The sequence below is a fragment of the Equus asinus genome, chromosome 2 (genome assembly GCF_041296235.1).
Source record: "Equus asinus isolate D_3611 breed Donkey chromosome 2, EquAss-T2T_v2, whole genome shotgun sequence".
NCBI classification, from domain to species: Eukaryota; Metazoa; Chordata; class Mammalia; order Perissodactyla; family Equidae; genus Equus; species Equus asinus.
This window is the reverse complement of record NC_091791.1, coordinates 29,451,240-29,594,844: the sequence shown is the minus strand read 5'-3', so window position 1 is coordinate 29,594,844 and position 143,605 is coordinate 29,451,240. Positions and strand designations below refer to the sequence as shown.

The following is a 143,605-nucleotide window of genomic DNA, read 5'->3' as shown; positions in this document are numbered from 1 at the left end:
TCTTTCTATAGATTTCTCTGTTCGGGACAATCCATAGAAATGGATTCATACAGTATGCAGTCCTTTGTGACTGGCTTCTTTCAGTTAGCATAATGTTTTCAAAATTCATCCATATATCAGTACTTCATTCTTTTTATTGCTGAATAAGGTTCCATTATATGGATATACCCCATTTTATTTATCCATTTGTCAGTTGATGGATATTTGGGTTGTTTCTACTTTTTTTTTTTAAAGATTGGCCCTGAGCTAACAACTGTTGCCAATCTCTTTTTGTTTTCCTTCTGCTCCCCAAAGCTCCCAGTACAATGTTGTATATTCTAGTTGTAGGTCCTTCTAGTTCTGCTATGTGGGACGCCGTGTCAGCATGGCTTGATGAGCCATGCTAGGTCCACGACCAGGATCCAAGCTGATGAAACAGTGGGCTGCCAAAGCGGAGAGCGGGAGCTTACTCACTTGGCCCCCGGGACGGCCCCTGTTTCTACTTTTTTGCCTATTGCGAATAACACTGCTATGAACATTCATGTGTAAGTTTTTGTGTGTACATATGCTTTCAATTCTCTTGGATATATGTCTAGGAGAATTATTGGGTCATATGGTACCTCTACGTTTAATCTTTGAAGAACTGCCATCATCATTTCATGTGCTTATTGGCTATTTGCATGTCCTCTTTGGAGAAATGTCTGTTCAAATACTTTACCCACTTTAAAATTGGATTATTATTTTTTAAAATTGTTGAATTACAAGAGTTCTTTATGTGCTCTGAATACTAGTCCCTTATCAGATACATAATTTGCAAATATTTCTCTCATTGTGTGGGTTGTCTTTCCACTTTCTTTTTTTTAGTGATCAATGTTATTAAACCTCACCGCCTTTTTTTTTTTTAATTTTATTTTTCCTTTTTCTCCCCAAAACCCCCCAGTACATAGTTGTATATTCTTAGTTGTGGGTCCTTCTAGTTGTGGCATGTGGGATGCCGCCTCAACGTGGCCTGATGAGCGGTGCCATGTCCACGCCCAGGATCCGAACCGGCAAAACCCTGGGCCGCTGAAGTGGAGCGCGTGAACTTAACTACTCGGCCACGGGGCCGGCCTCTCACTTTCTTGATAGTATCTTTTGAAGCACAATTTTTTTAATTTTAATGAAGTCCAATTAATTTTTTTTCTTTTGTTCTTTATGCTTTTGATGACCTAAGAAATCGTTGCCTGATACAAGGTCACAAAGATTTACACTTACATTTTTGTCTGAGTTTCATAGTTTTAGCTCTTACACTTAGGTCTTTGATCCATTGCATTCAGTCTTTGTATATGGTGGGAGATACTTTAATAATTTTAAGAATTTACATTGGCTCTGACTGCAAAATGTTTGAGATCAGAGATTTACGTCTCTGAGCCTTGGTTTCTCATCTTTAAAATGGTGACTATATTTGATTTACCACCTCATAGGGCAGCTAAAAGTCAACGAGATGATATAAATGATTGGACATGATAAATTAAAGCACTATTCAAATACAAGCTATCATTGCCGTTATCATTTCCTATGTATATGTTGTCTGTCAGTCTGTTAAGACTTGAGTTCTTCTGATTGTTAAAAAAAGAAATAGGCCCAAAATGGAGTCATTTGCCCCCACGACAGCAAACCAGGACATAATTGCAGTTTTGACCTTCCCCAGAAATGTAATCTTAGTCAACCAGTCTGGAACTTTCTGGTCAGTATCAATGAGGTGATCGGTCATGTGGGCCCTCTCCACCCCCCAGAGGCAGATGAGGCATCTGAAGGATAGAAACCTTGCCCTTCACTTCTCCCAAACGAGAAGATGTTCTGGCCCAAAACAAGTCTTTCTTTTCTCTTGCTGATAACTTCCTTGCCCACCCTCTTTCCTATAAAAGCCTTCTATTTTTGTTTTTCTATGTGGTCCTTTGTGACTAGCTGCTGCTGCTGCTTTTTTTTCTTTTTTGCAGGGAAAGATTCGCCCTGAGCTAACATCTGTTGCCAATCTTCCTCTTTTTTTTTCTTCACCAAAGCCCCAGTGCATGGTTGTATATCCTAGTTTAAGTCCTTCTAGTTCTTCTATGTGAGCTGCTGCCACAGCATGGCAACTGACAGACGGGTGGTGTGGTCTCATGACTGGGAAACGAACCCAGGTCGCTGAAGCGGGCATGCTCAGCGTTAACCGCTAGACCATCAGGGCTGGCTCAAAACCTGTTTTGTATAACTCCTCAGAGTATCTCTCTGCTTACTAGATGGGATGCTTCCAGATTCAGGAATTGTTTAATAAAGCCAATTAGATCTTCAAATTGACTCAGTTGAATTTTGTTTTTTATCACTCTTGAAATCTACCTGTCACAGCACTTTCCTCGTACTAGACACATAGCAGATCCTCAGTAAATATTTATTGGTGAACTGATTGATAAAACATGAACAATCCTGCCTATGTTCTCAGGGAGGCAGGAAGAGAAGAATTTACTTTTTTTGGCAGTCACTCTCCAGACGCTTCTCACTGTCAATTCACTAAATTTGCGGTTAGCCAAGACTCACAGCCTTTTTCATTTGAACTGTTAAGCTAAATCTTCCACATACTACATCTGTGAAATTAATATTTTGAACAGAAGCATGGAACTTTAAAAGTATCCCTGGTAAATTTCATTTACTTGTTAATCCTAACTTTGGAAGCTACTGAGAGCTTTTTGAATCCCTATTCTTTCTTCCAAGATATCTCTTCTAGCTTTGTTTAGTTGAAAATAGGATAAGCATGTCTTCTCTATCGCAGATAAGAGGGTTGTCTAGGTCAGAGCCAAGGACAGTGTGAAATGTTTTATTTTGTTTTCAGCTAATCTAAAATGAGACCTTCTTCTCTCCTGAGTACTGTGCAATGAATGGATGAGCTCACCTGATCTACCAGCATGGCTGGGTCCTCTAAACAGTTGCCTTATTTATGTCATGGATCGGCCTTAGAGTCAGAGCCAGGAGAAGAGCCAGTGAAAGAGAAAGGGAAAATATTCTAGAATTTAGTAGGTTAAGGGTAACAGTTAACAGCGAATACATAGCTGCATACATAGAGGTACATAGCTAATAGTACCTCTGCCCTTTATCCCTGGTGAAATCAACACAGTGAGGTGAAAAGGTGACACAAATAGTCTGCTACCCAAGAGTTAAAGACTTGGCAAGTGTGAGTCCCTGCCAAAGGCAGATGGACCCTGAGGCCATTCCTGCCTCTAAAAGAGTAGAACCTAGAGAAAAAAGGAGTAGAAGGTGCATTTAGAATCAAGGGTTTTGGAGTCAAGATATTCAGTGAAATGTAAGAAAGAGGAAATATACTAGGCTCTCCTAACTGGTTTTGATATTTGTAACTACAGTAGAAAACCTTTAAATCGTCTAGGGAGAAGTTATCTACTGATAATGGACTAAAGACCCAGGGGTCCTAACAAGATCCCGGCAAAGCAGATCTCAGACTCAACCAGTGTCTCCCTTTCCTCTCTTAGTAACCTGGTGTGGGTGTGGAGGTGGTGGTGGTGTGGGAGAGAGGTTGATGAGCTATGATATGACAACGTTGTGTAATAGATTAGGAGGGTGGGGGAATGTCCCAATGGGCTCTGTTCACTTGAACAGTCTCTTGGAGTTTCTTTGAATTTTGTTTTTATTTTATACCTAAGTTATACTTGTAAATAGTTTTAAAGAGTCAAATAGTTTTATAAGACTTGTTTGAAAATAGCAACACCCCATCCACCTCTCCACACCATATTCTGCTCCTCAGAGGGAACTATTTTCAACGTTTTTTGCTGACTCTTTTGACATTTACCTCTGTACTTCTAAATGATGTGCTTATATGGCTACGTATTGATTAAAAAAAATTTTTTTGCAATTATTTATTGACCTCTCACCATGAAATTTCATCTTCTTCATCACCATCACCACCTGCTCACTCAGTCACATGGGCATGTGCATGCTTCAGTTTCCCTGGCCTGCTAACATGGTAGTGTTATAATTTTTGCTTATAGCAATATTCAGTGTTTATATTACTGTGACTATGTAAATATTGCTCCACATAGCCCTGTAATATAGCCATGATTTCTCTCTTGCACAACTTTTTGTTTTCTCTGGAACTATGATTGTCTTTTTTTCTTTTAGCTTTCTGAGTTGTAATCATTAATTCAACCCAATCTCCCCACCAGCTGTCTACATCTCTTCTCAGTACATTCGGTCACACTGGGTGTTCTACCAATTTCATCTTCTCGAAGAAATCTCTCTTGGAGCCTTCTCACCTGCTCCAGCCTGGACTGGTTGCTTTCTAAGCCTGCTCCGTAGCTCTGTGCTGGGAATTCTCTTCAGCATCGTTCTAGAGATTCCCTTTTCTCGTCTCCCAGGCTGGATTCCCTGTTCCGGATCTGCTGTGCTTCTCTTTCTTGGTTTCTCCATGTTTTGAAGAAGCCCATTCTCTATGAGTCTTATGAAAAAGAGTGTTCTTAAGCTATTCTCTCTTTGTCCGAAGTGTTCTAAAATTTCATGATGATATGCTTTGGTATGGATCCATTTTCATCCAGTATCAAGGACATTTGGTGGACTCTTTCAATCTGGAAATGCTGTCCTTCAGTTCTAAGAATTTTTTTGTATTATTTCTTCCCCTCCATTTTTTGTTCTCTCTCTCTCTCATCTCCAGAATTGATCCTCTATTTTTAGAAATCTTTGTCTTTTATTTTCCATGTCTTTTTCTTTTGCTTGATTTTCTAGGAAGTTTTCTCAACTTCATCTTACAAACCTTCTATTGAGGTTTTTTTTGGTTTTGTTTTGCTGAGGAAGATTAGCCCTGAGCTAACATCTGTGCTACTCTTCCTCTACTTTGTATGTGGGTTACTGCCACAGCGTGGCTGACAAGTGGTGTAGATGTGCTCCGGGGATCTGAACACGCAAACCCAGGCCACAGAAGTGGAGCACACCAAACCCAACTGCTATGCCATGGGGTTGGCCTCTTCTAGTGAGTTTTTAAGATCTGTTATCATACTTTAATTTCTAAAAGGTTTTTTGGAATTTTCCTTTTTATTACATCTTGTCTTGCTCCATTTTCTCTTCTTCCTTTAAGAATATTAATGATAGGGGCTGGCCCTGTGGTGTAGTGGTTAAGTTTGCGCACTTTGCTTCGGCTGCCTGGGGTTTGCAGGTTTGGATCCTGGCGCAGACCTAGCACTGCTCATCAAGCCACACTGTGGTGGTGTCCCACATAAGGTAGAGGAGGACTGGCACAGACATTAGCTCAGTGACAATCTTCCTCAAGCAAAAAGAGGAAGATTGGCAACAGACGTTAGTTTAGGGCCAATCTTCCTCAAGCAAAAAGAGGAAGATTGGCAACAGATGTTAGCTCAGGGCCAAGCTTCCTCAGACACACACAAAAAAGAATATTAGTGATAGCTTGAGGGAATATTCATCTTCTCCCTGCACAGTGTCCTGTTCTCCAAGTTGGGGTTTTGTTTTCCTCTTTTCTATTTTGTCAGATTTGTGTCCACAGATAACTGATGATCCTTGGTTGTCTGTTCTTGTCTAATCGTGAGGCACCAAAAAGCCAACTGGAGGCTCAGAGCACGTGATAGGACACACTCAGTGTAAGGAGATCTCTGTGTACCTAACCAGATTGTTTCTTTGAGTCATTTGCAATATCAGTATCACAGGTTTTTCCTTTTAGGCTGTCAGAGTCTGCAAAGAAGATTCCTCCAGTGTCCTTCCTGAATAGTTCAGGACTGGCTGCCAGCATTTTAGAGGCTGAAAGAGAAAGGTCTAACCTTCTCTAAAGAGTCTAACTTTCAGTATGTAAATATTCTACTTAACCTCCACTTTTTTGTATAATACTGGGTAGTTTCTATCTCCTGGCTGCACCGGGACTGATACAATAACTCTGCCTTTAACTGAATCTGGTTTTCCCCAGTCAAGAGATCTTTTTTTTTTTTTTTTTAAAGATTGGCACCTGAGCTAACATCTGTTGCCAATCTTTTCTTCTTCTTCTTTTTTCTTCTTCCCAAAGCCTCCCAGTACATAGTTGTATATTCTAGTTGCAGGTCCTTCTGGTTGTGCTATGCGGGATGCTGCCACAGTATGGCTTGATGAGCAGTGCCATGTGCACACCCAGGATCCTAAATGGTGAAACCCTGGGCCGCTGAAATGGAGCGCGCGAACTTAACCACTTGGCCACAGGGCCGGCCCCAAGAGATCTCTGATTTTGCTCCTTCCAATGGGTAAACCTCTGGTGTTTTGCCTGGAGTTGGGGGGATCTCCTCACAACAGAACAATTAACCTCTTCTAAGCCATACCTTCATCCCCCCTCTTCCAAAAAGGTAGCTGGTTCCACCAAATCTGGAGCCATTGTGTGGTCTTCAGTGTAAATTGCATTGATTCTTGGCTATCCCCATTGCCTGCTTAAGCTTCAGCTTCCCAGAGTCTACTAAAGCAGTTATCACTCATCCATCTGTTTTCCAGCTTCCAAAGTCTTATTGTGGTCTCTTCTCCCATTCTTTTTGATCTTGTGGGATTATGTCTCTTTAAAAATCCCTTTACTGTTATTTTTCTAGGGTTTCTGGAGGGAGCAAATGCATGTCTTCAAAATGTCTTCTTTATCTTGAAATTCTCCTCTCGTTTCTCAGAACCTGTTTATCCCGCACATATTTGTTGAGTGCCTCATATATATGTTAGCCTCCATTTACACACTTGGGATACATCAGTGAACAAAACAGAATATCCTTACACTTATGGAGTTTATACTCTAGTGTGTATGTGGAGGGAGAGGTAATAAAAAATAAACCTAAATATGTAGACTATATCATAGATATTATATTGGTAAGGTAAAAATTGCAGCAGGAAATGGAAAATCAGAAGTAATGAGCAGGGGGCTAGGCTGCAGTATTCAACAGTGTGATCAAGGTAGTTGGCATTGAGAAAGTAAAATTTCAGCAAAGACTTGAAGGAATTGCAATCATAAATATGTATATTCCTAATGGGATGTGTTTCTACATATTTTCCACAAATTTTATCCTCTCTTTATTCTTCCATTGAAGGTAGCCCAATGTCTTCTCTTTATTTTACACCTCCACTGCACCTGGCATGTAACTCTACAGAGAACCTGACATCACTGGCTGCCTATGTGCCTGGAGAGATATTTGAACATTGGTGCTGACTTGCCATATTCTTTTGGGTAAGATGCCATTCTCAGATCTCAACTTCTCCATTTGTGTGTGGGAATAATGGGAAATTGCTGGACCTCATTCTTTTCCAGAAGCTAGTACCCATGAGCTTCTAAGATTACTAAAATTATAAGGAAAATCATGGTATTATCATGACATTTTTAATGATAAATGAGTGATAAAGCCCACATTTTTTTTTGTCAGAGAGGACATATTCAACTTATCCTGGACTTTAGATTTACTTTGGGGTATACTGAGGCAAGCTAGTTTGACCCTACCATTCCCATTCACCAACTCATTAAGCCCCATCCCACATTCTTGCAGGCTGGCTTCATCACCAGATGGACAAGTGATGTTCTTCTGTTCAGGGCCACGATCAAAGAAACTAACTTTAAGTGAGTACTTATGTGCCCAGCACTATGCTGGTGCTTGACCTGTTGATACTCACAACAGCCCAAGGAGACATACGTGACTGGTTCCATTTTCAAATAAGGAGCCTGAATCTCAAAGATTAAATGACTTGTGTAAAGTCACACTGTTAATAAATGGCACAGCCAGAATTCAATCCATGTCAGTCTGACTCCCAAGAACAAGCCCCTTCTGCACACCACACTGCCTTCTTAGGACACTCTCTCAGAGTTGCATTTCAGAATATTTTATGATTCATCAAAAGCAGATAATAAATTGAAGAGTTTCTGAAATGTGAGCAAATTAAGCTCATGAAAATAAAACCCCATTTTATTTAGTAGGTGTGTTAGTATGGGTTCTCCAGAGAAAGAACCAACAGGAAATCTATTTTGTCTTTCGATCTATCTAGCCTAAGCTGACTTGAAGCAAACCTATGATGATATCTCTTTCCTGTTTTCCTGTGCCAGAGCCTGCAAGAGTTCTCTGTTAACTACCAAACAATGTCTAAACTCCTTAGCATGATATTCCAGCCTTGCCATAATATGAGTCCAGTTAACTTTTAAAAAAATGTTTTATGCAATATTTAAGATATATGGACTACATTAAAAATAACACAACAAAACATCCATACACCCTGTATCAAATTTAACAAATGGCACATGGTCTGCAGAGTCAAACACCTTTCATAAACTTCCCTGATCACATCTCCTTCCCTACTGTCCTGAATTTGGTGTTCATCCTGCCCAGGCATTTGTATATGCATATATACACCCCTAAACAACACATAGTACTATTTTACAGTATTTTAATCTTTATGTAAAAGATAATACAGGAATTCCCCTGCAGCCGTAGGTTTTTGTCTCCACTCAATATTATATCTATAATATCTACCCATGTTGATATAGCTATAGTGATACATTATTATTCATTATATATAACTAACATCATTGTTATTCATTATTCATTATTGATACATCTATTGTTATTCATCCATTCTCCTGCTGATGGACATTGAGTTTGTTTCCAATTATTTGCTATGAATATTCTATATCTGTCTCTTTGTATACATGAGCAAGAGTTTCTCCAGAATTGGAATTTATGGGTCACAAGATATGAGCATCTTTGACTTTATTAGATGTTGATAAATTGTTCTTCAAAATGGTTGCACCCACTTACAGCCTCACCAGCAGCGTAGGAGAGTTCCTGTTACTCCACTTACTCACCAACACTTGATCGCGTTGGACCTACTCTCCAACCTGCTTTTGTAGCTTTAATTCCCACTGCTCTCCTTCATGACTCTTTGATTCCAGCCAGATTGTAGTACTCACTGATCCCCAAATGTATTCTGTAATTGATTTCCCTTCTCCCTCGGTATTTATTGATTAGGTACCCTATGTCAGAAACCCTGCCAAATGTTAGGAAAACAAACATGAAAGACATGGCTCCTGTCCTAAAGGACTTTATAGTTTCCTGGAGAGACAGACTTGCAAACGATTAGAATATAATTGTCACAGTGAAGTCTGTACAAATGACAGTATGCAGTAAGGCAGAAGGAGCACGCAAATCTGCCTCCATCTGGGACAGGGGAAGGAAAAGGAGTGGGGAGAGGGCTAGGGAGGACTTCACAGAGGAGGGAGTTTGACCAGGCTTTCACCCAGGCAGTTATCTCTACTTGGAAGATCTCATCCTATTCATGACCAGCTCAAAGGCCAACTCCCCACAAAACGTCCCAAACACTCCAGGAAAGTACTTTGCACTTTTCTTATAGCCGTATTACATTGTCTTGTATTGTAGATAATTGTATATGTATATCTTACCTCTTCTACTAAATTATAAACTCATTAGTGGAAGGTGTTGCCCTCTTAGATATCTTTATACCTCCCATAAAGCCTGGAATATTGCTGACACACATTATGTGTTCAGTAAATGCTTGCTGAATGAAAGACTAAAACAAAGGAGGAGGAGCTCCAACATTTGGCTCCAGTTCTCCCAGATGCCTGATGCTTCAAACATTCTAAGTATAAATCAGGCTGCTGTTTGCTATTGTCAAAGTAAGAGGAAGACCTAAAAACAAACAAACTCTCTTTAAAGTCACCTGCCCAATTCCCTTGGTGCAAAAACCATGTTATGTAACATTGTAAAATCTGGCCAATCAAGAGAGCTTTCTCTAGTCTTCTGTTTCTTGCTTCTTTAATAAACTCTACATTCTCATGTCAAACAATCTTGCCAACATTAATTCATTGCCGCTGCGCCCATCAGCAGAATGAAAAATACTTTCATACCTCTTTGGTATAACAATGGGGCAATGATGTTGGAAGCAATTTAGGTTGGAAGCTGCTGGCTTTTGACTCTCTCTGTAATGAATCCCCTTCCTTCTTTTCCAAACTGAGCCACCACTCCATGTTGAAATAGAGAGTTTGACTCTGCTCCAGGATTTTGTGAGAAATACATACTAGCTATTAACTAACAGACGTGTTTGAAATAGTTTTTTTCATAGCTTTTTGTATGTAGTTGAAATCAGAAAGCTATGGAAACTGAGGTGAAAATACTTCCATATTGATTTATAAATCCTCTGTGTTAAAAACGAATCTGCAACTTTCCCAGATTTTAGGTTGGCAGAGAGCTAGGGCAGATACCAAAGATGTTCCTCTGATTGTTTGTTGCCACCTGAGCAACACTAGTGGCTTGGAGATATCTGTGAAAGCTGGATTTGGAGTCAAAATCTACTCACAGGTCTCCCCTAGGAGCCCTTACAAAGAATTGCATTGGGAAATGAGGCTCTTTCATCGAGGAAGATAAGAGGCAAGCAATTGCATATCACAGTAAGAATCTTTAGATTCCTTCACAAGGGGAATTCCATTTGCATCCAGTCTTAGGACCAAGATGGGAGATTCTAGGAAAAACAGATTCTTTTCATGAAGACATCTGCAATAACAACTGCAGCATTTTTTATTTTCTTTAAACATATCACAGAAAAAACTATTTTTACAATGATTTCGTTACCACGAGAATCAGGAAGAAACGCACAGGAATTCGCTCTTTGCTCTCTGGTGCTGGGGAACCAGTACACACAATCTACGAGTGTGTTTCCAGACTTTAAGATGAGTATAACACTTCTGTCAGCTACTGGACTTGTATGAAGAAAGTGAAGCTCTTTACAGCATTTTATTCACTAAGGGACTTTGTAAGGATGTAGCGTGAGATAAAGAGGATGGTGAGTCTCTCCAGCCAGGTGTAGGCTCTAAGATTCTGTGGTGATAGGCTGGTGCCAGCCAGGGGGCAGAATGACTACTTAGGGCAGGAATGAATGGCAGCTGCCTCTGCTCCTTCTGTCAGTAACTCTCCCTTTCCATTTTGTGCGACATAAACTCCTCTGTCAGCTTTCAGTATAGGCGTCCCTTTCCACCTTTTGTCTGGAAAGAAATAGACACTGGACGGCTCATAGCCCTGTTCTTGATGTAACACTGAAGGGCTGATCTTCAATTGTCTTTGGCTTTCAAAATCTATACTTCCCTCTCCCTAGCCTGGTAATTGAATGAGAGATTCAATAAAAGGAAAAGGTGTTGGTCAAGCTTTTCTCAATGTCAGTAAAAGGTACACCTTCCCATCTTTTGTATTCATCCACCAAAGCTAATAAATTTTTTAAAATCCTATACTTGCAATCCTGTGCAGCAGCAACCGACTTAAGCCTAGATTAAGGTAAAGTGTAAAATTCAATCTCAGACAAACTGGCCTTTGCCAGAATTTTGAAACTAACATAGATAAGTGGAGTGCTTCTCCTGTTCAGCTGAGCATCCCTATGCTCAAACTCTCAAAAAAATTAAACTTCTAGACTCTTACAGCTGGAAGGGACCTTTGTCCTTGTGACTACCCCTCAGTCTTGCTACCCATGAGTCTTGCCTCCAAAAATGTCTCTTTTATGTGACGTGGGACTCTGGTGCAGCCAGAGTTTTTTGTCTGTTACCTCTTTGTAATCAGAGAAAACACAACTGGCTGAGATTGTTGTCAGTATGTGGGTGTGCCTAGAAAAAAATACCCTCTGTGACCAATAGTTCTTTCTTCGCTGTACTCTGCTTTCATAAGATTTCTTATGAATAAAACATATTCACATGACGTTTTGTACTTTTCTTTCCTTATTCAGTTAATGCAGATGCTCACCTCCTCTGGGCAGTATGAGAGAAGTATCAGCTCTGTGTAGCTAAAGATTAAGAAAAAGAGGCATGAAGAAGCTCCAGAACTTGCTTAAGAGCACATGAGGGGACTCTTTTGGAAATGGGATGAAAAGTCAAAGTCATGGACTCCACGTCCATAAGTTAGTCTACTTTCCTCCCTATGAAAAGCTTGTTTGGGCCGGCCTGTTGGCACAGCAGTTAAGTTCACATGTTCTGCTTCGGCGGCCCTGGGTTCATCAGTTTGAATCCTGGGTGCGGACATGGCACCGCTTGGCAAGCCATGCTGTGGTAGGCGTCCCACATATAAAAAAAAAAAAGTAGAGGAAGATGGGCACAGATGTTAGCTCAGGGCCAGTCTTCCTCAGCAAAAAAGAGGAGGATAGGCAGCAGATGTTAGCTCAGGGCTAATCCTCCTCCTCAAAAAAAAAAAAAAGCTTGTTTACCTTCCAGGATAAAAGAAATTCTCAGCAACTTTCTTTTTCTGGGAACAAATATGTACCCTGTTTTCAGGAAGGAAGGCAGGAAGAAAGGAGAGAAGGAAAGGAGAGAGAGAGAATCAGAGTAGTTTCAAATTCAAACTTTTTACAAAAATACAAACTTGGGCCGGTTTGAAAATATGAATCTCCAGTAAAGTGAACATGATATCTTTGTTGTTGTAGAACAAGGTAAATCATTTCAAAGGTCACATACAACCAGAGCAGTTAGGGTCAATCAGAATAGTTAAGACAGTGACCTGCTCACCCTGAACTGTTAGAGGGAGCTGTGGCTCTAACAGGGTCATGTCATCTCCAGTCACTGACCTTTGGGTTCTCTAAAGTGGCTGCTTGGAACGTTTGGTTTTTCCCATAGCTGAATTATTCTTGTGCTAACTTGGCTTACGAAATGCTTACAAGCCGTTCAAAATATTGCCATGAAAGACACGGACAGCTCCAGAGACAGGTCCACAGTTTCCTAATTTCTTTTTTAAAAGTGCTAAGATGGGAACAAAAGTTACTGGGAGGATTTTCAACAGGTTTGCCCTTAACATTTGCAGAGCTATGGCAAGAGAACAAATGAAGGCCCACACACTGTGCTTAACTATTTAAAACTTATAAATCATGCTAACAAACTTAAACAAAATAGGATAAAGATAGATTCTTTCCTTTTGCCTTGACACATATGCCTTTCTATTCTAGATGGCCAGATTTGGATTTAGAATTCTCAGCCGCCTCAGAGTTCCCTACCAGAAAGTGTTGGTGCAGGAGGAGCTGCCCCCAGCCCCGAGCCTCTCGTGCTTTTCTCTCCCTACCCCAGCTCTGTTCCACACTGGGAGGGAGGGTCCTCTCACTCAATCAGGTGAACTCTGTGACACACACACTTCAAAGAGCCAACCCTGGGGGTCTGGTGATGTGGGCACAGGTGGTACAGTCCACTCTTAGAGGACAGACTCAGGGAAGAGGCCCACACAAGCTCTGGGAGAGGGCTTGGGGCCATCTGGGCAGGAAATGCTGGGGTTGCAGGTCCTCAGAGCTTAGTCTAGGAGCAGGTGAACACAGATTCAGGGTGGAGACATCTCGTTGGTCCCATGGATGCTTCCACAAGCTGAAAGAAGGTCAAAGGGGGCCCTGAAGCCTGGCGCTCAGGGCAGGGCTCCTCTTGCCTGGGTCCAGATGTATACTAACTTTCAGATTTTTTCGTTTATTTTTATTAAAGTAATGCATGTACATAAAGTAGATCAAACAGTAAGGACTAGTTTACAAAGGGAAGTCAACGCTCCCTCCCACTGCGACTGCTCTTCAGAGGCAACCTTTTTGAACCGCTTCCAGCATTTACGTCAATAGCCCTAAATTATGTTTTTACTTCTATTTAATAATTTATCAACTTTAGATGTTATCTTTTTTATGTAAGCAATCTTAAATTCTAGAGAAGTTGGAAGTACAGTATAAAGAACTCTCTCTTTCTGAGCTGTTTGAAAGTTGCCAGTACAATGCCTCATCCCCTATGCATTTTTTTAGTGTGTATTTCCAACATGCAAGGGCATCCTCCTATATAACCTCAGCACAATCATCAATTCTCAGACTCCATTCAAGTATCCCAATAATGTCCATTTTAGCAGAAGAATCCAATTTGGAATCATGAATTGTATGATTTATCATGAGTTATGTCTCCTTAGTTTTGTTCAATCTAGAACACTCTTTTCTTGACTTTCATAATCTTGACACTGTTGAAGACTAAAGGCCACTTGCTTTTTGGAATGTCCTTCAATTTGGGTTTGTCTAGTATTTCCTCATGATTAGATTCAGGTTCTGCACCTTTGATGGTAGTGTCACAGAGTGCTATGCTGTGTTCTCATTGCGTCATTTCAGGTGGCACATGACTTAGATTTGTCCCACTATTAGGGATGTTAACTGTTCCCTTGGTTAGGGTGGTGAAGGAAGGGTAGCATTCAATAATTATTCTGTGGGGAAATACTTTGAAACTGTTTAAATAGCCCATTTCTCAGCAAATGGATGCCTTTCTCGCTGAACTTGGGATCCAACACCCTGCGTCAGGCAGCCCCCTGCATGGACACCCCCCACACCTGCTTAGACTCCAACACCCTACCTGAGGCACCACTGCCCCCAACCACTCCCACCGTGAAGACACCTGACTTGCTTACCTAACGGCTTTTGGCTTGATTGTTCATGAAGGGAAGGAAGGGAAAGAAGAGGAGGGGAGGGAAACAGGTAGAGGAAGGGGGAGAGTAAGAGCAATTCTGATTTACTTTCATTATGGTGAATATGAGAATAATCTGAATTAATATTAATTCAACATTAGAAAACTTCTTCTAGGATAAGTGTTTACTTCTTTTTCTTTTTTCTTTTTTTTTTTTTTTGAGGAAGATTAGCCCTGAGCTAACATCTGCTGCCAATCCTCCTCTTTTTGCTGAGGAAGGCTGGCCCTGAGCTAACATCCGTGCCCATCTTCCTCTACTTTATATGTGGGATGCCTACTACAGCATGGTTTGCCAAGTGGTGCCATGTCCACACCTGGGATCAGAACTGGCAGCCCCTGGGCCGCCGAAGAGGAACGTGCGCACTTAACCACTGCGCCACCAGGCCAGCCCCCTAAGCGTTTACTTCTTACGCTAACTTTTAATTATTTTTCTTTTCCCTCATTGCCAAGGTAAGCTTGTATTGTGATATTCATTTAATGTGAAAAAGCTGAGAAAGAGATTTCTCTAGGTCATATGGCAAACGCTTTGCTGAACTAGGGTAAAATATTAGCAGGGTCAAGCCTATCACCATCTCCTCTCTATTACTTTCACTTGGTTAGCTCCCGCCTTTTGTATAGAAAGTAGAGGTGGAATTCGTGCCTACACAGTGCGACTTGAGGGCTACTGTGAGGTCCCAAATATCTGCTGGAAAAAATATTCCCCATTGATCTGTCGTTCTCTGTTCTCCCTTTCTGTGTGCCCTGAAATTCACATGATTTGTAACACATTTAGGGAACTCAAACAAAAACAAAACTGGATGCAGTTTCCAGGAAGTCTTCATTTAAATGCACATCTATTGCCCAAAAACCAGCAGGCTTTAAAGAGCGAGTCCTTTAAACATCTCCCATTCATGGCTTATGCAAAAGTTCAGTTCAACAAATACCTACTGAATACAACCCCTGGGCTAGGTACCAAGAGGGAGAAGGCAGTGAAGAGACAGACATGGTGCCTGCCCTCACGGAGAACCACAGTACAAAAGTGATGAACGTCACAAAACAGAAACCACAGGGGGCTTGGAGAGGGTGTAATATGGAGAGCTAAGCTGAATAAACTTTCTGGGGACTTGAAGAAAACAGGAATTACAGTAGCCCCCCACCCCCTTATCCAGCAGGGACACATCCAAGACCCCCAGTGGATGCCTGAAACCTGGGATAGTACCAAACCCTACGTACGCTATCTTTTTCCTCATACACACACATTTGAGGTACGACAGCTGAATTAGCACAAATTTCTTTCTCCTTCTTCACAGTTAATGGATAGGAGATTCATTCTTACCATAGATCTTAGCAACCTCAACATACAATTTTTTCCCTTTCCTTATTAAGTCAAGAAATTTCACTTTTTCACCTAAAGGAAGCACTTGAAGGCTTCTCTTTGGCATATCTGAATTGCGAGCATCACTGCCCTTAGGCTTTAGGGCCATTATTAAGTAAAATAAGGGTTCCTTTAAAACAAGCACTGTGTCACTGCAACAGCGGATCTGGTAACTGAGTGGCTACTAAGTAAACAACGTGTAGGTAGCGTATACAGCGTGGATACGCTGGACGAACAGATAATTCGTGTCCTGGGCAGGACGGAGCAGGATGGTTTGAGATTTCATCATGCTACTCATTATGGCGCACACAATTTAAAACTTACGAATTGTTTATTTCTAGAATTTTTCATTTTTTATTTTTGGAATGCAGTTGACAGTGGGTAACTGAAACCGCGGAAAGCAAAACTGTGGATAAGAAGGGACTACAGTACTTAAGTGAAAGGTTAATGGGAGAAGGGAGAGGGGCAGCAGAGAGCTCTAGGCAGAGGGAAGGAACGTGCTAGGGCTCAAAAAGTAGAGTATCATGGGAGTAGAGAGCAAGGAGGAAGGGTGACCAGAGATAAGGTAAATTTATGAGTAGGGAAGGGCAAGGCATAGAGGGCCTTGTAAGCCATTCAGTCCTTTATCCCACTGAAGGGTTTTAAACAGGGAAGTGACATACAGATTTGCACTTTTAAAAGATCACTATGGATATAATGTGGTAAATAGACTGCAGGTGCAAGGGCAGACGTGGGGAAACCTGTTAGGAGGCTCTTAAGTAGTCCAAGTGAGAGATATTGGCAGCAGTGGCATGGAGAGAAGAGGACAAACTGAAGGATATTTAGGAGTTAGAATTGATAGGTGGTACAATGTAGGAAGGAGAAAGAGTCCAAGATGATTCCTTGTCTTTTCCTTGGTAATGCTTGTAACAATTATGACTAATTATTTGTGCAATTATTTATTTAATGTCTGCCTTTCCCCACTGGATGATAAGCACCCCAAGGACAGAGACCAATCTTATTCAACACCTTATCCATAGAGCACATACTCTAGCATGGTGTGTGGTACATAACGGGGCTTAAAAACTATTTGTAGGCTAAATTATGTTTTTGGTTATAAGCAAATGGGTTTATGGTGGTACCATTCCCTGAGTAGGGACATGGAGGAGAAAGAAGTTTGGAGGATGAGTTTCAACCATGGTGAGTTGCAGGTACCTGTGAAACATCCAAGGGAACATGTCCTGGAAGCAATTGGAAATACAAGTCTAAACCTGAGGAGAGAGAGTTGGGCTGGACCGATGTGGGAGTCTTGAGCATAGACAAGGCAATCAAAGCCATGGAGGACATGAGATAGCCTAATTAGAAAGTTTAAAATAAGAAAAGAGACCCTAGAAGGGCACTCTGAGGAAGTAATATTTCAGAGTTGTGTGGAGGAGTAGCAGCCAGCAAAGAAGTTTGAGGAGTGGCCAGAGTGGCCTAGGGAGGGGGAAAACCAGGAGAAAATGGAGTCTGAGTGTGAAGGGCAGTGTTTAAGAAAGAGCGAGTCGTCAACAGTGTCCAATGCTTCTGAGCACTCACACGATGGAGGTAATTGATAACCAGCTTCTATACAGACATTGGGCAAAAGCTAGAGTAAAGAATTAAGGTGAAAGTGGAAAGAGAAAATGGATTTAGCAAATGTAAGCAGCTCATTAATTAATTTATCAGATTAGTTAATTGTCATCTTTAAAAACAATGTTTGCTCCAGAGAGGATAAAACAGAGAACTTGCATTAAAAAAAAAAAGAGCATAGAGCATGTGTGTAGTTGAGCTCTTGATGGGGAGGTAACATGGAGATTCAGGGCTAAGGAGGAGGTCTCCAGGGTGAGTGCCTATATGTGGGAGGAGCGTAGGGTAGACAGCTTTGATTAATTCACCATTTTGCCATAGGTCAGCCCTAATCCTCACCTTTAAAGAGGATCAAGGGGTCAGCCCCGTGGTCTAGTGGTTAATATCTGTGTGCTCCACTTCAGCACCCTGGTCCCAGTTCCCAGGTGCAGACCTACACCACTCATCAGCAGCCACGCTGTGGTGGTGACCCACATAAAAAATAGAGGAAGATTGGCACAGATATTGATACCGACCCTGGTATCAGTTTCCCCACATTAAACCCAGAATATATGGGGTTAAAACCAAAACAGTCATTCCCTGCTTACTCTCTGGCTTCTTGCCTCCAGAATCCACTATCCTCCATGGAGACAGACACCATCAAGGACAAGCACCTGGACCATCTCCTCCCCACAAAGGGATACGGGCTGGTGGGAAAGCTGCTGACCAGCAAGGTCACGGGCTCCCTCCTCTCTGCAAGTGTCTCAAGGCCAAAGACAAGCTGGTGGGAAAGCTCTGACCAGAAAGGCCATATGCTCCCGCCTCCCCTACCTAAAACCCCAAATAAAAACCCTTCCTTTTAGCTTTTCGGGGAGTTTGGGATTTCAGCGTTAGCTGCCCTCTCTCCTTGCTCAGTGCTGTGCAAAAAATAAAATTCCTACTTTCTTCCACCACACCCGGTGTCAGAGATTGGCTTGCTGCACAACGGGTGAGCGAACTCACTTCAGGTTCGGTAACAACATTAGCTCAGGGCTAACCTTCTTCAAGCCAAAGGAGAATACGGCAACAGATGTTAGCTCAGGGCAAATCTTCGTTGGCAAAAAAAGAAGGTCAAAGAATTACTGTCAGGATTTAGTTAACCAGTGGAACTCTACCTCTTATAGATTTTTTGTAATGTCCTCAATCAAATAGCAAGAAGATAAAGCTTTGTTGAGAAATTTTAGGACGTTTCTGGAAGCTTCTTAACCTCTCCTCTGCAAAGAAGCAATCCAGAGGAGAGAGCAAAGAATATTTAAAAACAACAACAACACTGAGAAATTGGGATTAATAATTAGCTAAGCTCTTCTTTTGTTTCAGAGATTTGATTTGTTGTGTATCATCATTCTTGCCCCTTATCTAGTTATAGGCATGTTGGGGGAACTAATAAAACCATTTGTGTGAAATGTTTAAACCTTACAGTCAATAACAAAAATGCAAGGTGACACTTCCTTTCTTAAGAGTTAATAAATTAAACATTAACCTAAAGTGCCATTTACTCCTGGAGGTTTATACATGCAGCCCAATGGCTAACTAGAAAAATGGAAAGATAAAGGACAGCTTCTGTCCCTGATCTTGAAATTTCTAGAATTATAAGATCAGGAAAAGTTGGCATGAAAAATGCCTTTCCAAGCTTTCGGTACAGAAAACTGGACCCTTGCAACAACCCTGAGCTCGAGGGCTCAAATTCACCTCCAGGTGAGCTTGGATCAGAAGAGTGCTTCGGTTAAGAGAATGCGCGCTCTGCATGCTTGCCTGGCTAGCCGGTTCTCAGCTGCTTCCTAAAGGCTGGATCTTCCTGCTTTCAGGGGTTGGGGACAGTATTCTCTGCCCTGCATTCTCTATGTGCAATCATTTCATCACCGTGTAACCTCTCCCACCACACAACTTCTTGCTCAGAGGTTAAAGTTGAATAGAAATCTGAGTGCTGAGGGTGCAGAAAGTAACATTTCAACCCAGAAAGCAATATCTCCATGGCACGTGTGAGACTCTTTAATAAGTGCGTTAGTTCAGAAATTAGGCAAAATTAAGAATAAAGAAATTATAGGAAAATTGTCCTCTCGATGTGCTTTGGTAATAGCGAACATGTTTTTGTGCATATGTGTTTTTCGCAAAGCTCTGTTCCCAGCGACATTTGCGATAATGAGGATTAAGGGGCTTAGAGGCAAGCTCAGAAATATCCAAGATTGGAGCTTCAAAAAGACAAGTCAGTCTTCATTTCCTCCAATCTTTCCCCATCTCTTTCACTCCAGTTTTAAGTTTTCCTGGATAACCATAAACTCTTTTCTACTAATGTTCCCATCTAGCATTACAATTTAGAAGAGGGCCATTAAGTCTGTCCCTAATATTCATTCATTCAACAAATACTTACTGATACTTATTAAATTCCTTTTGTTTTCCACCAGCGTGCCACGCACTGCAGATACAAATATGAATTAGATACGATGCCCAGCTTCCAGGAACTTGTGCTTTAGTGGTGATTCCAGAAAAAAAAATTCCAAGAATTCTGGTGACCTAAAGCATTTTCTGGAATATAAAGATGATAACACATGGATCTACTTTTGTAGATAAGTACCATCTTCTAATTTTGTATTATTGAAACCATGACTCCAAGTCTAAAAATATCTGTGTATGCGTATAACCTTAAATGTTTACACTGTTAAATTTTTAATTGGTCCTTAAGTAGAAGGTTTTTGCAATTCATTCATTCTTGGGTTTGTTTCTGAGGTATTTCTTTCTTTTTTTTAAATGAAGATTTGCTCTGAGCTAACATCTGTTGCCAGTCTTCCTCTTTTTTTTCTCCCCAAAGCCCCAGCACATAGTTGTATATCCTAGTTGTAGGTCATTCTAGTTCTTCTGTGTGGGACACCACCACGGCATGGCTTGATGAGTGGTGTGTATGTCCATGCCCAGGATCTGAACCGGCGAACCCCGGACCACCAAAGCTGAGCGCACGAACTTAACTACTTGGCCATGGGCCAGCCCCTAAGGTATTTCTTAACACTGAAGTACTTATCAGATGATTAAGCATACCTACCAATTTTGAGAGTCAAAGGGCATTTCTGATAATAAGCGCAGGGTATAGTGTCCAAGAAATTGCTGTTCTGCCCAGTTTTGATGGCTTTTTTTTGCCTCTTTTAAAGAGATGTTTAATTATTATGTAGAATTAATATTTAACAAACAGCTTTGCAAAGCTGAGTTGTGACATTTTCTATTTTGTTGATTCATTTCACTATCTGAAGGGTGTTTTGAAATTTAATATCTGAGCTCCTCACTTCAAAACTCGGTCTTTGAGGGGCTGGCTCCGTGGCCGAGTGGTTGGGTTCGGATCCTGGGTGTGGACATGGCACCCATCAGGCCACATTGAGGCAGCGTCCCACATCCCACAACTAGAAGGACCTGCAACTAGGATATACAACTATGTGCCGGGGGGGGGGGGGGGGGTTGGGAAATAAAGCAGGAAAAAAAAAAAAAAAAGATTGGCAACAGTTGTTAGCCCAGGTGCCAATCTTTAAAAAAAAAACTCGTTCTTTGAAACTGAGATACATTGTCGAAGTGAGACAAAGGTCATGATGTTTTACCACAACAACTATTTAATATTTCTCCTTTTCCTTTCTTTTTCTAATTATGAATTCCAAGTGATTATAGTGATTCTAGCCAGTAATCTGCATACCGTCAGTTTTAATGAAGGCTGAATAGATTAACATGGAGCCATAGGTAGCCCGTGAGCTTAAAATCAAGTTATCTGGTATAGAGTAAATATTCCAATTTCATTTCATTCTTTCATTCAACAAACGTTTATTGAGGGCCTTCTAAGGGACAGGCACTGTTCTAGATATCAAGAATACATCAATGAACAACAAAGATAAAATTCCCTGCCTTGAGAGAGCTTATACTTTAGTAAAGCTTACATTCATTCAAAAATTCCAAGTAACCAGTTCTGAGAATGGACTCCACTTTTTTTTTTTTTGAGGAAGATCAGCCCTGAGCTAACTACTGCCAATCTTCCTCTTTTTGCTGAGGAAGACTGGCCCTGAGCTAACATCCATGCCCATCGTCCTCTATTTTATACATGGGACGCCTTGCCGCAGCATGGCTTGCCAAGCGGTGCCACTGGACTCCACTTTCATGGGGGAAGGGAGACAAATGACAAGAATCCCAAATCACTTGAAAGTTGCAGCATGTTAGAGTCAAAGGGCCACTGGATTTGCAATCAGGAGACATTGATTGTAGTCTCACTGTGCTAATTCTCCTTGTTATTTTCTTGGTCTTAGTTTTCCCATCTGTTAAATAATGGTGTTGAATTTCATAATCTCTGAAGTCTCTCCTGGCTTGAATAGTCTATTATTCTATGATATGTAACAGGCATTTACTTAATTAATTAAGGTAAATTTACATACCATCAAATGCACAGATCACAGGGATTTATCTTTAAAAGTATAGAAGTGTCCAGGAGTCATCTTAAACTCCTGTCCCTTCTGTAGCTACAATACAGTATAGAATTATGTATCACGTTCAGAGTAATGATCCTGAGACACTGCAGGATGCTGAATCAGTGAGAGAAGCCTTCATTATGTTCATTAGACTACTTATTAAAGCAAGAAAATGCACTGAGGCAATTTAGAGAGATTTCAAACAGAAAGTGTCTTCTCATTAACTCATAGTTAATCAGAAACCCAATTATCCGGTGTGCTCTATTCCATGGTTTTACTGTTTTTAGACTTATTTATTCTTCTTTACAACCATGACCAAATCATTGATCCAGAGCCCAGCCATTTCACATTTATACCCACTAAAATCAATGGATTATTTCTCCTTCAAACAATATGAAATGCTACCACCAGAGAAAGAAAAAGCAAATATTTAAATAAGAAAGAGACATAAATGAAGTGATAAAATTCTGAGTTTTATTTTTTAAAAAATAAAGAGGCCAAGGCCCAGGATAAGGTAGACATTTAAAGGGATAGGTGCTCAAGGTAGAGGAGACAGCTGGCAGACGGAAGACATTTAAAGTGATAGGTACTCAAGAGAGCAGGACCTTTTTTTTTATTATTATTATTGAGTTCATAGTGGTTCACATCAATGTGAGATTTCAGTTGTACATTATTTCTTGACTGTCACCACATAAATGGAGAGCAGGACATTTTAGGGAGACTAGAGGCAAGCTTAGAAGACAGTTAAAGAGGTACGTGCAGAGGTTTGAGAACATGTTTAGTAAAGAGGCAGGGATAAAACAGTCATTTGTCAGTGGCCTGGTTAGGAAGGAAGAACATGCACTCCCGCTCTCTTCCATTGGAAAGAAAGAAAGGAAGGAAAGAAGGAAGAAATAGGAATGAAGTGCTAAAATTCTGAGTTTTGGGGCCGCCCTGTGGCTGAGTGGTTGGGTTCTCTCGCTCTGCTTTGGCGGCCCAGGGTTTTGCAAGTTCGAATACTGGGCGTGGACATGGCACCGCTCATCAAGCCACGCTGAGGCGGGGTCCCACATGCCATGACTAGAAGGACCCACAACTAAGAATACACAACTATGTACCGTGGAACTTTGGGGAGAAAAAGGGGAAAAAAATGTAAAAAAAAAAAAATTCTGAGTTTTGCTTTAAAACACTCCAGATGTATTGTATCAAGTATATGTGCAATTAAAAAGCAACTAAAAAAATAAGAAATAAAACCTCTATTTTCCAAGTATGTGTTTATTTCAACAAATCTTAATCTTTTCTAAATTCTAAATATCTATAAGCATTAAAATATGCTAAACAAGGGTCTCTGGAAAAGGTACCTCACTGATGAGACTGAGTGTCTGAGAGGCTGGGCTGTATTCCTCTTTAATTCAGTGTATCTGAGAAGCTAAAGCTAAAGCAGAATTCTTTGAAATCTTAGTGAACACAAACTGGCTCAACTCTACAGAATAATAAAGCAAAACGTAAAAATGGTTTAGGTATTCAATATTTGATTGTGACATTCAGGGAGAATGTTGAGGTTGGCCTATTATATTAAATCTATAGACACATTCATCAGTCTGAACTCCTTCTAAGATTACACCTTTCTTTCACAGGATACCCCTTGTACCATTCATTTTTATCTTCAATCAGAGAGGAAATTTTATTTCTTTCTGTATTGACAATGAATATCTCCTCAGAAGTTATCATCATCCACAATAGCATTTCTATTTTTTTTAAAAAAACTAGACTTTAATTTCCTCCCTTCACGTGACCTTTGATTAGAACTTCTCTTCCATTCTCCTTTCTCAGCTGCATCCTTCCACTGGTCAGTTAAGTCAGTCTTTTAGAAGCATTATTTTTTATCCTATCCGCTCTCCTGGCTCTCCTTTACTTCTCACTCTTTTGAAACACGTTTCCACATTATTCAACCTAAACATTCGTATTGAGCAAGTGGTGCACGTCCAACAATGTGCAAGGTGAGTGTTGGAGTGATGTAAGAGGCCTCCAGGTTTGGAGCCTGCAAAGAAAGGGTTTACAGGATACTTAGCGAGACGGCAAACAGCAGAGCAAACAAAACCATGAGAAAACCATCACACTACCATGTGATCCTGACGACCAGGGTGACTCTAGAGTTCAGAAACCCAGGCAGCTAGAAAACTCAAAGCTGAGAAGCAGGGGCTGGCCCCGTGGCCGAGTGGTTAAGTTCGCGCGCTCCGCTGTGGTGGCCCAGGGTTTCGCTGGTTTGGATCCTGGGCGGGGACATGGCACCGCTCATCAGGCCACATTGAGGTGGCGTCCCATATGCCACAACTAGAAGGACCTGCAACTAAGATATACAACTATGTACCAGGGGGAATTTGGGGAGATAAAGCAAAAAAAAAAAAAGATTGGCAACAGCTGTTAGCTCAGGTGCCAAACTTAAAAAAAAAAAAAGCTGAGAAGCAAAGCCATGCAACCGTCTGCCAGGAAATCTTATGCAAATCTGAAGTGTATGCACCCTTCTCAGTGCCACCTCCCAGTTTTGGGGCCTATGTGCAACTATCAGAAAACAAGAAGAGAATGCAACCAGGCAAACTGGTGGGTTTATGTAAATTTTAATACCTCTTCTTTCTAGCTGTATTAATTTAGCTGGATCACTAAGTGTGATCAGGCCATTGAAAAAGGTGTCCAGGAACAAATATCAGAAAAGTGTGAGTATGAGAGTGTACATGTGTGTGTATATGTGTCAGAGAGAGAGACAGAGACAGAGAGATACTTAGCCAGGTGGGAATCAATCCAAAGATGTATAATCACAACACTACAGTGACGCAACCTGCTCCACCAACATAAACCAATGGGTCATTGGGTAGAAATAACAGCACACAAGAGGCCAGATCTATGAATTAACACCTGACTCATGAGTACCATATAAAAAAGTAACTCCAAGACTTTCCTGAGGGCAGCTACTACCCCAGCTAGATACGTGTTTGTAAAGTCACACCTTGATCTGGGGACCTCCGTAGTCTTACCCTGACCAAGACTGTCATAAGGATTGGCTTTTACCCTCAGCAGAAGGCTTGTGCACGCCTAAGCACTTAGTGTCTTCCCCAGTTTATTCTAGTTTCACAACATAGAGGTTTTTGCTGTTTACTGAGATCATCCAAGTATCAGGCAGCTGCTGCCTCAACCTATAAATGTAAGGAAGTGGCGCACTCTGCAGGACAAAGCAGCCACTGCAGCCCCGGTGATCTGTCAGGAACCCGTCCTGGGCTTTTTGTAGCTCTACACTGTTTCTCTCCACAATGTGGCGCTGCTATTCTAAATGTTATTTTTACAACCAGTTAGGACGGGATGTCACTGTGTCCACGGTGACAGAGAGGGGACGGTATAGGGAGGGGGCGCAAGGGAATTAGAAGGAGGGAGAAGTTAAGGAAGAAAGCTGGATTTTCTGCCAGATAGGGCTTCCCTAAGCTCCCCAAATCAGACCCATTTCCATTAGGGAAGTTATCCCCCTAGGCCAAGTAATTCATTTGGGATCATTTAATCCAATCGTTCTCAAGCCTGGCTGACCAACAGAATCACCAGGGAAACTCTTTTAGATACAGATTCCCAGATTCCACTCCCAGGAAACTCTGATTTGTAAATTTAGGGAGAGACTCAGTTATCTATCTTTTAAAAAAGCTCTCCTGAAGATCATTGGCATTTTGCTTCTACAAGATTTGGAAGGAAAAAAAAAATATTTTAAGAGGACTGAGTCCTTGCAGGACTTGGCAAAATCAACTTCCATTTCTCAATTCCATAACAGTGAACGTAGTGAGAATTTATTCTGTTCTCTAGGAAATAGCACATTTTATTGAGTAAGCCCATCTATATCCTTTAGGAGCTTATTTAACAGACCTCTGTTCAGTGTTTTCTCCTGTCCATTTTGGGAAAAGACTTTGTGACCCAACAGATTTGGAATTCCGCAGTAGCAGACCCCGCTGTCTCCCTTCCGTGTACTCATCACCCTAGTTGGGGAACATGGGGATCTGGCAATCTTCGACATCGCTCAGAGCTAGGCTTGAATCCCAACTCAACAACTCATCAATTATGGGACATTAAAAAAGTTACCAAACCTTTCTGAACCTTTATTTATAATAGAAGATAATCATACCTGCCTCTGAAGGTTATCATAAGGTACAAATGAGATAAAGTCCTTAGCACTCTGCCTGGCACCTGATGATCAATAGATGTCATTTATTAATAGGAGTAGCATTAGCCTTGTCTCTTTTTCTCCTACCTCGATTTCTAGAACTTCTCTCAAGCACCCACGTAATCTGATGACTCTCTATGTCCACAGTCTGCCTGTGTCCTACGGCCCTGCTTTGCGGAGAACAGCTTTGCCTTGCCTCCGATGATCCGTAAAGAAGGAAGTCCTTCTCGCCCCAGAACCGCAGCAGGTGGAGAAAATAAATATACTTATCGGTCCTTAATTCTCTTCCCCTCCATTCTCTCTCTGTCTAATGTTGGAATGATATAGTTGGAACTTACCTCAGCAGGCATTTTCAAACTTGGGTGAACAATAGAATCGTCAGGAGCACAAACTGAAGATGCAGTTTCCTAGGCTGCTCTGCAGGATTCCGATTAAGTAAAATTCAGGAACTTTCACTTTAACAAACCCCTACATCACACGTTAAGAAACATGGCCTGAAAAATTACCCAGTCCCAGGGTATCAACCTCAGAAGCTTTCAACGGCCAAGCAGATCATGCACATGTATGAAGGGGCGGGACAGAAGATAAAAACAGAGTGATACTTACCAAGTGAAACTGGACAATGCACGACCTACATATCTTCTTTTCTTTTTAAATTTAAATTATAATGCATTTTGAACCACCTTGATAGACAAATAAAGTTTGTCTTGAGTCCAGAGAGGTGAAATGACTTGATCAATGTTACTGATCAGTAGCAGAGTACAGCCTCGCTTTGGGAATGCCCTGGTTACCGTGCCATGTCCCAGCCTCATAAGATGAAGTCAACAGTCTTCTTCTTCTTTGGCCAATCTCATACCAATCCAATCTCATATGAATCTCATACCCAGTTGGAGAAAAGGAAGAACAGCATTGAGAACACCCAGCTCAGAGGGTTACGTCAGCCTGGATTGTTATCTCGAATGGAATTTTCTTAGTGCAAAGCAGCCCGGCATTCACGGAGGAGGTCTTTGCCCAGTGGTCCTGAGTACCAAGACCTCTCAAACTGCAGACAAATACCATCAATCATTTTGTCATGGGCCTTAACCTTATTTAAATGTTTATTTTCAAAGCAACTAGAAGGAGTTTCTATCCTTCCTGAGAGAACTATCCACCTGGTAGTGGTGATCCATAACAAGAACTATCAGACTATTAGTCCTTAAAGATGTCCCCAATATATTGTTAAGTGGAAAAACCAAATTGCAGGAAAAATGTAGATAGTAAAGTGATAGAAAAAAATTAAATATATAGGGAAAGGTAGAAAAATGTTGAGAAAGATATATACCTGGCTCTTAAAAGTAAATCTCTGGAGGATGGGACTGGGGATTTTCCTTTTTATCTTAGCTATCTGAATTTTTTTAAACAACGAGAATGTATCATTTTTATACATTTTTTTCAAAAATAAAATACAGATATTAGATAAATGACAGTGGTGATGGCATAGTTATTTAATCTCTCCAAATCCCCACATAAAAACTGAGAGAGCAACAGATAGCAAAATCAAAATCCAGGGACTACATTTTGCAAAACCAGATGACAAGATATCCCAACGAAGCCCAATACAAGCAGGTGAGAGCAAATCACGGCTACATACTTGCAGCATCTGTGCGGGAGAAAGCAGAGGAAGAGGCAGGACTCCTGACAGAACTGCAAACTGGAAAACCCCAAAGGAGCCAAGAGGAAAGTGAGAAGAGTTAATCTGAGAACAAGAAGTAAAACTGGAGGAGTTTCGCCTAATCCTCTCAGTGGCTGAGTGCCCGGGGCCCACGGTACAGTCTGAAGTGGCCAGCACAATCTAGCCCTTATACACTCTGGAAACTGATCAGCCAGGGCTCCGTTCCAGGACGTGGCCACACACTGAGAAGAAGCCTCTGGGCGTAGGATCAAAATTAAGCAGGATTGGGATAATAGAGGCAAAGGAAGAGGTGGTCCAGATAAGTGAGGGAAGAGAACAATATCGGGAAATTGCAGAAAGCAAGCCACCGTATTTTTAAACACTACTCTCACATCTCCTAAAGTTTCAGGAAAACCAACATTACATAAAAATAAGTAACAGAAAAGTATCAAGGTTCAATCCAATAAAACGTATTATAAGGAAAAAGAGACTGAGAAGCAGAGTAACGTTTTTACAGACAATTAAAGCATTCCACAAACAGATTAAAACCATTATACTCTGCTTCAGGACAAACTGAAAAAACATTTTCAAATGATATAAGGCATAAAAGAATAGTAGAAATCAGAAATAGAAAAACTCAGAAATAAAGTGACAGAACTCATGAAAGAGTTAGAAATAAAAGAAAAAATTCAGAGATTTTTGAAAAAATTCAAAAATAAAATTTTAAAAATTCAGAATAAAGACTAAATAAACACAACAGGTAATGCCTCAAGAGAAATAGAAGGGGAAAAAGAGGGAAAATTTTGGGGCTGGCCCCGTGGCGGAGTGGTTAAGTTCGTGCATTCTGCTGCAGGTGGCCCAGTGTTTCGTTGGTTCGAATCCTGGGCGCGGGCATGGCACTGCTCATCAAACCACGCTGAGGCAGCATCCCACATGCCACAACTAGAAGGACCCACAACAAAGAATATTCAACTATGTACCGGGAATCTTTGGGGAGAAAAAGGAAAAAATAAAATAAAATCTTTAAAAAAAAGAGGGAAAATTTAAAAACCAAAAGAAATAAATGAGATTAAAGAGAAAAATGCAAATATTGAAGATAAAATAAGAACATCCCAACTAACAGATAATGAGAGGTCTATACTCTCATTGTTGGGAGAAATCTCGACTATATTGGGAAGAAAAATGTTTAAACTTTTTAGTACAAGATTAAAAGTTCACTCAATGATCTTGGAGTTCTTCACTGATTAGAACCCACATCCCTCTTTCCTGGGAAAGGTCTATTTTAGCTAGTTTCAAAAAGAACGCTCAGGATGAAGAGAGTAACATGGATCCTATACATCTCAGATGGATGCAGATTTTATGGGTCCTATAATGTACACAATTTGGGGAGTCCTCCTTAAGAAAAAGAATACAAAATGTCTTATTTTTGTAAATTTTTAAAAAAACATATGGCAGTTCAAGGGACCCTAATTTAGCCTTGTGGGAAATCTCTCTCTGCCCATGTCTATTTCTAACCCCAGGATGGGCTGTCTTCTAGCTTTTTTAAAAATGATTTTTTTAAAGACAATTTTTTGAGAGCGGTTTTAGGTTCACAACAAAATTACAAGGAAGGTATAGAGAGTTCTCACATAGCCCCTGTGCCCACACATGCATAGTGTCTCCCATTATCAACATCCCCCACCAGAGTGGTACATTTGTCACAACTGATGACCATACATTGACACATCATAATCACTCAAAGTCCATTCTTTACAGGAGGGTTCATTCTGAGGGTTGTACATTCTGCGGGTTTGGACAAATGTACAATGACATGTGTCCATCATTATGGTAATGTGTAGAGTGGTTTCACTGCCCTAAAAATCCTCTATGCTCCATCTATTCATCCCTCCCTCCTAAGCCTTGGCAACCACTGATTTTAATCTCTGGTTTTGCCTTTTCCAGAATGTCATATAGTCAGAAGCATACAGTATGTAACCTTTTTGGATAGGCTTCTTTCAATTAATAATATTCATTTAAGCTTCCTCCATGTCTTTTCATGGCTTGATAGCTCATTTCTTTTTAACACTGAATACTATTTCACCGTATGGATGTATCACAGTTTATTTATCCGTTTGCCTAGTGAAGGACATCTTGGTTGCTTCCAAGTTTTGGCAATTATGAGTAAAGCTGCTATAAGGATCTGTGTGCAGGTTTTTGTGTGGACATAAGTTTTCAACTCCTTTGGGTATACCAAGGAGCATGATTGCTGGATCGTATGGTAGAGTACGTTTAGTTTTGTAAGAAACTGCTAAATTGTCTTCAAAGTGGCTGTGCCACTTTGCATTCCCACCAGCGATGAATGAGAGCTCCTGTTGCGCCACGTCTGCGTCAGCATTTGGTGTTGTTGGTGTTCCAGACGGCCGCAAGAAATGTAAAATGTTACACTGCTGATAGAAACGTAAAATAATATAATCATTTTGGAAAAGTTTGTAATTTCTTTTTTTAATTGCAGTAACATTGGATTATAACATTATATAGCTTTTGGATATACATCGTAATATATTTCAAATTCTGTGTAGATTACATCATGTTCACCACACAAAAACTAATTATAGTCCATCCCCTCACATGTGAGCCTAATCACTCCTTTTGCCCTCCCCCCCACTTCCCCTATGGTAACCACCAATCCAATCTCCATTGCTATGTGCTTGCAATTTCTTAAAGTGTTATGCACACATCCACTATTAATTAGCCACTCCATTTCTAAATGTTTACCCAAAATAAATGAAAGGATATGTCCATTCAAAGACTTGTACCAAATGTTCATACCATCTCCTTTTGTAATGGCTAAAAACTGGAAACAATCCATAAGACCATCAACAGGTAAATGGGCAAACGAAATTCATACAATGGAATACTACTCCTCAATAAAAAGAAATGAACCGTTGATAAATGAACAACTTGGAAGCATCTCAAAAAACATTATACTGAATGAAATAACCCAGACAAAAAGAGTACATACTGTGTGGTTCCATTTATATAAAATTCTAGAAAGTCCAAATTAATCTATAGTGATAGAAGCCAGATCAGTGGTTGTTTGGAAATGGGATGGGAAGCTGTGGAGGGGTGGAAGTTGACAACACTGTATTGTATAATTGAAATTTGCCAGAGAGTAGAACTTAAATGTTCTCACCAAAGAAAGAAAAAATGATAAATATGTGTTCGAGGCGATGGATGTTTTAGTTAACTAAATGGGAGGAAGCCTTTCACAATGTATACATATATCAAATCATCAGAATGCACAGCTTAAATATATTACAATTTTATTTGTCAATTATGCCTCAATAAAGGTGAAAAAAAAAAAGAGAGAGTAGGGAATGACTGATGACGAACAGATAATCGTGCCTGGTGGCAAACGCCCCAATAAAACACCCGCACAGGGAACCCTTCCAGCTGGTGCTCGGGAAACCTAGGTGGGTAAACAGTAAAGACAATGGTCTCAGGCAGGAAGCCTTTTAGAGCCATCGGTGAGGTGCAATTTCATCACTCCCCTCCTAGCACATTAGCAGAGGTATAAGCAGATGGGTGGGAACAATTTTGTGTATGACTTGGTACTCATTTTTTAAAAATATGAAACATACTTCTTCAGGAGTCCAGAGAAAAATAAAATCCCAGAGAGTTTCTTGGAGGGCTGGCTTTGAGGCTCATGTGGTCGCTAGACATCGTTTCATTCTTGCAGACTTAAGCTGAATGGTTGCCATCTGTCTCCTTGACTTGCCCTACAATTCAGCAAACTAAGGCATCCTTCTCTCCAGCCTGTCCTTTAGCAGATTGCTGTCGCTGATACAGATTAGCTTGCCTTTATTACCCTCCTGTATCCTATTTCTTTTTTTAAAAAATTGTGGTAAAAAACTCATAAAATAAAATTTTAACCATTTTTAAGTGTACAGTTCAGCAGCGTTAAGTATATTCACATTATTGTGCAACAGATCTATCCTCTTTCCTCTTGCCCTGAACCATCTCCTCTTCTGTATTCCACTTTCTCTTGACAGCATCCCAGTCATCCAGATTTGAAATCTCAGAAACAACCTTTGACTATTTCTTCTACTCCACTTACTAACTCCATCAGTTCCATCTGTAAATTCTGTCGGTTGAGTCAGCCTCCAAAATGTTTCTCACTTCATCAGTCCCTTTCTTTCCAATTCCTTTATCTCTATTCTAGTCTAAATACTTGTTACTTCTTACCTGGACAATTGCAAGAGTCTCATGATTTCCCTGTTTCCAGGAGCTCTCCTCTTTGATCCATTTTCTCCAAATTAACATTTTTTAATAAAAATTTTTAATCATGTGATTCCTCTGTTCAGAAAAACCTTCAATGACTCGACCTACAAAATAAAACATGGTGTCCTTAGCCTCTCACAAGGCTCTGCCTGATCTGTTGTAACTTATCTTTCTAGCCTTATATCCCATAAGCATGGTGTGACTTCAGGGGATCCACAAGGAGAAAAGAGCCATTATCGGTGTACAAAGCAGAGAATGCATCTCCATCAAGGCCATTCCATAGCACCAGCATGACACTGATTTCATTAGTGTTCTCATTTCAAAGAATGCCTTTCCTATCCCAAACAACGTTTAAGTGTAAAGTCATTGTGAAATCATAGGCACCAAAAATGAAATGTTCATGACTTTTGCATGTCTGCATTATTTTTCTTTTGGAAACAATAGAAATATAATTTCTTCGGAAAATCATAGGACCAAAGTACTGGAGAAAATCTTCTGATCTGTCCTCTTGTCTTTATATCCACTGCTACCACCCTTGGCCGAACCACTGGCATCTCTCACCGGGACCACCACAGTAGCCTCCTAAACGGTTCTCCCCGCTTCTATTCCACCCCCTGCTAATGCATCTCCACACAGCAACCAGAATACATTTTTCTAAAATATAAAACATACCATGATATTTTCCTGCTTCAAACCCTCTTATGGCTTCCCATTGCTCTTAGGAGAAAATCCCAACATCTCGAAGCCTCTCTCGGATCTAGTTTATTCTACCCTTTGATTTTCTCCAACTACTCTTCCCTCTTTGCTCACTACGCTTCAGCCATGTAAGTCTATTTTCGGTTCTGGAAACCTGCCTAACTTGTTCCTTGTTCCTAATTTGGCCCTTTGCATGTACTGCTCCTTTCACTGGAATGCTCTTCCCTATAGCTATCCAGATGGCCCCTTCCTATCTTTCAGGTCTATCTCACATATCATCTTCTCGTAAATGCCTTCCATGAGCATACAATCTTTAGATTGTAGGCCTCTAGTCACTTCCTATTATCCTGTTTCTTGGCATGTGGTATCTGAAATTATTTTGTCATTTATTCATTTATCTATTTTCACCACCACCTCTGTAATGTAAGTTTCATGACAAGAGTTAGTTTCTGTCTTCCTCACAGCTGTATCCTTTGTGAATAGAAGACCGTCTAGCATATCACAGACACTCGTTAAATATGTGTTGAATGAATGAATGAACTACCTTTAAGCAGTCTGAAAGGAGAACAGCCTGTTCTCTCCTTAAGTATCTCCAGAGAAGATTCCACCATTTTTCTGAAAATGAATTCTAGCATCCAATAACTTTTAGTTGTCAGAAGAGTCCTCCTAACATCCAGCCAAAATCTTTCCTAAAGCAATTGCTGTCTCTTCTCATTTGGTCCTCAATGGAATCGTTAAATTGCCTTTTTATAGTTGGTGATAAATTGTTACTAGGCTCTCTTAACACTGGTTCTATTTCCCACACTTCCTAATAGTATTGTGCTCTTCTGATCCTTGTTGAGCTTCTCTGACTCGTTTCATTTGTGAGCCCAATATTGAACACAAATATTACGGCTTGAAATAATGCTTACAGAAGGAAACGTCAGCTTATAAGTACTTACCTTAGAGTAAGCCTTACATCACCCCACCTCTGCCTTCCTCTCTTTTTCTATAGGTTCCACACGTATTTTCATAACAGCCTTTGGTGAAAATGCTTGGACTTTCTCAAGAATCTCTAGGTTCAAACAAGAAGAAATTATGAAAGAGCTAAAGGGTGCAGCTCCTAGAAAAGCTCCTGAACATGACTGACCCACCTGTGTTTTGGCCACTCCATGCAAAGCATGTTACAGGCACAAGGTCTGAAATTCCGACGACCCAGAGGAAAGTTGAAAGAATAGCAGTTAAAGCCCACTTTGGTGAGAAGTTATTAAGACTAAAAGTGGACTGGGGGGGTAAATCTCCTCAAAGCTGAGATGAGGACAAAGTAAACAGAACTGCGGGTCCTCTAAACGGCACTGGCCAAGGCTCTCTGTGAGTGGCATTTGGTTTAGTTAGACAGTATAGGCACTGAGGTTAAAATGACAAGCTCTGGAGTCAGGCACACCTAGGTTCAAATCCTGGCTTGCCACTTACCCACTGTGTAAACCTGGGCACCTGACCTTGCCGTTCTAAGCCTCAGCTTCTTCACCTGGAAGCGAGTGCAACGAGAATCCTGCCTCCCTCGTGGAGCTGTGAGAATTAGACAATTTAACTCACGTGTGCCCCTCTATCGGATTATAGGAATTGCGCAAGACGTGTTAGTTACTACTACGAATTCTATGTTCTCTAAATTATTTTTGCGGTTTCAGATTTTATGTTTTAACTCCTCTAATTTTTTTTTAAGTTTTTCTGTTTATTTTCTTACTATTTAAGGACTTGGTCTTGTCTGAACTAAAGGACTTTTTCACACTTGATTCAGGATAGCTGGTGGATCAGAGTATATTGAGACACCAGGTGTGATGATGGCAGCAGCCATCTGTGCTTGTGTAGCTCTCTGGGACCAGGTAAACTCGAATATGGGAAAAAAGGCAACCAAAAGTGTTCAGCACAAGAGCTACTCATAAGTCCCTGAGTGAATGTAGACAAATGAACATAGAAATATCAGTTCCAGGATATGGTCAGAGATGAACAGAAGACATGATGAGCAAACGAAAAACCATCATCTCTTGAGGTGTGTTCACCAATTTTCTCACAGTCTACGGGTGAATGACAATCCTACTGGGAAGTAAGCGGAAGACACAAAGGGTGAATACCCTATCCTAGCGTATAAGAGCAAGACAAAAAGTTAGACACATAGTCTATTGAGAGAGAACAGTACTCACCTAAAGATATAGCACGAGTCCCAACTTAATTTGCAAGAATTAAAGCTGACACTTGTAAAACCTCATAAAGCGATGGTGGTGGGGAGAGAGAATAAATCCATGTTAGCATTAGGAAAGAAGAAAGAGTATCACTAATCTGTGAGAACTGTTAGGGTGATTTGCAAAGATAAAAAACAGCTAAGGTCCAGCCCAGTAGCGCAGCAGTTAAGTTCACACATTCCACTTTGGTGGCCCAGGGTTCGGTGGTTTAGATCCGGGGTGAGGATGTGGCACTGTTTGGCACGCCATGCTGTGGCAGGCGTCCCACATATAAAGTAGAGGAAGATGGGCACGGATGTTAGCTCAGGGCCAGTCTTCCTCAGCAAAAAGAGGAGGATTGGAAGCAGATGTTAGCTCAGGGCTGATCTTCCTCAAAAAAAAATTAAATTAAATTAAAAAAAAAGAACATTCTGAAAAAAAAAAAACAAACAGCCAAGAGTACAGAGAGATGGTTGACGTGGGGAGGGAAATAAAAACACGCTAAGGTTATTATCTTGTTTGGGGAAAGGATACAGATACTTATTAACCTTAGCTGTCAATAGAAAAGTATAAATTAAATATACCAGTTTAAAATTTAAGAGTAATCACTAAAGGGGCTGCCCCTGTGGCCGAGTGATGAAGTTCGCGCACTCTGCTTTGGCGGCCCAGGGTTTCGCCGGTTCGGATCCTGGGCGCGGACATGGCACCGCTCATTAGGCCATGCTGAGGCAGCATCCCACATGCCACAACTAGAAGGACTCACAACGAAAATATACAACTATATACTGGGGGGACTTGGGGAGAAAAAGCAGGAAAAAAAAGTAATCACTAAAGAATAGGATTAAGATACATAACTTCTAAACAACTAAAGAGGAAACATGGAGCCAACTTATGAAAGGAGTGATAATGATGATGATGATAATACAACAAGAATTCATAAGTGGATGAGATAACATAAGGTAGGTGGATACATCTAAACATATCAGTAATGACAAAAAAAGTGAGTGAATTAAATCCCTATATGAAATGAAAGACTTTCAGATCATGTTAAAAATAAAAACTCTAATTCATAGCCAAATACTATTCACAATATACATGCCTAAAAAAAGATGAAAAAAAATAGGAAAACAGAAATAAGAAAAGAAATACCAAGCATATGGTCACTAAAAAAAGAAATTTGAAATGTACTAATATAAGGTGAAAATAGATTTTAAGGCTAAAAACATTAAATGAGATAGAAAGAGATATTTCACATTAATAGAAGTTCAAATCATTAAGAAGATATGACTATCACAAAATTTTATGCACATAACTCACAGCTTCAGAATTTATGAAGAAAAAAAGACAGAAATGCAAGGAAAAATTAAAAACTGCATGATCGTTATGAGAGACTTTAACATACTTCTCTAAGAAATTCATAGACTAAGTAAGTTAAGAATACATAGCAGCAGTATGAATTCATGTCTAGCTTAATATAGATACAGGTGGTTAAATGCGTTAAATATTTATAGATATGTATGTATACGTGGGTCAGTATACACACATATGTTTCCTTATTCTATAAGCTGAGAGGGCCTAGAAGCAATGAGACTCCAACAGCAGCGAGCACACTCAGCGCCCAGATCTTTGTTCTAGTACCCATCCTCCAGTAAAAAGAACGAGGGACCCTTAGAGAAATGGCTGATCCTAAGACTAGGGCAGGACATGTACAACATTAAGCCTGGAACATTTTGTACTGCCAGAAAGTAAGGAAGTGCTCAAGAACAAAAACAAAAGCCATAAACAACAATAGACCCACGTGACGGAGGCGTGCCAAAGGGACACAAGAGCCAACTGAGAGAGGTTCAACGGCCAAAGCTGGAACAATTTGAACAAGAAAATAAACAAAGCCATAGTGAATTATAACTCAAGGTATAAAATAAATATCTATGAGTCTTACTGATATAAATAAAATATGAAACAAATAAATGAATAGATGAAATGAATAAATGAAATGAATAAATAAATAAGTGAAAGGAGACAAATCTCCCATCTAGAAGAATCTCGAATAATTTATGTAGCTACTCCACCCTCGAGGAAGTGAAAGATAGCTCCCCGCTCCTTAAATATGGGCTGCACATAGTGACTTCTTTCCAAAGATTGTACCACGGAAAGGGGGAAAAACAGAGTAACCTTACAGTTGAACACAAATACTACCAGCAAACAGTACCTCAGCCAGGTGGTCAAGGTCGACACCAACAGTGATGAGTTACATTAATAGTATGCATTCTTAATATGTGATGAAAATGGCACTTTATCTCTGTGGTCTTCTTCCCAAAACCCACAACTCCAGTCTGATGATGAGAAAAATATCAGATGATTGCCACATGAGCGACATTATATAAAATCCTGACCAATACTTCTCAAGGTCATCAAAAACAAGGAAAGTCTAAGAAACTATTACAGCCAAGGGAAGCCTAAGGAGACATGATGACTAAACATAATGTGGTATCCTGAATGGGATTGTGGAACAGAAAAAAGACATTAGGTAAAAACTAAGGAAATATGAATAATGTGTAAACTTTAGCTAATAATAATATGTCAGTATTGATTGGTTAATTGTAACAAATGTAATATAAACCATACTAATGTAAGATGATAATAATAGAGAAAACTAAGTGTGGGGGTGTATGAGAACCCTCTAAATAATCATTTTTTTATGTAAATCCAAAACTGTTCTAAAATAGAAAATCTATTTTAAAAATAAAGGAATAATAAACTCACGCACAGAAGAACAAAAAATTTGTGTAATACAATGAAGAAGCTTGATCCAGAACTTCCACTTCTATTAGCATGGCAGACTAATATCCTGAGCAACTCTTACATTGAAAAAAATCTAAATATGCTGGATAAAATATATATATATATATAAAATATATATATATATTTTAAAGATTTTATTTTTTCCTTTTTGTCCCCAAAGCCCCCCAGTACATAGTTGTATATTTTAGTTGTGGATCCTTCTAGTTGTGGCATGTGGGACGCCACCTCAACGTGGTCTGACAAGCAGTGCCATGTTTGCACCCAGGATTCAAACTGGTAAAACCCTGGGCCATCGAAGTGGAGCATGTGAACTTAACCACTCAGCCACGGGGCTGGCTCCTGGATAAAATTTAAAAAAAAAAATTTTCTTTTCCTTTTTCTCCCCAAAGCACCCCCGTACATAGTTGTATATTCTTCGTTGTGGGTCCTTCTAGCTGTGGCATGTGGGACGCTGCCTCAGTGTGGTTCGATGAGCAGTGCCATGTCCGCGCCCAGGATTCGAACCAACGAAACACTGGGCCGCCTGCAGCGGAGCGCACGAACTTAACCACTCAGCCACGGGGCCAGCTCCTGGATAAAATATTTTTGAAAAAATCTTTTTGAATGAATTTGATGAGCTGACAAGATAATAAGGAACACTCTGAGGCCAAAACAATAGTTAAATAGGTGAAAGCAGTAACTCAAAAGGGTAAGTTGAGCATAAAGCCAGATTTTCCTCTGAAGGCATTTGACAAACTTAAACAAACTTGAATTTTATTTTTCAGGGTTTAATGGGTTATTGAAGAAGAATACATGGCCTGGGGCCCTCCCAAGGTGGGAAGTCTAACAAGAAAGCTCTCTTTCCTTTGTAAAGCCAGGGCTACCAAAAGATTATACCTTCCACATAAAAGTAAACTAGAAACAAAAATTGATGCCCTTTTTCCAGACTGAAAGAAAATTTTTCCTGTCTCACACCATAGAAATGGAAAAATTCACCTGAGAATTTCATAGATTCACAGTCTGAATTCACGAGACTCAGGTAGTCCAACAAACCTAAAATCAAAAATTTATTTTAAAGTTTCCCTGTGTTGAAAAGTTTCCTAGATGCCTGACAAAAGCAAAACTAAATCCTTTTATGGAGGACCCACTTTTAACTAGGCCTCAAAGAATTCCTAAACACACACTTCTAAGAAATATAAGCTCACAGTAAAAAATCATAAAACACATAAGAAAACAAAGTATTATGAATGAGAGCCAGAAAGAAAAAACAGAATGAGAAACAGACTTTCAACTCCATTCAGAGAGTTTAGATATTTGGGTTATCAATCACAGAATTCAAAATAAATATTTTAATATACTTTAAAAAATAAAGGAAGAAATAAAAAAGGTGGGTAAGGCTCAAGAGACTACAACAATCACAGTAAAGATTGTAAAATAAGTAGATAGAATTTATTGAAATGAAAAATATAATAATTTAAATTTAAAATGTAATGAATAAGTTTAAAAGCAAACTGGAAGCCAAGAAAGACAGTCAGTGAACTGGAAGACAAAATGTGAAGAAATTACCCAAAATCCAGTTCAGAAAACAAAGCTACAAGAAAGATAAGAGAGGTAAGGGAGGGTACAGTGAAAAAGTACTAACATGGACTCAATCATAATTCTAGAAGAAGAGGAGAGAGAGAATGGGCCAGATGCAATATTTGAAGAGAAAAATGGCTGAGAATTTTCTAGAACTAATAAAAAGCATCAAACCACAGATTCAGGAAACAACAAATCACTAGAAGGTTAAGTAAAAAAAAAACAAACCCACCCTTAGAAACAGCATAGTGGACCTGCAGAACGCTCAAAGCAAAAATAATATCTTAATAGCAAACAGAAAGAAAGTCACTACTTTCAAAGTTACAATTATTAGACTTTAAGCTGACATTTCAGTAGGAACAATGGAATCCAGAAAACAATAATATCTTTAATATTACCAAATAAAATAACTATAAACCTAGAATGATACAGTCAGTAAAACTGTCTTTCAAAAACAAGAATGAAATAAAAACATTTCAAACAAAAACTGAGAGAGTTTGCCACCACACCACACTAAATGTTGTAATTAAGGTAGAGGAAATGATCTATTTCTTGAGATCACAGATAAAATAATTAGCCAAGAAAGTGGTAGATATGTGGGTGAATCCAAAAAAGCAATGACTAGATGAAACTATAATGATAATGTCTTGTGGAGTTTAGGTAAAACCAGATAGAATTAAAGTGCATGACAATAATAGCATATAAATTGGGAGGAAGATAATTGGAGTCAAAGTTTTCTACAGGTCTTTTATTGTTTAGAGTGGAGTAAAGACACTGATTAACTTTGGACTTTGAAAAGTTGGGTATGGATAATAAAATTTCACGAGTAAACACTAAAAGCATAGAGAGTATATAACTTCCAACTTACTAGAGGGAAATAAGGAATGAAAAAAATATTCAATCACTTTAAAAGAAGACAGGGAAAGATAGAAAAAGATACATAGAGGGGAGGTGGGACAAATAGAAATCACCCAGAAAAATGGCAGCAGGAAATTCAACTATGTCAGAAATCACAATAAATGTAAACGGATTACATTTAAAGTAAAGACAGATTGATTAAAAGTAAGTCTATCTATATAAGGTTTACGAGAGAGACATAAAACACAGTGACACAGAAAATTTTAAAGTAGAATGATGGAAAAAGATATGCCAGGCAGACACTAACAACAACAGCAATACTATACTAACGTCAGACAAAATAAACTTAAAGACGAAAAGTCCTACTTGAGATAAAGAAAATCAATTTGTCAGGAAGGTTTAACAATTCTGAACAACATAATTCACAATTTTACCTAATGGACACATCTGGAAGATATACAACATTACAAAGTATATATTCTCTAAGAATTAAAAAATACTTAGAACTGAGTGACATAAATATACCACATATGTGATACAGCTAAAGCAGTACTTAGAAGGGAAGTCATAACCTTAAACGCTTTTGAAGAGAAGATGATCACTATAGGGATGCTTGAGTGTGCCCCCCACATGGCAGTTGGCTTCCCCCAGAGCAAGCGATCCAAAAGTAAGAACAAAATGGCTTGCGACTTAAGAAGTTAGAGAAAGGAAAACATAATAAATCCAAAGAAAGTAAAAGGAAAGAAATAGTAAAGAAAAAATCAGAAAAGAATACTTTACATACATTTACACTTTCTATGTGCTGGACACTGTTCTAAATTCTTAGCACTTTAACTTAAGAAAATCATACAGCAGAGAGGATTAACAAAACTAAAATTTGATTTTTAGAAAAAACTATTAGAATTAAAAAACCTCAGGGCTGGCCCCATGGCATAGTGGTTAATTTCAGCATGCTGTGCTTTGTTGGCCTAGATTCGTGGGTTTGCATCCTGGATGCAGACCTACACCATTCATCAGCCATGCTGTGGCAGGCCTCCCACATATAAAGTAGAGGAAGATGGGCATGAATGTTAGCTCAGGGCCAGTCTTCCTTAGCAAAAAGAGGAGGATTGGCAGTAGTCAGCTCAGGGCTAAACTTCCTCAGCAAAAAAAAAAAAAAACCTCTGACAAGATTGATCAAGAAAAGAGATAGAAGGGGATCCAAATAGTAATAGTTATAAAAATGAGAACACTATAAATATGATAGATTAAATATATAATAAGCACAAATTATGAAAAAATGTATATCAACAGATTTGGAAACTTGCATGAAATGAACCAGTTGCCAGAAAAAAATATGATTTACTAAGACTGACTCAAAGGTAAATAAAAACCCTGAATAATCCTATAGCCATTGAGTCATTAAAACAATAATTTAAGGGGCTGGCCAGGTGGCATAGTGGTTAAGGTTGCACACGCCACTTCAGCAGCCTGGGGTTCATGGGTTTGGATCCTGGACATGGACCTACACACCGCTCATCAAGCCATGCTGTGGCAGCATCCCACAGACAAAGCAGAGGAAGATTGGTACAGATGTTAGCTCAGGGCCGCTCTTCCTCAAGCAAAAAGAGGAAGATTGGCAACAGGTGTCAGCTCACGGTCAATCTTCCTCATGAAACAAAAACAAAAAAACCCAATATCTTAAAATATTCCCACAAAGAAATCAGGTCCAGATTGTTTCACCAGTGAGTCCTAATGCACATTTCAAGTGCCAAACAATTCCATTTTATATAAACCAATCCAGAGTATAGAAAAGGCTAAACCATTCCCCAACTAATTTTGTGAAGCTAGCGAAATCCTTATACCAAAACTTGATAAAGACTTTATGAGAAAGGAAAATTGCAGGTCACACTCACTCAGTGACATAGATGCAAAAAATCCTAATAAAGTGTTAGAAAACTAAATCTAATACTGTACAAAAATCACAATATGTTATGACCAAGATGGGTTTATTCTAGAAATGCAAACTTGGTTTAATATTAGAAAATCAACCAGTATAACTAATTATATTTGCATATTAAAGAAAGATATTATGTTCATTCACTAGATGGATAAAATTCAACATCAATTTGTAATTTTTAAAAATCTCTTATAGGGGCTGGTCCTGTGGCCAAGTGGTTAAGTTCGCGCGCTCCACTTCAGTGGCCCAGAGTTTCACCGATTTGAATCCTGGGTGCGGACATGGCACTGCTTGTCAAGCCATGCTGAGGCGGCATCCCACATGCCACAACTAGAAGGACCCACAGCTAAAAATACACAACTGTGTACTGGGGGGCTTTGGGGAGAAAAAGGAAAAAATTAAAATCTCTTATAAAACTAGGAATAGATGGGGACTTTCTTAGTCTGACAAATCTTCTACAAAAACTCCCTGTATTAGTTATCTATTACTACATAACAGTTCACCCCAAAGCTTAATGGCTTAACACAATAATAAACATTTGTCTTTTCACATAGTTTCTGTGCGTCAGAAATTCAGGGCAGCTTAGCTGGGTGGTTCTAGCTTAGGGTTTCTCATACAGTTTCAGTGAAGAATGCTCGCCAGTACTGCCATCATCTGAACGCCTGGCTGGGGCTGGAGCATCCTCTTCCAAGATGGCTCACTCATAGAGTTGGCAGTGATGCTGCTTGCTGGCAAGAGGCCTCTTTGCCACATTGGCCCTCCCCTAGGGCTGCTTGAGTATGCTCCCAACACAGCATCTGGCTTCCAAAAAAGAGCAAGGTTGAAACACCAATATCTTTTATAACCTAGAAGTCACACACCATCATTTTCACAATATTCTGTTACACAGGTCAGCCTGATTCAGGGGTGGGGTGTGAATGTCATCAGGCAAAGATCATTTGGGGCCGTCTTGGGGACTGGTTATCACAACGCCATATCAAATATCTTATTTCATGGTGAAACAGTCAAATGATTTGCTTTAATTTCATGAACAAGACAAAGGTTGCCACTATCATCACTTCTATTCAACATTGATCTAAACGTCTTAGCTGAGAAAGAAAAACAACAAAAAGAAACAGAAGGAAGAAACAGTCACTGTTGTCAGATTATATAGATGTAGCAACATAGAAAAGACAAAAGACTATACCACAAAATATTAGAATTAAGGTAAATAATGTTTCTGAATACAAAGCCAATATACAAAAATCAGTTGAATTTTTATATGCCAGTTAGAAAATGCAATTTTAAAAAAAATGATTTCACTTACCGTAGCATAAAAAATATGAAGTAGCTAGCAATAAACCCAACAAAAAAACACAAAAAACTAAACAAAAAAATATATCTAAATTCTTGATGGAGAATATTATAAAACTTTATTGAAAAACATTATAGAAGACCTGAATAAATGGAGGGCTATATCATACCCATTGACTGTAAGATTCAGTGTTGTGAAGATGCCAGTTCTCCCCAAATTGATCTGTAGATCTGATCAATTCCAATCAAGATCCTAGAAGTGTTTTGGGAAGGGGGAAGAATTGACAAAGAGATTCTGAAGAAAAACTAGATGGGAGGACTTGCCACACAAAATATAAAGAATTATTATAAATCTCTACTAATTAAAATGTTATCTTACTGATGTAGAGAGAAAAAAATGTAGCCAATGTGAGGGTGGCCCCATGGCCTAGTGGTTAAGTTCAGCACACTCCACTTTGGTGACCCAGGTTCAGTTCCCAAGCAAATACCTACAACACTTGTCACAGCCAAGTTGTGGCAGCAACCCACATACGAAATAGAGAAAGATTGGCACAGATGTTAGCTCAAGGTGAATCTTCTTCAAGCAGAAAGAAGATTGGCAACAGATGTTTGCTTAGGGCGAATCTTCCTCAGCAAAAGAAAAGAAAAGAATAAATGTAAATTTGACTGATGAAAGAACTGGTAATAAAGAGCAATGGAAAAAGAATAGCTATCTTTTACCTAGTTATCCACATAAAAATAAGTAAATTCGACTCCTAACTTACACCATACACAAAAATCAATTCTAAGTGAATCTGGAATCTAAACATAAAAGGCAAACTATAATATTTTTAGAATATAATATCAGAGACTATCTTTACAATCTATGAGTGGGAAAGAACTTCTCAAACAAGACACAAAAGGCACAGGTTGTTAACAACAACAACAACAAAAATAAATTTCATAGAATCTCAGATGTCAACTATTCTATGATGCATCACTATTTTAAGAGAGGAAAAATACTGACAATTGAACTATAGGATAATGCTTTCTTATTACTTAGAATTTTTAATCTTATACTATTAAAAACTTATTTAAATGTAGATTTTATGTGCATGCATAAAAAAGAAAATATGAGGGAAATAAACTGGTTAAAATATTCCCAAGATGTTTTCCTATTCAGAGCCTGAATCTTATGAATAGTTCTTGGCAACAGTCTTGAATTCTGTGTTTTCTACACACCCTTTGTCCTTAAAGGGTGCCCCATCCTGTCTTCAGGATTTTCTTCCAACCCACTGGCACCCATTTTGCAAATTTTGATATCAACATTTCCTTGATTGACAAAAATGTGTCAACAGAATATTTCAGACAATAGCCAGGACTTATAGTAGTTTTCCACATAGTCTTTAAATACTCTGTTGTTTGAAAAGTCAAAGGATTACAGTTGTCTGGGAAAGAGATCAGGAGTAACAACCAAGTCCCTGTCTGCGTGGGGAATAACAACTACATCACGACTGCTGCCTGGCTGGCAGGGAGTGTAAGATCCATCAATTATAAGAGATGCTGTATTTATTTCCTATGGCCACCATAACAATGACCACAAATGTGGGGCTTAAAACAACACACATTATCTTACACTTCTAGAGCTAGAGTCTGGAATCAGTTTCAATGGGTCAAAACCAAAGTGTAGGCAGGGCCATGGTCCCTCCAGAGGCTGTGGGGCAGAATCCATTCGCTTTCCCTTTCTGACTTCTGGAGTTGAATTCCTTAGCTCATGGCCTCTTCCTCCATCTTCAAAGCCAGCAGCATAGCATCTTCAAGTTTTTCTCTACTTCCATTGTCACATTACCTTCTTTCTGTCATTGCAGTCAAATGTCCCTCTGCCTCTGTCTTATAAGGACACCTGTGATTACATTTAGCCCACCCAGATAATCCAGGGAAATCTCACCATCTCAAAATCCTCAATTTAATTACATTTGCAAAGTAACTTTAGCCGTGTGAGGTAACAGTCACAGGTTCCGGCGTTTAGGACCTGGATATCTTTGGGGGGGGGGGGGCACTATTCAGCCTACCACAGATGCTAAATTGTGAAAAATGTGCATCTAAAAATTTAATAATATCAATAATCGCTAACCTATATAGCACTTACTCTAATGTGCTAGGTACTATTCCATATATACTTATTTGTTAAATTCAACACCATATAAGAGACTCTCTCTACAACCTAGGGTTAGGGAAGGATTTCTTAAACTAGATAAAAAGGCACAAACCATAAATGATGATGATAATAATAATATGAACAAATTACTATTGATAATAACACTAAATTATTACATTTTAGTAATTATAACATTAAAAGTAAGAATTTCTATAATCAAAAGACACTAGCATAAAGAAAGCAAAAAAAGCACAAAACAGGGGCCGGCCCCGTGGTGTAGTGGTTAAGTTCGTGAACTCCCCTTTAGTGGCCCAGGGTTCTCCAGTTCAGATCCCAGGTGTGGACCTATGCACTGCTTATCAAGCCATGCTGTGGCAGGCGTCCCACATATAAAACAGAGGAAGATAGGCACAGATGTTAGCTCAGGGCTAGTCTTCCTCAGTGAAAAAAAGAGGAGAATTGGCAGCAGATGTTAGCTCAGGGCTAATCTTCCTCAAAAAGAAAAAAAAAAAAGCATACCTCAAACTTGGAGAAGATATTTGCTATGCACATAATTGACAAAGGTTTAAGGTCCACAGTATATAAAGAACTTATATATCATTTAAAGAGGAAAGACAAATAATCCAATAGAAAAAGTAGTTGGAAGACTTGAATGCACACATCATAAAGTGCCTCACAGAGTGTAAAATGCTAGCTGGAGTGTAAATTGTGAAAATTGCTTTGGAAAATAACTGAACATCATCTTGTAAAGTAGAAGATGCATTAACCATGTGATCACAGAATTCTGCTTTGTAAAGAAGATTGTAAAGAAATTGCTGCTTATGTAAACAGAAGATGTGTATGAGAATGTCATAGCAGCACTGTCACACACTAGCGAAAGATCTGACAAACTCAAATACCATCAACAGTAAAATGGACAAATTGTGAACTATTTATACAATTGAATACTGCATAACACTGAAAATAAATTCATTACAACTCACAGAATAATGATCTGAATAACTGCATAGGTAATTAACAAAATTCAAATTAAAATGAGACACCGGCTCACACTCATTAGATTGAAGAAATTAAAAATATGATTAATACCAAATATAGTGAAGATGTGGAGAAAGAAGAACTCTCATACTGCTGGTGGGAATAGAAATTGGTATGAATACTCTGCAGAAAAATTTGGCAAAATCTGGCAAAGCTAACGAGCACATTTTTTGGATCAACAGTTCCACTTATAGCTATATATTCTATGGAAACTCTGATACCTGAGTTCCAGAAAACAAGAATATCTGTGTAAAAAAAAAACCCTAAATAACCACCAAGAGACAATGAGTAAATAAAATTTAGTACATTCATGAAAGGAAGCTACACAGGAGTTTATGAAGAAACTAGGTTACATGTATCTACATGAATAAATACCTAAAAAAGAAAAAACCAAGGAAGATGTAGAACTACATGACATATGATTGCATTTGTATAAATTTTCATTTATAAACATGCAAAACAATACTATATATTATTTATGAATACATATGTATGTAGTTAAAGCAAAAACATGCATGGGACTTATAAGCACCAAATTCAGAATAATGATATGTCTGGGGAGAGAACAAAGGGAATAGAATTGAGAAGAATGCCAGGGAATTCTGTACCAGGGCTTAGAAAAGGATGAAATTCCTCCAGTTCATTCCAAAAATCTAGCATAATCCTGCTACCAACACCAAACAAGAATGGCATTAAAAAAAGGAAAAGAGGCAGACCAATTTTACCTATGCTCATAGAGGAAATTTGAAGTGACATGCTAGCAAATTAATCCAGCACTGTCAGAATAATAGCACTGTCATAAAATAATACATCACGACCAAGAAAGGTTCATCCCAAGAATCTATGAATGGTTCTAAATTGGGAACTATACTAATGTAATTCACTATATTAACACATTAAAGGAGGAAGATCTATTATCATCTCAATAGATACTACCAAGATAAAGTACTAAGATCAAAACCTATTACAGATTTTTTAAAAATTCAGCAGAAATATTAAGAAAATTTCTCAGTCTGATTAAGGATACTTACCTACACAAAAATCATATTTAGGGGCTGGACCCATGCATAAGTGCTTAGGTTCATGCGCTCCACTTCAGCAGCCCAGCATTTCCCTGGTTTGGATCCTGGGCATGGACATGGCACTGCTCATCATGCCTTGCTGAGGCGGCGTCCCACATGCCACAACTAGAAGGACCCACAACTAAAATATACAATTGTGTACTGGAGGGATTTGGGGAGAAGAAGAAAAAAAATCATGCTTGATGAAATATTAGAAGCATTTCCACTAAAATAGGATAAGGAGGCCCACTACCACTACTAACATTATATTCAAGGTTAGCCAATGCAATAAAGTAAGAAAAAGAATTGAGAAGCATAAATATCGAAAAGGAAAAGCAATTTGGTGATATCTATCAAAATATTAAGTACATGTATCCTCAAGTTTTAGGTGACCGATTGAACATATAGTTTTTCCCTTTCCCTATTGGGACTGCACCCCATTAAAATGATGACAAATAAATAACATATAAATAAATAAAATTTACAGTGGTGAGAATAATGAGGGAGCCTGTGAGCAAATGAAGGAGTTCAACCAATATTTGGAAGGTAGAGAATGAATAAAGAAAGGATAATGAAGCCAGGAAGAGGAAGCTACTGCCTAAAGTACATGTGCAGGGTGATACAGCCAAGGGCACTGATCAGTTCTTCAGAATCCTGGAGAAGATTTTAACTGGGAAACACCAGATACAAAAGAGGGAATTAGTGAGATGTGGTACTTATTAATTTAAAGTCTGTATACAGAGCAGTCAGCCCATCAACTCCATTCTCCCTCCATCAGCCAAGTATCTACCTCTCTGCAAATAAACGAAGAATTCTCCCTAAAATAAATCAAATGGCCTGAGAAAGGGCTCAATATGCAAAATGCAGACTCTGGAATCACAGAACTTTCCAATATCTGATGTGTGGGATTTGACCACCCAAGTGAAAAGGTCCAGAGTTTTAAAATCTGAGATTATACAACATCTGAATAAGAGTACAAGGTTTGCTGGAATTGAATGTTTAAAGTTATACATACCATGTGTTATGGGTTTAATTGTGACACCAAGATGCGTTGAAGTCCTCAGTACCTCAGAATGTGATCTTACTTTGAAATAGGGTCACTGCAGACATAATTAGTTAAGTTAAGATGAGGTCATACTGGAGTAGGGTGGGCTCTTAATCCAGTATGACTGGTGTCTTTAAGAAGAGAAAAGGATGTAGAGACACAGACACACAGGGAGAGTGGCATAGGAGGACAGAGTCAGAGACTGGGGTGGTGAGTCTACCAGCCAAGGAATGCCAAGGATTGCTGGCCATCCCCAGAAGCAAAAAGAAAGTCATGGAAGAGATTCTTCCTCTGAGCTCCCAAAAAGGAACCAATCCTACCAACACCTTAATTTTGGACTTCTGCCTCCTGAACTGTGAGATAACACATTTCTACTGTTTTAAGCCTCTCAGTCTGATACTTTGTTACAGCAGCCCTACAAAGCTAATACACAGGACAAATCAGTTTTCTATACCAATTCTTCTTAGTCTTGGCATATTTCTTAGCATCCTTGAAAAGCCAGTGGAAATGGAACAGTAAAATAAAAAGGAATAGGTTAACCAGGACTCCTGAATTACTGATTACTTCCTGCCTAGACTTTCCCTACAAAGAGAAGGAATTCTGAGTCAAAGTCATTACTGTGAAAGAGGATCATTGCCACAAGTCATGTTATTCAACATTAAACTCTCTGTCAGGTATCATAGTCCTTTTTGGTTGTACAAAGACTTAGGCTCAGCTTTGGCCCCTTCCACCCTCTATTATAGGGCTTCTAGATTCTCTAAGTCATCTACTTTAGAAAGCATTTTGCTATCCCATGCTTCTCCTTTCTGCTCTCGGTATTCTTATTTTTGAAAAATAAATACACGGACTGTTTAGGAGACACTGAGAAGCTGGACTTGACAGAGGTACTATTTTCTCCCTGTCACTCTCTCACTCATCCAAATTCCCAGAGAAGGATACTTGACTGGCTCAGCTGGGATAATACCAGCCTACACATGACATTTGTGGTGGGGGTGGGGAAAGGCTGCCATTTGGTACAAAATTGTCACTGGAGGACCGCCATTGGATAGGTCTATCTGCCCATTGGAGAAAGACCATAAAAGCAATCATTATGAGCTGGATAGATAGACACTCCAAAAGTGTTGTACTAAAGCTATTGTTTATAATAATTCAATAAATATCCTTGAATATACATCCTGATAAATATTATCTGATTACTCCCTTATGACAAATTCCTAAAGGTGGAATTATTGGGTCAAAATGTGTTAATATGATCAAAGTTTTAAATTCATGTTATCAAATTGCTCTCCAAAGCATTGGATTAAGTCACGCTCCTACCAGCGGTATATAAAATGACCATTTGACAAAATACAATATCTTTGTCAATATCAGTTCTCATTTTTCTAAACCTTTGCCAATTTGATAAATGAAGGTGATGTCTCATTGTTTTAATCTGTCTTTTACAATCAGTAAAGCTGAATATTTTCATCTGCATTTTGGATGTTTTTATTTCTGCATTTATTGAAGACCCTATCCATATGAATTAGCCATTTTTAAATAGGGCTATTTTTTCATCCTAATGGTTAATAATAGCTCTTTATATATTACAGAAATTCACTTTTTAACATATATGTCGAAAATATATCTATTAGTATTTTTATTTTGTGTATAGAGGGGTTTTTTTTTTTGATACCTGGTTAAATCTAAAAAGATGCTTTTACCTAAATATTAATTGTCCTCAGATCAACTTTAATAGATTTTTAAAAATACTATGGAGAACAATAGATTAGACATTAACAAATGAACCTTGAATACTTAATGAGTATGAAGTGCCAAGCAAATATTCAGTCATAGCAGCCTCTGTTATCCTAAATAGCCATCCAATCCATGCTCTTTTATTCACTACTATAGTTCAGCCTTTGTCTTTTCTCACCTGGATTTCTGCAACTGGTCCTAAATTGTCTCTGCATCTAGTCTCATCTAAGCCACCTTTCATCACTGCCAAAAAATAATCCTTCCGATATACAAATTTTATGGCACACATCTGCTTAACCCCCTTTGATGGGTTAAACTGCCTTCATGGTCAAGTCCAACCTCCTTAGCACAAGCCCTTCCCACTGGCATCCCACTTAATTTCTCTGGTCTGCCTTCTATTTCCACATCACACACACTCCAGCCACAACCGACTGATTACAGTTCTCCACATGCACCCTGTTGCTTCACAGATTTGAAATGTCTTCTGTTTTTCCTTCTGTTTGGATTCGTCTTCCTCTCTGTCACTATTGGCGAACTCTTACTCACTTTTTTAGACTCAGCCAAGTCTTTGCATCTTCTCTCTCTCTCCCTGCTCCTTTAGGTACACGGCCTCTATGCTTTCATAGCACTCCACACATATCTCTTCCTTAGCACTGCTGAGTGTTTACTAGTCTGTTTCTTCCGGAAGACTATAAACGTGGTGGCAGCCTCCTCCATCACTATAATTCAGGGGCTTACACAGGGCCTGACACATCATAAACCAATAAGGTTTTACCAATTAAGTATAAAGACAAATTAACATTTCAATATTTTCTCAGGAAAAAGTACAACAAAGCAAATGTGCCGCTATCAAAGATTTAAATAGGGGTTCAACAATATAGCAGAGTGTCAGGACATTAACAATGATAATTTAAAAGAATAGTGTCACTTAGAGTATTGGGTATATTGCTTTTCTGCCCTGTGCCTTAATTTCCACATTTTTAGGTCTAAAAGAATGTTATCAAGCAAATATCTTCAGAAGATAAACTTGGGTAGAAGATCAAGAAATTTGATTGTAAAATGCTACAATACATCAGTTGCTGATATAAAATTCCAGGAGAACAAAGAATACTTCATTTTCAAATATCTACAATGTTAAAAGTTATTGAATAATGTAATATAGTTCATTTTTAGACGAACAATGCAAATGTAGTTCATTTTTACATGGAACCCTTGATTTGAGGACACTGAGAGGAAACGTCAGACCTGGGATTTGGAGAAGATGGGACGAGATTAAAAAGGTTATTTAAACTTCGAAGTCGCTAAGAGACTAGAGCTTAATGTTCTCATAGCAAAAAAGAAATGATGATTCTGTGAGAGATGATCACGGTGGTAATCATACTGCCATGTATCAAATCACACGTTGTACATCTTAAACTTATACAACATGATGTCAGCTATATCTCAATTTTTAAAAAAGGTTATAAAGTTGAAAACAAATGCAAAGCCCTGTGGAAATCATACTTTTATGTATAATCCCTTGTATCTACAACATCAAGATATTCTATTCTCCGTATCAAAGTGACTAAAACAGCAATACTTAAATCCAAATAGAAATAAATTAAAAAGTTGTCAATTCCTTTGCTAGATTGAAAACAACCCAAATATTCAGCAAAATAAAATTGCTGACAATTTATATACCTGACAATTTATACTATCCTGCTCTTTAAAAAATAAAAGAGAGAGATCTTTAGGCCCTAAAGTAGAAAACTGTATAATATGTTATTAAATGAAAAAAGCAATTTGCAAAATATAATCCATATAATCTCATTTTTGTGAAAAATGTTTATATACATATTTATATTGATATGCATATATTTAAAAATCTGAAAGGCCATCTAAAACTTAACAATAGTTATCTTGGAGGGAGGAGAGGGAGACGGTCATGACAGGGGACTGTGCTCTGCTTTATATATTGCTGTTAGGGTGAAGTTTTCACAATGAGAATGCATTAATTTTGTACAAAACAATAAAGGTATAAATTTTTCCTTTGGGGAAAAAAATCTAAAGCAGTGGGAGAAACTTGTTTAAAATTAGCTCTCCCTTTGCACATAAAAATCACACAGGTCTGGCAGCTGGTCCTGTGGCCTAGTGGTTAAGTTTGGCATGCTCCACGTGGGTGGCCCGGGTTTGCAGATTCACATCCTGGATGGGAAACCACACTACTGATTAGCCATGCTGTGACAGCAACCCACACATAAAAAAGTGGAGGAAGATTGGCACAGTTGTTAGCTTAGGGCTAATTTTCCTCCAGCAAAAAAAGAGGAGGATTGGCAACAGATGTTAGCTCAGCGCAAATCTTCCTCAGAATGAATAAATAAATAAATACATAAAATAAAATCACCCAAGTCTGTTTTCCCTCCTACAAGATTTTCCATCCCTTGGGAATTCCCTAGTCAAGTAAATGGAAAGAACCCTGTCCGCTATTGTTGTCAGGGAAGAGATCAAGATTGAAACCCAGGAGTCATTGCTCCTTACCTCCCTAGGACTTGACTCTGGATCTTAAGTAGACTCTGCTGCTCCGTTTCTGAATGATGAAAGAGTGTAGGACCTGCAAAGCGTACAAATTTTCAGTTATAAGATGAATAATTTCTGGAGATCTAACATACAGCATAGTGACGATAGTTAATAATACTGTATTGTATACTTGAAATTTGCTAAGCGAGTAGATCTTAAGTGTTCTCACCACACACACACACACACACACACACACGGTAACCATGAGAAGTGATGGATGTGTGTATCAACTTGATGTGGTAATCATTTCACAAGATATATGTGTATCAAACCTCCAAGTTGTACACCTAAAATATGTACAATTTTTATTTGTCAGTTCTACCTCAATAAAGCTAGGGGAATCAAAGAGAGAGTGAAGAACCTAAAGTTGTTTGTACAAGGGCCAAAACTGACCAAGCTCATCTCACAATAAGGAATTCCCAATGAAGGCCTGGTCTGGACGATTCCAGGTGGACAACAAAGTCACCTGGTGAAAATACTCAGGAAGAGAAGAGTCCTAAATCATCTGGTCTGAATAATCTAGATGATGAGTTAGTATAATAATTTCTTTATTTTTCAGTTCAGTTTGCGAGTGTAGATCTTGCCAGAGAGGGTTTTGAAGCAAGTGAAATAGGATAAAGGGAAGAAAACAGACAATTGTCTCTGGTGGGCCCTGAGGAAAGGTGACATGGATGCTAAAGCAGAAGACGTGGCCATGTGGAAGTAAGTTGGGGGCCCTTTGAGGACCCCTGCACTGTGACTGAGGTGACCCTTCCTCCCTAGTGGAACAGAAGGAACAGCAACTCAGAGATGTCTGAGCAAGAAGCTTGGGCGCCCTACTGGCTTCACCACCTGAGTTAAAGAGGGTAAGGATTTGTCTGCCTACTGAAATCTCATCCCTTCTTTAAAGCTCAAATGCTACCTCCTTCAGAAAACCTTCCCAAATTAAGCCTATATGATTTATAGTCAGTTGGTAGCAATTTAATACCTTATTAAATTACATTCTTATATTATCACTTTGCTAGATTGTAATTGTCTTTAGGGTGGACTTCATGGTTTGGTTTTTAAAAATGTCCACAACCCCCAGGGTAGGTTTGAGAATGTAGTAGGTGTTCCACAAGTAAGTGTTTGATGGAAAAATTGAAAGGAAGAAACCATCAGGCTCCCTAACGTTTCCTAAGCTTCTTTCTAACTTAGAGAGAGAATACCAGAGACAATTGGATCGTATGCCCGCATTCTCAGATCAGAGGGCTGAGGTTCACCCACACAGTACATGGTATGTTTTTCTCTAAAGAATGCTATCCTGAATGTAAATTAAGTCTCAAAGCCCCGCAAAGGACAACCCGGAAAGCACAGTCCCTTCTAAATCCCCTTGGGGACCAGGCTCTCCTGGTGTCTGTGTCTGTGTGAGTATACGTGGGTGGGGGAGGTGGTGGTGGGGTGGGAGGGCATAGGAAGAGGGAGGAGAGAGACTCAAGCAGTGATTGTGTGGAGGGGATTTGCTATGTCTCTTTTCCTCCCCCCCTTCTTTCTTTGTCCTCTTTCTCCGTGTTCCTCTCTTTGTCCCCTTTTCCTCGTCCCCTTCTTCTGCATTTGTCTGGGAGGATCCTGGAGTGTTCTTTTGATCGACTCAATCTTTCTCTGGCACTTGAGTTCTGATTGGCTGAAGGACTTAGAGGGGAAAAAAAAAACTTTAATTAAGTAGATAATCTCTTCTTTGGGAGTTTGGCAGCTCCATTTCACCTCCCCTTAACTCTGTTTGGGATCGCTTACACACCAAGGAAGTTGAGGTTTGAGGAGAATTCCATCCCACTACCACTGAGGAGAATACTTCCCCATCTTGTCTGTCTCCCAAGATTTCAGAATTTTCTATCCTTGTTACTACAGAGGATTATGTTTCTTATGAAGCCTTCTGTGTGCATCTTTCTTTTCACCTGTGTCCTCCAACTCAGCCACACCTGGTAAGTAACCTGGACTCCTTCCTACCTGGAACTGGGAATAGGTAAATGTATGTACTATAAGGGAGAGAGCCCATTTTCACTTCCAGAAATGTGGGAGGCCTTGGGATCTCTCCTAGGAAAAACCGCTCAATGGAGTAGGGCTCTTCCTAAATTTATGACTGATTTCAGTAAATCTTTAGGACTCGACCAATAAAGGGATGGATTAAAAGATGGGGGGTTCCTATTTTTATAAATTGCCATACCACAAATATTCTAAGTGGTTTTTGGGGAAATGGACAATAGCTCTTTGTACCAAATCCTGATGTAGCCCGGTGGAGAAGAGGAAGGTAGTTCAAAGCCAGTGCTACTGTGTGTTGAATCTGATCTTTCAGGTGAAGGCTGGAGGCAAAATTCAGTGGGATCTTATTCTGCACTTTCTGATTTAACTTTAATTTTTTTCAGAATATTCTAAATAACCACTAATATCATCACATCCTAGAGATTAAAAATTAACTTGAGCTAGTGAGTTGGTATTGGGTTAACAAACATGCTTGAAATAAAATATTTTTGAAATCTGAACTTTCTACAAATTGAGTTTGTTCAATTTACAAATATTTCTAAATTGCTCAGAAAACAAGATAATGTGTGTGAAAGTGTTTTGCAAATTATAAACCACTGCACAAATGATAGCTGACATTATCATCATTTTCATTTAGCTCTTGGAAACCACATAAAGTATCTATACATGAAATGTTAATAAGTACGAAATAATGTAGAGATGTAAGACCTGGGAAATGCACATTGCTATTTGGGTATTTGGAGTTTCTCCCCAATTAAGATGTAAGCTCAGTTTCTCTCTTTATCATTTCTCATTGTGACCATCTATTTACCCAAGATATGAATGCAACTGCTACAAAACTGTCGAGGAAGCAAGAATAGGAATCTGTTTGCTGAAATCAGCATCCTGTGCTAATTGAGAGTGTTTTCTTATCATAAATGAGTATAGCCATCTGTATTAGAGAGTTGATAAGAAGTATGCCAAATTAACACAATGATCTGCAAGTTAAGGCAATAATTTACAACAATTGAACCACCAAATAATTGGTCAATTTTTAATTGGCATTTTAATTAAATATTTCGTGTTCAAACATAAACTCTCTTCTTTCCTGCTCATGGGAACAAAAAGACAAAAGGGAGAGGAGACTATTTCAGAGCATTTCTACTGATGTTCATGGTATTCTTCAGCTGATTCAGTATCAGCAAAAGAGAAACACGAGATTCCTTTCCCCAGTCACCAGGGCAGTGTGGAGAATTGTTCTATAAAAAATACCTTTACTGTGGGTTCCTTCCCTGGGGAGGGGGTCATGTTCATTTCATTCCGATACTGACACAGCCACACTGAAAGGTGGCTGGGTTGCTTGTCTGTCCAAATTCAGTGTCTGCATTCAAAAAGAAAAGAGAAAAAAGAGATGTGAATGAAAGTTCTAATTTAAAAACAGGGTTTAAGAGCCCCTTCTCGCTTTGCCTGACTTTGAGGAGAAAAATGTACAAGTCTCCTGTATAACGTAATTAGATTTTAACTGCTTTTCCCCAATAAGCCCCAATTTGAATTAAACATTTATACTTTGCCAAGAGTCTGGTTTTGGTAGCATTTGAAAAGCGATTTTTAAATTTAGCATTAAATCTTGATTATTCTGATAATGGCACTATCAGGGTTTTGCATAAGGTCATCTTCTCCTTTGTGCCATGCAGAGAAATTTGACCAACCGCAGCCTTTCAGATGTTTCTCTTAATACTTCATTATCAACCTTTTATGTAAGGACCTCAAAAGCATTTAACAAATAGAGAACCACAATTTCTGCTTGGTTGTTCAATTGTAGGCTTGCCTGAAATTACTCTCTAAAAGAGTCCATCAACAGAAATTCCTGAGTTTGAAAAGGAGAGAATAAAGATGACATTCACTTACAATATGTAATTTTACTAGGTATCTCAATGCCAAATAATTGGGGGGAGAAAAGCATTCTTCACAGTTTCTTCTAGTTGGGACACTTCTGAAGAGAATTATCCTATAGCAACTTGAGAAAAATCTTTCCTTTGAATTTGTTTTTCTTAATCCTAATGGCTTCAAAAAAAGAGAATGGGAACGCATCATACAGCCGAGCAGATGGCGGTGATGGTTACGATGGTGGCCAGAGATGAACCAATTTGACTTTCCACTTCCAATACTCACTCATCTGGAACGAACGGGCCTTGAACATGTTTTTTCTTAACTGTTGCCTTCATTTTGCTCCAAATGATGTCTTAGAATGATACTGGGTCTTGTCCGGTTCTCATTCTCTCTGCTCAACTCAATCACCAAATCAGAAAGATGCACTGGGAGGCAGAGATTAACTACGGCTCTGCTCTCATCCTTTAACAGACATCACTACCTCCACTTCTTTCTAAAGGATTTAAACAGGGTCAGTTTCTTTGCATAGAGCAAGAATTTATTGCAAGTCTTTGGGTTTTAAGGCAGCTTTTGAAATACATCATCCCCTGGTTCTCTACATTTATATTTTAGAGTAATCTTTCTATGGCTCTTGAAATTTCATCTTATAATTATATGCAGAACCCCTAATTAGCAAGGGCTTCAGTTATTGTAGGGGGAGTGTCTTTGAATCCATGTTCTCATCAAGCATCATCTAAAGCTAAAATTATTGTCCTGCACATACATGTGCTACCATTTTTCAAATGTATATTATGAACAATAAAACACACATTCATTTAAAAATGGTTGAATTCATGGTAGCTTGTGGTCATGTTAAGTTTTTGTTGAGTTTTCCCCACCAATAGATGCAAAAACAACAAGTGCAATCAAGCGAGGATCCACTCAACTTTGTCACATTAGAAAGGAATTCTCATCCTCGCAGAGGGATCTCTAAAGTTAGGAAAATAAAAAGTAAGATAAAAGAAATTGTTTTGGAATCTGAAAAATAACATGCCAATATAACAGATTCACAAACCTAATGGCTTCCTTGGTCAATTAAAAAAAGTTCATAGTCCATTAAAAAAAGGTTGGGATTCATAGGGTAACTCTGAGCAGGATTAGGTTAGCAGCTGCACTGTAGGAAGTCCTTCCACTGGCTTGAGTCACGATCAGAGCAGTTTAATTCCCTGTTTTGTCATTGATTTCCTCAATAACTTGAGCCCTGCATTTTTCCTTTCAGAGTCTGTATATCCTCCGCCATGAATACTACTACTACTAATTATTAGTATTTACAAGGGCTATGAGGTCCTGAGAAGAGACACTTCATTATAACTTTTCTTATAGAACCAGTTTGTATAAGCGATGAGGAGGATGCTCCCCGGTGCATCTTCATCTTTTTGTGTGTGGATGATAATAAAACACAAAGAAGGATCTCCTCTAATTGTTATAATATAGAGATAAATGGGGTATTAAAAAGGGACCAGAAGAAAAGGCGTTTCAAGCCATCCCTCTCTCCTTCATGGAAAGAGTTTACCTTTTTATCTTTTTCCCAGCTGGGACAATTGGTTTAATGCTCTCCTATAATGGGTAATGCTAGTCTCTCTTGGGACTATTAATAAAATCCCCTTTTCCTGGGCTCCATTTACTCTTTTCTATTTCCATTAGAAAGGCAGAGGAGAATTCACAGGGCTTAGAGAGAGGTCAATACAATTTTTCTTAGGATAAACCCTCATTGTTCAGAAAGTAGATTTTTCTTCCTAGGTAAAAGTTCAGGCTGGGTTAACAGTTGGGGGAAACTCTGAGCTTGGGTCACATAAATAACATTCCCCATTGCCTCCCATTTGAAATATACCTATACTCCGAGGGCCTCTTGAAAGAAACTACCATCCACTCTAGACAGACTCTCCAGTCCCATTACAAGCCAAACTTTTATGGTTTGTTTTTCTCAATCTTTATTGTAGGCCCTTGTTATTGATCATATCATTTCTCTGTATGCTTCTTAGGTCAGAGATTTCTCCAGGCCAAGAGAAATCAGACCATAAGGGGCTCATTTAAATTCACCATTATCTGACCAGTCCAAATTTACTTTTCTTAATAGGTTGTTTTCCCAACTTCAGCATCCTCCGGTACCAGCACATGATGAGGCTATGTTCCAGTAATCTCAATAAGATCCTATAAGTTGACTAATAGTTCAGTATTTCTATCAGCTCCACAAACAAAATTCTTATGTTTTCCAGGCCAAGCTTAAACCGTCCTACATAAGGAAGAACTTTCCCTTCATTCAGAACTGTAATTCTCTTATATGTGCAACTAGATATAGACAATTGTATTTTTTAAATAAAATTTTAAACAATAACAAAAAAAAAAAACCCTGTAATTCTCTTTTGCTGCCATAAATCTCAGTCCTTTCCCTTTACTCATGCTCTTCATGTTCACCATGTCAGACACTTAAGGTTCCATTCCATACCAATATCCAGGGTAATAAATAGTGAACCAATAGATTGGCCATATTATCCTGTCTGGCATTTCTTCGTGTTAATCCAAGGTGTCTGGTGGAGCCAAGACTGCATAGATTATTGCTTCAGGAGCATTCTATTGTTTAATTTTATATTATGGCAAATTTGTTTTTTTTACAAAGATGGACAGAACAGCATGTATAAGGAACCCCCATCACTCAGCTTCCACAGTTATCAACCCCTGGCTAGTCTTGCTTCATCTATACTTTCTGTAGCATTTTCAACTGCATGTCTTTCTCTTGGTTTAAATCTTTCAAATACTATCCTGGTTCAAAATAGGGAGAAGAGAATAGGAAAAGGAATCTCCTACAGCGTCCTATCTGGAGCCAGTCATTAGAGTAAATCTTGGGGAATATCATACGGGTATGCCTGCCTTTGGGGAAAAAAATCGAGAATACAAATTAGCAAAGAGAGAAAATTTATTCAAATACTTATTTCAGTTTCTTTCTGTTTGAGCTGTGACTGGTTAGCAAAAGCAATAGAAAGAGATGGTTGGGTTGGATGGGGAGAGAATATTTTTACCATCCATTGGATTTTTTTCCATTAAGTAGTAAAAATGGCACCAAAGTGCCAAAGTCTGTCAATTTTCCTACCTTAAACTGTTAACCTGGTTGTTTCATAGGATAATTTTTAGAGTTACCACATACACCTACCTTCTTGATCCTGAAATAAACTGTTATTGTATCCACCAGCCCAATTGAGAACATGAATATTTTCTAAAGTCTATACTACAGGGACCAGGGTAACAAGATCAAAAAACAAAACAAAATTCTCTGCCTCCATAACGATCCTGGAAGAGGTTCCTGCAATCCCAGGCTTTCTGGGAACAGTGGTTTGAGCTGTTCCTTAGACCAGGGAACAGATTATGAGCACAGCTTATTCCCAGTTAGAGTCCTCATTTAAATGCTAAGTGCTGAAGTGCTTTTCTGTAGCTCAGTGTTTCTCAGCAGAATTTGCCACAATACATACAGAAGGAAGGAAACGAGGACGAGGAAAGACAGCCTATTGCTCTATAAAATATCCTGGAATACAAATGACCCTTCAGTTTCAGAGGAAGAGATTATCCCTTGAAACATTGTGATTTGCTTGGGAAGGAATCTGCCTGAAGTCTCAGACTTTTGCAGACCCATGATACACAGTTGTCCTGTGGGCTATTATACGGTCTTTGCCAGTAATTATTTGGCAAGGACTGGATTTGAGATAATGTGAGATTTTAATATAAATTTTAACATAAGGACTACTACTAAAACTAATGCACCTGTTCAACTTTTTCTTTTAGCCAATTTGTTTACAAGCCTTTTTTCCCCCTTATTTTAGGGCACTGCATTATAATATAGAAAGTTCACATTTATAAAAAAATATTGAGAATTATTTATAGAGCTGAATTCCTTTGAAGAAAGAGATATAGTTTAAATCCATGAAATAGATATGGGGATATGACCAAAAGCTACATAGTCCTTAATTTTTCCTTTAATACTCTTCACTTGGCCTCAACTTCACTGTAGTCATTTCTTTCTCCCTTTCCTTTCAATGCCATACTCCTTCAACGAGTCTACACTAGTGGCTTTCATTTCATATCTGTTCACTCACTGCAATCTGGCTTCTGTTCCATTGCCCTACTGAAATGGATCTCTCCATTGACATCACCTTTGCTCCCTCTTGACAAATTTTTAAGTAGGAGGAAACTTGTGTTTGAAATTATGAATATTTCTCTTCCCCCTTTTTTTTTAGATTTTTTAAAAAAATTTTTCCTTCTTCTCCCCAAAGCCGCCCAGTACATAGTTGTATATTTTAGTTGTGCGTCCTTCTAGTTGTGGCATGTGGGATGCCGCCTCAGCGTGGCCTGATGAGTGGTGCTAGGTCCGTGCCTGGGATCCGAACCTGTGAAACCCTGGGCTGCTGCAGCAGAGCGTGTGAACTTAACCACTTGGCCACGGGCCGGCCCCTTCTTGCCCCTTTAAGACTTCAGATATATCTTGTGTCTTCTACTTCCTAATCCCTTCCCCTAGCTAACTAGGAAAGAGCCTGATTTCAATTATTTATACTTTACAATGGGTACGAATTAGTCACGCTGTTCACCCTTGAAAAAAAATTGCAGTTTAAACTTAACTCTCTCTAATTGTACAGTGAGTTGTTCGTAGCTTAAATATCCTTGGGGATTGTCAGAGAGGGGTAATGAGGAACGCTTTTTGACCAATGAGATATTATTTCACAGTCATTAGCAAGACCCGCCTCCTAGGTAACTGTGTGCATGTATGCATCTCTGAGTGTGTGTGCTGGTGCGCATGTGTTCTGTGGGTCAGATGTTGTGGAGGATAGAGTGAATCATAGGAAACTTGCTCAGAAAGAGCTGTCTTTGGGCTCTCCCCAGCCCAAGGCATCTTGGGAGTTCTATGAGGTGAAAAGCTGGCTGTCAGACATTCATCCTAAAAGAAAGGTGCTTCACTGGAGCACCTTATAGCTACAGATCCAGGCAGCTCCCCTACGCTGGGCCCTCCCCTTAACCTTTTCCCCTTTTCCCCCTGTACTCTCTGCCAAATTGCCAGATGGAGAGCTGCATCTACATTCATTCACTGCCACTTCTCCTTTCCCCTGGTCATCACCTCAAATTATTGTAATCAGATGATCTCTCCTAAAGTAGGCCAACCAGAGCTTCATGACCCAGAGATTTTTAAGGACCTTGAGAGACAAGACTAAAGGGTAGGGAAATGCCAAACCAGTTATTCAGACTCATGGGGAAAGTGAAGGGAGGCAGAACAAAGGAGGGTATCAAAGGGCATTGAGATGGAAGTCCTGGGCATTGAGAGGGAAACACCAAATTCTGGAGATTCATATTCAGAATCTTTGCTTTTTAATAATATATGTGGGTAAGGGAAAAGGGAATCCTAACTTAAACCTAAGCTACATCAACCGCTGGGATTAAATGCATCAGGGCACATTTGGCAAACTAATGAGGTTTGCCTGCAAGAAGCTTGCTGCTTGAGACTAATTCCTTCCTGGGAAGGAACTCTCATACTGATGGGAGAGGGAGTCTAGCACACAAACCTGGCCTAGTAACAAGGTCCTGGTCATGCAAACGGAGAAGCAGGCCTGAAGATAGCATGGTGCTTGGAACTCCCGGTCCTGGTCCCATCTGCACCACAGGCTATGTGGAATCAGGCATGTGTTCTCCCCATGGCTGTTAAACTGCTAACCACACAGTGTGATGGACTACAGACTGCCTCATGGGCTACGCTAGTTTGCAGAACGCCCCCAAATGGGGAAAAATGGTTGAAACGAATTGGATGGTGGCTTAAGTCACTCGTCCACAATTAAATGTAGCCGCCAGAGAATGGGAACTTGAAATTTCCTGTGAACTTCCTAAGGTGGTAAAATAAAGTAACTTTCTTCAAATGGTATCAAGTGAAGAGGGGCTTTGAACATCAGACTGTATGGATCTAGATAATAAATGTTAGGTAAGAAAAGACAAACAAACAAAAGAAACATGGAGACTTTCCAAGAGCTAAGAGAGAAGCTGTGGCATTTGTATTTGGGTTGAACCAAAGTCCTTCCCCTCCTGTCCCAGCTCCCTGGGAAAAATTTTTGCTGGTGATCAGGCTGATTATGGAATAGACAATTCAGGAGGCTATAGAGCCCACAAGAGAAGCTGCATAATGCTGAAAGGTGTGGGGTTTGAGGAGCTGTAGTGCCCTAGATCAAAGAATTTTGAATTGTGGTTGTATTACAGCCACGTTATAGCCACCAAGGTGTTTCAGGTTAGAAAGTCTCTAGACCAGAGAAGCAATGGAAAATGATAGAAAGTGCACAGCGCTCTGCTCTAGCAGTTACCTACAGCCTCAAAACTACTGAAGCATCTGTATCTGCGGATAGTGGTTTAACAAGAGTTGACAAGATATTTCATAATGAAGAGACTGTCAAGGACTTAGACACACGTTAAAAGGAAGGGGAAAGAACTTGTAAATGTTGATATTAGAGGAGCTGTGGCAGAAGGTAGTCAAGACAGGATAAAAGGACACAATTTGGATAACCAGCCTAGATGAAAGCAAGTAACAGCGGAAGCCACTTATAGTAAAACATTATTGTGAGAGCTCAGAACGAAGGATGGCGGGGGAGAGAGAGAGAGAGATAGCTGACTGGTCTCCCAAATTCTTACTGTTGGTAAATTAACTTGGGAGAAGCATGAGATGGCATTAGAAGCCTATAGTAAAAAGTATAGATCAACGAACAAGTTCAAGACTCGCTTCAGGGTTGACAACATGAGTGTGGAGGCAGCCTAAGAATATAAAATAATAGCTGTGGCGGTAAAGACTTCCGTAAGTGGAAGGAGTTAGCGTATTTCCTAGAGGACACATGGCCCCTGGACAAAGACTCAGAATCCTTGCAGACATATTCGCTGCCCCCCCCCCCAAATATTTTATTCCTGGTATGAGAAAGGTAGGCATAAACAGATCAGCTGCAATTGCCAGGAAAACACTACAACACCAAGAAAAACTGCAGCAAGGAAAGAGATCTGTGACTGTAATGCTCAGTGCAGTCAGAGACCCAGCCCCTCAAGCCGACTAGTGAGAGCTTTGAGATCTACCCAAACCAGAAGGTGCCCCATCCAGATACAGAAGAAGGGAATGTCCACCAATGTGTTACTGCTGCAGTTGGAGCAGCAATTTTCCAGAAGATTAAAGCAATAATTTGAGTCTTATTATTATTACTTAGGTATTAGATGCTTGTAGGCACTTCCCTGTCCTCCCTCTGAACCAGTGTTTCTTGAAGTGGCCTCTGAGGATCATCTGCAAAACAACCATCTCAGGAGTGTGTGCACGCAGAACCCTACCACCCATTTCCCCATCACCACTGTTCAGCAAGAATCTCTGGAACTTAGGCCCAGGAACCTTCACATTTAATAAACTCCCCAGAGGATTCTCATGTACTCTATGCGATAATACATTTGGATTAGTTTTCAACTGCCTACACTGAAGTCTATTCTCCAAATCTCCAGAACTCCAGATTATGTATGTATATAGGCAAGTAGCATTTTATTTTTATATAATTATATAGATTTGCAGAAGGTTGCAAAGAAATGTACAAGGATGTCCCATGCACCCTTTCCACAGCCTGCCCCAGTGTTAACATCTTACAACTACAGTACAACATCCATAAAGCTTATTCAGTTTTACATACACTATAGTTTGCATTCCACTGTCGTAGACCGATGGAACACCTCCAAAAGAACGCCAAGGCAAGACAGACACAAGGAGACAGGAGGTAGGGCAAAAGTCCAGTCTTGCCCACGCCAGAAACCATGGCAACCTGACAGTTAAAGGGCGTTGGTGGAGTGCGGTTGTTGCTCACGCCCTCTGCCACGGGCACTCACGGTAAGGCCAGGGGCAGATCTGGGGAGAAGCTCTCACCAAAGTCACCCTCTTCACGCATCTGGGGACAGGGGCAGGGCTAGAGCTTCAGTGAGAGACTTACTGAGGAATTATCCTGCTTCTCCGGCCAGCCCCTAGTCCTCATGTATTTGCTTTTGAGCCAGTGGAAACTGCCAGCTCCCAAGGAAGTAAACAGTCTTCCCTAAAATCAGAAAGTGCACTGGCACTTACTCTTCAGAGTCATTATGGTGGTGGAAGAGGTCCAGGGTGGATGAATCAATAACAGCCAGTGTGCCAAGGCCCAGTACACCGCTCTTGGGTGGGCAAAGGCACTTTTAGTGTGAGGTTCCTAAAGGCTGAGGCCAGGAAAGCTATCAACAGAACACCGGAGAGACTCTAGTTAATACTTTTAAACCACCCTTTTCTTTGCAAGGACGGTACCCTTTGAAAGGACCACCTTTTGAAGGGGTTCCAGGCTGGGCCCGCCACCTGGATTCAGCATATATGGGCAGGTCAGGAGAATTAGCAAGGCTGCAGACCCCAGAAGTTTACCTAAATGAGTGACTGTGGGGCCTTCCCAGGAGAGCCTTACTCTAAAGGAAGGGAACTGAGAGGCTCCAGCAACGAAGCTTGTTTCCGGAATTTGCTAGCAAGCCTCTCGGTTCCAGCCCATGGAGGAGCTTGGAGTGTGACTAGGAGTGGGTGTTACAAGCAAAAACTGGGAGAACTATTTTACTAAAGCCCTATAAGACCTTGTACACAAATGGCAGTTTTGATACCCAAGTGGAAAAGTAAAACACTAAAAGGGGTCAAAAGACATTTCCCCCTATATTAAAAAAATTAATAAACTTTTTTTTAGAGAAGTTTTAGATTTACGGAAAACTTGAGCAGAAAGTACAGAGTTCCCATATATCCCACCCATCCCCCTGCACAGTTTCCCCCATGATTAGGTGGCACATTTGTTCATCCCTACTTTTTTATGCATTGAATCCAGTGTGAGCAGCAACAATCCCCCAAAAATGTGGCTGGGGGTGTGATGGCACTCAGACAAAGCAGAGCCCATGCCTGGCACTCAGGTGCTGGGTGGACAGGGAAGCAGAAGGGAGGGCTAGGGCAATGGAAGAATAGAAAAGCAGCAGAGACAATGCGAGAGTTAACTGAGCTTCATCGTGAATGTGCGCAAAACATCACTGAGACCTTCAAGAAATCCTTCTGGAGAACTTCTTGGGGATCAGGAGTCCTGGATTAGCAGATGGGAATGAAAGAAAGAGAAATATGGGCTGCAGAAAGGCAAAGCAGTGAAGGAGTACATGCCCCAGAATCGGACTGACTAGCTTCCAACCCTGGCTTACTACTTGGCCAGCTGTGTGATGCTGGCTAACCACTCTATGTTTCAGTTTCTGTGTCTGTAAAAAGGAAGACATATAAGTGTGACAATTATATGAGCTTCAAACATTTAAAGCACTTAAAATAGTATTTTGTGCGCAAAGAATAAGCACTCAATAAATAGTGCAGTACCTAACCCATAAGGTTGTTAAGAAACTTGAATATGATGATACAGGTAAAGCAGTCAGCAGTGTTCCTGACACACTCAATGAACATTAGCTATTATTGCATGATAAAAATTAAATGGTGTATGGTGTCAGTAGACGTAGTGGAAGACTAACGAAAGGGAAGAGGCAACTATAACCTTTTTATTTGGCAGTGTAAAAGCGAAACTAACTGCAGTTATTTATGTAAATTGTTCACCACTTGTGCCTAATGACTATGAAGCACAATGACAATTATACACAGCATTAATGTGTCAGATTGACTTTGCTAAAAGTTTTGATTATGACACCAACCTCTGCATACGTATGCTCCGTGGTCATTGTCTATTGCTCTTGCAGGATGGTCATCTGCTAACGTAGCGTGGTCATCTGCTCACTGTTAGAAAATTAGTGGCAGCACTGGTTTACCCCAGACTTCCTTCTCATATCCCCCAAATCTTTTTTCAGTCCTTATTATCCTTAAATATTCTGCTGCATCTGATGATCCTTCCATTCTTTTCTCAAAACTCTTTAATTCAATGCGTTCTTATACAGTACTTACTAAGTTCAAGGTACCGTCTTACGAGCTGGAGGAGATACAAAGATGATTAAGGCAGACCCTACTTACAGTAAAGCATAAGGGAATAAAGAAAAACTTTAATATTAGGTAGCAAAAAGTAGCTGTGAGGCTTTAAGAAGTGCTGGTTGTGGCTTTTGAACCAGATACTTATTGAAGAATAAATAAGATGTTTACATAATAGCTTTGTTGAGACACAATTCACATACTATAACACCCTTTTAAAGTACAAATCAATGGTTTTTAGTATATTCACAAACTTGTGCAAGCCTCACCACAATCAATTTTAGAACATTGTCATCTCCCGGAAAAGAAGCCCCACATCCATTAGTAGTCACTTCCCATTCCCGCTTCCCTCAGCCCCTGGCAACCACTAATGTACTTTCAGTTTGTATGGAATTGCCTATTCTGGACATTTTATATAAACAGAATCATACACTTATGGCTCTTTGTTTCTGGCTTCTTTCCCCTGGAATGATGTTTTCAAGGATCATCCCCGTTGTAGCACATACCAGTACTCCATTCCTTTTTATGGCCAAATGATATTCCATTGTACGAATATACCACATTTTATATATCCACTTATCAGTTGCTAGACATTTGAGTTGCTTGTACTGTTTGGCTCTTATGGATAATGGTGCTATGAACATTCATGTGCAAGTTTTTGTTGGACTTGTTTTTAATTCTCTTGAGTCTACACCTAGGAGTGGAATTACTGGGTCACATGGTAACTCCACGTTTGACCTTTTGAGGAATTGCCAGAATATTCTCCAAAGTAGTGGTACCATTTTACAATGCCACCAGAAATGTATGAAGGTTCTGATTTCTCCACATCCTTGCCAATACTTGTTATTGTCTGTCTTTTTTTATTTTAGCTTAGTGGGTGCGAATTCTTTTTGCATTTCCCTGATGACTAACAATGTTGAGCATCTTATTATTTGTATATCTTCTTTGGAGAAATGTCTATTCAGATCCTTTGTCCATTTTTTAATTGAGTTATTTGCCTTTTTATTGTTTAGTTGTAAGTACTCTTTATATATCCTGGATAAAAGTGTTTAACCAGATATACAATTTGCAAATATTTTCTCCCATTCTGCAGGTTGTCTTTTTACTTACTTTCTTTTCTTTTCTTTCTTTCTTTTTTTTTTTTTGCTGAGGAAGATTTGCTCTGAGCTAACATCTATGCCAATCTTCCTCTATTTTTTAGTATGTGGGCCACCAGCACAGCATGGCCACTAACAGAGCCCAGGAACTGAACTCAGGCCACTGAAGCAGAATGCACTGAACTTAACCACTAGGCCACCGGGGCTGGACCCTCTTTTTACTTTTTATTGTTTTTCTTTTGTTTTTTTTTGAGGAAGATTCGCTCTGAGCTAACCTCTGCTGCCAATCCTCCTCTTTTTGCTGAGGAAGACTGGCCCTGAGCTAACATCCATGCCCATTTTCCTCTACTTTGTATGTGGGATGCCTACCACAGCATGGCTTGCCAAGTGGTGCCATGTCCTCACCCGGGATCTGAACCAGTGAACCTCATGCCACTGAAGTAGAACATGCGAACTTAACTGCTGTGCCACTGGGCCGGCCCTCTTTTTACTTTCTTAATAGTGCTTTGTTGTTGTTGTTGTGCTTTTTCTCCCCCAATCTCCCCAGTACATAGTTGTATATTTTAGTTGTGGGTCCTTCTAGTTGTGGCATGTGGGATGCCGCCTCTACATGGCCTGACAAGCAGTGCCATGTCCACGCCCAGGATCTGAACCAGCGAAACCCTGGGCTGCCAAAGCAGAGCATGCGAGTTCAACCACTCAGCCACGAGGCCGGCCCCTTAATAGTGCTTTATGAAGCACAAAAGTTTTTAACTTTATTGAAGTTCAATTGATCATTGTTTTCTTTAGTCACTTGTGCTTTTGGTATCATATCTACAAAAACCATTGCCTGACCTCAGGTCATGAAAATTTATACTTACATATTCTTCTAAGGGTTTTATAGTTTTAGCTCTTACATTTAGGTCTATGATTAGTTTTTAGTTAATTTTTGTATATGGTGTGATGTATGGGTCCAACTTCATTCTTTTGCATGTGTATATCCGGTTGTTCCAGCACAATTGGTTGAAAATACTAAGAATAGGCAAGATTTAACACTACAGCATGAGCAAAGACATGGAGGCATGAACTTATGGATGTCCAGGAATAGCAACTGGTTCAGCTTGACTAGAGGATTGAACAAGGAGGGATATTTCACTGGAAATGAGGTTGGAAAGGTATGTAGGGTCGGATTATGGAGTGCCGTGGGTGGCAAGAGTTGGAGAACTATGAAAGATTCTTGAGCAGAATGATATCAGAATCAGGCTTTCAGAAGATTGACCTAGCTGCAGACTATACACTGGATTGGAGTGGGGTAAAAACTATAAGTAGAGAGGTCAGTTAGTGGAGTATCTACAGTGGTCTAGGTCAGAGGCCACAACTAAGGCTATGACAGTGAGAGAGAAAAGAGGGAACTATTATTTGGGAAATATGATAGAACTAAAACACACACAGATCTTAAATACTTATTGGATGGTGAGAGTGGATTGGAAGAGATTTGGAGAAATAGTGGTTCCATTAACGAAAAAACAGTAAAGTCAGAAGTGGCTAGTTTGGCAGGGAAGATGTTAGCTTTTAAACATACTGTCTTTACAATTTGAAACATTCCCAGTAGAGAAGTCCAGCATTCATTTGGAAACAGGGCTCTGGATCTCAAGATGGAAGTCAGGGCTGGAGGTAAAGATTTGGGAGACATTGCATGACCATGGTAGTTGACACCATGGGCATGAATGAGGGGTCCTCTCCTATTCCCTTCTCTCTCTAGATGGCAGCTTCTTCTGTGTTTCCTCAGATGATTCTTCTTCCTACTCCCATCTCTAAATGTGAGTTCCTTCATTCTTTCATTCAACAAATAAATACTCGTTATTTTAAATGCTTACTATCCGCAGACACTGTTCAAGGCCCTGGTAATACCTTGTGAACAAAAACAAAAACGAAATCTGCCTTTAATGAAGCTTACAGTCTAGTGGGAGGAGGGAAACAGTAAACAAAGAAAGATGTAAAACATAGATTTAGATGATAAAGTGCCATGGGGAAAAATGAAGCAAAGAAAGGGGATGGGGAGAGTTGCAATTTAAAATAGGATGATCATGGAAAGCCTCAAGGAGAATAACACATTTGATTAGAAGGCCCAAGGCAGGTGAAGGAACGCACTATGTGGACATCTGAGTAAAAAGCGTTCTAGGCAGAGAGAACCACAAGCACAATGGCCCGGAGGCTGGAGGGTGCCTGATGTGTTGGAGATATAACAAGGAGATCATGTGCCTGGAGCAGAGCAAGCGAGGGAAGAACAGTAGATCAGGCCACAGGCATAACTGGGAGCAAGATTGTGTAGGATCTTATAAACCATGATAGGAACTTGGTTTCTACTGTATGTGAGATAGGAAACCACTAGAGGATTTTGAGCAGAGAGTGGCAAAATTTGATTTATATTTTAAAGAGATCAATGTTTAAAGGGACCAATCATTTTGAGAATAGAATGTGGGAGAATAAGGGTGGAAGCAAGGAGATCAGTTAGTAGGCTTTACCAATAATCCAAGCGAGAGACAATGGCAGCTTGGACCAGGGTGACAGCAGTGAGGGTGTTGAGAACTGGTTAGAGTTCAGATATATTTTGAGCTGAAGCTGGCAGGATTTGATGACAGATTGAATACAAGATGTGAAAGAAAGAAAGGAGTCAAAGATGACTCCAAGATTTTTGTCTGACAACTAGAAGGATGAACTGTCCTTTGCTTAGACAGGGAAGACTAGAGAAGGAACAGATTTGGGATGGTGGCAGCAGAGATCAAGAGTTCAGTTTTGGGGGCCAGGGCTGTGGCTAAGTGGTTAAAGTTCTGCACACTCTGCTTTGGCAGCTAGGTTTGCGGGTTCAGATCCTGGGTGCAGACCAACTCCAGTCATCAGCCATGTTGTGGTGGCAACCCACATACAAAGTAGAGGACTGGCACAGATGTTAGCTCAGGGCTAATCTTCCTCAAGCAAAAAACAAAAACCAGGAGGATTGGCAATGGATATTAGCTCAGGGCAAACTTCCTCACAAAACAAGAGTTCGTTTTTGGATGTATTAAGTTTGAGATACCTATTAAACATTGAAGTGGACATGTCAAGAATATAGTTGGATGGGGCCAGCTCCATGGCCAAGTGCTTAAATTTGTGTGCTCCACTTTGGCGGCCCAGGGTTTTGCTGGTTTGCATCCTGGGCGCAGACCTAGCACCACTTGTCAGGCCATGCTGAGGTGGCGTCCCACAGAGCAGAGCCAGAGGACCTATAAGTAGAACATACAACTATGCACCGGGGGGCTTTAGGGAGAAGAAGAAGAAGAAGAAGAAGGAAGAAAAGATTGGCAACAGACGTTAGCTCAGGTGCCAAACTTAAAAAAAAAAAAAAGAATATAGTTGGATATATTCTTGTCTGGAGTTCAAGAGAAGGTCTGAGAGGCTGGGCTGGTGGCATAGTGGTAAATTCACAAGCTCCCCTTCGGCGGCCTGGGGTTCGCCGATTCACATCTGGGCATGGACATAAGCACCGCTCATCAAGCCATGCTGCGGCAGGCATCCCACATATAAAACAGAGGAAGATGGGCATGGATGTGAGCTCAGGGCTAATTTTCCAAAAATAAAAGTTCTGAGAACAGTTGGGAGGGTTCGGGAAGGCATAAACCCTTTGAATGATGCCCAATCTGGATAGTATCATCGGCAACTGTACTTACGGGGAATGGGAAGCTTGTACCTCTGTCTAGGAGTAGGCTGATTGTACCATGTTCTATAGTGTTCCCTCCATCTGCTAAACAAACTTTATATCTTCCACTGTTTGTTAGCATCTTTCCTTCAATCATATAACTGTCCCTAGGTGATACCCACACAAACACTTAAATTTCTTTCTCTATGGCTCTCTTCCCAACTTCTAACATCACATGCTTACTATACTTTCTGTAATACATATTATATTTTACCCCCCAAAAGGAAATCTTGCCATCGTCTCATTAATCAAAAACTAGATCCTCCTCCCTTGGTGCTCACCATAAGGACACACAGTCTTTTCTTGATACTGGATATTTTGGATGTGAGTAAGCCAGCCATAATGGTTCAAATATGTCTGCAAACAACTCAAGGGGTTAACAACACAAGTCAATTTGTGGGAATCTTGTCCAAATAAGGCCTACAGTCATGTCCCATGGCAGGTGCTCAATTAAATCTGATTGATTAATCAATGGGCTAGATCAACATATCATACAAAGCTTTACATATTGTAGGATCTTTGAGGAAAGAAGACTCCTTTAGTATCTCTGCCTATCCCTCTCTGTGACTCTAACTTAGTATCCTCTCCCAGGAAGTCTCTTCGCCCAGGCTCCTGGCACAGCTTTCTCCCTTATCTGCCCCTCAATTTTTGTTGTGTTGCTTTGTTTTATTTCCTGATACTGCCAGGCTTGTGGAATGGGAACCAGCCTCTGTCTGGCCTGGTAACGTCCAAAAGTCTTTGAAAGTTATTCATAACTTAAAGATTGCCCTTCTGAGCCAGAGCAAAATCAGGCTCTTTTCTCTCAGGCAAAGGGCCTGGCCAACTCCTCTGACACCAGTCTTCGAGGATCAGAAATTCATCTCCAAACCCATAATGGATTTGGCAATTGTGAATTCATTTAAATGATTTTGAACATATTTTTGTGCTTTTTTTGGTACTACCATCCCCAAGAGAGCTGGGCTTTTTATTTGCCTTAATTGTGCCTGCCAAGCTTTAAAAAGTAGGCCCTAGTTTTCTGTAGTCTTTTATGATTTTCTAAAATTCTATTTCATTTCTTTCCTAATCTTTTTCATCTTTTCTCATTCAGCAGCCTCCCAGTTTTTTAAAAGTGTTTTTCAAAAACTACCCACACTTTAGGTGTTGTGTGTGTTTTGTATGAAGAGTGTCAACCAAGCTCTTTTGGCCTCTGACAAGAGACTGAACTTTCTCAGTCTATTTCATTTGCAACCCATTTTCTGATGATGGCCAGCATCTTACTGGCCTTTAGAATTTCAGGGTACACTAACTTTCATGGAAGAATACATAATGATTTCCATGTTACTTTCTTCCATTATAATCAAGAAAAGAAAGATAAAATAGGTAACATATTTGGATTAATATCCAAATGCCTATACTGAAGTCCATTCACGAAATCTCTGGCATTCCAGATTATGTATATATGTATGTAACATTTTATTTTAACATAATCATAGATTTTCAAAAGATTGCAAAGAAATGTTCAGGGAAGTCCCATGCACCCTTTCCCCAGTATCCCCCAGTGTTAACATCTTACAACTACAGTACAAGATCCACGAGGCTTATTCAGACTTCAGCAGTTTTACACTCACTTGTGTGTGTGTGTACATATGTGTAAAGCTCAATGCGATTTTGCTACATGTAGAGCTTTGCATAACCACACCACAATCAAGACACTTAACTCTATAATCAAAAGACTCTCTGGTGATTTATAGCCACACCCATCCCTCATCTCTAACCCTTTGCAACCACAAATCTATTCTCCAACCCTGTAATTACATATTTCACAATGTTACACAGATGAAATCATTTTGAGATTGGCTTTGATCACTCAGTACAATCTCCCTGAGGTTCATCCAAGTTGCTGCATGTCTCAATAGTTCGTTTCTTTTTATTGCTGAGTGGCACTCCATGGGATGGATGTACCAGTTTTTTTAACCACTCACCCTTTGAAGGACATTTGGGAAGTTTCCAATTTTGGGTTATTATGAATAAAGTTGCTCCAAGTATCTGAGTACAAATTCCTGAGTAAAAATAAGTCTTCATTTCTCTGGGATAAATGCCCGAGGGTGGAACTGCTAAGTTGTATGGCAAGTCCATTTTTAGTTTTGAAAGGAACAGCCAAACTATTTTCTAGAGTCAGACTGTTTATTTTTGGAATTTAGTGATGACTCAATGCCTAGAAAGATATTCCACTGTTTACCTCTTCCTGATTAGAGAACTATCCTTCTCAGAGTCCTGTGGAGTCAGAAGGATCTAGATTCAAATCCTGCTTCAATCACTCATTAGCTGGGTGAGCTTGTATAATATATAGAACTGTTTTGAGTCTCAGATTCCCTATTTTAAAAATAGGGATAATAATGCCCGACATAGCAAGGATTTACAAGAGCAACATGTGAAATATTGAGACTGGAGCGTCTGGTACACGGTAGAGGGTTAATGCTATCTCTCTTCCCACCCCATGGCAAAATAATGATCAAGCATTACTCCCAACATTTTGGTATTTGAAGTTTTAAAAATCCAAAGAAAGCATAATACTAGCTCCTTTTGTGCATATTCTTTTTTACTAAATAAATTATCTTTAATAGATTCCGTATGTATAATTTTTTTTTGGCAAAACCATTTTTGCTTTCTTCCTATCAATTGTCTTTGCTGAAGTAATCCTTACAACCCTTGAAATGAGCTGGTGTGTGTCCATAATGCTCTGTGGTTTTTCTCTCTTCTAGGTCAGTGAACAATTTCCTGATGACTGGTCCAAAGGTGAGAAAAAAATTTCTTTGATTTATTTGGATGTCATTAATCTTAGTTTCTTGACTGAAGACTATACATGTCAAGTTCTTTTCATTATATCCACATATTTTATTATGCAGTATATTTTATAGACAGAAAAACTGTGGCACAGAGAGGGTTAGACACTCCCGAAGCCACACAGCAAACTAGTATCAGAGCCAAGACAAGAACTCAGGAATATTGATTTTAAATTTATGGCCAGAATTTCCAGAGCCTGAAAAGTCCACAGCCTTTCACAGTCTCACATGCTTCTCAGTGCAGTGGTGGGATGCAGTGTTTCATTTTTACAGTGCTGGCATTGTACCGCATGATCTCTAAGAACATTTTCAGCCCCAAAATGTTCTTTTCTAAGATAGTAATGGGATGAGAACAACTGAAAATTCACGAATTATGTAATTTGGGCTCATTCTGGAGAGGCAGAATAGTATAGTGAATAAAGGCTAGTGAGGTCCAGCAGTCTGGTAAAACTGAATTTCATTCCTGTTCGTACCGTTTGCTAGCTGTGGGACCTTGGGCAAATTGCTTTACTTCTCCTCAGGTTCCAATCTATAAAATGGTACCTATTTCACAAGGTTAGTTGTGATGCTAAATGAGACAGCATATTTAAACTGCCTATTCTGTCATTGTTTTTGAGGGATGGGAGAGTGGACAGGAGGAGAGGGGTTTGGACACTTTAGGGCAAATGCCTCCCAAGGTCAGCAGCTGTGAGTCTGAATTTGAGCCCCGTGTCCCTGCAGGCTTACCTGATCTACTCCAGCAGTGTGGCAGCTGGTGCCCAGAGTGGTATTGAAGAATGCAAGTACCAGTTCGCCTGGGACCGCTGGAACTGCCCTGAGAGAGCCCTGCAGCTATCCAGCCATGGCGGCCTTCGCAGTGGTAAGGAAAGCCTCGGCCACAGCTCCCTGGACCCCCTGGCCACAGGTTAGAGCCCCACTCTCCAGGGATGGCCCCCTGCCTCCTCTACACCCTTATTCCTCACCTGGTCTCTATTCTCAGGTCATCTCGCTCTCTGGGATCTTCTCTGTTCCTTCTCCAGCTCCTCTTTCCTACCTATAGAGGTTTTTCTTTCTTCCTCAACACTCTCACTACTCCACAAATGGACCTTACCTCACCCCCATCCAATACCATCCTTGGTCTCCCAGTTGGCTGAAGGATTCTTCACAATATGAATAACATCAGGAAGTAGGTAGGGGTCATAATTCTTCATGCCTCTTAGCTCCTTCCTTCAGCAGGTTCAGCTGAGAGATACAGGACAAGTGGGAACTGACTTGGAGATCAGATTCCCTTGGAGAAGATCAAGAGTGGCCATGCTGGAAATGCAAGAGCTACCAATCAGGGGCTCTTTTCAGGACTGCCTGGAGCATGCCTCTTAGACTTCAATGTTCCAGGAGGAAGTGGGGAGGGGTTCTTTACAACCTGGCCTTCAGATTCGTCTCTTCCCCCATTTCTTCCTTAGGCTCTTTCCCACCTAAATCCTTTACAACCATGTATGTCAACAATAATCTAGCCACCTGCTCATAAAATGTGTGACCTGAATAGATGGGAGGAGAGAGGAGTAGGGCTGAGACCAGGGCTGGAGCAGACCCTGGAAAAGAGTAAGGTCCATTATAAAGGTGGGGAGATAGGATGGAGCTGGGAAAAGAGGGCATAATGATTGTATTAAAGGAAGGTAGCAGGATTAGTATTTCTTTGGGCTACAACCCCTCCCTCTAACTCACCCAATTCTTGCTTCCTGCCAGCTAATCGGGAGACAGCATTTGTACATGCCATCAGTTCTGCTGGCGTCATGTACACTCTGACCAGAAACTGCAGCCTTGGGGATTTTGACAACTGTGGCTGTGATGACTCCCGCAATGGACAACTAGGTGAGTAGTAATATTAGGGGTGGGTAGGGCAGGCCAGTAAAATTCACTTAAGGAATAAAAAGTTTGGTGGGTAGATCGGTGGGATGAAGAAGAGTTGTATTCTTCGAAATCTGAGGGAAATGAAGGTGAACCACTTTAAGCCCAACCGTGTCTACAGTGACAAACCAGGCTAAACGTAGCTTGGGGCTCTGCTTCTCTGATTGAGTGGTTTCTCTAATTTAAACACAATAATGATAAGGGAACCACACCCTGCAGATTCAGTCCTGTTACTCTCTCCCACACAGGGGGGCACGTCCTTCCCTGTTGCCTATCCCTGTCTCCTTTCCACTCTTTGCCTCCACTGTTCTTCTAAATCCTCTCTGCCCTGCAACTCACCTTCCAACTTCGTTGTTCATTATTTCAATTGCACCTTTCTCTCTGTGTCAATGCTTGCGTTTTCCTCATCTTTTTCGTGCCATTTCGTCCCTTCCGGACGTCAAACGGTGGCCAGGCACGTGCACACACTGCCCAAAGGCAAACACTGTACGTAGAGGGGCGCGCCGGCGCCTTTCGGGGAATCCACTCGGCAACTACTTACGTCATGGAGTTCTGAACAGGCGATTGGTTGAGGCTGGAAGCGGGAGCGCAAAGGTGGCAAAAAGAAATCTAGGCTGAAACTAACCTGAAGACAAGGCTTTTAACCCTTCTCCATCCCAGATCCCCCAAACCCAATTAGAAACAGCAGCCCAGGAGGCTCCGCGCTCGCCTGCTCAATGACCTTCCTCCCCCTGCACTTTTCCAGGGGGCCAAGGCTGGCTGTGGGGGGGCTGCAGTGACAACGTGGGCTTCGGAGAGGCAATATCCAAGCAGTTCGTGGATGCCCTGGAGACAGGACAGGATGCCCGGGCAGCCATGAACCTGCACAACAACGAGGCTGGCCGCAAGGTGAGTCCTGCAGCCCCTGGGGTTAGGCAGTTGGCTCCATTCACTACCAGCCCTAAACGCAGACAGCTCTTCAGTTCATTCAACAGGTTGGAAAAACGAGGTACCAAGCGAGCTGGCCTTGTAGACTAGCTAAGCGCCTCGCAACCTCCCGCTCCAGGCCGACTCCCCACGCACATAGTCCCTGGCCCGCTCACTTCTAGCTCTCTCTCCAGGCTGTGAAGGGCACCATGAAACGCACGTGTAAGTGCCACGGCGTGTCTGGCAGCTGCACCACACAGACCTGCTGGCTGCAGCTGCCCGAGTTCCGCGAGGTGGGCGCGCACCTGAAGGAGAAGTACCATGCAGCTCTCAAGGTGGACCTGCTGCAGGGCGCTGGCAACAGCGCGGCCGGCCGCGGCGCCATAGCCGACACCTTCCGCTCCATCTCCACGCGGGAGCTGGTGCACTTGGAGGACTCCCCGGACTACTGCCTGGAGAACAAAACGCTAGGACTGCTGGGCACCGAAGGCCGAGAGTGCCTGCGGCGCGGGCGGGCCCTGGGCCGCTGGGAGCGCCGCAGCTGCCGCCGGCTGTGCGGGGACTGCGGGCTGGCGGTGGAGGAACGTCGCGCCGAGACCGTGTCCAGCTGCAACTGCAAGTTCCACTGGTGCTGCGCTGTCCGCTGCGAGCAGTGCCGCCGGCGGGTCACCAAGTACTTCTGTAGCCGCGCGGAGCGGCCGCGGGGGGGCGCGGCGCACAAACCCGGGAGAACACCCTAAGGGGCTCCTCTCCCCTCTCTTTTCCCCATTTGTCCTTGGCTTCCTTTAGAGATCCCAGTAATAGGGGAACCTAGGGAATGGGGGCCTCGCATTCCCAAGCCCAGGGATCCCGAGAGGGAGAGACGCTGCAATCCCTCCGGAGTTTGTCACTTTCCAACATCTTCCCCCAATTCCTCTGCGCTCTCCAGCTCGGTCTGAATCGTCCTTACAGCCCACACTTAGGTCTGAGAACTCTCTGTTCTTTGATTAAGAGCTTTGATCTTCCTCGGACTAGGTTGGAAATAGGCGTTCCTCCTCCCTGTCCTAGCTGCCATGATGCCTGACCTAGCCTATGGAGCCTAAGGAACTGGAAGAACCCTTCTCAGTTAACGCAGGGCCGGGGAAAGCCACGGCAAGCCACGGCTTCTCTCTTTTGCCTATTTTCTTGCCCAGCCCCCATTTTCTGTGGCCAGCTCTCTACCACAGCTGCATCTTCCATCCGAAAAGCCCCTCCTGTGCTTCTGATTCTGCTAACTATTGGCATGGACTTCCCAGGAATCTCTAATGCTTTCTCTCCCCTTCTCCTTTCCCTCTTTCCCTGAAGAGAAACTGCGAGAAAACAGACCCAGGAAAAAGCATGTCTTTGAGGGTTGGTTCCTAGAAGCAGGGGTTGAAGATGGAGCCAGTGGGAACACTAGAGTGCTGACTTGCTGAAAACTCATGATGCTACTCATCCTTGGGATACCTTGTTTCTAATGGACTTTACCAGTGGGGCAATGGCCTTCCTAGACAATCACCCCAGGTGCTCCAGACACATAGCCACAATATCGAAAACTATGGAAGGGCAGATTACCAGTCACTTTCTATCCTTTAAAGTAGCCTTCTCCCTGTTCCTAACCTGTTTCCTCCTAGCAACTAATTTTACCTCTTTTCCTTCCCCAAGGGTCACTGTTCCTCTGAGTCAGACTGAGCTAAATAAAGCCAATTTCCCATTCAGACCCTGGTTTCCCCTCCAAAGGCAGGTCAGAAGGAAGGAGAGGCTGGAACCCTTCCTTTTCACTGACCTGGTTCTCAAACAGGCAGACTTCAGGGCACTGGATACTTTGCCTTCAGTAAGTAAACTTCCTACAATGAAACTGTTGCTAATAGGAGGTTCAGCACCTTGAACTTTAATTTATTGCAGTCCCTGTGACATGTGCCTTTTCCCCTCAAGGTACTCAATGTATTCTTGAGGACATAGGGGAGGGCAGGTGGAAGATAACGACCTCTAGGCCCTCTCTTCCCTCCCACGTTGCCAGGATACCCTCCTCCATGCAGCCTCACTTCTCCGTTGGCCTGAGTAGTTAGCTTGACCTGACTGAGGCTAATCTGCCAAGGATTGGTAAATCACCCACATAAATCTTCCATTCAGTAGCCAAGAGCTTGTACTTATGGGCCATGAGCCTTCTGCTCCTCCTCTCAGAGAGAAGCAGAGTGGTAGGGACTTGATGATGAAATCGGGCTCTGGGAAAGGAAGAGCCAAGGCCTGACGGACACTCTGTAGCCCCATGAGTTTCTCAGGCAGCTCCCTTCCCCTAGGCCAGCCCTGGGTCGGGCAGCTCTTCTGGAGTAGAAGGTCAAATGCTAGACAACCTCATCTCAGCTCTCCCAGAGTAGGCAAGAGCACGGAGGAGTATGGCTCCAAGTAGGTAACAGGGGCTGAGGCTCTAGGGGCTGACCTGTGAGAGTTGAAGGGCTCCCATATTCCAAAGGGAACAGTGGCCAGGTTGGACCCCAAACCACTGGCCTCATCCGTACACATCTTCTGGTCCTACTAACGCTTACTGAGGAGAGAGGATCCCCTTCCTTCCCTACAGGGGACACACTTCCCCTGAGGGTCTCCTAGTGCCTCATTTCCAGCTCTGTCAGCAAAAGGCCTTTTGATCCTTCCCTCAGCTTTGATCCGGGTCTCCTGAATCTCCCAACTTGCCCTTCATCCCTAATCAAACAGCAGCATATGTTAACCTGGCTGTCCCACTTGCCAGAATTACTTGATAGTGTACAGTAAGAAAATCTGGCAAGGCAAGAAAATATAAAAGTACAATGTTGTAAAGGAAAGCTGCATTCTCCAGGAGGTCTCTCAGCATAAACGTAGGAGAACTATTCTGCTTCATGTTTGATAACTCCAATCAGCACTCAAAACGTCATGCTGCCAGAAAGTTCTTTCAAAGGTTTGTTTTGTATTCCCAAATGGATATGATTGATATCAGATTCGAGTTCTATAAAGAAAACATTACTGAGCTATCTTAGATCTGTATTGCTTTTTCCCCGCTCTTGCATTATCCATTCATTCATTCAACAAACACTGGAGTGGAAACAGACTGGTGAACGACACACAGACTTCCCCGTGTTCATGGAGTTTAGGTTCTTTCTTATACTCAGTCTTCAGTGCTGTGCTCCCCTTTACAAGTGTGGACAACTCCAGAGTGGCTGCTTGGGAAGACATCTTCGAGGTCAGCTAGTCAAATCTTTTGTTTTACAGATTTAACTTATGCTGAGAAAGATGTCTGACTTGTTCCACCAACTAGTAAGTTACTGTGGGGTGAGTACTGGAACCCAAGCCGCTTCCCTCCTCTTGTGTGTTCTTTAGGAGCCCATCTGTCTCAACAAGAGGACAGAAACAGGGAGGTCCTGAGAAGTGACAAGGACACTAGTTGGGCAGGGGTGGGGGGGGTGCAAAACACTGTCTCCTTCCTGTCCCTGGCCTGTGAGCCTACACACAGGCAGGGTTTTCTTTTCTTGAAAAGAATCCCAGCCTCGACTGGCCTTAGCAGCAGGTTAGGGCAAAGACAGAGATAGGGTCGTGCTCTGCGCTGGTGGTGCTGGTGGTGGTGGGAGGGGAGGGCAGGCCAGGGCACTCGCCTATTGTGGGTCTGGATTGGATGCTTCCACTCATTCATTTCCTTTTAATTAACCTGCATTCCTAGAGGAGAAATATTTATGTTGGCTCCCATAGAGGCAATCCGCAGACTGGAAAGAAGGGGAAGAAAGCCTGCCTTAGCAAAACAATATCTCTAAAGAGCTCAAGAAGAGAAAATAGGAGAACAAAATGCCATTAAAATAGCCTTCTACCCCCACTGGAGTCAATGAAAACTTCATTTCACATGCTAATCCCTCACTCCGCCCCCTTCTCTTCTCACAACACCTTTTCCAAAAGTGTTTGGGAAAAGTCTTCGCAGTCAGTACACAGCTCCCTGCAGCTCAGACTTCTCCTTGTGTTAGTTCAGGGCCCCAAGTGGGGCTCTCACTCCAGCAGCGGCTTTTTTCTCCCCCCCTGTAATTTAAACAAAGACTTCAGAGTTCATCAACCTCCCACTGAAATTCACAGCTGCTGAACAAACTAATCCCCTCTCCCAGCCTTTCTTCCCTTCAATGGGCTCTTGGCTTCAAAGACACTTTGGGAAAGGACTTTGCTGGGGCTCACACTGCTTCATCAATAGAAGTTAGTGCAAGTATTATCTGAAGAGCAAGTGGCTTTACAAACAAATACTGCCTAACAATCCCTTCCTCCCAAACACACACATCTAGCCTGCAGACATGATGGGATCTACAACAGGATTAGAGACAGTAGCCCCTGGCTTCACACCCAGCCTCTTTGTGTGCCCTGAAGTGGTGTGGGGAAAACCCTGGAGCTGCACATCAGGCACGGATGGAGACAGACACACAGACACACACACACACACACACACACACACACACACACACACATACACACACACAGCAGAGTGGCCACAAATGTTGCAAGGAGAGAGGCTTGCAGCCTAATTCAGTGACACCCTCCTTTCTTCAACTCTCTTGACTCCCCATTTGTCCCCAAGCCTCTCCCCTGCCTTAATAGGGTATAGGGAGCAAGAACAAAGAGGACTAGGAAGAAGAGAGATAAGGGCAAAATAGGACCCAGAGGAGAAAATAACTGGGAGATGACTTAGGAAACCAAATCAAAGCAGCTTTATTGCAAATTAAGTCCATCTGTGCTTCAAACGCAGCGTCCAACCATAAAGGTGCAGCTAGAGAAGGCAGCCCTGAGAAATGCTGGGGCTGAGGGGCAGAAGGGCCTCCAACCCTTGAGGAACAGCGCTAGGAGAGAGCCTTTCCTTAATATGGTTCCTCTTCCAGAATTGGGCTTATAATCACAGAATGCATGGTCTAAGGCCTTGGGCCAGTGCGCAAACGGGTCAAATCGGGGGCTGTTCCCCACTGGTAGTGCACCCCTGCCACCTTCCACCTAACTTGGCTCACCCTTAATAATGCTGGCAGCTGAGAAGTTCCCTTTAAAAAGGGTCAAAAGTCCTTCTCTTAGTTTTGCTCAGCACCCATCCCTCATGTCCACGACTTGTTCAAAGAGTAAACAACAGTCAAATCTATCCTAGTCTCCATGGCTCAGAGAAATATGGACCTGGAAACATGAAGTCAGAGGCAAGGAGAAGGTAAGGCTCATAACCCACAGAAAGGGAAAAACAAAAGACCCACAAGATGGGTACAGCAGAGGTAGACTTGGAAGTAATGATCCTGCCACCCTCTCAGAAGCCACTTAAACAGAATATCCCTGGAGGAGAAGACATCCAGGAGTGCAGTATTAGGGACAGTGAAGAACTAGCTCTACACTCTGCTCAAAGGCTGAGAGAGCCATGGGCAGCTCCTGGCAGGCCAGGCATACAGGGGCAGAGAGCAGGCCCTCTGCTGGTTTGGAGCCAAGCCTACAGCATCAAATACCAGGCAGCAAGGGAAGAAGGTTGGGAAAAACAAACAGAATCTGTTCCAAAATTCTCCTTTTCCACAGGGAGAAGTGAAGTAACAGTAGAAGTGGCCTCCTGGCAAGAGAGGCTGCCTGGTTTACACATGCAGCTTATGAGCAATGGTGAGGACAGCCTTCAGCACAGGCATGAAGCTGGAGACCTCACTGAAGCTGCTGCAGCCCACCACCTGGGCATGCACTGTGAGGCCCTGCTCAAAGCTTCCTGCGTCCACACATCGGGCAACCTCGTGGAGCCCAGCCAGGACATGAGGCGAGAGCTGTAAAGGGATTGACCCTTAGGTTAGTAAGCCCAATCCAGCCCATTCCCTGGCAGCAGGGAAGAGATAAGAGAAGACTTAAGTTCTGGAGCCCAGTCCAGACAAGATGTATGTATCTGGTGGGGAACTCAGGTCAGTGAGACCTAGGGGAGGGGACTCTGGGCTCCCATTGGCCATGGGTGATGGTGGAAGGGCAGAAGGCAGAGCAGCACTGTGAAGTGCACTTACTGTCCCCTCGCAGAGCTTCTCATATAGACATTCCAGACGTCGGGCTGCCTCATCCAGCTTCCGTTTTGTCTTCTGCAGGGAGGGAAATGGATTCTGACTCCAGCCACTAAGATTAACACTACATAGGACTATAAAGAATCACAGTATATTAGAGCTAGAATGGTTTAATGCTACTTCTTTCATTTCACAGAGGAGGACTGGAGGCCCAAAGAGGGTAAGTGACCTGCTCAAGCTTGCACAGCCAGTGAATGAATGACAGGTTTCCTTACTCCTGGTTTCACCCTCCTTCCAGTCCTCCCTGCTGCCTTTCCAAGAGTTAAGTCTTGATACTATTGGGTCCAGCTACAAAGGAGCTGGACTTCAGAAGCGATGACCCCTCCCCCCACTCCACACGGACATCAAATAACTGTAAGATACAGACAGCATGTCAAGGGACAGTGAGAAAAGAGTCACACAAGGAACAGGGCTATAGCTAAGGGGTCTGGAACCAGCTCGGGTGTAAGGGGGGCATTGTGGTGAACGTTCAGACTTACTAAGTCAGTGGCAGACAGGGAACAGCGTTGTAGAAGCGCCTCAAAACTGGTCTTCAAGGGCTGATGCTCTAGGGGCAGCTCCTTCCTTTCTATCTTCTTGGGTAGCCGTTGCTGAAGTTGCTGAACAAGGAGCAGGGAGATAGGAGAGACAAGCAAGCCGGCTTCCCTAAGGACCAGTCCTCAGTGACTCAGTGTCACATTGCTCCCACTAGAGCACAGCAGAGTGGCGGAGAGGGGCTCTCTCCTCTGCAGCAGGGACACTCGGTATCTGCCCCTCCACTCATCTCCTTCAGCTCAGAGTCGGCCTCCACCCTGAGGAATGAGGCCCATCCTCATGCTCCCTGCTCTTCCACACCCAAGGAAGGCCAGAGGTTTCCAAGGGAGGGGAGCACATTGTTCTTGTCACCTGCAGGCTGAGTTCTCCTGGCGCTCCAGGGGGAGCATGGCCCATACCAGCAACAGGGGGCTGGGAAGAAAGGACTCCTTGTGGCTGAGGGGCGAGGCACATAACTGGAGCTGTAATTGGTGCTGGGGGCATAAATGTCTCTGGTAACTAAAGAGAGAGAAAGAACGGCACGTGAGTCTGAGCTGAGAGACTCTTTAGGCCCTGGTTTGAGGAAGTGGCAGAGATTACAAGTGAACAAGGGGACAGAAGAGTAAGTGGGGAACTGGGAAGTGGGGAGACTGGTATATGTACGTAAGAAGGGAAGAGGAGGGGACCGAAGGGAAGACAATGAGTGGAGAAAGAGAGAGGACAGAGTGCAGCCTGAGAATGGGAAGGACTGGGCTGCATTCTGCAGGGAACTAGAATGCGAGCCATTGGTGAATGTATGAGGGGGTGGGCGGGGAGAGATGCACTGACCTTTTTCCTCTGGAGATTTCCCCTGGGAGCTGGAGAATTTTTCAAGGAATCTTGAGGTCCTGTATAGTACAAAGATAGAGGTCTTAGGGGCATAGTCAGGAACACTGGAAATTTTTGGTCTGAAGGACAGCAAAATTATTTCAGTTGGAGTCCATCACACCTCCCTCTGCAGACCAGCCATACACTCAGTTGACATTCTGCAACCCAAGGGGCCCCAGTTCATTGGCTTGAGGAAGAGACTCCCAAGGTAGTAGTGGGGAGGGGAGGAGACACAGGCAATGACCTAGACGAGGGAAGCCATGGAAGGAAGACTGACCTGGATAAGGAGTCAAGATGCCAGTGGTTGGGAGGGTGCTAGAGCATGGAGCTCCTGGCCCTCCTGGAGGGTGTGCCACAGGAAAGCTGACAGGAGGGACTGGGGGTTGGGAGCTCACAGGGCTGAGACCTGGTGGTCTCACAGGAAGCAGAGGGATCAGTCGAGGAGTCTCAGGCAGAGAGGCAGAGCCAGGCTGCATGATGTCTGGGGGTGCTACAGGAGGAGGTGGACCCGGAAGAGGCCATGTTCCAGGGAATCCCATGGGGTTAAGATGTTGTGCCCTTTGACCTCTTAACAGCTGTGGCTGAGATAAAGCTGAAGTGGAACAGAAACAGGTCATTTGCCACCAAACTTCAATGTGGGAGAGACTCAGAGCATATCAGGGAGGAACAGGGCAGCAATAAAAAAGAAACTCTAATAATAATAAATGATTAATACATGTGTGTGGAGATCCATCATTCACAAAGTAGTTTTAACTATATTCCTTATTAGACCCTCAAAACAATCCTGTGGGGTTAAAATGACCAACATAACAACTACTCTCATTTTTCAAAAGAAACAGAGTGGCTAAGTATATTGCCCACAGGATAAAGCCAGTAAGTAATAGTACTGGGAATTCAGACTTCAAATTCCAAGCTCCTCTCACTAGATAGATATAGCGCTTCCCAAATCCAAGCTGGTCATGCCAACTGTTTTCCTCTGTGCTCTTCCCAGACAGACCTTCATTCAGTCACTCACCAGGCCTTACCCTAGGGCCCAGGGGCAAAGGCTGGGCTGCCTGGGGCCCAGGTACCCTGTAGTCACTTATATTCTGCATTCTGGAGCCCTGATAAGAGCTAGGATGGGAAGGTGTCAAGGGCATCACTAGTGATGACTGAGGTGTGAAAATCCTTGGCCTTTGAGATGGAGCTAGAACCTGTGAAGAGAAAAAAGGGTCAGCACTTGGAAAGGAAAAAAAAGGTAAGTAATTGAAAATAGAAAAACAGTAGAGAAAATGAAACAAAAAGCTAGTTCTTCAAAAAAAGAAAATCAACAAAATTGATAAATCTCTATAAAGACTGACAAAGAGAGAAGACACAAGTCATCAAGATCAAGGATGAAACAGGGAATATTACAACAGACTCTGCAGCCATTAAAAAGATAATAAATAAAAACCACAAATAACTTTACATTCCTAAATTTGACAACTTAGAAGAAATGGACCAATTCCTCAAGAACCAAAAACTACCAAAACTCAGCCAAAATTAGATAACCTGATTAGTCCTATAACTATTAAAGGAATTAAATTAGTAATTAAAAAGCTTTCCTCAAAAGAAATCTCTAGGTCCAGATAGTTTCACTAGAGAATTTTACCAACACTCAAAGAATTAACACAAAGTTTAGACAACCTCTTTCAGAAAACAGAAGAAGGAACATTTCCTAAGTCACTTTATGAGGTCAGTACTACCCTGATGGCAGCACCAGACAAAGACAGCACAAAATAAAACTACAGACCAATATTTCTCACAAACTTAGACACAAAAATCCTCAGCAAAATTTCAGCAAATCAAATCCAACAGTGTATATAAAAAATAATATACTACAACCAAGTGGGATTTATACCAGATCATACAAGATTGGTTTCATATATTTAAAAATCAATCAGTGTAATCTACCATATCAACAGGCTAAAGAAGAAAAATCATTTGATCATATAAAATGATGCAGAAAAAACATCTGACAAAATTCACCACTGATTCATGATTCAGTACACTAGGAACAGAAGGAAAAACTTCCTCAGCCTCATAAAGAACATCTAGAAAAAGCCTAGAGCTAATATCATACTTAATGGCAAAAGATTGAAATTTCCCCCCTTAGATTGGAAACAAGGCAAGGGTTTTCATTCTCACCATTCTTATTTTAGTACCACAACAAGGCTAGAGAAAGTAATTAAACACATAGAGATTGGAAAAAAAGAAATAAAACTGTCTCTATTTGCAAACAATATGGCTGTCTACATAGAAAATCCCAAGGAATCCATAAAGAAATCCTAGAACTAATAAATGAGTTCAGGAAACTCATTTCTGAACACTGAAAGGTCAAAGGATATGAGATGAACACACAAAAATCAATTGCATTTCTATAACTGACAATGAACAAGTGGAAACCAAAATTAAAAATGCAACACCATCTGACTTCAAATTACTCAAGAAAATTAAATACTTAGGTTTGAATTGAACAAAACATGTCAGGATCTATATGACAAAAATATGAAAATTAAAATCCATGCAAGGCAATAGTGCACATGCATGTCTGCACGCACATAAAATCACAGATGCACACACGTTTGTGCAAGCACACCTGGCTCTGGAGAATGCTTGCAAGCATTCTCTCTACACAGCCAGGAGGCTTTGCACCCATTTGCACTTAGGCGCGTGCCCTGGTCGGGGATGGGGGAAGGAGTGGAGGAACCAAGCACACGCATTTTCTTTCTCAATTTCCCCCCCTCCCCCAAGACTCTCTTTTCCACTCAAGTTAATACAGGCAGAGATGTCAAGGATGACCAGGAAGAGGGGAACATCAAGATTCCCTGAGCGCAGCAGTTCTCTGGAGCCGGAGGACCTGCGCTACCTCGACCCCCTCATAAAAAAAAAAAAATCCATGCAAGGAAAACTTTATAAATTGGACCTTATAAAATTTAAAATTTTTGCTCTGTGAAGGACCCTGTTAAAAGGATGAAAAGACAAATTCTTACATAGCTATACACACAAACACACACACAGGAGAATATGTAAAACTGGTGAAGTCTGAATCTACACTATGTCAATTTCTTGGTTTTGATATTGTACTGTGATTGTCTGGGACATTGGCATGGGGTAGGATGGAGTTGGGATGCATGAGACTTCCCAGTACAGTTCTTTGCATCTTCCTGTGAATCTATAATTATTTCAAAATAGAAAAGAGAGAGGGAGAAGGGGGAGAGAGAGAGAGAGAGAAGGGAAGGAGAAGGGAGATGAGGGAGGGAGAGGGAGGGGGAAGGTGGGGGAGGGACGAGAGAAAATTAGAGTGGGAATTAAAAGTGGAACAGGTTGAATCATCAGAGCTTCTTCCTGATACCTCTATCTACAATCTCCCTAGGATTTTGTTCCCTAGCCCCTCTAGTAGGCTCCTGGTGTTACGAGTTAACATAAGTTAACAGCACCCTGCCCATCTGGGGACTATGGCCAGGAACCTGGAGGTCAGTCCCACCACTTCACACACTCATTGAAACCATCGCCAATTTCTGTCAATTCTACCTACTAAATATCTTAAATCCAACCTCACTCTCCAGTTTTAGGTCATTCATGTCCTCATTATCTCTTGCTCTAGCCTCCTAACTGCATCCAACCTTGCCCTTCCTAGACACACAGCTAGCCCTTCTGCTGCATAAGACCATTCAATAGCTCCTGACCACCTTCAGGGTCAAGTCTGAGCTCTTGAGCACAGAATGCCAGGTCCTTCCTGATCTAACTCCTACCTGTTACCCCAGCTTCATCATACTCATTCTGAATATTCCCTAATCTGAATATTCCCTAAACTTCCCCTGCCCCCCAGAGTAAAATGTTTTCTTCTGTGTGATCTCATGACACCTTAACCCCAATCATGGCATCTATGAATTCTACTGTAATTATTTTTTACATATCTATTTAAGGGCTAATTAAGGGCAAAGATCATGGTTTGTGCACCTTTCTGTTCTAAGAGCCTAGCAGTTGTTCAATAAAGAGTTGTTAGAAAAATAACTGAGTTTTTGCTGTATGAAGGCAGGAGTTTTCATCATTTTTGTTCACTGATATATTCCTAGTGCCTAGAACCAGGCCTAGTAGACACTTGGTAAGTATTTTTGAATAAATGAACAAACGAATGAACAAGGCCTTACCTGGTGAGAAGGTTGGAATTCTGATCTGTAAGACGGTGTCTCTTTGGAGTGAAGGGTAGCTCCCACAACAACCCGGGGGAAGGGGAAAGGAGGAGATTGTTGGCCCGGGACACCAGAACCCTGGGCATGAAAAAGTCGATCTCTCAGCTGCTGAACTGGTAGCTATAAAAGTTATAATACAGAAGAACTGTGTTAAGCAAAACTAAAACAAGCAATCATACTCTCTTCCGAGCCTGGCCCCACATAGCATTCAACCTTCAGCTGAGTCTCTACAATCTAACCACCTTAGACGGCTCAAAGGTCCCTAAGCCCTGCCAAGCCTCCCTTCTTACTGTTCTTTCTACCCAGAATGCCCTACATCTGTGGGGAAGCTATTTGTCTTTGAAGGTCCAGCTCAACTGTTTTACCCACTGCAAAGCCTTCCTCGACTTCTCCAGGCAAAACCAGCCCCTTCACTGGAGTCCCACCGCATTTGGTAAAAGCTTCGGCTATGGCACTATAAATTACTAACGTCTGCTTTTCCCCCAAGAGATTGTGAGCTTCCTGCAAGACTAAATCTTATTTATCCTCAGAGCTTCAGCATTTAGCATAGTGCTTGGAACATGGAAGTGCTCAGCCAGTGTTAGACGACTGAATGAAATGGTTTGCTCTCTCCACATGGCCCCACTCACCTGAGCACAGTCACTAGGTAGGTAGCTCATAGCAGTAGCCAGGCTGCCCTGAGCTGCCAGGAAGGTGGCATACTGAGTGACTCTGTAGGTTGTGGCAGGGCCCGGGTTCACCCCATTGGGACCCCGTAGTAGCTCCAAGCTCCTGTTAAGGACCATCACCTTCTCCATCAAGTCCTATAGGAACAAGGACGAAGGCAGTCAGCCCTCTTCAAAGCACATCCTGCTCTCTAAGCCCAGGAAGCTCACCCAGGGACTTCCCACTGTGGGTATGAGGGCACCTGGCCATAGCCATGTGGAGGCAGCAGGCAAGGATATACAAGAGACATGACAGTTAGAGAAGGGCCACTTGGCCTCCCTTCCCAAGCTGCTAGCATTGGGCTCGACCAGGCCCATCTGGATCTTAGAATCTCGTACATCTCTGCCTCTTTTTTTGCTTTCTTTACCCTTTCTGTTAGTACATCATCAGTTTCAGACTCTGTTATACTATTGTTTCATGTGTGACTTTGTCTCCCCATAAGTCTGTGACCCCCACCTTCTCTGGTCACCTGCAGAGTGAGTATCTGTTATAATTTAGATCCACAGAAGCTTTCATAGCAGCTAATAGAAGGCCCAGGGCCTGACAATTACTCAAATATAGAATAAACTTGTGTAACCAAATCTGAAGTGGGAAAAAATTATGAAGATTAATACCTAAGCAGCTGCCGCTCAGTCTTCCCCAACTGAGAAGGAGGGAAGGAGGTGATAGCTTATCCCTAGGAGAAGGTCCCAGACACTGAGGGTCCTTCTCTCTTCCCTAATACCCTGATTTCAGCCTGGGTACCCAGAAGACTCACCTCTGATGTCCCTGCACATTCCCACTACTAGCCTCTCTTAAAGGTCTTGTATGGAGGGACCGGGGCTCCACAGAGAAGGGATACCTGTAGAGCCATGGGGGATGAAGCCGGGTGGCATTTGGCCCAGCACTCCACCAGCCGCTCCACACTCCCTGAGCACACATAACAGAGTGTGGCTTCAGAAGTTAGTGCTCTGTTGCCTTCCTGCTCCATCCGAGTACCCAGCATGTCTGTAGAGAGATGGAAACGTCTTTAATGTCACAGGTTCCCTGTGCTCCTCCTCTTCCTCCTGTTTGGAAATAGGTGGAGGACCACGAGCTACGGGACAAGTAACCACAGCGGTGTTGCGCAACTGAGGCTAACTCTGCTCTACAGTGAAGGGCAAAGCTCTTGCATCAAGATGTGACAAGAAAAACAGGAAAACAAATGATCCCTATGGAAAGAAGGGGCATGCACTGTGTCCCTGCTTCTGAGCTGAGCCAGACCTTGGCCCTGACGACATGACCTGGCCTCCCAGAGCTTGGGCTGCTCCTCTACCTCTCCCCTCAGGGTGCCCATTAACTCCATGCTGGAGTCACATCACTCCATCCTGAAGCCTAGGGCCACTTACCACAAAGCTCAGGGAATTTCTCTGGCCCTGAGTATGTCAGTAGCAAGGCCAGTGCCTCTCTCCAGTTCTGCAGGCTACAGGCACACACCATATCCTTCCAATTCTTCTGCACAACACAGGCTAGAAGCTGTAATGGGCAAAGGGGGCAGGAGGCCATCAACCATCCATCCAGCACAGGCAGCAGGAGTCACACACAGGGATATGCTAAAAAAAATTTCACTCATGAGCAGGCTTCCTGTTAGACCACTGACTAGGGGCTCGGGGAGAGGTAGGGGTGGTTAGAGTGGAAAGAGAGAGAGACAGGCAGATCCTCCAAACACTAGTCCCAAGGTGTGGGCATCCACCTGACAAGGTCCAAGTAAAGGCCTCCCCTCCTCCCCTGCATGGTGGACAGTTACCGAGGAGATTCTGGTTTTCTTCTTGGCCAAGTAGTACTCCTGAGTTTGCTTCAACAGATCTGCACCCCCAGCCTGGGCCAGGATGATGGCATCAGCAAAGCGCTCTTCCTTCAGACACAGCTCCACAGCAAGGCCCAGTTCTCCAAGCAGGAGAGCCTGGCTCAGAAGTCCATCAGTGTCTGCAGGCAGAGGCATCCCCTCCATATTAGCCTGCCCTCGGACCCTAGCTTCCTGTCTCCTGCAGAGCCCAGAGAACACCTCCTATATCTCTGTATCACTCAGCCTCCCTTGCCCCAAACAAATTCCCAAGTTTCATTCCTCAAAACAAAATGTAGTGGGGTGTCCTGGGGTGCTCAAGTCCAGTGATAACTCTGTAAGGACAGGACCCAAGATGAGGGAGAGACTCAAGTGGCAGTATCACAGGTGTGATGTGTGCAGCTCAGCCAGCACAGGGTCACAGTCCTTTAAGCAAGAGTACAGAAGGACAGAAAAAATATCTTGGTAGAGGGCCTTCCATAGGAAGGACCCATCCAAGAAAATCTACAGCCAGAGAGAGCTCTAACTGGTAACAGAATCACCCAGTATTTGTGATGATGGGAGGGAGGCAGGAGGCAGGGGACAAGAAGGAAATGTCCTCAAGTCCGAAAACTCTGATCCCACCTACTCCTACACAGAGGGTTTCTCTCCCTCAGGGTCAGGCTACCTTCTGTGATGCGGATCGCCCATGGAGTCAAGATCTGAGGGATCAGCTCATCAAAGAAGGTTGAGGAGGCAGAGGCTTCTTCCGTGGTGTGTCTGGAGGCCTGTTCAAGGAAGGGCAGAGGTGGCTACTTAAGAAATGAACCCTGAAGACAGAGAGCTGGCTTAGTAGTTCTCCCTGGGAGCTCTACTATTTGGCCCTCAATGGGTAAAGCTAAAAGAATAACCAGGTAAGGTTTGGGAAGGGCTCTAGTTCATGGTTAAAATACAGCTCCACTCCAGCTGAAAAGCTTATGAACTCTGTGTCTCACAGTGGCTCCAAGAGAGTGAGGAGTTTGAAGACTTCTACAGAAGCTGAGCACCGCATGAGAGCAAAGCAAAGGGCCAGGGAGGGGAAGATGCCCAAAAGGTAGGTCTCCTGGGCTACCCTAGGTCCAGCTGGCTGGGTTCTTACCACACCTGGCTGTGGAAGGCCTGTTGTCTGTTACTGCTGCGGTCATCTCCCTTGGGCTGAGGACTCTCAGCCAGCCCCATGTCACTCTTCAACCATGTGGCCACCTGCAGGGAAAGACCTATGAGTAACACACTTCCCAGCACGAGGTCAAACAAGCTTTATGCTTTCTTCCCACTTCCATACCCTACCAACTGGACTCTCTAAGATGTTTGAGCTATTTTCCTGGTAAAAAGCCTAACTCCAGGAGGTAAAATGTCTGTATACACATTAATAAAGCCCAGGAAGAGGTATTCTGAGATGGTTTCCAGTGGCAGGATTCTCTTCTTCTCTGCATCAAGCACATGTGTCTGATGTGAAAGCAGCTTACCTTCTTTTGAAGCTCATCTTTACTGTATCCCAATAGCTTCAGGAATTTAATTCTAGAGTCTTGCTCTAAGGTCACCTAAGGAACCGCAGAACACAGAAGTCTCCATTAAATGAGTGTGAATGACCCTCTCCTACACCAGCTGGTCATCTGTGCCAGTGTACCCTCAAACATAGTTCTTTGTACTACCAGAAGTGCCCTACTGAGGCCAACATCATCTCTTCCCTTTTCTCCCCAGATCTGAGTCCCGCTGGGCTGTGGGCATAGTGTTAATAAAGCCCTTTTCCCCTTCTGCATGAGAATTGGACCTTCAGTTGACTTCCTAAATCTGTTATCCTGGTAACTTGATAAGAGTAAAGTGTCAGCTATGTTTCTAGGCAACACTGCTTGTGACTGGTAAATTTGATCTAGACTGGAACTATCTAAACTATGATCCACGTGGACACCATGCTCTAGGCTTCCCTGATTGCAAGGACTCTTGTAATTGAACAGATCCCTTGCAGGGACTCTAGAAGCTATGCTTTTGGAGTTGGTACAAGAGATATTGCCCCTTGAGGGCGTAAGGCTTCTGGGCCAGGGCAACTTATGCACCTGCCTGATGTACATCTCATCTCCTTGCACCTGAGCTGTCATCTGGGGAACTGATGGAGAGAACTCTGAACTGCTGCAAGGACTCACAGAAGAGAACCACCTGATGCTGCCCTGCTGACAAGCTGTGGTTCCCGTCCCATATCCTTCTGAGGATACTGATGCCAAGAGAGCCTACAGTGGTCTTGTGATTCTAAATGTCTCATTGAAAAGACTGCTGGTGGAAGCTGCATGGATATAGTAAACAAAGTCAGCCTACCCACTCAGTGTTGCAGATCCTGACGGCTGAGCCTTCAAGAAGCCCTACCCTAATCTGGGTTAGCTGGCCTGGGCTCTTCATTTATCCTACACAGAACCATGAATTCTGACTACCATCTTTCTCATAGTCTCTCAGGGCTCCCTCCTTCTTCCACACTCTTCTTTTGGAGCTGTTCATCCACATTTAGCTTCAAGACCATCATGACGGACAGCTCTTAGGTAGCTTTTCGACCAGACTCCCCTCTGTCCTATGGGCACCGCTGCCTCCTTTGTTCAGCAAAGTAAAGGCCGAACTCCTGATGACTCCCTCTATTCCAGGACTATTACCTGTATCCTGCTTATAACAAAAGCATCATTTCTTACTCTTCCCACACCTTTTTCTAGCTTCACTCTATAGCTGATGATCTTTCTCAAATCCTTTTCTCTTTTCCAGATTCCTGGTGTCTACCTTCATAAAGTCCCACTATGTTTGAAGCAAAGACCCCCAAGTCCTTCTTAGACCACACAGGGACAGAGTTTGTCCTTCTTGTTTTATTCTTTCCTACAATCCCAAAGATTTGAATAATCCTCTCACTGCCTGTCCAATCAGTTATTTCTCTTTCTTCCTTCACTCCTCTCCTCTCATTTGCCCACTTCCTCTGACAAGTATAGCTCTCCTCCTGGTGTCATAAGCAACTTGAAATTAAATTAGCACTGGAACTGAAGCCATGCTTCCAGAGTAGAGCACTGAGTCCCACCACAATGACTTGCCTTGTGTGACTTGAAACAAACTCAAAGCCTTTTCATGACAATGTACCCTTCCAGCCAATCTTTTTCCCTTCTTCTCCTTTCCTACCACCTTATCTGCCCTTTGGCATGGTACTGTGAAAGCCTCCACCTTGGCTCTGGTAAAGTAGCCAGGACGTCGCCAAGAGTAGCAACAAAGGCAAAAGTCACTTGCACTCCTCAGGTTCCCTAGCTGTGAATGGTCTCTGAGCCTCTGGTAAAGGGTGAAGATTTTGTGTCTACAGGGTGGGTGTCATGTAGGAAAAAAACCTAATAGGGGTTAGAGCCTCTGAAGTCTGGGTCACAGTGTGGCCATGCATCTCCTGGAGTTGAAAGTGGTTGGAATACCCAGCTTTGGGGAAACACTTCTGAGTAGCCAGGCTTCAGGCTTCTTACTTTCAGGAACTGCCAGAGCATCTTTTCGCTTTGCAGTGATGCTCGTTGGACCTTGTTCTGACAATAATTCAGGAGATTTCCTGATCCCAGGGCCTCCTGCAGCTCAGCTGACCGCATCAGGAATTCAGATTCTGTGGTGACTTGACTGATGAAGACGAGGTGGAGGCAAGGCTGTGGCACCTGATGGGCCAGTGTGTTGAGCAGGCCAAAGGTAACCAGCTTCCCCCCAAACTGGTAAGGAAAAACAAGATGGGTAAAGGTCATACCTTCAAGTTAAAAATTAACACCAAGTCAGGATCACAGGAAAGGCTATCTATTGGTTGACCCTAGTATTGGAAATCAATAATAAGAGAACTCCTGGGGGTGGAATAGGATCAGGAATTGAGTACGGAATGTGTTCCTATACCAAAACCACCTCTGCATTTTTGGTGCTAAACTGCAGCACATGGTACTCATCTTCCCCTCACCTGCCCTGGTACCACCATTCTCCAAGTCACCCGGACTAAACACCTTGGCATTATCACAGACTCTTTAGCCAAGCAACAACAAAGCCTTATCTTGTTCAATGTCTCTTACGCAGGTCCCTTCCCTGTCCCATTCCCAGTGCTAGTACACCTAGATTACTGGAATAGGTTGCTAGCCTCTCGGTCTTCCTCCTCCAATCCAAGCCTTAGACTACCACCCTATACCTGCTGCTACTCAGGAGCTTATGTTTTCACAAGGCCACAGGAGAGAGCTTACGCTCCTCTGACTGTAATGCACAAAATCCTCCAAAATCAGGACCAGATCTGCCTCTCCAGCATTTCTCTCCAGGCTCATTTATGTGATCTCTCCACAGCCCCAAAGTGCCCGTGTCTGTGCCTTTACCCATCACAACACCCTCACCTGAGCATCCTCTTCACCAAATTAGGTACTTTATATAAAGCATCTGGCACAAAAGCAGACCTGAGCAAAGTTCCTTTACTCCAGCAGTACTCCCCGTTGGCTGCACACGAAAACCACCTGGGGAGCTATCCAAAGCCGCCAGGCTGTAGCCCAGACAATATATCAGAACCTCTGGGGGTGACACCAGGCATCAGTATTTTTTAAAGTTCTTCAGGTTATTCCAATTGCAGCGTGGTTGATAACCACTGCTTTACTCCCCCACCATTCACTACTTCCCTTCCTAAGACCCCCTCCTTAATGAACTTTCCCCGTCAGAATTCTTCTCTTGACTCCTATAGCACAAAATCTACACGAGATTAGTGCTAAATAAAACCATCTTAACTTCTGATTTGTATAGTACTTGATAGTTTTACAAAGTGCCAACATATATTCTTATTTGAGGTTCATGCCAACTCACTAACATAAGCTGAGCAGGTATCTCTATCCCTATTTTAGGGATAAGAATACTGAAGTCCTGAGGCAAGTTACTTGCCCAAGGTTACCTAGCCAATAAGTGACAGAGTTATAGTAGGAATTCAGGTCTCTTGACCTCAGAATTCTTAACCTCACTTCCTTTTCAGTGCACTGGTCTTACCTCCCTAATAAAACTACTGACTCTGAAAACAAGAACCTCTACTTTTATACATCCGTTTTTATCTTCTTTTTTGAGGAAGATTAGCCCTGAGCTAACATCTGCTACCAATCCTCCTCTTTTTGCTGAGGAAGACTGGCCCTGAGCTAACATCCGTGCCCATCTTCCTCTACTTTATATGTGGGATGCCTACCACAGCACGGCTTGCCAAGTAGTGCCACGTCTCTACCAGGGATCTGAACTGGGGAACTCCAGGCCGCCGAAGCAAAACGTGCACACTTAACTGCTGCGCCACTGGGCCGGCCCCATACACATCCATTTTTAATTCAAATCTAATATTTAAACCATTGAGCTAGGTGCTCTAGGGCCTTGCTACTCCTCACTCAGACCAGCAGCAAGGGCATCACCTGGGAACTTGTTGGACCAGCAGAATCTTTGGCCCTACCCGAGACCGAACAAACCAGAACCTGAATTTTAATAAGACCTCAGGTGATTTGTGTGCACATTAAAGTTTGGGAAGCACTGCTTTAGGGATAAAAATAACAAGAAGTCCCTATCCTCAAGGAGTCTATTACTTAGTGGGCTATCCAGACATGTATATGAATAACTTTAGTAGAGTTAGAATGTATTGGGGCTGGCTCCATGGCCGAGTGGTTAAGTTAGCGCGCTCCGCTGCGGTGGCCCAGGGTTCGGATCCTGGGCGTGGACATGGCACCGCTCGTCAGGCCACGTTGAGGCGGCGTCCCACATCCCACAACTAGAAGGACCTGCAACTAAGATATACAACTACGTACCGGGGTGGGGGCGGTTTGGGAAATAAAGCAGAAAAAAAAAAAAAAAAGGTTGGCAACAGCTGTTAGCCCAGGTGCCAATCCTTAAAAAAAAAAAGGAAGATTGGCAACAGTTATTAGCCTAGGTGCCAATCTTTAAAAAAAAAAAAGAATGTATCATTACAGGAGTATAAATCTGTGAGATTACGGAAGTGAGGGTACGTTTGACTTGGGTTGAAGATGGGCATCATGCAGGGAGTGGTATTTAAGTGAGGAACATTGAAAGGCTTCAGTATGATTCACTGGCCCAGGAGAGAAGGTGAAGGGTAGGGTACAGGCAGAGGCAGCAGAGTTGATGAATTATCTGTGGAACAGAAAGGTGTCATATGTAACCAGAGCATAGGGAACACATGAGGATAGAAACTTGAAAGGTAAATGGGGCCTTGTGTATATTTGGCCTTGAGCCTATAAGCCAATGAGGGTCAAAGGTTTTTAACAGAGGAGTGACAGGATGGAATCTGCATTTTCTTCCTTCCTGCTCTGTATTCTAACCCATACACTACCAGTCCAGACATGTAAGAGCGAAAGAAAAACTAGGTGGAACCTCAGGCTGTTCTCCATAACCAAGAAGTCTACAGCAATCAATTCCTTTTAGACGAGACTGGCGCAGCAGGCAGAGTGAAGGGGTAGTGAGGGAAGCTATCGTAACTCTCTGCTTGAGCGTTAAGTAGGACCTGATCTGAGACACAGGCAGCGGGAATAAACCTCCTACAGAACATAGCTCCATGCTGCGCACACAGTAGGCTTAACGAACACATAGACACACACACACTACACTTACAGCAAATGAAACTCCTGTTGGCCTTCTCATCCATTTGGGGGGTCTTTTCAAGGGAGGTATCAATGATGCTTGAGCTACTTGCTCTGGCACCTGCAATGGTGGGAGAGGCTGGCCTTTGCTGAAGGAAGAAGAGATCTGAGAGTAAAAGGACACCTGCATCACCAGCTGGAAGCGATGGTTTAGCCAGTAACTCTACCTACAAACTCCATTTTGGGAGGAATCCATGAGAGACTCAATTTGGCCCACGAAGGCAGGACTCCCATATTCTAGGAGATGGGGATGGGACTGCTAGTGAGGACAGAACTCTTGGGAAGTCTACTGCATCCAAGGTCTATAGAGTGTGATACAAAATGGATCTATAGGAGAAGGCGGTAAGACAGTTCATACTTCCAAAATAATGGTCCCAGCATGGAGTCCAGTGTCCCTGAAATACCACAGGGAACATCCAAAAATAAAATTTACAACAATATGGATGGACTTTGATGGTATTACGCTAAGTGAAATAAGTCAGATGGAGAAAGACAAATATAATTTCACTCATATGTGGAAGATAAACAAACAAACAAATGCACAGATACAGAGAACAGATTGGTAGTTACCCAAGGGGAAGGGGGTAGGATGAAATGGGTAAAGGGGGTCATTTGTACAGTGTAAGACGGAAATTCTGAGACTTTTGGTGGTGAACACAACGTAGTATATACAGAAGTTGAATTATAATGTACACCTGAAATCTATATAATGTTATAAACAATGTTACCTCAATTAAAAAAACGTAAATGAAAACATGGGGGAAAAAAAAAGAGTCCAGGTGAAGGTTTCCTTTGTATTGTGGCAGAAACTGACATCCTCCCAGGAAGATGGGCTACTCTCCCAAATCCAGGGCCCGGGCCTCCCAGTCTCCACTAGTCCCCACTTTTCCAAGGCCATATGTCCTCTCTGCCTCCAAACAGAGACAGCCCCTTCCCTCCAGCATTCTCCACCTAGCCCTTCAAACCTTGTCAGCTTGTCTCATCTGCTGGACGTCCCAGCTCCTACCCATCACAGAGTACAAACTGATCCAGCCGTCAAAGGAGGCAGCAGAGAACACTGGAGGGTCTCGAGGGCACCACTGGACATCAAAGCACCAGCTATTCTGTGTGGGTAGCTTATATACCACCTAACATGAGGGAACACAACCATTAAGGAAACTCTGACTTAGGTAAGGCAACCCAGAACACAGAGCTGCAGTCGGGATTCCTCTACCCGCTCATCTCCCTTCCCAGCAGGCCCATAGGAGGGCCAGCCTACCTCACTGCTCCCCAGGTTCCAGCATAAGATCTGATTATCTTTGGCACTACTGAGCAGCAGCTCAGCATCAGCCTGGCTCCATGACACTGACAAGATCCCCCTAAAAACGGAAGAAAGAGGAACTAACATTTGTTGAATGCCTATAAAAGGGTGCCTTATATATCTGGGATAAATCTCATCCCTATAAAATAAGCATTCCAATTTCATTTTACAAATGAGGAAAATGAGGCTTTGAAACATCGAGTAACTTTCAGCAGTCACAGCCAGAACCCAAGTCAAACCCCAGAGCCTGCGCACTACACACTCTACCACTCTGCCTCCCAAAAGTCACTGCAGGATGGCCTGCTTCTTTTTCCTGATAGTACAGTGGGGACTATGAATCAGGCAAACAACTATCCCTTTGGGTGCTTTTAGGCCGGGAGGGCAGTGAGGACCTAATTCTCACAAGTCTGCAAGGAGGTAATAAAGGCAAAATGGCCCTTTAGTCAGAAAGAACAGACCATGGGGCTGCTTTCTCAGCTGTCGACCCAAGAGCTACAGCTTCAGAGGCAGGCCTATTCACAGGATAGACAGGAGCCAAGGTTATTTTATTAAGAATAAGTCTTGGAGGAAGCAACTTTATCATCTAAAGAAATGAGCATTATCCTCAGATCAGAGCGTGGGCACTGTCCCAGGGGGACTAAACACTGGCTCCAATATTTCTCATGACCCCTTCCCCACTCACATCTCTAGAAGTTAGATGGAATCTCAGGCTCTTCTCCATAACTTCTGGGTCTAAAGGACTCTTCTTGGTTGGGGTTGGAGGTAGGACTGGGTGACTGTGTGTTCACTGGGATGGCTTTAAAGCCATAAAGGATGTTTGGTAACTAAAGTGAGGCATAACTGCCTCCTACCCAGGTCAGTTATGCACTCCCTTCCTCACCCTCCACCAAGGATGTGGATGGAGTTTGAGATGCTACCTGCTGTGGCTCTCCAGCACCTTCAGGGGTGAGGAGGCAAAACGCAAGTCCCACAGCTGAATCACTGGGAGATGATCATCTTCCGAGCACAGCACCAACTGGGTGGCTATGTCTGGGTGCCAGGCCAGTCCTGAGCAGTGCATCTGTGAACAAAGCAGACCCCAATGGGTGATGTAACCTGACTCTTTCGGTTATGAACCTTTTCTGCCCAGTTGTAAGGGGACTACTCTGAGGGTAGATTTTGGGTCTCTCCTATGTGACTCGGAACATCACAGCCATCAAGGAATAACTGATGACCCTGAATAAGTAAGGACCCTGAATAAACAGAGCCTCCAGATCAGCTCTGTTTAGCTTCCCTAAGCTTTCACTCTCAATAGGAAATCTGCTAAGGGGCTGAATCCACCTGGGCAACAACGAAAAGCAGAACCCTGGCCAGGGAAAGAGCAGTTCCAATGGCTACAAATGAGAGAGAAGCCAGAGTCCAAGCCTGAATTCTGCCTCCACGACTCACCCTTTTGCTGTGATCACTGACTTTGAGGATAGGTTCATTCTTCCTGAGGTCCCACACAACTGCCTTGCCGCTGGGGTGAGCAGAAGACAGAATGTGTTGAACTTGCCGGTTCCAAGAGAGTGCCCGGATGTCTTCTAGGGGCTGCTGAGGCAGGATGGGGTGGGAAGTGGAGGACAACTTGTCACCCCCTGAACCAAGAGACATCTGCTGTTCCACTGCTCCCAAGCACCCAGAGAAAGTCCAAGAGTAAACATGGGGCTTTCCAAACCAAGACAGTCTCAGAGAGCTAGGCGTTGAACTTTGCGGACAGGATCCTTTAGGGTACTGGTGTAAGAAGCTGAAAGAATGGCAGGCACACTTGGGTTTTACTCCTATCCCAAGGTGTTCCTGAGAGGACAGAGGCAAGATTTAAAAGCAGCCCTCTTGTCTATGACAAAGAGAGAGGGAGAGAAGGAGGAAGGTGAGGGAGGGAGGGAAACATAGACACCCAGGAAGCCCAGAGAGAGTGAGGCAGAAAGAAAAGCCATTGCTACTTTTAGGGCATCAGGTTCTAACAAATTCACACTTAACTTACCTCATGATACTGTAAGCATAAGATAGAGAAAAGCCAGGAAGCAAAAAGATGGGCCCAGTTACAGACTGACAGACAGGTACACTCAAGAGACAAAGATAACCCAGACCCCCAAATGCACGGGAGAACCAGACACAGAGCCAAGGCTGGCCCTCCGCACACAAAGGACAAGGGTATATCTGGGTGTCCTACTCTTGCCCCGTCTCCGCTGAGGCCAGAGCTCTACCTAACCCTGCCTAAGCTATACTATGACAAAGAGTATTCTCACTCCTCCACTCAATGTTTGTTACTCCTCACCCTTCTTCATTTTCCTTCCAGAAACTCCTAGGATGGTTAATGACCACAACCCTCCCCCCACCCTTACCCTTCCCTTAGTTCCTGCTATTATCTGGCCGGTAGCATGTTAGTCGGTGGAGCTTTACTGCCCTCCAGTGGTAAAGACTGAAATCTCCTGTGCTCTGGCTGTCTCCAGAACCCAAGACTTTCCCTGGGAAAATCAGCTGCACACTCTAAGCAGGCAGCCCTGAGAGCCTCCTCACCTGTGACTTGGATCCTGGGGTCAATGGCACACTCAGGTTATTCAAATCCCAAATGAAGATTTCAGAATCACTGGCCCCTGAGGCCAGGAGATTGCCCTGTATGAAGAATAGGCCTTTGGAGATACCCTCCCGGGAAGAGATGAGAGCAGCAAAGAGAGCCCCATTTGGGACTGCTACAGCCTCCCCCATAACAGCCTGGGGAAGGTTCAGAGTTACAAACTGGAGGTCACAAGTGAATGCTTCCATTCAGATCTGTTGCTCTATGGCTTGGCCATGTCTGACCAACTGAAATGCAGTACCTGGAAAGGATTAAAGTCGAGGGCTCTGACAGCCCCGGTGTGCTTCTGTCTCTGGGAAATCACAGGCTCCTTCCCCGATGACAGGATGTGGGTCACATTGTACAGAGTAAGCATGCCATTGTCCCCGCCGCCTGCAATAACCCCGGAGCCTTCCAGAAGCCCAGTGCCAAAGATCCCCCAGATCAGCTTGTGAAACCTACAAAGAGGAGGAACTGGCATCAGCACCAACTCAGGTCCCACAGCAGTAAGCAGAGGGTAGGTGTCTTTGTCAGCCTCTGCCGTTATGCAGGCATCCCCACCCCTAGCTGGGGCCTCCCCGTCTCCCTCATTTACCAGACACAGAACAGAGGTCTCCTCTGCCCCATCTTGCCCCTTCTCTGAATAAATATTCCATCTGTGTTATACCAGAAGCCAGGAGGCCATTGCCTTGGAGTTGTGTGGGGAGACTATTTTTAAAGTTACTATTATTGGGGTTATATAGCCCCAGTGATAAATACTTCGAATAGATTACTTCACTTAATCTTCACAACTCATCAACAACTAACACTTATTGAATACTTGCTATATACCAGGCACTGTTTAAGTGCTTTACATGGATTAGCTGATTTAATATTCAACAAGCCCATGAAGTATTATTATTAACTCTATTTTCAGGTAAGGAAACTGAGGCACAGAGAAGTTATGAAACTTCTGTAGGAAGTGGCAGAGTCAAGGTTCAAAGCCAGGCCCAAGTTATTTCAGAGCCAGAGTTCTTTTATTTTAAATTATTTTTATTTTAATTTTTATAGCAGTAACATTGGATTATAACATTATATAACTTTCAGATGTACATCATAATATATTTCGAATTCTGTGTAGATTACATCATGTTCACCACCCAAAGACTAATTATAGTCCATCACCACACACGTGTCCCTAATCACCCCTTTGCCCTCCTCTGTCCCCTCTTCCCCTCTAGTAACCATTAATCCAATCTATGTTGCCATGTGGTTTTCTGTCGTTTTTATCTTCTACTTATGAGTGAGGTCATATGGTATTTGACTTTCTCCTTCTGACTTATTTCACTTAGCATAATACCCTCAACGTCTACTCACGTTGTCATAGATAGCCGGATTTCATCATTTCTTATGAGAACCAGAGTTCTTAACCATCATAGAATGCTGTCTTCTATTTAGAGGAAGATCCAAACTCTTCTATACCTGACTCAAAGCAGGTTCCTGAGACCAACAATTGCCATCCCCTCTTCCCTCTCAAGGTGGAAGTGAGAAAAGACCCAAGGACCTCTCCAACTCATGCCTCTCCCGTGTGACTGGCCCACTGAGCTGCTACGTGGCTGCAATGGGCCAGCCCTAGAGACAGAGAGGCACAAAGAATAAACACACCACTTGGGAAACACTTTTCTGGCCTTTTGAGGATGCTTCTAACAAGACACTGCCAGTGTCTTGCAGAAAAGAAAAAGGTGGACCCTAGGCCCTCTGCAAAGCCTTAGGGAAAGCATGTGAAATCTCCAAAGCCTCATAGATGGTCTGTCCTCCATTTCACAGCTGCTAGCCAAGGATATTTCCACAGCCCTTCAGAGAAGCCAGATTTCACATCAAATGATTTCATTAGATCCCAACTGAAATGAAATGTTCCCACACCTTGGGACAGTCAGCAAAGAAATTGAGTGGGGTGACTGGGCAGGAACCTGTTTGGCCAGTCATTAGAGCAGAGCCAACCTGTCAGAAGTGAGGAGCTAAGCACCAGTTAGGACGTCAACATCTGAACAAAAGAGCAAAGCTGACACAAATGGTGGCTCTAAAGCTACTGTCAGAAAGGCTATGTTTTCTAAGGTTGCACTGATTTTAATGTGTTCAGAAAAATGTGGCAAAAGAATGTGTGTTCCATACTGGCTCAAGAGGTTGCCATGACATCCAGGGGCTAGAGCTCAGTGTGGGCAGAGGGCAAGTTAACGAGTAGCTAGAGAAGCCCATAATAGGTCACAGAGGAATTGGAGGAGGGTACGGCCAGTGAAAAACTCACATGGGAATGGTAGAAGCGGTCCAGTGACCTCAGTGTGGTCAGAACACATGACCCAGAGACCACAGTAAAAGGTACCTGAGACCTCAAGGGGGTGTCACCAAAGGGTTGAAGAAAAGGGCCCAGTTACTTTAGAGTGACCAAAATGCAGAACATAGGATGTGACGAAATGATTTTCTTTCGGTAAGCATGTATAAAGTACATTCCTATTGTTAATCACTAGTGAGGGTGAAGCTGGAGCCCAAATAGGACACGATGGCGAACACCTGGGAGAGTGGGTACAACTGGGATGAGTCAGGCAAGGAAGGGGACTTCACTATTCAGTGGGCTCAAGGAGTGTCAAGCATCTCTGCTCTGCAAATGGACAGGGAATACATAGGTAGCTCTGTGTGTGCATGCGTGTGCATGCGTGTGTGTGTAGAGAGAGTGCACAAGCATGTGAGCAAATGTGACAAACTCTTAACAGCTGAATCTAAGTGAAGGTATATGACTGTTCACTATAACATTGTGCAACTTTTCTATGTTTTAATATTTTTTAAATAAAAAGTTAAAAAACAAAAAAGATGGCCTTTGACCTGAAAATAGGAGCTAAGAGATTTAAGGAGGGTGTATAGGGAAAAGAGTTTGTATAGCAAGGTGGGAACTTTCAAAATATGAGAATACAGGTGGAAGTCTCTGATAAAGAGGTTCGCACGATAATGATGGCAATGATGGAGACCATACAGCCTCAGAGAATGATGGCTGGCACCTAAAGAAAACACTGGTTCTTTGATTCTCACCCAGACCTCGTGAAGCAGAATTTCTAGAGATAGGCCCTCAGAGTCTACATTTTTAACAAGAGCCCCCAGGTGATACTAACAAGCAGCCAGGGTTGAAAACCACTGTGCTACAGATACGTGAGAGTGCATACCGGCCTAGAACACCACAGGAAGAAGCTGAACTTCATCAAGATAAACCCAGCCCTAACAACCAGCTCATGGCTATGCTTCTGGCAAGAAAAGATAAGGCTGAAGAGAAGAAACTGAGATGTCTGAGACCTGAATGTAGCACCAACTAAGCTCCTCTGAGGCCAAGCTTCAGCTACCTTATGATTAGGAATATGTGCTGTATAAATTCTTGCTTCCATGATTTATGTACTTCTCTGTTTTGGATTTTGCTTTTATTTGCTTAGTAAGTTTCTTTTTGAAAAATCCCAACCTCACGCTAGTGAACTAAAGTGAAATAGAGTTTGCCCACATCCAGGCCAAAAGAGCTGAGAAAATCTAAGTTTCCTAAAAGTCAAACAGCACGCTGAAGGTAGTGCTCCCAACTGGGGAATGAAGGCAGTGGAGTGGAGCAATAGCTGTCCAAGAGGAGAACTACTTTTCTGAATGCCTAGTATGCACCAGCCTATTATGTGCCTACTATGCATCCCGAGTTTACAGTGGAGAAAACAGGGTCAAAGAAGTTATGTGCCCAAGAGGGCAGAAGATGGCAGAGCCGGGATTTGAACCCAGGTCTGTCTAATAACAAAGCCCATACTCTCTCTACTCTGATCTTGATGTCTCCAGAGAGAGAAGGCAAGTCTTGGAAACAGAAAAACTAAGAGAAGTACACAAAGTGATCTTTTTCTGCTTGGTGTTCTTCCTTCACAGGCACTCAAAGAGAGGTCACAGTGCTCCCCAAGTAGCTAGCTAGAACTGAGATAAAGATACTGAAAGATAGATCACCTACTTTCTCCATGTTACTAGAAGATGAGTCATATAGAGGTTACAGAGGCCACTCAGAGATGTAGAACCTCAGTGTAGATGGAGGATGGAGTGTAGCAAATTACACACTGGTCTCTGACATCAATTCAGCTACAGCAGCTACGTCCTCAGTTCAAAAGTCAATACATAAACAATGTATTATTCTCCCAGAAACCCTTCTTCTTGAGCGAGATTCATCTAACACACCAAACATCGCTTGCTTCAGTGCACATGCTAATCCATATTGATTCTGATTGCATCCAGTGGCATTTATCCTTGCACTTTCTCTAGACTATTGATAGCTTGAGGCTGTCCCTTACCTACACCCACACCAGTGTTTCACAACATTTCCCCTTTCAGTCAGGTATTTCTAAGTAGGTATTTCTCTGACGCATCACGGATTGCGGATAAGAGGATCTTCAGGATTCAGATGTGGTTGGGGCATGGGTCTGGTGAAAAGGGCAGGCAAAGGAAGGGGGAAGATTGTGAAAAGTCTATGTGTAATAATACAGAGACACAGGGAGGAGTTAAGAAAAAAGGAAAAAAGAAGGAGACTAAGCTAGAAAAAGAAAGGGAATAAGAAACTGAACATAAGGCCTGAATTTGGAGCTCAGTACGTTCTTAGAAGTCATCTTGTACAACCTCTTCTTTATTCATAAGTGAGGAAACCTAAGACCACTGATGGAACTCAACTTGCTCAAAGTCACATAGCTTTAGCCAAGGCTGCAACCCAACACAACTGTGCTTTCCACTAAACCACACAGAAGGTGAAAAAAAGAAAAGAAAAGAAAGAGGGAAGCATAAAGCAAAGGATGGGTAGCCCTCTATCTACCCTGATCATCTTGGTCAATAGTTTGTGATGCAACCTAACCCAGACTGGAACAAAAAGAAGTGGCTGTCTTAGACCCTGAAGTGTCTAAGATGATTTCTTCAGAAAGATCCCAACACAACTATGTCAGAGGGAATCCCTTAGGTCTTTGGGACTGAGAAGCAATCTGTGGACACAATTATAGAGGTGGGAAAAAGATAGCCGGGATGAAATACTATCGATAGTGTTGACTGTAGTATTTATTTGGGTTATAGATCCCAAATCCCTGCAGGGTGGAGCAGGGTATGAGGTGAATTTCACAATTCCTGAATTTAGTACCAACGTTTCAAAAACGGTCCCTTCACCTACTTGGCTGCAAAACAAACAGATCATCACCCCTGAAAAGCTCTTAAGGCACTAAGACTAACTGAAGACTAACTATAACTAACTGAAGTGGTGGACATGAATGCTTAGTTTGTTACCCCCTAAGTTTCTAATATCACTCATTCATTCAACAAATATTTGTTAAGCACCTAATGCCAGGCACTGTTCTAGGTACTAGAGATACAGCAGTGAACAAAAGAAACAAAAATCTCTGTCCATATGGATTTTAGGATTCAGTTTTAAGATTTCTTAAGCAATTATACTGCCTCTTTCTTAGGGACTGTTAGCCCTAAGGAGTCACTACTGTGCTGAAGCTGCTGCTTGGCTGGTCAAGGATAAGAGCCCTTGGCCTCTTTTCTTATCTCCAGGAGTATAAACATTATTGAATTAGCTCACTCCTTTCAGGGGCCCTTTCTGAAATGCTTGCTTAAAGGCTAAGAATATCCCATTGTTATTCGTAAACCCTCCAGTGCCTGCTCTTCAAAAGGTACAGGTACTGGAAATACAAAGAGATGTAAAAAACCTGCAAAATAAGGGATACCATCATAAAGTGATACAGGGGCTCAAGAAAGGGAGAACAAGAACTAACTTTTCATTATTAGGTTAAACCATGAAAAGAAAGAAGAGGTACTTCTGTCTAATCTCTTAGATGGATCAAACAATGCACAAGAGGGTGGAAAGCAGACCAATCTCTAAAATGGGATGGGCAAGATAATTCTCTGGGCTATAAGAAAAAGATTAATATTTTTAATCTAAAAAGTTATAGAAATTGCATTTTGTTACTAGTACAGTAATATATGCATATTATTTACATTTAATCTATAACAAGTATAGTGAATATTCATTTTTCCTGATGGTCCAAATTTGAAGACCATTGCTTCTGACCATAAGCCTTATCTTTACAAAACCTATAAAAGAGCCGTTGAATAATGAAAAGAAGGTGGATTTTGGAGTCCGACAGGCCTAGACTTAAATCCTAGCTTCTCACAGTTTTGGCTCTCTCCTATGCAAAATGGGAATAATAGTATTTATTGCTTAGGCTCATTCGGAAGAATAAATAAAACAGGCGGAACCCTTAGCATAGTGGCTGGTATGTATACATGTGCCCATTAAATGCTAGTAGCCAGCCCTGTAAGCCTGCCAGAGCCAGGAAATCCATGAGTACCCAATCAGTGCCTAAGAGCAATGAGGAAAGAATCACTCGTTCGCCTCCCACTGGCAGAAAAGGGAGATGTTGTGCAAGGCTGTTATCCTCACACGAACCAAGTGAGGAAATAGCCAATGGTTCTAGGTTCAGAGAGAAATCAGGTACCTACGGGTCCAGGCTTCTGTGAGTCATTTCTATCACATGATTCTGCCCGACACTGCTGCTGCTGCTGACCAGAAAGGTGGGAGTGGGTGTTTTTTGTGGGTTTGTTTTTTTTTTTTGAGGAAGATTAGCCCTGAGCTAACATCTGCTGCCAATCCTCTTCTTTTTGCTGAGGAAGACTGGCCCTGACCTAACATCTCTGCCCATCTTCCTCTAATTTTATATGTGGGATGCCTACCACAGCATGGCTTGACAAGTGGTGCATAGGTCCGCACCTGGGATCCAAACTGGCAAACCCCGGGTGGCTGAAGCAGAACATGCAAACTTAACTGTGGCGCCAACGGGCCAGCCCTAGGAGTGGGTGTTTTTAAAATCCTTTTGCAAAATAAACCCAGAGTTAACTTCTCTCCAACTTGGTGAAGGCCTTTCTCCTCTCACTTGTCTCCTCATGAGCCCTGAGAAGCACACACCACTCCCAGGATTCCCCATCAGGGTCTACGTCAGGATCTGCCCTGCTACCCATCAACAGTTCAGACACAGTACCTGCTTGAGGCAGAAAGGACTCCCTTGCGTTTCAAGTCCAAAGAGGGGTCCCTGAAATCAACCTCAAAGATTTCCAATGTGCCATTTGTGCTAAAGGAGGCATCAAGCTGCTGGGCAGATGTTCCTAGGCACAGGAAAAGTCAGGAAGAGGCAGCATATGAGCAACAATATATGCATGGATTTGGGGTATAAATGATTAGGGAGGGGAGAAGAGGAAGAACAGGTGAGGACTACGTATACTGTTTCTCAAATGGTTAAGTCCAAAGCAAGCACGAGGTGCCTAGCTTGAGCCATAGTTCAAGGCTGCCCCAGGTACCAAAAACACTTAACATCTGTTTGCTTTTGCCAACCCCACCTTTCCATGACTCTGAAGCTCAATAAAGAATTCTGGATAGTACTAAGTTTCCCACTCAACCTATGTGCTTCCATTGGATCCTATTACATACCTGTGGCCAGATACACAGGGTACTGGCTGGCTGGGCTCCACACTTGGACAGCTGACCGCTCAAGTTCCTTCAGCTTCATGGTCTGTCCTGTAGGTGGCAGAAAACTGACATGGCCCTCAGCCCACTAAAATAGAAATCAGCAAGCTTAAGGGCAGATCCAGGGAGCACCTGTGGACAGATCTTGTTTCTCTCTCTCCATCATGGGATCGGGCATTTCAGGGCAACACGGGGTGACAAATACATGACCATCTGTAGATCTGTAAGGACAATTCATTTCCCCAATTATTGAAATCTAATGCTTTAAACCCTAAAAGATATTAAACTACACTGGTTGCCACATGCCGACTGGTGACGATAACCTCAAACCAGACAATCTCTCAGTGATCTTATCCATTCCCTTGACTTTAAATATCATGCATATCCTAATGACTTCAGATTTACATCTCCAAGACAAATCTCTCCTTTGAGCTCCAAGTTCTTATATACAACTGCTAATCAAATATTTTGACTTGGATAGAGCAAAGATACCTAAAAGTTAGTCTGTCTAAAATGGAATTCTCTATTCCACCATCTCCTCCCCCCACATCTGTTCTTCCTCCAGTTTTCTTCATCTCAGTAAATGGTACCACTATCTACCCAATTGCACAACCCAGAAACCTGAAAATCACCCTTGATCTCTCCTTCCCTTTATTCGCTTCTAATCTGTCATTAAGTATTCTAGATTTTATCTCCAAAATATATATTAATCTGTCTACTTTCCTCTATCTCCACCCTCACCACTGTATTTGAAGATACCATCACCTCTCATCTGGATTACTGCAATTATCTTCCTTGGTTATCTCCCTGCTACTCATACCATCGCCCAATTCACTCTCTACATAGCAGCACAAGTGAGCTTCTAAAATCAAAAATAGGATCTTAGCATTCCTTGCTTAAAATCTTTCAACAGCTTCTATCACACTCAGAATAAAAATCTAACCCCTTATTATGGCCCTGCTCAAAAGCTCCAGCCTACTGCTTCAACCTCATCTCTCGCTACTTCCCCCTTATTCATTGTGCCCCAGCCGCATTAGCCTTTATTTCCTCTCCTGACTTTTTCCCACCTTAGCGCTTCTGTAAATTGTTTCCTACACTTTGAATGCTCCGTCTTTCATTCTCAGCATGACTGGCTCCTTATCACATCTTCTGAGCTCAGCTTCTCACCTCCTCAGAGAGGTGAACCACCCAATCAGAAACAGCCTCCATTTTTTTCTTCATAGCAATTTATAATTATATATTTATTTACATTTACATTGTTGGTCTCCACTAATAAGTAAACTCCTTAAGACCTAGCACTGTGCCTTCTTTGTTCACCATGTTATAACCAGTGCCAGAACAACGTCTGGCACATAATAAGCGCTTGATAGTATTTATTAAATGAATGCAGACATCCATTTTTACTCTGTGGTTTCCAATCCAATTCTAATGCATATTCAAGATGCCATCCCAACAAGCTAGCAAAGCCGCAGAAAAGTTAAACAAAAAATTAACACTGAACTTGAGGGAGGAAACTTGGGACCCACAGTGACCTGCTTGAGCAAGCCACAGTCAGGTTAGTCCCAACCTACAAAAACAGGAGGTAGTATCACTTAATCTCTAACGCACTTTCCTGTGCGAAGAAACTTTCAGGCTGTCAATTCAGCCAAGACTTCCAAGGGCCCTCTGAACTCTTGAGGCTATGTCAGGTATCGTCTGACAGACTACACATCATGCTATAGTCACCAGTGCCACCTGCTGGTCAAAGCCATTTTCAGGTTTCTGGGGAAAGATCCCTTAAAAGCAGGAGCTTCGAGTAGTGCGTTTGACGTGCACATCTCATTTAATTCTCACAACAGTTCTATGCAGTAAGTACTATTATCATCCCCACTTTACAGAGAAGAAAACTGGCTAGGCCGAGACGTGAACCCCAAATCGGCCTCCAGAGCCCAGTGCTTTTAACCGTTATACTAGTCTAAACCAAACTAAACTCCAGAACGTGTTTAAACCTCTGACAGTCTAGAAATTGGGAAGATGGGCTTTTAAACTAGTTTGTTCAGAGACATCTGTTCACAAAAGGGCGCCCGCTGGGGTGAGAATGGCGGGCGGGGGAGGGGGGCGCTGAACGGGGGAGAGCTGTGACCCTGCAACCCGAGCGGGACAGGCTCTGGCAGGGCTGGAGGCGGCCCGCTCCCTTGGCGGCCCCGGCCCTTCGGAGGGCGGTGAGCACGGCTTCTCTCCGGCCCTGCCCCAGCGCGGCGCGCCGGGCTCCTGCCGACAGGCCTCCCCGCCCCGCAGGTCGCAGAGACTCGGTGCGGGCTCCGGGCCCAGAGCGGCTGCGAAGGCGCTAGGGCAGCGCTGAGGAGACACCCTGGGCGGGCTGAGGGACCCGGGCGCGGCGGGGACAGCGGAGCCGGGTCCAATCCGAGGGCGGGGACAGCGGGGGGTCTGAGGGGCTCACTGGCCGGGGCGCGGCGCAGGCGCGGGCCGGGGTCCCCGGGGAGGGCGCGCTCCCTGCGGCGCGCTCGGGTCCCAGCACGGCCTCGACTCTCAGGGGGCCCAGTCAGACCGGGAAAACCAACCTGTGCGGAGAGCCCAGGTCAGGGGTCAAGTGCGGCGGAACGGGAGCGAGTCCTGCCCGAAGGGCTTTTGGGTTCAGCTGGGCGCTGTGGACGGCGGCTGCGGAGGGCCAAAAGCGGTCCTGGCCCGCAGGGCACCCCTCGCCCAGCGCGCCGCGAAGCGCCAGGCGGAGGACCCGGCTGACCCACGGAGAAGATATAATAAGATTATACAGAGCTTTTAATCGGGCCTCCCCCACCGTCCTGTGATTGCGCACTTACGGCGCAGTGGGTCAGATCCTGCGACCATAAAGTTCTGGTCTATTCAATTTGAGCCAGGTTCCAAGGGCAGCTTCTGAAAAGGGAAAATACTAACTCATCATCTACTTATTGGAGAAGACCTGGCCCTAGCTCCAGGAGCAATCAGTAGATTCCTACTTGAAAAGGTAAAAAGCAATCGAGGTCATTAATAGCCGTGAGTGATGCACTGCAGCCCAGCAACAACTGGTGCCCCAAAACTGTTGGTTGAACTAATAAACAGATATAGGTGTGTGGAGGTTGAGGCTCCTGTAGACCAGGGGCTTCCTGAAAGGTTTCAGGGACAGGAGATGGGTGTTGTATCTTGAAGCTGCAAGACAGGTGACGTTCCACAAGAAGGGGCTCAATCGGCTAGTAGGCAACCTGACATTTCCCATGCCATGAAGAGGCTATGGTTGGGAGACTGGGCTGGATACAGACCGTGGAATACCAATTCAACTCCGCAGATAATTGGGAGGTACTGAAAATTATGGGTAGAAATGCAATAAGATAAAGATTGTATTTTGAGACTAGCAACATGGGTCCTCTTGAAGAGAGAACAGAGCTGGAGGCAGGACTCAAATTAGGAGACTAATAGAACAATCAGTTACCAGGTGATGCAGGCCTGGATTAAATCGGTGGCAGTGACTGTAAAGGAAACCTGGACAGGCTCTTGTGACTAGTAAAGGTTAAGCACTTGGAGGGAGAGGTGAAAAGAGGATTATATTTTTTCTGTTGAGGGAATTAATGGCATTTCTAAATAAGTGTTCTGTAGGCAGCTGAAGATCTTAGACCTAAGTTATTTGATTGAATACTTTCATTTAATGCAGTTATTTCCGTCTGATATACCTCCAAACATAGTGAGCCAGTTATGACAGGGCTCCCCAAGTCACTGAGAAACAACTCTAGATTTCCTGACTTGGGAGTTCTGAAGTCAGGAAAGAAGACAATTTAGGGCATTGTCTGTGCCTGCCCACTCACTATGTACTAAGTACTCAGTAAATATTTCTTGAACTTCTTAGCACAACAGTGGATGAGACCTGAGGGGAAGTAAACAGCGTTGAATACTGAACCTCAGGCAGCAACTCAAATTAGGGAATGAGGCAGAAGTGTCACAGATGGAGTGCTCCAAAAGACATCTGAACCAAAGGCATAAGGTCAGTTTCAAGCAGGACATGATTTTAAAAAATAAAAAGTGCATTCTTTCAACTCACACATCTCTTAGAAATTCTTTTCACCTTGTTTTGTAACTGCCAGTCTCCTCTTCTATATAACTACTAGAAGGCAATTTTATCTTGTTCAATTTTATATTCCCAGGACCTATAAGGCACACAGATGTTGGTGAAATAAATGACTATCAAGTGCTATAGAGGACAGAGAATGAAGACAGTGGAGAGCTTCAAAGAGCGGCATTTTAGTAGAAGTACCCACTTCTCTTACAAGTCTCTTTCACTACCTGGGCAACCACTAAAGAACCCGTATCTAACTTGAATGGAATTGCTTCTATAGGTCAGGTTGAATATATGCTTTTTTATGGCACAGGTTTTCAGGTGATGATTGTAATTTAAGAAAATGTCCCCAAAGGGACGAAAAGGAAATGAGTTGGTTTACTTAAATACAGATACACTGAGATAGACCCTCAAAAACATGATTTTCTGCTTTCTAAGGCTATTTGAGGTGCCTGAATAAATCAAGGTAACAAAAGCCATGCACAAGTTCAGAATAACTCATTGAACTGTCTCTAATTCATAAATATACGTATTGTCAACTAAAAGAAGCCAGGATTTAGAAGTTGCTTGGAATAAGGAATACATATTCTTAAAACAAATAACATTAGAGGCAGTCACAGCCCTGGCCAGTCAAGAAACACCTATTTATCCCATAATATACTGGAAACATGTTAAGAGTACAATTTTGTTTTTAAACTAACCACTATAAAATGGTTTTTTATGGGAAATAAATCTTGTTCCAACTTGGGAAATCAGGAACATATCTTCCTTCTTCAGCCACGTAAATGGGAAAAGGAGCTACCCTTACCACCTGCCGCACAACTGGAACCCTCAACTGCTCAACTGCCTTCACAGTCCTGGCAAAATGAACATCTTCTTGTGCTTAACTCCCTCTGCCCTCCTGGCCTTCCGGTCTCCGACGGGCGGAGAGGGTGGGGACAGACAGCAGGCAGAACAAAAGGAAAAGGACAAGGTTCCTCACAGCAGTGGCTATTCCTGTGGAAATGAGGCACAGATACCACAGCACTAAGTTTTATTAGGGATTTCATTAAGGTTAAATCTCTAGAAATGAGAGTCGGGGGGCACAAAGCCCATGAAGCTTCCTCAGATCTCATAGTGAACCACCGGCTCAGGCTCTTTAGTGGGATCACCGCCTCGTTCCAGGTACAGATTATTGTAAGGATACTGCTTTGGCCCCTAAGGAAAAAACACAGGTCAGCAAGAACAGCATACATCCAGCCAATACCTAGCTACCCCCAACTCGGAGTTAACAATCACACACGGTAAATGGGTACATGGTAGCCTCTAGTCAGATCCAGCTGGGCTAGAATGGCATGAACAGCACTCCTCGTCCCTGCTCAGCCCAAGGCAGAGAGAAAGCCTAGATTGTAAGAGAAGTGGTGCCTACATTTTGTGTGTGTGTGTGTGTGTGTGTGTGTGTGTGTGTGTGTGTGTGTGTGTGTGAGACAGAGAGAGAAGCCACGCTTTCTAAAGGAGATGATGCATCCATCCCTCTCTCGGGGTTGAGACAGACTCAATCTCCTTAAAATCACCCAGCCTCTAATGGTTCCACCACTAAAGTGGCCCAGCAAATGAGGTGTGCAGGAGCAGTGGTGGAAGAAAGCACAGAGGAGACACAGCTGGGATGTGCTTTAGGGGCTGCTGGCTTTACCAACAAACAGCTGTCAGAGAACACAGCTCAAGGGGAGGAGAAAAGGGTGATGTGCTTACAGAACTGAAAAATGGAAGAATCACACTGTTTCTTGCTCTCCTGAAGTGAAGTTAGCGCTCACACCAGCCCTAAGTGCACTCTCCAGCCTAGGGCCCCTGGGACTTGGTAGGAAGGCTTGTGTCAGTGCACATACACATACCAGCTACCATCGGGACACTGACTATCTCTGCAGAGGTAGCACTGAGCAGCCAACTGCAAACACAGCAGCCTCCCTGCTTTCAGTTCCTTTCCTTACCATATATCCTGCAGACTACTCCCAGATTAATCTTCCTAAAAACCTAGCCTTCGTTATGTCATTCTCCTGTTCAAAAGCCCAACATGGCTCCCTGCTGCCCAGAGACAGACTAAGTCACCACTATACCCCAATCCCTAGCACGCTCTGCACCTGGTATATAGTAGGGGCCTCATAGATATTTGTTGAATTAATGCGTTACTCTACCATCAAGTCCAAATCCCTTAGCCATGCAATGAAAGCTGCCCAACCTGACTGACTGACTCGCCTCACAATATTTTTTAACACAGCAATTTCCACACCTGATCTCCCGGGACATCAGAATTACCTGGGGACTTGTTAAATATTGATTCTAGAACCCCACTGTGGAGCTACTGAATTAGGTTCTCCAGGAAGTGGTGCCCAGGAACCCGAAATTTTTAGCAGCTCTCCAGGCAACCAGTGCAGCTGGTTATCTAGGAACTATTTTATATGCTTATTCCACTCCAGCTAACTCACTTTCCTTTTCCTTCCTTCCTCCTGTCTTCTCTTGCCCCAAATATTATCTCCAACTTCTCCCCTCAATCCAAAGCCTATGTATTTTTTTTAGTATCTAGCATAACCCTTCTCCTTAACACCTCATACCCCTTAGAACATACATTCACTACACACACACACATATATACACACACACAAAAACTGCCAAATTCCCGTATCTGTTCAAATGTTCCTCATGTCATTTATCCGAATCTTCTTCTTATCTAAATTAAACTTCCTTAAAGCTAGACAGTATATTTTCTATGTCCTTTACATTCTCCAAAATATAACCGTCTATGCTTGTAGTAAACACTTAATTGCTTCCAGTACCCTACAGGAAATAAATGTCCTTCATACCTCCAACAAAGGATAAAGTTTCAGCTCTGGATTCCTTGATTCTGCCTTGAAAGATCACTTGCTGAAATATAATTGGTAAGTAGAGTCCCCAAACAGCAACGCTAGAGACTAGGTGGCTTCCATGTTCATTCCTCACCTAGTCCTAAAGTGCTTCTTTTCATTCAGACTGATCCAAGATGTAGGCATGGAGCAGTGCTCTGGTACTTGTGCCAGGCCAGTGCGTAAGGCCCTCTCCAGGCCTTACCAAGAAGCCAAGCTTGGTATTGGCTGGATCCCTATTCCAGAGATTTCATTCCTCCAGGAAATGGGGCTAAGTAAATGTGCCTAAGAGAGCACTTCTCAGATACTCACCACGGGCTGGTAGGTGGGGTAAGTGTCCCCAACCCAAAACATGAAGATCATGAAGGCCACAAAGCCGAAGAGATGCTTACACATGAGATTCCAAGAAACAGGCGTGGGAGACGTGTCCACACGGTTCCTGATATACATGTCTAGGTCCCAGTGCATCTGAGGCAGAAAGGCAGATAACTGTCACATACTACTCCTCCCAAAAAGGCAGGTAGTCCAGAGTGATCACAGCCTGATACAAGGCTTGACAAAGGCATCCTACTGCCCTGGGCAATATTCTGGCCCACAGGACTGGATGCTGGCTTATGTCTACGTCCTGCTGATCAGAGACAGCTCAATCATGGAAGTTCACAACTTTCACAATACAGAGCTTTGATGATTCCCAAAAGTCCCATTCCACGTGCCACAAATGGAACCTCAGATCTCAGATCACCAGACCTTGCTTCCTTGCTCAGAACACCTTATTATTACTTGGACAGAGAAGTGCCATTTGAGTTAAAGAAAGAATCCTCAGGAAGACATTAGGGAGAAGGAAGAAAAGTCAAATGGGTATGGTTCTCTCACCGGTTCACCCCAGTTCAGCCTCAGATCTGGGTGGTCCCAGTCATACCATGGATCCCTCTCCTGCTGTGAGCGGTCAGGGAGCTTCGGGTAGTCGCCATACCTGGGAGACAGGAAGAACTTCTAGAAGAGGCTCTGAGCAGCCTCACTCAGACAATTCACTCTCCTCATGTCAGAGATGAGAAGCCAAATGATAGAGACAACTGCTTCCTCTAAGGACGAAGGAACTGACTTTCAAATCAAAATCTCAAGTTCTCGTCACTAAGCATAGAACTAACCACAGAGGTCCAAATGGTAATTAAAAGTTCATGTCAAACTCTGAAACATAACATATACAAGCTTTTCTTACCTTTTTTGAACAAAAAAAGTCACAAAAGGTTATAATGTTAGAGCTGGAAGGGAATTTAGGACATCAATCACTCTGATTCCCTCATTAGACAGAAAATGAAACTGAAGTTTAGGGTCTGAACCCAAGGTCACCCAGCTAATTGGAATAAAAACAAAAAGGGTACAGATTAGAAAAGTATTGTTTTCATAGCAACTGTGTTCCTCAACAACCAAGTTGGTATACATCTCCATGTCTCAAACACCCCAAGGGAATTCTTGCTAAACTGGGTTTTCACCAACAAATCCAGGTTCAACTTACACAGACTGCTACCAAGGCTGCTCTTGTCCACAACTCAATAAAACACAGGAAATGATGACAACTGGACATATGTCACAGAAGATGATTGGAAAACAAGAAAAATACGGGCTGCTGAAACCACGATTGAAAGAGTGATGCTAGGACAGAAAATGGGGGTGATCACGGTAATCAGCTCAGATAATTAACCATAGGGATTTTATGTGGCTGGCGGGGCCGGGCAGAGCATGGCTAACATCAATTGGAGTAAGGAACTTGGCTGTTAATCTACTTAACAGTTGCTCCGATTTCCACAGCCCTAACAGCAAACATACTTTTTAAAGAAAGATATACACACATATATAGAGTACTACATCTACAAATAAGGTTCTCATGACAGGAGTCCAGCTCCAGCCTGGTCACGTGCCTGAATGACAGCACCTGAGCCCAGCAGATGCTCGATCTAAATGAAACCTTGCGCTCGGGATGGAGCCAAGGAAGGTTCCTGCTATTCAGGGGTCCTCAAGGGAGCTATTAAAACCTCGGCTTCCTCATTTGAGGAAACAGCCTGAGCCAAGGAGAAAATTGAAATCCTCTTGACTGCAGCTGCTCACCAATCCCCTCCCATCTCCCTCCACCGAGAAAAGCAACCACTCCATTGACTCTGAGGGGTCACGAGAAGGTTCGGGGGAAAGGGTCAGAGTCGAGCCACCAAACCCAGCCGGCCTTCTCCCATCACTACCAAGGTGCGAACAGACCCTCTCTATCTCACCCCATGCCATCATCCGGGTATGGCTCATAGTCTTCCACCCGCATGTTATACTTCTTGGCAGCGGCCGCCCGTTCTTCTGGGGTCTTGGGATAGGGTCCCGGGAGCATATCCTTGGTAATGTGGGAGGCTGGAGGACATACCAGAGCAGGTCGTAAGCGACCCCGTTCCTCCTGCCACCCTGACGGCATCAGGCTGCAGTGGCTGCGGAGGCCGGAGCCCGAGACCTCGCAGGACCACGAGACCCTCCACCCCCTCTTCTGGACATACCAACTTCACCTCCGCCCCCTGCCCGGACACGGCCGCCGTGGTATCCATGACATCCACCCTGCCCCTGACACACCAAACCTCAGGCATCCCCTTCCCACACTGTTCTCGCGGACCTGTCCGTGCACCCAACGGCACCACGTTCCGGGCTGCCCTTTGCAGCCATCGGACTCCCAGGACCCCGGCCCTGGCCGCCGCCATCTTCACCTTCTTTCAGTTTCACCCCGCACATGCGCAAAGGCCTTGTCACGGCGGCTGAGCCGGGCCAAACGCGACCAGGCAGCCGATAAAGAAGAAAGTCCTAAGGGTTCAACAAGGGCGGGGCTTGCACGGCGTGGGGAAACCAAAGGGTAGATGAGCGGGTGGATAGAGGCAGAGTGGGAAAACGGGAAGGAAAAAAACCAAGCTACTCACTACTTTGATATTTCAGACTGTCGTGTCCCTTTTCTCCCTCGGCTGACGTAGACGCATGCAGGGATGATGGGGACTCGGAACCTGAGCATCTCAGGCGGACAGGTGACCCATCTTCTCCAGGAGCAGTACAAATGAAATGAGCCTGTCTTAACTTCTTCTCTGACTGCTTTCCTTTTTCCTCTCCTTCACTGGCACTTCCTCCTTCCATCCCCAAACGTGATTATCCTTCAGATTCAGTCCTTGGTCTTGCTTGTTTTGGTTCTCTTCGCCAAATTGGTTGATCTCCTTCATTTGGATGCAGAGAGCAACACACAAATCGGCCCAAACTGGGTCCACAGTTTCAGTCCGTGTTTACATCTGAATGTCCCTGTCACCTCAACCTAACAACTGTAAAACAAATCCTAGCACCAGAGACCTCTCTCGGGAGATCGCCTAAAGCCTCAGATTTGCTACGACTGCAAAAGCAGATTTCAAGCTGGACCACAACTAATAAACACTAGCTTAACAGAAGAATGGGGGGCATTATTATATTTGCATATGAATATGTTTTCACTTTATTTACACAAGTGGGATTTGCATAATTTACGCGGTGTAAATATACACGTATTTCCAGCAACTTTTAGAGTGATCACTGTTTTGGAGCAGAATCCATTATTACAGACATTCTTGAATATATATCAGAGCAATAAAAACTAATATGTACTATTCGGTATATAAATTTTGAGGTGGACTACTTCGCAGAAACTTGCCTTCTTGTAAATGAGCATCACTAGTTGATGTTCAGAATAATTGGACAATATCTGTGTTCAGTCACTAGCAAACCCTGATCTAATTTGCGTCAGAAACAGAGTTGGTCTAATTAATTATTTATTTATTAACTTATATAAAGATGTGATTCGCATACCATAAAACTCGCCCCTTTAAAGTGTACAATAAAGTGATTTTTAGTATAGTCACAAAGTTTTGCAACTATCACGACTATCTAATTCTAAAACATTTTTATCACCCCAAAAGAAACCCTATATCGGTTAGGATGTTTCCCCACCTGCTGGGAACCACTAATCTACTTTCTATGGATTTGCCTATTCTGGACATTTTATATAAGTGGGATCATACAGTATGTGGCCTTTTGTGTCTGACTTATGTCACTTAGAGTAACATTTTCAAGGTTTGTCCATGTTACAGCATGTGTCAGTTTTCATTCCTTTTTATGGTCAAATAATATTCCATTATATGGATATGCAACATTTTGGTTATATATTCATCAGTTGACAGACATGTGGGTTATTTCCACTTTTTGGCTATTATGAATAATACTGCTTGTAAACATTCTTGTACAAGTTTTTGTGTAGGTGTATGTTTTTAATTTTCTTGGGCACATACCTAGTAGTAGAATTGCTGGATCATAGGGTGACTATGTTTAACTTTCTGACGAGCTATTTTTCAAAGAAGCTGTATTGTTTTATGTTCCCACCAGCAGTGTATGAGGGTTCCAATTTCTCCATATTATTGTAACTGCACGCCCTCCAGAACCAGTTCAACTGACCCCATCTCTTATCAACAGAGTGATTAAGAATTGCATTTCAGAAAATCTGTAAAGTCATGTAGCCAGCGCATGTGTAAAAGAAGAAATCGTGGCCTGAAACAACCTCAAAACTAAAGATCCTCCTCCCCATAGAACCAAAGAACTGGGACGTGACTGGAATTTGGAAGTCAGACTCCTGTCAGAAGCCAGGGGTCCCTCATTCAGGAAGATCCAGTGTTCAAATTCCTTCCCAACTTCATCAAAAATGTTTAGAACCCCATCATAAATGTTTAGAACCCTGTCATAAGTGTTTAAAACCTTACCATAAATGCTTGAAGCTCACTAATCAAAACCTGTCCCTCCAGTCTTTCCGTGTGCCAGCCTATTCTCCCTAACCTCTTAAATTTTGCCCCAAATCCTGAATCAAGGAGATGGATCTGAGGACACTTGCCCCCTGTCTCCCTGAAGATTGATCTCGCAGAATAAAAGCTGATTTCTCCCCGCAAAGGCTGATGCCATAATTAATTGGCTCATTACGTGCATCAAGCAGAGAACCAATTTTGTGCGGTAACATTATCACCAACTTGCTATTGTCTGTCTTTTTTTATTGTAGCCATACTAGTGGATGTGAATGGTATCTCATTGTGGTTTTGATTTGCATTACCCTGATGACTAAAGACTTTGAGTATCAGGGCCAGCCCCATGGCAGAGTGGTTAAGTTCATGCACTCCACTTTGGCAGTCAGGTTGGATCCTGGGCACGGATGTGGCATTGCTCATCAAGCCATGCTGAGGCGGCATCCCACATGCCACAACCGGAAGGACCCCCAGCTGAAGGTATACAGCTATGTACCAGGGAGCTTTGGGGAGAAAAAAGAAAAAAATAAAATCTTAAAAAAATACTTTGTGTATCTTTTCATGCACTTATTGGCCATGGTATATCTTCTTTGGAGAAATGTCTATTCAAGTCCGTTGTCCATTTCTTAATTAGGTTGTCTTTTTTTTTTTTTTTAAAGATTTTATTTTTTCCTTTTTCTCCCCAAAGCCCCCCAGTACATAGTTGTATATTCTTCATTGTGGGTCCTTCTAGTTGTGGCATATGGGACGCTGCCTCAGCGTGGTTTGATGAGCAGTGCCATGTCTGCGCCCAGGATTCGAACCAACGAAACACTGGGCCGCCTGGAGTGGAGCGCGCGAACTTAACCACTCGGCCACGGGGCCAGCCCCTAGGTTGTCTTTTATTAAGTTGTAAGAGTTCTTTATGTATTCTAGATACAAATCCCTTATCAGATGTATGATTTGTAAGTATTTTCTCCCATTCTGTGGGTTGTCTTTTCACTTTCATGATGGTGTCCTTTGGGACCCCATTCTTATCCTGAAAGGTGTTTGAGTTTGTCAAAAGTTTTCTCTGTGTCTATTGAGATGATCATGTGATTTTTTCTTTTTTTAAATGGAGGTATCATTGATATATAACATTATATTAGTTTCAGGTAGACAACATAATGATTCGATATTTGTATATATTGTGAAATGATCACCACAGTAAGTCTACTTAACATCTGTCACCATACATAGTTACAAAATTTTTTCACTTGTGGTGAGAGCTTTTAAGTTTAGCAACTTTCACATATGTAATGCAATATTATTAACTATAATATGTTATACATAAATAATACACTGTGCTGTACATTACATCCCCATAACGTTTATTTTATAACTGCATGTTTGTGCCTTTTAACATTTTTTTTCTTCTATCAATTTGGTTAATTTTCAGATGTTGAACCAACCTTGCTTTCCTGGAATAAATCCTACTTGGTCATGGTACATAATCCTTTTTATGTGGTATAAATTTTGTTTACTAGTATTTTGTTGAGGATTTTTGCATCTATACTTACAAGGGATTTTTGTCTGTAGTTTCCTCTTCTTGTTTATGTCTTTGTTTCATTTTGATATCAGGGTAACACTGACTTCATAGAATGAGTTGGAGCCTTCCTCTTTTATTTTTTGGAAGAGTTTGTGAAGGATTGGTGTTAATACTTTTTTAAATGCCTGGTAGGATTCATCAGTGAATCCATCTAGTCCTGGGCTTTTCTTTGTGGAAAGTTTTTGGATCCCTAATTTAATCTCTTTACTTGTTATAAATCTATTCAAATTTTCTATTCTTAAATCAGTTATGATAGTTTGTGCCTTTCTAGGAATTTGTCTATTTCATCTAGGTTATATAATTTTTTTTTTAAAGATTTTATTTTTTCCTTTTTCTCCCCAAAGCCCCCCAGTACATAGTTGTATATTCTTCGTTGTGGGTCCTTCTAGTTGTGGCATATGGGACGCTGCCTCAGCGTGGTTTGATGAGCAGTGCCATGTCCGCGCCCAGGATTCGAACCAACGAAACACTGGGCCGCCTGCAGTGGAGCGCACGAACTTAACCACTCAGCCACGGGGCCAGCCCCAAGGTTATATAATTTTTTATAATACAACTGTTCATAGTATTCCCTTATACTTTTTTTTATTTTTGTGAAGTCAGTAGTAACATGCCTTCTTTCACTCCTGATTTTAGTAATATGAATCTTCTTGGTCTAATTTATTTTTAATTCCCAAGGTTACAAATATTCTTGTAAAAATTCAAACATTGCAGATAAAACTAAAGCCTTAATTGCGGCCACAGCCCCAAACCCTCCACAGAGGTAACCCCAATATCAGTTTTGCAGCATAGTTACTACGCAGCATAATTACATAGTTAAGCTAGTGTATTAGTTTCCTATTGCTGCATAGCAGATTACCATAAATTGAGCAGCCCAAAATAACACCAATTCATTATCTCAAACTTTCCATGAGTCCAGAGTCCAGGCACGGGCTAGCTGGGTCACAGCTCAGGGTCTCACCAGGCTGAAATCAAGGTATTTGTTGGGGCTGCTAACTCATCTGAGGCTCTGTGTCCTTTTCCAAGCTCAGCAGTTGTTGGCAGAATTCAGTTTCTCGCAGTTGTAGGACTAAGATCCCTCCTTTCTGGCTGGCTGTCAATCAGGAGCCTTTCTCAGCTCCTAGAGCCTACCCACCATTCTCTGCCACATAGCAGTTTGCTCCTTCACGGTCAACAGGAGAGCTTCTTCAGCTTCAAATCTCTCTGATTTCTGTCTCTGACCTCTAGACTCAGATTTAAAGAGCTGGAGTGATTAGGTCAGTCCCATCCAGGACTCTTCCTTTTGATTAACCCCCAGGAGAATCTCCTTTTGATTAACTCAAAGTGAACTGATTAAGGACCTTAATTACATTTTTGCCATATAATGTAACCTCATCGAAGGAGTGATCATATTTATAACTCCTGCCGTCATTCAAGGGGGAGAGTTACACAGGGCATGTACACCATGGGATGGAAATCTTTGGATCCATCTTAGAATTTGGCCTCCCACAGCCAGCCTAAGAATGGTCTAAGCAAGCAATAGAGGTAATTAATAGGACCTTTTATAACCAATATAAATTGTTTGAAAATGTAGGATGCTCATGGTTGGCCACTACTGATAACATTGGCCCCATGGCAAAAACATCTTCAAGTAGGAGAGAGGGTGACACAGGCAGAAAAATCAAATGATGCCAAACAAAAGAAAACCATCTTTGATTTTAAAAGAATTCAATTTGCCATATATCTTTTGCCTAGGCCTTCAGAACAACCTTTACGCAACGTTTATGGGACAATTGCTTTTCCTTCTGACTTCCTTAGGTAGGTCAAGAGTTTGCTTCTCTCCCTATCCATGAGTGTAAAGTTTAACGCCCCACTAAACCTTCCTCCTTCTTTGCCTCTTGTGTAGGCCTGGGCACACTGCGGCAGCAGCAGTATTTTGTGGATTGGTTAACCGAGTGATCACCTCTATTCAGTGGGACTAAAGGGGGACTAGCCGCCGGTCTTCAAGGGCAGAGCCTAGGGTGGCGAGCCGCAGGTCACCATTAGAAGGAGCTCCCCCAAGCTTCGGCTCCGCGTTCTTAGCGTCTCTGGACCGTTCTCTCGCGCAGCCCATCTCTATGGTTTTCGTTGTGTTTTTTTTCTCCGGAATAGGCGGAGCTTCCGGTTCCGGTGGGGCCGTCCCTAGCGGCGGAGATGGCGGCGACAGCGGCTGAGGCCGCGGCCTCGGGCTCTGGAGAACCCCGGGAGGAGGCCGAAGCCCTTGGCCCCGCCTGGGATGAGTCCCAACTGCGCAGTTATAGCTTCCCGACCCGGCCCATCCCGCGTCTGAGTCAGGGCGACCCTCGGGCGGAGGAGCTTATCGAGAATGAGGTAGGGGGCGGGGCCGCGTCTCAAGGGGGAGGGGGAAGGGACCAGGTTGGGAGGAGAGGTCAAAGGGAATGGTGATAGAGGTGGGGCGCTGGCAGGGCTGTGAACTAGGGCCTAAGGGGCGATGGAGAGGGAGGCCAGGAGAAGTGGGACTTGGGGGGTTCGTGTTAGCAGGAGAAACTATTTTGAAGTTGGCAAGTAGTTGGAATCATGGGACAAGAATCCCCCAGCTCCTTGGGACGACTTCATTTGTTCTCTTCATCTGGTGTTTTCTCTTAGGAGCCTGTAGTACTGACCGACACAAATCTTGTGTACCCTGCCCTGAAATGGGACCTGGAATACCTGCAAGAGAATATTGGCAACGGAGACTTCTCTGTGTACAGTGCCAGCACCCACAAGTTCTTGTACTATGATGAGAAGAAGATGGCTAATTTCCAGAACTTTAAGCCGAGGTCCAACAGGGAAGAAATGAAATTTCATGAGTTTGTTGAGAAACTGCAGAATGTACAGCAGCGAGGAGGGGAAGAGAGGTAAGTTCCCAGATCATGGTTTTCCATTGGATCTAGGACATCCATTTTCCTTTCCTGGACTTGTTTGAGGATATGGAGGAGTTGGGTGAGTTCTCTACCTTGAGGGATGAGGGAATGACTGGACTTGAGCTGTGACTCTGTGATTCATCATCTTCATAAAGTGAGAATCACAGTTGCCTGGCAGGGTGAGGTAGGGGAACGAATGAGTGAAGTTGTTTGGGTGAAAGCTGTGATGAAGCGGAAGACATAGGCCCTGTTCAAAATGAGAAGTCATTACTTGATTCTCTTGTTTCCATTTGGGAGGGCAGCCCCAGGGTTGCCAGATACTCTGATTTTTCAAGAGAAGCCAGAAATCAGAGTTTTTATTTAAAATTTGTTTGATTTTTAAATGTGGGCAGCTAATTCAAATTTTTGAAAATGCTGTAGGGGGCCAAACCAGAATATCTGTCGTTGGATTTAACTCTGAGATTGCTAGTTTGCAGCCTTTGTCCTAAAATATTCGGCTGGCTGGGGACAGTTCAAGCTGAAAAGTTGCAGAGTCTTTTGTGATTCTGGGGTGAAGGAGATCAGCATTCTCCAGCTTAGGCAAGATCAGATTAGAGGGGGGGTGGCATATTGATGTTCCACCTTGCAATGATGATAGCAAACACGAGACACACACGCGGGAGTGATCCTTCCTCTCTGCTTTTCTCCCTGTTTGTGAGGACTGTCTCTTACGTAGGTCCCAGACAGCTTTCAGTCCCACGTTAGAACATCGCCTCTAGGGAATTGCTTTCGCTGAGTACTTCATGGTGAATGGTCATCTCCGTCTCACATTTGGCCATCCCTGGGCTCCTCTCTAGTCACCTGCCTCAGTTCTCTTCCTGACTCTCTGTTAGCAGTATGTGGCTGAATGAAAGGATTTAAAATATCCTTTTTTTTTTTGGTCTTCCTGACACTTAGCAGTCGTCATAATGATAAGGCTTTGACCAAGAGAGTTTGTAAGATCTGAACTATGATTGATCTTTCTTTACGTCTTTTAAAGACTGGTTCTGTTGAATCATCTCATGCATTGATTTCCTCGAATTTAACAGCATGCGTACTCACATGCACACACCTCCAGTGTTGAGAGAGAGAGAGTGGTTTAAATGGTGCTGATGGAGTGTAATTCTGTTGAATGAATGTGTGCACTGGAATGAGTGTGAGATGAGACTCGTGAATCCTCTGGTTTCTCGATCACTTAAGTTTCTTGGTTCCTATGGTGAGAGCATTTCGCCTTCCTACGTATGAGCCATGAGTGTAGTCTGTACTTGATGGCTGATGGCAGGAAAATCTTTTACTGCGTACAACTGTTGCCCTACCATCTGACTTTAGCACCACCCAACTCCACTGTAAAATGGTACAGTTGGTTGTGATTCTGGGCTAAAGGCTATTAGGATCCTCTTTGAGCTATTTTGAGCAATTCTGGTTAAGGTATAACAGAAATGGCTCAGGTTCATGTTTGGGAGTGTTCCTGACTCTTTCAGAGTTAACTTGCAAATTTTTTGTATGAACATGTATTTTATAATCTCTGGGGAGAGTCAAAAGGTTGCATTCGAGTCTGGAGGGTTCCATGTCCCCAGAAGGTAGCTAGTATTTCCAGCTTATCAAGTTTTCTAATTAATGTTGCCTTAAACATTATGATTCTGGGCACTGAGATGCCTTCGAGCCTTTTGAAGTAGTCTTCTCAGGACCAGGACAGGAGTGCTTCTGTCTCTTTTCTTCTGGTTTGCGCCCTGACTAATAGCTTTTGTGAGGCTTGTTCAAGTGTGTCTGGGTTCTCATATCCCTTCAGTAACTTCTGACGTTCCTGAGACGTTTTAGGAGCCCTGGACTTGCAGAGAGCCTGATGAGGTGTCTTCTTTCCTCTGTAGAAGGCTGCTACAGATAGGTGGTTGAGTCAGTTAAGATAAACTAGGCTTCGTGCCAGAGCTCAGCGACTTGAAACAACAAACGTTTATTTCCATGCTACACGCCCATCGTGGTGCACCTGGAGGCTCTGCTCTTAGATCATCTTTTTCACTTTGGGACCCACGTTGCCCCAGCAGCTACCATCTGAAACTTTGCACTTGTTGTTGCAGATGGAAAGAGATGTGTTGGTAGTATGTTCTAGTTCTTAAAATAACAGTTCGGAAGCAACATAATCTCTTCTTTGCGCATTTCATTAGCCAAAGCAAGTTAAATAAGCAAGCCTGGCTTCCAGAGGATACGGAGGAATAACTCTTCCTCTGAACAGGGAGAGAGCTAGCTCTTGGTGAAGAGTAACGTATGTACCCCAGTGGCTACCGAGGGCCAAAGGGGATGTCTTGGACCCTGAGAGTCTCTGGGACAAGGCTGATTCATCACTCTAGGGTCTATGGATAAGCTTTAAGGAATCTATGAAATTGTGTGAAAGTTCTGTGTGTGTGTGCATTTTTATGGGGAGTCTTCCTTACATCCTTAAAGAATTCATCCTGTTACCCAGAAAAGGTTAAGAATCACTTTTTAAAACAAAATGTTTGGTGCTGAACAGAACTCAAAGAAGAGTACGTAAGGATTCAGTTCTGTGAGAATTCGTGTTGGTTAAAATTCCCATGACTGTATCTGCTCTCTGTGGGAGATGCTGGTGTGGGTCTGAGTTTGGATTTCCAGGTGTGGGGAGGCCATGCCAGGAACTGTGTACATGCACTAATGATTCTCTTCTTGGGGAACGTAGGTTGTATCTGCAGCAAACACTCAATGACACTGTGGGCAGGAAGATTGTCATGGACTTCTTGGGTTTTAACTGGAACTGGATTAATAAGCAACAGGGAAAGCGTGGCTGGGGGCAGCTGACCTCCAACCTGCTGCTCATCGGCATGGAAGGTAAGAAATCTTTCGGAAAGCAGCATGGCTTGGAGTCATACAACCTGATTTCTAATCCTGTCTCTGCTACTTATTCACTCCATGACTTTGAACAAGTCGCATAGCTTTGTTAAGCCTCAGCCTCCTCATCTGTAAGAGAACAGGATAATAATCCTATAAATAGCTATGAAGATTAAATGAGATAATGTGTGTTATGTCTTTAAGCTAGTTTCATGCACTCTAAAAAGAAAGTTCCCTTTTCCTTTCCTTAGCTGCTGTGTGAGTACGTATGCTCAGATATTAGGGATCTCTCTAAAATACTGCTTATCTCTATTGGATCTCTCTGTACTCACAAGATTTTTGTGCCAGTAGAAGAGGGAAACTTATTTTTCCAATATAAGTTGAACCTTACCTTTTGAATAGATAATGCATTCATGGGGTTACATTTAAAAGGTATAAATAGACATTTAGTGGTAAATGTCTCTTCCACTCCTATTTCCCAGCCTCCCAGTTTCCCTCCCTGGAGGCATCACATGTTATAAGTTGCTTGCATATTCTGCTAGAGGATTTTATGCGTGCACAGGGAAATATGTAAATATGTTCTGTTGGTTTTTCTTCTTTTGAATAAAAGGAGAAGCCTTTAAACTCCAGCCAGGAGAAGGAGAGCTACTTACCGGCCAGGGTCATTGCCTCGTAGTTATTTTTTATTTCTGGCACCAGTTCACTGCCAGGCCCATAGTAGGTACTTAGTAAGTGGCAAATAAATTGGATTGAACAAGGAAGCAGAATAATTATTCACTGTCATTCACCACTGGGCTCTGAAGTCTCTTCTCCCCCTTGATTGTCCTTTCTTCAGATTTGGATCCTTTGCTGCCAGTATCAGTAAAGGTTTCCAGCAGTGCAGGTTATGAATTAGATAATGTGCCCCTTTGAAACCAACTCTTGGTCACCTGCCAGGGGCCACTTCTGGTTTACTTGACTGAGTTTTTCTGTTGCCTTCCTGTCCTGTGGTGGAGTGTAGGGAAGTGGATCCCTCAGGTAGAGAGGAGAGAGCAAATCTCTTTTGAGGATGCATGTGGACTCTCAGCGCTTAATAAGGCAGCTGTCCTGGCCCACCCAGGCTGACCTGGGGAATATTGTCTAAACTCTATATGCTGCAGAGGGCCCTTCAGCTCTCAAGGATTGTGCAAAGGATAAACAACAGAGGCAGCCCCAGTTATAAGGAATAGATGGAGCATGCACTAGGGCAGAACTAAGTCAAGATGGCTTTTAAAATAATTTGCCTTAAGAAAATATACCACACTCTTCAGGAATCTGATATCCCTCTCTGCAATGAGAATCAATAGCCCCAGTTGCTCTAAAGAAGTGTTGCATCCCACAGGTGTGTTGAAGTGGGAGCAAAGATTGAAAATCTTTGAGCTCCAGAAGAGCTACCCAAAGCAAGTACATATTCATACAATTTAACATGACTGATTAATTCTATCAAAGAAGATCATGCATGCCTTGTTGATAACAGTCATTTCACTTGTTTCTAACTATTGTTTTGTTGCGCTTGAATTCTTGGCATGGTCACGAAAAGTACAAGAATATACAGTATATTCCTTTGCCAGACTTGTGAGTATGGTTTTAATGTGCTATTGCTTCCAGTAAGGGCAGCAGCCATCATTTAAGAAAGTCTACTTTGCTTATTGGTGGTGAACCCTTAGCCAGTGATGGTTGCTAGACTTATTACCCATTAAAAGTGTAACACCTCATTTGCTGAGTGTTGTAATTGCAGTCTCCCTGATTCTGCTTGAAATTTTGATGCGGAACCCTTAGCTGGGAGGGCAGGCCGGGTTTCTCTCCAGCACTGGTGCCGCTGTTCCAGCCTGTGCAATAAAGCCACTGCTCTAAATAAGAAAATATCTTTCTTCCTACAGGAAATGTGACACCTGCTCACTATGATGAGCAGCAGAACTTCTTTGCTCAGATAAAAGGCTACAAGCGATGCATTTTATTCCCTCCGGATCAGTTTGAGTGCCTCTACCCATATCCTGTGCATCACCCATGTGACAGACAGAGCCAGGTGAGCTTGTGTGGTCTGAGGAGGGTATAGAACTCTTGGGACCCAAGGCTAGCGTGTCTTTCCCCTTCCCTGTGGTGGTCTGCCAGGTTTGGACAAACTCAGAGGATAATTTCACAGTGTAGCTCACATATTCCAGGCCCATGTGGTGGTCCCCAGATGATTATAAGCATAGTCATGTGCCGCATAATGACGTTTCAGTCAACAATGGACTGCATATATGACAGTGGTCTTGTAAGATTAGTACCATATAGCCTAGGTGTGTAGTAGGCTACACCATCTAGGTTTGTGTAAGTACACGCTATCGTGTCCGCACAACGATGAAATCACCTAATAATGCATTTCTCAGATGTATCCCTGTCGTTAAGTGATGCATGACTGTGTAAATTGCCTCATAGAGCTAATTCTGGTGCTGACCCCATCGCTGATGCTGGTAGGCTCTGGTTATCTTGTTTGATTGGAATACAAGTTCATGGAGCAAGATGTGTATGTCTCCATTAGATTTAGTAATTGTTTTCTTTTGTTATGGAGGCTACTTTTTGATAAGGAGAAGGGTGAGTAGAATTAAGATACGTTGCTTAATGTTTTTTCTGGATCTAAGTGACGTATATGGTTACTTTGTGGCCAACCAGAGAGGTCTTTTCCTTTCTTGAGGAGAAAGCTGCCTACCTACCTCATGTAGGAGTCTTTGCTGGTTTGAATGTTTGTTTGGGAGAAAGTTTCTGAAGGTTTGGGTGAAGGAGGAGTCCTAATTCCTCATATCTACAGGCCATGAGTAGATTTTCTGACCTGCAAGCTGTGATGACTGCTTCTGACCTCAGGAGCACTGAGGCCTAGGATTCTTTATCACTTAACATTTGAGCTTTTAAGTCATCTTTCTTTGACTGCCAAAGTAACTAGCATATAGTAGTTACTGATAAAAATTTGGTGATTGATTTTTTTTCTTTCTCTTGAACCTCTTAGGTGGACTTTGACAATCCCGACTACGAGAGGTTCCCCAATTTCCAGAACGTGGTTGGTTACGAAACAGTGGTTGGCCCTGGTGATGTTCTTTACATCCCAATGTACTGGTGAGGAGGGGCTAAGACTAGGGGCTTCTTGGGACTTTTCTTTCCCATCCCCTGGAAAGCCTTTTCTGTGTCCCTTCTTCTGAGTTGTGGCAGCGTTGGTTTTACATGAGCTACAGGAGGGTTGGCATATCCAAATGTGAGCCTACTGAACATGAGGGAAGTGCAACCCTGTCTCTAGGACAAGATGAGAATTGCTCAAGTCCAAAGATGTCCCAGAGACTGGAGGCTGGAGAAAGTGTTCTTGGCTCTTTGGTACTTGGAGACTGAACACTGCCTCAGCCCCAAGGGTGTGTTTGACGAGATGAGTGTAAAGATACTGTCTTCATTAATTCCCTTAGCTGGACTCTGCCCAGTTTCCATCCCTCCCTCTGAAAAGTATTGGTGGCCAACAGGAGCCTGTTTATTTTCTTGCAGGTGGCATCACATAGAGTCATTACTAAATGGGGGGATTACCATCACTGTGAACTTCTGGTATAAGGTGACTATGGGTTTTTCCCCAGATGGGACTGGGGTGAGGTAGGTGCAATAAATTATTTGGGGGTGGAGTGGGGAAGTAGGCTATCTCTGGAAGTGATTCCCAGGTCTTCAGGGAGATGAGGAGGGATAGGGTTGAACTGGGTGTTTTAGGAGGAAGGATGGTGCTAGGAACGGGGTGACACTGAAGCCTTCTGCTGAAGGCATTTCCTGAGCTGCTGCTTCCTTTGCAGGGGGCCCCCACCCCTAAGAGAATTGAATATCCTCTCAAAGCCCATCAGAAAGTGGCCATAATGAGAAACATTGAGAAGATGCTTGGAGAGGCCTTGGGGAACCCACAAGAGGTATGTGGCTGCTCCAAAGTCACACTTCTGTGGCTCAGTGGGTAGAGTGACTAGGGAAAGTCAGGATGGGTGTCACATTCTCTATAGCTCTTCTGTTTCAGTATCTGGTGTCCTCTCTCTCCATAGAGGTTATGGGTATGTGTGGAAAATCCTTGTTTTCTGGTGAGAGCTGGTCTTGACTGGCGGATCAATTATAATCTGTTCCATGCTAGTGGTAATGTTCCCCATGGGGCTGGTGTGCCAGCTGGGGACCCCTGTGGGGATTCTTCTGGAACAGGAAACAAGCAGTAAAGCGTCTCCTCACACTCTCCCTGCTGTGCCCAGGCTGCTCTAGGTAATGTTGAGATCTCCTTCCCACACAGGTGTGCCAGTGGCCTATGGGGTAAATGGGGCAGGTTTGTATTTGTAATGCTCTTGCCTCTGTCCTGTGGCTAGCCTCAGCATCCAGCAGACCTGTGGGATTGGGAGATGGCACCAGCCCCAGTTGCAGGTGACCTTTTCAGGATATAGAGGCATTTAATGTTCTTAAGGCACATTTAAGGAACATGCAGACAGACGCTCTTGGGTGTTTGGGAATTGTTAGCTCCTCTGACCTTCTGTCTGTCTGTTTAAGGCTGCTTACAGATAGAGGGTATTGTGAGAGGGCGGTAATACAAGGTGGACCCAGAGGAGAGGGCAATGCCCCAGAATACTGGGTTGACCTCCAGGAAGAGAATTGGCTAGAGGGTTTACAAGACTGAATGGAAACCTTGTCCCTGCTCTTGGCTGGACATTGAACATCTCCAGACACACCTCTTCCAGCTCCAGGGCCAGGGGACAGGCAGTTCTGACTGGCTCCTCATGTCTCTTCACAGGTGGGGCCCTTGTTGAACACAATGATCAAGGGCCGATACAACTAGCCTGCTGGGAGTCGAGGCCTCCTTCCAGGCGACTGCTAGCCCGTCCACACCGCTTCATTGATGAGGACAGGAGACTTCAAGCGCTAGTATTGCACGCTGCACTTAATGGACTGGACTCTTGCCATGGCCCTGGAGGCAGGTGTTTAGGGCAAGGCAGGGTAGTCGGCACCCCACTCCCATTTGGAGGGACTTCGTACCCTTGCCTCTGTGCCCCAGCATCCTCTCTCTCTGCCCCCCTAAAGTCCTGCATTCAGTGTGTGGAGTCCCAGCTTCTGGTTGTCATCATGTCTGCGTGTGTGAGTCTGTCAACCTCGAGGTGTGCGTGCACACATGTGTGTATCTGTCCCTTGCTCCCTCCCTCCGGGTCAGGGTGCCACTTCTGGCTCTCAGCCCTATCTCCTACACCCTCAGTGCCTCAGCCTGAGAGAAAGGAGATGCTCTTGGACGCCCACTACACCTGGGCTGCAGGGCCAGAGCTGTCCTGACCATTGGGTCCGTCTGCCTCCTTCCGGTTTTCACAGAGTCCAGCTCTAGGCTGGGCGGGAATGGCTGCTGGGACTCTAATGGGGAGAGTGAGAGGGAGGCTTGCCTTTGAGAGCCTAGATAGCTTCCTCTGAGAGTGAATTCGACAGGGTTCCAACTTGGACCTTCAAGCTCAAGCCATACATAGAAAAGAGCCTTGGGACACAAGAACCAAGGATTGTGCTTAAGTTCCAAATTATAGGCACATACAGCTTCTCTTTCAGCACCAGCTCTTGCTCCCTGTGCCAGGTACCAAGGGAGTCCTAGCAGTGGCTTCTCTAGGTTCTAGGAGTGCAAGCCTCTGGGGATGTGTGTGCAAATGTGTCCACACTGGCCTGCCTCTGTGCTTACCAAGTTTCTCCACTGCTTAACCTTACGCCGTGGGACGTATAGTGGGAGTGGCAGGGCAGTACCGCCTGACCTAGCCTAAAGCTTTTAAACTCAGTTTTAGCCATTGGATGTTGGTCAGGTCTCACTGCAGCCTGCCTGAGGCAGACTGGCTAGAACCTCCAGGTCCTATGACCCGCCCTGCCCAGGTCACATCCTCCACGTCTGCAGAGCTTCCTGGCTGAGTAGACGATGTGGGGTGAAGCTTAGGCAGCTGACGCACCACCTGTCATCCACCTCATGGCAAGGGCAAAACTGTAGCCTTGCCTCTTAAAGCCAGCACCTACCCCAGACCCCGCTGTACTGTTCCACAAACACCCTCAAAAGTCAGGGCAATGGGTGGAGCACGGAAGAGGAATTTCCTTTTCTGTTCGTAGCTACTCGTGGGAACCCCTCTCAGGACTGCAGCTTACAGCTGGGCAGCTGTGCACTGCACAACTCAAAGGGCCATCATTCACATCTGTTCAGTAGAAGTGGGGCCCCTGGAATTGGGCACTGTGGTGGCTCTGTGTCTTCTCACCTCCACTCCCATCTCCATGCCCCTTCTCTCTGGAAGGAAAGAGGAGTTGGAAGTCTCTGGGTTTATTTTCTCTTTTTTTTGCCAAAGGTTTACTTCCAGTGTCTGAGCTACAGCTCTTAGCCCCGAATCTCGGTTTACAGTTTCAGTGCACTGATGGACTGAGAGGATGTGTGTATGCATGTGCACACCTGTGTGTGTATTTTGGGGAGGGGTGTTTATTTTTAGTCCCCCATTCTGGGGTTCTCTGATGTAGTGTGGGTGTGCAAACACGGTACCTTCTCAAGTGTAGTTCTTTCAAATATAGCCAATGCTGGACAATGTGACTGCAGTGATCTCCATCCTCCGTCCCTGGGGCAAGAGGAGCACGGCAGAGAAAACAAGGCACACGGCGGAGCAACTTGACCACAGTCACACTTTGAAAGATAGCAGATTATTTTCATTCTCCTCAGCAGATCTGCTGCATTCCTGGCTCAGCCCTCACAGATGTGGGTGATGTGCGCAGGGAGGCGTGTGCCACTCAGCTAATCCTTGCTGGGTGCTGTGCTGACATAGGTCTGACCTAAGGTGACTGAGTGGGAGGGCCCTTCACAGGATTGGTCCTGATCCTTGGGTGATATAATAGTGACCCCTGGTTATTAGACACCCAACATGGGCCTAGTGTTTTTATCTTTGTTCCTCACTATCTTGCAAGGTGGGTGTTCTCATTTTACAACTGAAGAAATGGGCTCGGAGAGAGTGAGTGATAGTGGCAATCAGGATTCAAACCTCACTCTGTTTGGCTACAAACCCCCTGCTGCTCCTTTTCCACCAGGCTGTTGATTGTCCTTCCTTACCTTCTCCCTTGTACTGCAGGCCGTCCTCAGGTCTCACCCCACTGGGCGATGTTTGGTGCAGGCAGGCTTAGCCCAAGAGGGTGCAGAAGATACAGCTCAGGCTAAAGACTTGGGGAAACTGCTGGGAAGCCATGTTAGGAGTTAAGAGTGCTGGAAGGAGCTATGGGAAAATGAGTTCTGGATCCCATTGCCTTACTTGTGTGTCATGGAATAGGTCCCATAACTTCTCCCAGCATGCGTCTGCATCTATAGAATTGAAGATGTAGTTCTAGATGATCACTAAGAACCTTGATTCATGTTCTGCTGCCTCCTTTTCCCCCAAGGAAGAGATCAGGGCTCTTCCCTTCACTTACTGGGTTAGGGCTATTCAGGCTCAAATTCTACTTGCAACAGAGGAAACATCTCTGCTCTGTTGTTTACTCCTGTCCTCGCTGACAGCATAGAGCCAGACACACCCAGGGAAGGTGGGGGGTTAGGCCTGTATGGAGGTCAGCCACGTTGCAAGCTCCCATTTTTACCCCAGCAGGTACAAAGGAAACTACTGTTTTGTGAAGTCAAATATTTGTTGGGGGGTTGGAGTTTGGGGGATGGAGGAGGGGCTGTTCTGGGCATCAGTTGAGCAGATGCCCAGGATGCCTGGGGGAGACCAGCTTCCCCTACAAATCAGAGCTCTAAATTACAAGGTTTTTACCAACGTGAACAGTTGGGAGAAGTCGTCTGCTCTCATTTGCGTAATGGTTTCTGTCACTGGTGATTAGACACAGGATGAAGGAAAAGAAATTTGACAATTAGGAATGAGCGATCATTAATCTGAATCTGTTAGGAGACAGAGAAGGGAAGGATCCTTATCAGTGGGCCAGCCCAGTGTGGGGAGACCCTCCCTCTGCCCCCCAGAGACTCTTGAGCCACACACTTTCATTGTTCCCTCAGGCGGGCTGAGCTGGTATTTCTTCACGAAGGCTAGGTGGGCCCAGTTCCCAGCCTGAGGTAGATACAGGAACAGACATCTACAGGCATGAGCCAACAGAGAGGTGAATGTCAAATGCAAGCGATAGGGCAAACAATAACAATAGAATAGTTTTGACATGTGTATGCTGTTTGTAGAAAATGTTTTTGTAATCAACACTCCACATAACCACCTGTGACGAGTATTTATTAGATTCCAATGTTGCAAGGTGCAGAGAAAACCTGGTCTTTATCCTCCAGGAGCTCCTGCTTAGTTGGAGAAGAAACCACACAAAACCACCAGAGGTTATGAAGCCATGTATCATGCATACTGAGGACTAGATTCGAGACTGTTGAGAGAGGAGGAAGATCACTTGAAAGCAAAGCTCTACCTCCGGGCTCCTTCAAGCCCCTGGGCTCCTCAGGGAGGACCTCTTCACCCGAGGCCTCCCAGCGATGTTGCTTTTTCCCCCTGTCAATTCAACTGTAGTTACGTGGAGGGCACTGAGGCCTCTTGCCCAGGTGTGTGGCAAGTGATGAGATTAACCAGCAGGCTGAGTCTTAAGGTGTGGAGAGTCCCAACCTGGATCTTCCCAGATCTCTTGAGTTACTTCTCATCCCTCTGTCTCCTCACATTTCAAGGATGATATTAATTTGCACCGGTTGGTATTTTTTCCTCAGTTTTGTGAGTTGTATCTGGTGGGTTCCTTAGATCAGAGGCTCCCTCAAGGGTTGGGGGCAGGGGTGTGGTGGTCTTTGTCTCCTCTCAAGGATTGTGAACTTCTCATGGTTGGGGCTGTGCTTTTCCCCTTGGTAAATCCCCACCTCTGAGTATTTTGCCCTTCAAAATCCAGAGCAGAGCTTAGTAGGGCTCTGGAATGCACCTGGAAACTGCTCCTGGGGTTCCAGAGGTCCTGACCTTTCAAGGCGCATGTCCTCTCTGCTTTTCCTGGCACCTCTCGTGCTTGTCCTCCAGTCCCTGCGCACTTCTCTAGTGTCCTCTCAATCTGCCTGCTCTACGGAGATGTTCCAGCTTCCTTTCCAGAGCTCCCCCAGTTTCTCGTACTTAGCCTCCTCCTGCCCAGTCTCTCCAGCAGCCCCTTCACCAAGGTCCTTTTTCCTAACCAGCTGCCCTTTCCTCAGAAGCTCCATGGCTGCGAGTGTTTGGATAGACTGTCTAGGAGCCTTCTCCCTGGGGTTGTCCTGTTCATCTTAGAGTCATCTTCCTTTTCTGACCTTCGATAGTTCTGTCTGTTTACCCCAGATTAGTCCATTTGTTCTGTGCCTTGCTCTGTTCTTTGCCATTCGTTTGTCAATTCGTACATCCTGGTTTAGCTTTTCTAACTCTGGTGGCCCTTTCTGCTCATCTTCACTCAGCTCTATTCGATCCTCATAGGTCTCGGGATCCTCAGCCCTGCTGAGCACTTTGGGTTCTGGGGGACGAGGTCTGAGACCCTGGCAGCCTTGAGGCCCAGGGGCCTGTGGTCAGTGAGGCCTCCAGAGATGGGTGAGGAGAGAGAACCTAGAGAATCGTGGACAGTGGAGAGCCAGTGACGGGGGGACTGGGCAAGAAAGGCTCCAGGAGTGGGGCCCGGCTGGGCCTGACAAGCCAGGGTAGAAGACACAAAGTTTTGTTTCCATCTAAATCCACCTGTGTCCTTGGGGTCCAGCCGTTCGGGGGTGGTGGGCATTTTGTGAATGTCTCCTAATTTCTCTCAGGTGTCTGGCGATGCTCTGAGTCACCAGGTTTGGCTGACCTCTGCATTTCAGCATTTGCTGGAAGGGAAACAGCATATTGAGTAGTCATATGTCAGGAGTGGAGGTCTTGGATGAGAAAGGCCTTGAAAACGAGTGCAGGAGAGAGGGACCCAGTGGTCAGCTTATACCCAGACTGCCTCTTCACTCCTCCAAGTGTGTACAGTAGGTTATTAAAGAAGTTAAAAAGCTGGGCCGCCTTCCCCACCTGAAGTCTGGTCGTCAGGTAGTATTTTGGGAAGGAGCATTTGTCCTTGAATTTCCAGTGTGCAACAATCTAGCGTAGTGTTTAAAAGCATGGATTTTGGAGTCAGCCGTCTTTGGTTCAGATGTCTAGCTTTGCTACTTACCAGCTGGGTTTGACCTTGTTGATTGACTTCACCTCTCTGAGCCTCATTTCCTGAACTGTGATGATGTGTGTGTCGGGGAAAGGGCGATGTTGAAAATATCTACCTCAGGGATGTCGGATTAACTGAAACAATGTTTGTAAAGCTTTAGCACAGTGCCTGGCAAGCACTTAATAAATGGTTGTGGTGGTGGTGGTTATATTTATTATGTGACTTACCCAGAAACTTGACTTCAGTGATTTCTAAGCAGATTTCCAGGGCTACTCTCCTTCCCAAGAAAAGCATAGGGAACACCAAGGAAGAGAACCCTGGAGGAACCCATATTGAGGTGGGGGCAGAGAGAAGAGCCTTGGTACTTAAACCATCCTGGAGGGAGGGAAATAGAGAAGCGTCTGATGCCTTCTGCCTGGTCAGCCACACTTTACCACTGTGCACACCAGCCTGGGGCCAGGTCGAGAAGTTGTCAGGTATGAACTATTCTTACACTGTGTGAGGACAGCCGAATGAGTTCCTGTTAGACCTGGAGAAGCTGTTGCCAGCCTCACACTCTGAGGCACTGCGGCAGTCAAATCAGGTCCCCTTGGTTCAGTTTTATTCTATGCCCTGCAATGTGTTTAAATTATATATGTGTTAAGATTGTTCTAGGACAGAGGGGCATTCAGAAAACTATAAGACTGGAATCCCAATAGCGAGCATTTGTGGAGCTCCCTGGAGCATTTCCATTCCAGGCCCTGTGCTAGTCCCTACCCATGTGCTCTCGGTTCACTGGGGGCCAGAGGCAGGCAATTAGCATTATAGGTGCCCAGAGGAGAAGCACCTGATGAGCTCAGGGTTCACAGTAGGCTTCCTGCAGGAAGTGACACAGTCTAAGCTGCTATCTGGAAGATAAGCACGGGTTGGGGAGTAGTAAAAGGCATAAATTTCTCCTTTGGCTTCTCTCTCCCAATCTCAATAAACACTCGATGCCTCCATGTTTAAGGGTTTTGTTAAGCACTCCTGGGAAATAGCCAGGTGATGAACCCTTAAAAGAAGAAAACCCTTTGGTCAGCCACAGGAATCTTTGAAAATCACTTGGTTGCTGGGCAGGATTGTCCTAGAGTACAGATGGATTGGACTGGCTCAGTTGTAGCCCCTGCGCTGTCATCTTCCACAGAAGGCTGCATTCTGGCCTCTGGAGCCACACTACTTGCAAGAGATGCTGGATCCCATTACTCAGACATCAGCCAGAGAGAGATTCTGGCTGCCTGGGATTCTCGGCCTCTTCCGCACTGAGATCCCACTGATCTCTTCAGTTCTGCCCCATCCCTGGCCACTCCTCTCCACCCCTGCTCTGAGCCAGCCCCTCTGCAGTTCCTCTCTAGCCGCTCACATCCTCTTTCTCCTCACCCTGGTTCCCAACCCCATGGGTGAAGAAGACTGCACTCTAGCTTATGCCAAGCCGTCTCTGGACTGTAGGCCGTTCTGTAGTCACTGCGTTCACCTCTTTGGCTCCTAGATTTCTTTGGCTTTGAGCCTTGGAAGCTGCCTCTTTGGGCCCTAAAAATTTTGCTCTATTTTATTCAGTTTGCTTAAAACCTCTTCACTTGGTCATTGAGGTCAATCCTGCCCTTCAAGGAAGCACTGCTCCTTAACCAAAATCTAAGCTACACCTGGACTAGGTTTTTGTTACCTCTTGAATATGTAGTGTATAGTACCCTATAGGGTAGTGGTCGAGAATGAGGACTTTGCACACGTGGCTTTGAATCCTAGATCTGTCATTCTATGTGACCTTGGGTAAATGACAAACCGCCTGAAACTCACCCTCTTCATATGTATGGGGCTAACATTACTTATGTCGTCCCGGTTACGTGAAATAAGGTATGTAAAGAAAGGCTTAGCAGAGTGACTTCCCCAGCAAGGGCCCAGCCTTTCTCTCTTTCAGAGCCTTTACCTGTTCCCCATCTAGCTTTCGGACTAAGGTCCTGCTTCTAGTCTTGGGCAAGTCTAGTTGTTGGCTCATGAGCAGAGCAGAAGTATGAGCGTAAATGTTCTTGTTCGTGTTACCAGTCCCTCCCTCTTCTCAGTGACCTCTGACTCACGAGGACCCTATCACACCACCATTGCTGGGGAATGAGCTTCCAAAAATTTCTATATCAAAAATACCTGAAACACTGTCAGTGAAAATAGAAGACATCAGACCTGCTGCTGCCCAAGGGGTAAGAGGCACTGAAGGTGTGTGTGACCTGGAGGCACAGTAGGCAGGGATGCAGGAGACGAGATGGACACAGAGGCTGCTGGCTAGTCTAGAGGCTGCAGGACCATGGGCTTGAGAAGGGTCCCTCCAAGTTTTTGAATAAGTGAGCTTTTGACTTTGTTGTTTGAGCAAAACCGCGTCCTCTTTACAATCCGTGTGGTCATTGTTCTCACAAGGGTCTTTGTGATGACAAGAACAGATGCAGTGGGTGTGACTCCTGGGTTTGAGTCCCTATTTGCTGCTTCCTAACTTTGTGACCTTAGGTAAGTTAAGGTCTCCGGGTCTCGGCCGCTTCACCTGTGAGGGGTGGGAAACAGCACATGGCTCGCACCATTGTTATGAGGGTTTGTGATAATCTTTTATCACAATGCCCAGTTCAACGTGGGCACTCAGGAAACGGTTCATTATGAAGACCAAGTGTGTGTCAACAATGTTTAGTTAGTGCTTGGAGAGAGAGGAACTGCTGGCAGCAGGGCTTTTCTCATCTTACTCTGACTCTCAAGATACAACGTTCAAGGTGGAATCACAGAGGAGATGACTTGGGGTGGGGTAAGCAAAATGGAAAAGGTCTTAAGGTTGTGGAAGAGACTGAACGTCCGTGAAAGGCAGGGCTAGGGACAAACATGGTTTTCTAGGATGGGGTCTTGAACAGAAGCAGACACCTAGGCTCTAGGTTACCACTGATCCCCTGAAGAACAAAGGAAGTGGGGCAGGAGGGTGTCTGTGGAGGACGCAGTGTGGCTGAGTGGAAAGAAAACAGGTTCAGGGGCAGTGACCCTCCGTGTGAATCTTGGGTGTACTTTTCACAGGCCGGGTGATTTGGGGCATGTTCATCTGTCTGTGCTTCAGTCCCCTCGTCTTTAATATTGGTTAATACTACTACTACCTTCCTTACAGGGTTCGTGGGACAGGGTGTGCAAAAATGCTGTCTAAACCGAGCACTCTCTGTTAGTTGTTGGGTCGTCGTTGGGTGGGGGTTTAGGAGAGCTTTCCAGAGAGGGTGGGTCACAGAATTGCAGAAGTTCACAGATTAGAGCCTCTCACATTTCCAGCAGGAATAATAAAGCAGCATTTCCCACTAAAACACTGTTCTTTCTCTCTGCCAACATTTGAGTCGTAAGGATTTTGTTTTGATTTAAGAAGGAAGAGCAGTGTGGTGAGAAAGGGCATATGTTTTAGAGTTACATGGACTGGGTTTGAACCTTGGTTTCGCCATTACCAACACTGGGGTGGTCAGATTACTTACCATCTCAGAGCTTTGGTTTCTTAACAGATCCCCTCATGTCGCTGTTGAGAACGAATGAGCAGCTCAAGTGAAACAGTTCAGTGTCTAGTGCCTACCTAGTAAGTGCCCAATAAATGTTAGTTCCCTTTCTTTCATTTCTTTTTCCCTTAGGAAGTGTCCAGTACACCCAGCATATGAGAGATTCTGTTGTCCATGCCTTAGTGTGAACAAATAATATCAGATTTCCCTTCTTTTCTAGGATGAGGTCATTTGCACTGAAGAAGTGTAATGAGTCAGGGAGGATCATGGAGAATGGGGCAGGACTCTACAGTATTGGGGATGGAGTAGGGATCCTGTGGGCATCTAGTCGGCATGAGGGTGGGATGAAGAAAGGGTGATGTTGAGAGGTGAGAGTTTCAAGAAAGAAGGTGGGTGTTGAACGCTAGAGGGAAAAGCCGCTTGAAGAGGGGCAGCGTGGAGTGGAGGATAGGATGATGAGCTGAGCGTGAGGAGACCAGCATTCTGCCTGGAGAACTTAGGAATTGTGACTGCAAGTCAAAGTTGTGAGAGAGTCCTGCGTTCAGCCAGCTGTCATCTTAGTGCAGATCTTCCTCCCCTCCTGATGGGGTCACATCCCTGTACACCCATTGCAAGTTGAAAATAGAAGTCGAAAATGCATTTAATACACCTACCAAACATCATAGCTGAGGCCAGCCTACCTTAAATGTGCTCAGAACACTTACAGTAGCCTACAATTGGGCAGAATCATCTAACACAAAGCCTATCTTATAATAAAGTGTTGAGTATCTCATGTCATTTATTGAATGTTATACTGAAAGTGAACAACAGAATGGTTGTCTGGGTATAGAATGGTTATAATTGTGTTGGTTGTTTACCCTCGTGATCACGTGGCTGCCTGGGAGCAGCAGCTCACTTTCACTGCCCAGCATCGTGAGAGAGTATCACCTATATCGCTAACCTGGGAAAAGATCAAAATTACACATTTCAAATATGGTTTCCACTGAATGCACATCACTTTTGCACCATCATAAAGTTGAAAAATTGTAAGTCAACCATCATAAGTGAGGACCATCTGTACCTGTAGGAGTTGTAGTCCTCTCAGAAAGAAAGAATATAAAAAGAAAGAGGGGCTGGCCCTGTGGTGTAGTGGTTAAGTTAGGCACCCTCCACTTCATAGGTTTGGATCCCAGGAGTGGACCTACACCACTCATGAGCCATGCTGTGGTGGCGACCCACATATAAAGTGGAGGAAGACTGGCACAAATTTTAGCTCAGGGATAATCTTCCTCAGCAAAAAAAAAAAAGAAAAAACACAACCAACCCAGAAGTTGTCAAGATGAGAAAACTTTTAAGTGTTTTCAGAGCCAGGGGAATGCACCACCCAGTCAAGGTATATGGCAGCCTAGGTGGGGTTCTAGACTTCTGTGAGAAAATGCAGTTAGGTACTAAAGAGCATCAAACCCAGAGATATGACCTGTGTGACTACCTCTTTAAGTAATGGAGGCTCTGTGACTTGGCTTTCAGAGGCCACAAGTAGGACTTTCTGAGTCCCTTCTTAGAATCCACTCAGTGGCCCAACCAATGTTTCTGGTTG

At 43.1% G+C, this 143,605-nt stretch overlaps 4 protein-coding genes and 1 long non-coding RNA gene across 24 annotated transcripts; 3 read left to right on the top strand and 2 right to left on the bottom strand.

The window, feature by feature from the left end:
* Positions 1-22,275: 22,275 nt before the first annotated feature.
* SEC31B (SEC31 homolog B, COPII coat complex component) lies at positions 22,276-113,194 on the bottom strand. Of its 20 annotated transcripts, XR_011494403.1 has the most exons (34): positions 111,893-113,194; positions 109,464-109,552; positions 109,296-109,382; positions 108,850-108,973; positions 102,060-102,255; positions 101,761-101,856; positions 100,651-100,794; positions 100,140-100,282; positions 99,181-99,280; positions 98,888-99,049; positions 97,894-98,028; positions 94,767-94,997; positions 92,763-92,837; positions 92,401-92,499; positions 91,946-92,045; positions 91,243-91,421; positions 90,845-90,971; positions 90,319-90,464; positions 89,402-89,575; positions 88,731-88,892; positions 85,574-85,751; positions 84,836-85,150; positions 84,520-84,578; positions 84,064-84,210; positions 83,658-83,777; positions 83,125-83,196; positions 56,072-56,180; positions 52,784-52,856; positions 47,458-47,649; positions 34,785-42,759; positions 34,057-34,152; positions 33,546-33,658; positions 31,873-32,012; positions 22,276-31,096 (listed from the first exon to the last, which is right to left on the bottom strand). XR_011494403.1 is itself a non-coding variant. In XM_044752548.2 (27 exons), the coding sequence occupies exons 2-27, from the start codon at positions 109,507-109,509 to the stop codon at positions 81,128-81,130; spliced, it is 3,447 nt and encodes a 1,148-aa protein (XP_044608483.2). In that variant the 5' UTR covers positions 109,510-109,552; positions 111,893-113,194; the 3' UTR covers positions 80,982-81,127. The 20 variants fall into 20 exon arrangements, 13 of the variants coding, with proteins under 13 accessions (XP_044608483.2, XP_070341347.1, XP_070341361.1 ...); XR_011494400.1 differs by lacking the exon at positions 47,458-47,649; XR_011494402.1 differs by lacking the exon at positions 47,458-47,649 and having other exon boundaries at positions 34,785-42,755.
* WNT8B (Wnt family member 8B) lies at positions 58,120-77,878 on the top strand. The gene is made up of 6 exons (XM_070485325.1): positions 58,120-73,821; positions 74,255-74,288; positions 75,056-75,194; positions 76,058-76,183; positions 76,965-77,107; positions 77,320-77,878. The coding sequence occupies exons 2-6, from the start codon at positions 74,274-74,276 to the stop codon at positions 77,863-77,865; spliced, it is 969 nt and encodes a 322-aa protein (XP_070341426.1). The 5' UTR covers positions 58,120-73,821; positions 74,255-74,273; the 3' UTR covers positions 77,866-77,878.
* On the top strand, positions 109,562-114,568 carry LOC139040236 (uncharacterized). Its single transcript, XR_011494413.1, has 3 exons — positions 109,562-111,178; positions 113,188-113,322; positions 113,483-114,568. It is a non-coding gene; the product is annotated as an uncharacterized lncRNA (long non-coding RNA).
* Positions 114,411-119,231, bottom strand: NDUFB8 (NADH:ubiquinone oxidoreductase subunit B8). Its single transcript, XM_014865729.3, has 5 exons — positions 118,915-119,231; positions 118,535-118,661; positions 117,144-117,243; positions 116,583-116,738; positions 114,411-114,591 (listed from the first exon to the last, which is right to left on the bottom strand). Exons 1-5 carry the CDS (start codon positions 118,997-118,999, stop codon positions 114,499-114,501), a joined length of 561 nt encoding a protein of 186 aa, XP_014721215.1. The 5' UTR covers positions 119,000-119,231; the 3' UTR covers positions 114,411-114,498.
* Positions 119,232-124,781: 5,550 nt separating this feature from the next.
* HIF1AN (hypoxia inducible factor 1 subunit alpha inhibitor) lies at positions 124,782-134,972 on the top strand. The gene is made up of 8 exons (XM_014865728.3): positions 124,782-125,006; positions 125,283-125,533; positions 128,247-128,395; positions 130,294-130,439; positions 131,400-131,506; positions 131,921-131,984; positions 132,214-132,324; positions 133,179-134,972. The coding sequence occupies exons 1-8, from the start codon at positions 124,830-124,832 to the stop codon at positions 133,221-133,223; spliced, it is 1,050 nt and encodes a 349-aa protein (XP_014721214.1). The 5' UTR covers positions 124,782-124,829; the 3' UTR covers positions 133,224-134,972.
* The last annotated feature ends 8,633 nt before the right edge of the window (positions 134,973-143,605 follow it).

Bases quoted from the DNA above. Each gene is read 5' to 3' on its own strand.
- WNT8B (XM_070485325.1), top strand. The intron at 75,195-76,057 runs GTAAGGAAAGCC...GCTTCCTGCCAG, and splicing joins CCATGGCGGCCTTCGCAGTG to CTAATCGGGAGACAGCATTT. The intron at 76,184-76,964 runs GTGAGTAGTAAT...GCACTTTTCCAG, and splicing joins CTCCCGCAATGGACAACTAG to GGGGCCAAGGCTGGCTGTGG.
- SEC31B (XM_070485246.1), bottom strand. From the start codon at position 109,509: ATGCCCGATCCCATGATGGAGAGAGAGAAACAAGATCTGTCCACAG. The intron at 100,283-100,650 runs GTGAGTCGTGGA...CTTTGTTCACAG, and splicing joins TCAGTGATCACAGCAAAAGG to ATGCACTGCTCAGGACTGGC. The intron at 82,897-83,124 runs GTAAGTGCACTT...ATCCCTTTACAG, and splicing joins AGAAGCTCTGCGAGGGGACA to CTCTCGCCTCATGTCCTGGC.
- NDUFB8 (XM_014865729.3), bottom strand. From the start codon at position 118,999: ATGGCGGCGGCCAGGGCCGGGGTCCTGGGAGTCCGATGGCTGCAAAGG. The intron at 118,662-118,914 runs GTCCGCGAGAAC...TATGTCCTCCAG, and splicing joins GCCGTTGGGTGCACGGACAG to CCTCCCACATTACCAAGGAT. The intron at 114,592-116,582 runs GTGAGTATCTGA...TTTTTTCCTTAG, and splicing joins ACCCCACCTACCAGCCCGTG to GGGCCAAAGCAGTATCCTTA.
- HIF1AN (XM_014865728.3), top strand. From the start codon at position 124,830: ATGGCGGCGACAGCGGCTGAGGCCGCGGCCTCGGGCTCTGGAGAACCC. The intron at 125,534-128,246 runs GTAAGTTCCCAG...TGGGGAACGTAG, and splicing joins CAGCGAGGAGGGGAAGAGAG to GTTGTATCTGCAGCAAACAC. The intron at 131,985-132,213 runs GTGACTATGGGT...CTTCCTTTGCAG, and splicing joins CTGTGAACTTCTGGTATAAG to GGGGCCCCCACCCCTAAGAG.